The 122,613-nt window shown below is 43.6% G+C and overlaps 2 long non-coding RNA genes across 4 annotated transcripts; both read right to left on the minus strand.

Annotated features, from left to right (window-relative positions):
- Positions 1 to 18,633: 18,633 nt before the first annotated feature.
- LOC136023119 (uncharacterized) lies at positions 18,634 to 22,742 on the minus strand. 2 transcript variants are annotated; one of them, XR_010616478.1, is made up of 3 exons: positions 22,664 to 22,742; positions 20,648 to 20,742; positions 18,634 to 18,845 (listed from the first exon to the last, which is right to left on the minus strand). It is a non-coding gene; the product is annotated as an uncharacterized LOC136023119 (long non-coding RNA). The 2 variants fall into 2 exon arrangements; XR_010616477.1 differs by having other exon boundaries at positions 20,598 to 20,742.
- Positions 22,743 to 23,416: 674 nt separating this feature from the next.
- LOC136023118 (uncharacterized) lies at positions 23,417 to 114,522 on the minus strand. Of its 2 annotated transcripts, XR_010616475.1 has the most exons (6): positions 86,674 to 86,767; positions 86,529 to 86,587; positions 84,024 to 84,221; positions 80,170 to 80,226; positions 47,836 to 48,010; positions 23,417 to 23,493 (listed from the first exon to the last, which is right to left on the minus strand). It is a non-coding gene; the product is annotated as an uncharacterized LOC136023118 (long non-coding RNA). The 2 variants fall into 2 exon arrangements; XR_010616476.1 differs by lacking the exons at positions 80,170 to 80,226; positions 84,024 to 84,221; positions 86,529 to 86,587; positions 86,674 to 86,767 and adding an exon at positions 114,486 to 114,522.
- Positions 114,523 to 122,613: the final 8,091 nt, after the last annotated feature.

Below are 122,613 nucleotides of genomic sequence, written 5' to 3' on the forward strand. Positions count from 1 at the left end.
GCTGGTGTCATGCATTCCTCTGTTGGGAAATGTTTGCTGTAGGCACTCTTGTAATACGCACACTTGGGGCAGAGGCCAGCTCTTGTTTGTGTTCGTAAGGTGATGGCAGGATTTTGGCTGTGCTTTGTGACTCCAGTTCCGAAGCGCTAACGCAACACAACGCACTGGCAACGGTTGTTAATGCTTTATCCGCAATCACAGAAGCTTCACTGGGGGAAAAACCAGGCTAGTGGTGCGGCAACATTTTTACATGGAATAAAACTTACTTTCAGTGTTTTAACCACACCTCACAGTAGAAATTTACAGGATATTCACACTAATAAGAATGAGACTTTTAAAACAATCTAGGGGATTTGCCACACGTCTTCCATTAAAACTAAAATACCCTTGGCTGCTTTACGTTCTCCTGAGGTTCCTTTTAAGAAATTCTATTTAAAATGAACATAGAAGTGGGCCAGTATTAAGAGTGGATCTGAAACCCTTTTCATTGCAATGGAAGCAGACGGGAATCTGTCCATGTGCAGCACCCGAAAGGCGCTGCTGTGTTCTGAGGAGACTTTATATTATTTGTGTCCAAAGAAAAAACAAACAAGCAAGCTAAAATCAAACAAACAAGCAAATGAGAGCAGCAGAAAGGCTTTATGAGGTCATGTTTACTATTTTGGCTTCGAATCTTGGGATCATTTGCTGACATTTTCGCTGCTTTCAAATCCCAAGCCTTCGTGTGAACCTCGGTCTAACACAACACCACATTCAGACACCACCTCCCCGGCCACGGGTTTCAACCGGCCTCTCGCTGCAAGACCATTCCTTGCTATAAAGTAAGGAAAAATCCCTCCAAATACAGAAAATATCTCCACTGCTGCCTCCTCATTTCCTGGCTGCAGCCAAGACCGGAAATAGCTACATTTCCTGAGCAAGGCTGTTCTCCAGGGAATGTCAGTCCGTCTGCAGCTAGCAACGACTGGATACTAAGGCTGGACTACGGCGTCTCAGAGGACTTTAAATCTGAGCTGGAATACCAGCATTAATACTTAGCTAGGGACACCTAGGAAGAGAAGGAGATGGAAGGGAGGAAAAGAGGGAGATATACGGGGCAAAACAAGATGGGGATATAAAAATGTGCTTAAGGAAAAAAAGTGGGTAAAAAGAAAGAAAGACAGGGGACAGCGTTATCAACAGCTGGAGTCTGTGTTCAGTGAAATCAGACATAATTCCACAGCCCCACAGCCCCCTGCATTTTAAAAGAGGGTCTCCTCAGCCTGTGTCCTGTATATAGGGTACCTATTTGGTCCTGATTACTTTGAAGTGGGTGTTTTCCTGCAAAGCACAGTCACGTTCAACAAGCAAAGCAATTTATTAAGGCAACATAAAGGCTTGGTTTTAGTAGAGTGGGAAGAGATTTAATACCCCAGAGGGAGGTGGGGGAAAAGATGGATGAACACAGATTACTTCTGAGAAACTCTGCAAATAGGTGGAGCAATTCACAATCCAATAAACCCCTGAGGGAAAGCCGTATCCTTCCTTCCCACATTGGAAATCCATTGTTCCTTGGTGCTTTGTGGCCAGGCAAGTCTAATTATCCAGAGAAGTGTAAAGTCCAAACGAGTCCATATACCTTTCAGGTAGTCATCTTAGATTGCTCTTGTCGATGGAGACGCTAAACAGGATTTCAGGGTTTTTAACACATTGTCTTTGCAATGTCTAAGGGAAAAGAGTGCTCTTGGTTACAGAGGCTGAGAGGCAGCTTGAGTCCCGTTCATCTTTAAGCTGTACCCATCTAAAACCTGGGTTTCAGTTCTCATTTTCTAGGTACTTTACATGGCAAAGAAAGAGAAACAGACAACTGTAGGGGCAAATCAACCAACCCTAAAGCATTTCCAATAGGGAAATGACAGACACTACCAGTTATTCCCTTGAGCAGTATCTTGGTCTAGAGACAGATTTTAGATGACTGAACTTAATCGAGAGAAATCACAGAGGGGCAATTTAAGAATTAATAATGATAATAATAACAATAACAACAAATAAACTCACACACACATGTATAAGGGCCTAACTCCCACTGTAATTAAATATTAACCTCAAAAAAAGGCCATCAGTGACCTAAGACCACTAAATGAGTTTGTAGCTGCAAACAGCCAACACCTGAGGGCCGGTCTCTGAAGAAGCAGGCTTGGACTTGACCTCAACATCATCCTACAAAGAGGACATCAGTTGATAAAACTGTGCTGTGTTTCATTGTTGGAAATATCAGCAAGGCCAGTACATAACCCAGTGAATCTGCTGAGCCTTCACAAATTCTACCCACAAAACATCTTTGCTTTGGTAATTATCAATCACCCTTATGCAGAAAGGTTCTTCCAATTTTTTTAACTACTCAATCCTTTGAGAGACAGATGAATTTTAATGATTTAGATTATTAACCTAAAGGTTGATCCAGACTGGGAGGAACAGAATAATTTGTTTAATCATTATTATTATTTATAATTATTTAACATAAGGGAGAAAAATATCACCTTAAATGTCATCGTGATGCTTTTTAATTGCCTCAGATGAAATTCAGAATAATCATTACTCTGTAAATGTATACAGATCTAATTTTAAATACCCTAAGATGCTGGATATTTATCTGGAAAATGCAAAGAATGCATATTCATTACTGGATAGGGAGTTAGAAAGACAGAAAAGAATTGATCAACCATTTATTGAAAATTAATTCTTTTCGCAACTCACAACTGGGCTGTAATTTGACACGAAGCAGAAAAAGAAGCTGAGCCAGGTAATTTTTCTTAGTCATTCATTCAAGGACTTTAGTGCATGTCCTTTATGAGGAGGCATGTTTTATTGATGCATGAGAACATACTTTTGTGTGGCTATAATTTGTAATACCGATGTTGAGGAGCTGGTACCTCCCAGTCCACCCTATTCAGTCCTGCAGGTAGCAAGAGTCTGAGATCTGTTTATAACCTTGCTTCTCCTACGAAGAGACGGTCTCCAAGGGCACACTGTGGTACCCAGCACCATCGTATCCACCGGCCGTAAAGATGCACTCGCTGACAGCATCTCTGCACTTGAAGGAATAGCCTTCTTACTGACAGGAAACCTTCTACAGTAAATAACAACTAAACAAAAGAAAGACATAGCAAGTTCCCCTGTAAATTAGTAAAGGATCCAGTGGTCCAGTGCAAGGTGAGAGGGTAATGGGCTTCACTACAGAAAAGCCCCTGGTTTTGCAGGAGTTCCTGTAGGTACCCTACGCTTTGCCCTTTTCTGCCTCATTCACACTTCATTTTCCAAAGCCCTTTTGTTTTCTAAGCTGAGTTAGATCAAGGCCTCCCCATTTCCCATCACATACATGTCTCCATGCCCCTGCTGCTGCTATCAGAGCTGGGGCACAGGCACTCCCAGTGCCTCGTCTCGGGGAAACATTTGCATTTTCATTGGCACAGGTACAGCATTCAGAATTCTTTCAGGCCAGGCCAATTAAAACAAGCTGAAAACTGCTGAGTGAAGCAGTTTCAGCAAGGATCTGCTTACATTCCCCCTCTGAGAAAAGCAGGGGGCCCACTTTCTGTAACTCTCTCCCTCTCTGCACAGCATGGGTTTTGCTCCCCCCCCCCCCCCCCCTTTCTTTTCTTTTTAAGGTGGAATAACTTGTGCCCTTTACACAGGGGCTCTAAGAGATGGATGGCAGGACTTGGGAATGCGGCTTCATTTTAAAACCAGAGCCCAGTCTGTAATACCAAATTGAAGCATGGGAAAAAAAGAAGGAAAAACACCAAGCCCAAACCTGGTAACCCTCCGCAGCTTAACACACTTTCCCTCCTTCACAACCCTTGCATGGTATTTGCTTAAAAAGGAATAGAGCCACATAATTAGCAATTGCTTGAAGCCTAAGGCTTTTCTACCGCCACAGAGACTATTCAATGCGTACTGGCTCTACTAACACAGTCTTATTACTCTTGGGTTTCTTTTTGGACAGCCTCTTTCAAAGCTCAGATGTGTTTTAAATGCACACTGACAGGTTAAAAGATACCATTTTTATACCCCTGAGAAAAAAAATCCCCTCATCCTACTCGTGCTGCTTTAGTGTGGATTGGTAATCCTCAAGGTGTGAGGTTCTAGGAACAATGAACCATCTCAGAGAGACCCAGGGGAGGAAGGACATGTGCTTCCAAAGTTGGGTTTCTGCTTACACCCGTTGTCCGAGAAGGCTGGCTAATGGCAGCAGCCTCACTAGACACAGTGGCCACTCTTCCAAACATCTGCATGCCAAGACTCAATGTCAAACAGCTACCACAGAGAAAACACCTGCAAATGCCCTTGCATCAATCTGGGAGGAAAAAAACCCCAAACAGGCTAATCCAGCAGAACAATCCACAGCACATGGATTTGCATTTGTTTTCATCTCTGAGAATGAGGCTGTGTCAATCTTACACTCGGGCTGAGCTGATGTGAAACACGTATTGCATGTAAAATTCGGATCCATTTAGCGCTGATCTGGATTTCAAACGACTGCAGGACCCAGAGGAATCTGAATCCAAATTTCTTTCTACCCACTTCCACTTAAAATGATCTCACCTTGACAAAGCAGCGCTGAGTTTATACAGCACACAATACAGTTCCCATCAGTGCTTGTACACCCAGGAGTTGCTACAGTACAACTAGAAGCTAAGTCATAATGCAAATTGGCACATAACCTGCTCACCTAATCATCACCGCGTTACTAATATGTTAATAGGAGAAGCATAGAAGAAACAAAACAGGTGACATCTGGAGTAAACAGTGAAAGGTCTGAGACAACAGAAATACCAGATTTCTTAGATCATCCCTCAGAGAAGACAAATCGCTTCTGTTCTTTTCTATTTGCCTTCAGAGCCCTGTTCTAGGAACAAGCTGGCCCAAGGGACTAAGAAACTGGGACACCCTGACTATTCTGGATCAAAATCCTTTTCTATTTCAAAGGCTGCCAGGATGCCCTCTTCAGTGACCTCAACTCATCACCTGCTACACAGGTGACTACAAAGGCCATTTATTGATTTAATTAGGGCAGACAAAGAAAAGGCATAATCAATCCCCGAAGTACGTGGAACATGCCATGAGCATCCTGTGATCCCAGCTCTGCCTGTTTGGAGAATGTGGGATTATTGATCTTTCAAAGTGTGAGCAGATCCCCAACTTTCATAATAATGGATAACAATATCTGACATTCACATGGCAACTTTTATGTTGGAGGGTCCTAAAGCACTTGAAAAGACCCACAGCCACACACGTCTCCCTCCTGTCCTGCTCTACAGCTCCACCTTCACAATGCTCTCTCTTCTCGAATAACCTGCAGGTTGAAATAACTCCATCCCTTTGTCCCAAAGCAGTAATGGTTTGTGTCTTTTAGAACTCTCTCTTACTTCCTTTCCCTCACCAAAGAACCTCATTTAGTCTCCATTTTGATCCATTTCCCCACAGAAAAAGCAAACAGTAACAAGCAAATGTGTATTAAAATATCCTCCATGCAGAGAACTCCTCTCAAGGCATAAGGAAGGACTGGACTGAATAAGTGATCCTCAATGGACATCCAGGTAGCACAAAAAGGCTTATAAAGAAAACATTTGCAACCAAGCTGTTTTGGAGGGTCAAGGCTACCACCCAGCTGGGACACTTGGCTTTCTAGAGACATTTGCTACGGGCATAACCCATGCTGGCATTCCACCAGTTGTGCCCTCCTGCTTATCCTTTCTTCCTGGCCCGCAGTGGAACAGAAACAACCAAAAAAAGGAGGGGATCAGGAAACACTCACTTGGTCATGTCCTGAGCAATTCCCAAGATGCGAATGAGCCCAGGCTTCCTGCTGTCCCCTCAAATATGTTATTTTCCACTCCCACCTTTCTTCCTCCCACTTATCTCCCTCCCCCCTTGCCTTCTGAGGCTGACTGAGTCAACTAGTGCAGATTAGATGCCAAGCAATGCAGTCTCTGTACAAAGATTCAACTCCCACAGACAGACTAGAGAGATAAAAGCAGTCTGGTCAAACACTGTCCAGAGACAGCACAGGGAGAGCTGGGCTCCCAGCAGCTCTGGCTGGGTGATGCCTTGAACTGGTGACACTCCAGCAACTGAACTGCTAGCACTAGAGGCATAATCATGCCTTTTTTCTGCTGCCTATGCTTCAATACAAATGAAACAGGTCACGTTTTCTGAAATACCCACTCTCTGGAGATAAGATCAACTGATGGAAACCCTTATTTAGGCATCAAAGACCTGCTGCTCAGAGGTATAATGCAACAGTCTTCCTTTTTACTCCAACCACTTCACTGGGGCCAGGCACTCCCAGGCAGGTAATGACAAATACTATGCCAGGTACAGGAATGCTCGCATTCCCTGGCTATTGATATAATTGTATGTAAACACACCTTTGGCCAGGGGTAGATGCACAAATCCATTTCCTCTGCCATTGAAGGGTATTAATTTCTACAATGCAAAATGAAGTCAATTTAACAATGAACATGCACAGTGCACAAAGCCATGGTTGGTGTTACTGCAGCTATCTGAACCCACGCAGAGAATCTGTGCAGGTTTGGAAGGTAATGTCCCACAGGAAACGTGGACAGAGCCTACCTCTGCGAAACCTGCTGTAACACCACATACTGCGGGTAGGCAGACCTGCCAATCTGCAGTCGTGCCATTCAGTCTACCCTTGCAATGCTCTCCTATCATTTCAAACAGTGCTGTTTCTCCCTTGAATGATACACACAACATCGTGCCATTTGTCAGGGTAAACAGCTCAGTGGCAAAGTGCCTGTCCCATCTGTGAACCTCCAAATGACCCTGAATGCAGAGGTACAGAAAAGCTTTCCACATTCATTTGGTCCCTCTCTGGTTACACGATAAGAAATGAAGTTGACACAGCAATATAAACATTATTACTGACAACGTTAAGATAGACAGTGGGTACAGGTCAGGCCACAGTATCCAGGGGATACTCTATAACAGTAGCTGTCATATTTATCTCTGGCGTCTTCAGAGCCAGTTTTAGTAGTCGGAGACAGAGCACACAAAAGGACTATTCAGTGCAATCCATGGTCTGAAATAAAACAGATGCGTTGTGGAAGTTTGCAAACTCCCCAGCACAGAAGGTTGGCAGATCTCCGCTCCGTAACGAGGGCCCATCTTCTTGGCAGCATCAGGAGCCCTTCCGTAGCCCTGGTGCCAGTGGTACTGCTCATGCTGTTTAGATGAAGGACGGTCTGGAGGACAAAGCACTTAGCTTGGCAGTTAACAGGGATGCAGAACTAAACCTCAGCTCAGAGGCCACCCAAGCTTTTAAACACTTCCACCAATTTTGGCTGGTAAGGTTTCTTCTAATTTTTCCTCTATTGTGGCAAATTGCTGAGCAAAATTGGAAAGCATATTGCAGCAAAACCAAAAACCTGGTAGTTTTACTCAATGTAAAATACCCGAGATGTCAGCGTGCAAAGAATGTCTATAGGGGTGAGGTTTCAGAGACTGCAGCGTGGCACAAAGCAATTCTGAAGATCCAGTAAAAGAGGATGCAGTAAATCAGGTATAAGAACAAGGGCAGTTTCCTAGCTGGAAATCATAAGGGAAGATTCAAATGCTTTAATTGGGAAATAAAAAACATCCCAGTTCAAAACGAATTTCGTGCCCATTTTAAGATCAACCCAAAATGCTTTTGTTCATAGCTGGTATTTCAGGAATGAGCACAACCAAAGGCACCTGGGTCTGGTTTTTACGGACTGAAACGTTTTTGGAAAGAAATCAGATATGATTTGGACAAAAACAATGGAGGCCCAGACACAGAGGCTGCCCTGGGAGAGTATACCAGCTGTCTGCTCAGTTTCAAGCCTCTAATCATATTCTTGGAGAGAAAGCAAGGGGACCTGTTAGGGGTTGCTGAGCTCTGTGCTGGGGCCAGGTCCAGACGGTGGAGCCAGCGAGCGTGAGTCCTCCCATTGCAGCTCCATCGCCTTGGACTTGAAATTCTGGCACCAGGACAACAGCAAATGAGACCGTCTCTGAACAGACACCAAGGGCTGGGAACGAGGTGGAGGGATGGAAAACAGCAACACGAGTGAAGATGAAATACTGGAACTCAGGAGAACAGCGGGAGGAAACTTGGCAGTGCCCAGATAGGCAAAGCACCTGCTGGCATGGGATGGAGAGGACTGCATTTAGTAGGCAATAGGTCCCACCGTCAGCCAGCATCAATCAGCCCTGCTTCTCGCTGGCAGCCTGGCTGTGCTCAGACACAACAGTTTAACGGCCCCGCTCCAGCACTGATGGCTTGATCCCACAAGCAGAGGCAGTGCACAGAGTATTAATGCGATGGGCAGAGGAATCCAGGCTAGTGGTGGTAACGAGAGTGCTGCCTCAAAGCAAAATACGTCCTTGGAAAGAAACATAAAACTACTGCCATGCAATTTCCTTCAACTCTAAATCCTCACCAGTGCTTTCAAACTACCCAGCAGCATTCAACTGCTAGCACACTGCAATGCCTCTCCCCTACAAATCAGTTCTGAGAACCTGCTATTCTCCTTTTCAATTTACTTGAGCTTTGTGTTGTCTCACTGTGATGAGTGGACACCACATCTTGGCTTGCATTCATGCCAACCAAGTGCAGGCAATTAATTGAGATGCCTTGTTTATGGCACAGTCTTCTTGGGCTCCACAGAAGATGAACAGCATCTCCAAAGGTGATTCAGTCCATCGCATGGACTCTGAGAGCTCTGTGCAACTAACTTAGGTATTGGTGTTAAACACCAAAAAGTAGGCGGCATGAATTAATCCAGGCCTGCGCACGTGTGGCTCTGATCTCTATACAGGGCTTCTTGTTGCTGTCATTAAGTAGTAAAATGCCAAACATGGCTCATACCAATTCCACCTCTCACTAATATGTTTTGTCAGCTCTTCATAATCTTAAAAGAAACCTTTAAGTGCTGGGAGGCATCCTGGTTTCTAATTAGGCTCAGTCAGATTTTGTGGCCTCATACACCTATTCAGTCAAGTTAACCTGGCTCATGCTGTTCCTAGCTTCAGACATATGCACCTGAGATTAGTTTTTCCACTCAGAAAAAGATAAGGTCTGCAGTTTCCTCCCCTCAGATAAGCTTAAGAAGAAAAGAAAATGAAGCAATGTCCCTGCCACCCAATATACATGCAGTTCTGTATCCCATCTCCACAACAGCTCCCAAACCAGGACACTCCATACAGAGATACGGCATCTTTCTCTGCAGCATGTTTCAAAGCCTGCACAGCAGTGCTCTGAACCCATCCCCTTCCTGCTATGCTCTCAGCTCTCGACATGATCAGCAAGAGAGATGGACTCTTTCATAGCAATATGCAATCTGCCTGAAGCCTGAGCCGCCTTCTGCACCCATTTAATCCTCTCCAGTCACCGAAAGGTATGCGGAGAAGCACAAGACTGTGCCCTAGGCAGCCCAGCCACATGCTCAATGTTAGATAGAACCAGTCTTCAACTGGTTTGGGGTCTGTACAGCAATACAGGATGTTCAAGGAGTTCGCACATACAAGAGATGAGAATGGCTCTAGTGCACTTGCACTATAAAACACTATGCACCTAAAGAGTGTCTTAGTGCCACAAATATGAAGTGTGAATGGTTTACACTGGCACCCAGTATTCTCAACAGCCGAATATACATAAAACCTTGTTGAAGTTAACTAAAGGAATGACCAAAGCACCAGGAAGCCACCAAAAAATGAGTTCTAGTTATGGGAACTGTAAGGAACTTAAACTTCTAATCAGGAGATTCAAATCCTGACTGCCAGATTAGGGGATAACCTCTGAAGCCATCCAAGACACAGGTTAGAACCAGCCCTATCTGACCCTATCTGAAGCTCTTCCAAAGATAACAAATCGCATTCAATTTCCTAGGAACTGCCTCAGTCTTAGGTACACATTACTGGCATCCAAAGGCCGAAATCAAAGCACTGGATACTTCAAGGGGTGAAGCAGAGAGCAAAACAATTAAAGTCATCGCAAATGACTTTGATAAGCTGCTGTTCATTGCCACTGTTATTGTTTGTACTTTCAGAGATGTCACAGTGTTCGCAGCACAACAAGCATTCACAGACTTCCTACCTGGTCAGGTTAAGGCAAAAACCCAAAGGTCATCCAAAAAGGCAGAGAAGTCAAAGCTGACTCAGTCTGCCTCATCACAAAGCACTTTTGGAAACTCCTTTTCCTCAACCATTTGCATACTATAAAACATTCAATCTAGCACCATTTTTATCACCATTAAACCCATATGCAGGGTCTAAGTTATCATGGATGCTGCCCACAGAACTCTGACAGTGACTCAAGAGAAAAGGAACTGACCTGTCGTGATGGTGACGTGTATTGCACAGCACTTGTGTTCCCTTTGAATACAATGTGAACCTTGCCTCAGTAATCCTTCCTTTGTGGTGGCATTCCCTTCTTCTCCAGCCGCTAAAAGAGATCTGAAATGAACATAATTAACATCCATCAGTTATGGCTTTTTCTTTTCCTTCCTGCTAAGCATCCAACACCATATCTTGGACAAACAAACAAAACAAAACACTTGGCTTGAACCAAATCCCAGCTCCAAACAAATCTGGAGAAGAAATTGTGGTTGGGATCTGTCACGCTAAATCAAGTGAAGTAAATTTACCTCAGATGTGTCCATTACTATGATATGTGGACCCCAAACCATTTTGGTGCGTTGGGTAATGTCTTTTGGCATCTTTCAGGATGCAGTTCAAGAGTATATCTGCATTCCAGTTGTGTCTGAGAGCTATTCCAGACCCAGAAACCTGAGCAGCACAGAGGAAGATGCAGTCAGGTTGGTTTTAGATTAGCAGTCCAGCAATTAGGACCAGAGCATCTCTGTGACCCTCTGCTGTGGCTAACTGAAGCCAGAACTAACTTTGGGATCTCTTTCTCCCCATAGATGTGCCCTTAGGCCCGGACACACTTTAGGGACCTGCCTGAGGTAGTTCTGGTGAAGGACATCCCCAAGGCATTCGGGTAATCAACATTGAGATTGGTACCTTTGGAGATTTCCATCTCTCACCATCAGTTACAATGCTTCGGGGCAATTCAAGCCAGCCAGTGCCTCAGACCCAGCTCTTGCTTTGTGCTTGGTTATCCTGGCTGCTGTCTGGCTCACACCCAAAAATGCAGCACCTTGGGAAGCCTGCATGACAACCCAGTCTTTCCAAACAGCATTGTCTGTAAAGCTGTAAGGGCACACGTATATCTTCAGTCCCCATGCGACACATCTTTCCTTCCCACTGACTTCCCATCACTGCTCTAACTTCTAGGAAACACAAGGGATTTGCTCTGGCATGTGGGACTTAAGGGCAAGACATATTGCTAAAATCAAAGAGGGTGAGAGGCTGCAGAGCTCTGAATGGGTTGCCTTGTCTTTGCAGTTTCCACTGAGCTTGAATTTTGCCTAAAAGGGATTAATTAACACTGGACAACCCCACAGTGATTCCTCATCAGCTCTGGAACAGAGGAGCCCGTCACTATGGTGATACAACATTAAAGGGCTGGGTCCAAAACGTTATTCTGGCAGGAAGATGCGTGCACCAGGCCAGAATCTGAGATCCCGGGTGAGCTGGTTGTAACTCTGGTGGAGATACTCCAGGCTTACCCTGGTGTCACTGAGATCAGCCCTGGCCCACAGCCTTTGAGGAGAGCTCCATCCTGTCGTGCAGATGGTTCGCCTTCTAATTTGGAGGGGCTGAATGACTTTGCAAACCTTTGATTCCTGACTGATGTATTCACTTCAGGAGACACAAAAGTACAAAATCTCAGCATGGAGTGACTCCCATGCTTTCTTTTGCTTTCCTTCCAACCCCCTCACCCCCACCCCTTGTCTTTGCTTTTCTTCTCTCCATGGACAGTTGTATAATTTTGGCCTGTGGCCAGAATGTCTGTCCTTATTAGCCTGGGCTGGCTGGGAGACACCTGCAGCCCATTAGAGCAGGGGGATGAAAAACCATCACTTGTCATAGGTAAAGTAATGACCACTTCGCTCTTTGTTTTAACACACAAGAAGGACAATCGAGAAGGGAAGCAAAAGAAATTACATAGCTTCACCATCACACCTGCCATTGACTGGACTCAACTGTGGGCACTGGGTTGTATATTTCTGTGATAAGTGACTCCAGTGAATTGTTGTCACTTCACACCAGCAAGGATTTCAGTTCCTTGCACGTGACGTGCACTTGCTGCGTTTGAGTAGTATCTTGTGCGCCTTCTTTTAATTTATGTCTTTATTATGAACTAACTAGGCTCTAGAAAGAAACTTCCCTCTGGGCAAGTTATAACTAGACTGCCTACTGGCATATCCCTCCAATATCCCAGCTGGTACTGGCGGCAAACACTGCCAGATCCAGCAGAGCCTCCATAATGGCAAGGCAAAAGGGCTACAGGATGGGACACAGACACTGCCTCAACTAGAAGGGCTGCACACCCAGAAGACTGACTAGAGTATAGGCAGCGATGCAGGAGTGGTACTCAGGCTATTGCTGGACCTCATGGCTTTATATAATATAATAAACACAGACATTTCCATGATGTATCTACACATCAACGCTGGAGAAACAGTGAGAGGCAATATTTGCTTGCTCAGCTCCCAGCCTACAGAACTCCATCTTACCTCAATGACCAGCTAATTGTGCGTCTGCAGGGCTATCCATCTGGAGATGAGCCCTTCTTACGATTACAAAAATCCTACTTCAAAAGATGTATTTGTACACAAGGATGGCTATTACTCAGAAGAGGTGCTGCGTGCCCGCTAGGATGTTGACAGTAAAGAGATCAAAACATCCTTCAGATACCTTGCTGTGGAGTAGTGCCACAACCAAAACATACCTGCACTGAAGGAAAGGCCACAATCAGACCTCCTGGCGTAGATGTCTCAACTGGAGGTGCATGTATGTTGTAGGGGATAGCAGGGAGAGTGGATAGAGCTAGAGGTCTAAATAATTGATCATGCTTTTGAACTATGACTACAAAGTAGGCAGCTTAAACACAGCTCCAAGAGTTTTGCTACTGAAAGCAGGCTCGCTCTCTAAGGACTAGATGGTATTTCAATCCCAACAGCCCATTCAGTGAAAATGCCACAGTCAGGATGTCACGAAACCCAGAGCTCCTTCCAAAACTTTGCTGGGTTTTAATCAAACCTACTTGTCTAGCCGCAAGGCAGTGGAGACATTTACCCCAGCAGCTGAAGTTTTCAGTTCTGCATCAAGTGGAGTGCAGTCACTTATAAAGAGAGAAGGAACAAGAAGAAAAGAAAAACTTGTGACCACAAGGGATCCTGCCAAATATTCCCACTGCTGTCCCGGAGCATGGAAAAGTGAGTCTGCTATTGCACACAGGTCTGACTATTTGCATTTTTAATAATTCAAGAGTTTAATTAGTATCATGGCCTTAATCAGAGGCTGAAAATACAGCTGAAGTCATCAGAGCTTAATTAGTTTTCATAAAGAATTCTGCAGTCTGAAAACGTCTCTACTAACAGGAAGGTTTCTCCTTAGCTTGGTGCTTTGGGGTTCAGATGAGGTTCTACCTGTTGCTTCTGTACCAGCGCACCTCAAAATCACCAAACAATATCGAGTCTATCCCTACAGCTTTATTGTACTGGACCCAAAATAATTGACCGGATTGAACAGAGTATCTTAGTGTGGGTCTATCCCACAAGCTGCATGGGAATTCCCCCTCTAAAGGAAATACAACATTCTTGGAACATCAACAGTTGGATGAAGCCTTGGGTGGGATGGTTTAGTGTGAGGTGTCCCTGCCCATGGCAGGGGGGTTGGAACTGGATGATCTTGAGGTCCTTTCCAACCCTAACTATTCTATGATTCTATGATTCTATATTCAGTCAAGTCAGAGGGAAATAACTATGCATGGTGAGAAGAATCACCATTTAATACTGGGACTGCAGAAGCTGCTCTGTGTGGGAGCAAACACTGGTCCCTTGCTGCTCAAGACGGATGGTGAAACACAGGAGGTTTGGTGCTGCTTCCCTTCTTGAGTGCAAGGGATGCATGTAGTCTCAAGGGGAATTATCACCTATTTTGGCTGAGGGAATCTCTAACCCTGGCAACAGCCATCTATTTACTCACTGGACAGATTAATAGAATTGTACAGGACATCCTGGATGAACTTTTTCAAACAATATATGATTTAATGGTGGGATTCATCATCACCCAATGCTGTGGAGGCCAAACATATAAACAGGTTCAAAAATGGATTAGTAAAATTCATGGAAGATAGGTCAATCACAGACAATTAAATATGGTAATCCGGATACAACTTCCACTTCAGGAAGTTAGTTGGTCTAATGCCCTTCCACCTCTGATTTACTTGTAAAAAGGAAGCCAGAATAATTCTCCCTATGCCAAAACTGTCCCTTGGCTCCAAGCATTAGCTAGAATCACAATAAATTCTTCTTTTTGGCAGGGGGATGGTGATGCATTTTCTTTCAGTAATGATATTACAGCATGTTATTCATTTCCCTCTGCAGCTCCTGAACCTCTGTGTAACCTCCCATCTCCCTGTCCCCTCAGGAATAAATTAGTGAAACCTACTGGAAGGTGATAGCAATCACAAATACCACTAAACTCCCTTTAGTGAGGAATTAGGAATCCAATCACTTATGTACATAGGAAAGGTCTGGCTGGATCATCCTGAGAAAACATTGTCGTTGGGAGTACTGGAGCAGGGGAAGATGCTGGAAACTCAAGATGGAAAAACGTAAGTTGGTTTGTCCACGAGGAAAGTTTGTTGTAACCCCAGGACAGTTACTGTTGGATTTATTTCCTGACACATGTCTGGGTAGAGGCTAGTTTTATTTATGTAAAGTAGATACACATATAGTACATTTCATACTGCAGTGTTATGCATCCCTTTGAATCCTGCTAAACTCTTGCAAAGTCGTGACCCAAAGAGCAGCTCACGGCATGGGTTATCCGCTCTCTGCTCCCTTTTCTTACCTGCTGCAAGCATTTCTGCCCATTGTCTGGTTTTGAAGGTGTTTAGGGGGTTTGCTGTTGAGCAGAGGACAAGATGACAAATGAGCTAACACACAGCAATGGAATGTGAGTCTCAGCTATTTTTAATTAAGAAGCGATGACAGCTGACTAAATTCCCTGACACCGCAGTTAAAGGCTCCCTGACCCAGACATTATTGGACACACTCCTAAGACCAATATATATTGGTCCCGACGGTGCTTCTATTATTGTCCCCGCCGTCTGGACAGATGCAGGACTAACAAAATCTATGTCTATTATCAGCATGCAAATAGCGAGATAAACGTGTGAATGCTTATGAGCAGGAGGAGGCAGCAGGTGAGGGGAGGACACCGAAGGTCATTTTCAAGGAAGTGTTGGAAGTGCCAACGTTTGGCTCCAATAAATGTTCAAAAGGTTTGGACAAATTTAACTGCCATTTTCATTTTCGGTTGGTTAAACCAATGAGAGATTGACCATGAGAGAGGCAGAGAGACAGAAAGAACATTTCCCGCTGTAAGGCAGATGAAAGATAAGAGGCAAAGCAGTATGGTGCCTTGGACGGGCTTTTCTCAGCCCACAGATCACAGGGAGGGCTTAACTGGGGAATCTTCTCTTTTAATACCCAGACCAGCAACATGACAAAGTGATCTGGATTTTGAAGGACAGGGATTCACCTAGCTTCATATAAGGACTCTCTAGTAGAGATGAAAATACAGTCAAGGTGTCCAGCTCCCACTGTCTCAACAGACTGGCAAGAAACTGACTGCTTCAACAAGAGGCTGTCTTGGAAGGATGTCAAGAGGAAGATACCAAACACAAAAAGACAGTATAAAACTCTTTGTTCTCCGGGCTTGCACAGCAATGAATCCAGCATCAGAGCCCTTTACCTTGAGCTCATGAGTTGGTTTTAGACGGACGCACAAAGGAAAGATTCCCTTCAAAGGACCATGGAGAAAAGGGCGAACTGGCACACACGGCAAAGCCACATAAATCACGTACAAACTTGGCATGAGCGAGACAAATACATTAAGGAACATCACCAGGAACTTTCCAGCATGGTTGCGGGGTGGGAGGGGGAAAGAGTTGCTTTCTGCTGTTGCTAAGACAGTTCCCCCACCCTTGCTCTCTCCCAGCCCAATCCACAGGCTTTCTCCTCCCATTGGCTCACCAGCTGCATCGAATGATCATGACAGGTTTTCCTCCTCCCCGCACTATTGGCTTCTGCCTATGGCCTATTATCAGGGGAGAGCAAATCAGACACGTAATCAATAGTTTGTGAGAAGGAACGGGCTGCGCAATGCTACATTTGCATTAAATCTCTTGCTGCCTATGTCTCTGCATTCAGATAAGCAGGGATTAGCCGCCCTGGCCACACTCGCAGAGGTGAGCATAGATGGCAGACAGATAGCAAAGCAGCACTGCAGTGAGCTCTAGGCAAAAGGCAGACGCTGCACGTTCTACTCCTGAACTTCAGACCAGTCTCTACCTGATGAGAAGCTCAGACCCTGACCTCGCAGGCAAACCAGCACGACTCAAGGACCATCAGTGTCCTGCGTGAGCACTGATCTAGATGCACAGAGCAAGCTTCCCTTCTGGTAGCCTGTCTGAAATAGTGTCCCCAGCTCAGGTACTCATTAGGGCACAAAGAAAAGGTATATAGCAGGGGAAGGATCTTCTTTCCTGCAGTACCTTAACTGATGCCCTCTCCCAGCAAGCTTTAAGAACGTTCTTTGGTCTGATGGCCTTCTAGGGCAGGCAACGAGCATGGAAACACTCCACAAGGACAGATAAAGTTTCCCTGGCTTGAACCAGGATGGCCGATGCCATTCAGCTACCGTAACAGTGCTGCTTGGTCACTGCCAGCCTTCAGGAATTCAGGAATAGGGGTTCATTTGTCTTGTGCACCCCTGACAGCCTGGCTCTTCCTGCCCCACCAGAACCCCTTTATTGGGCAGTGAAATACAGCAGCAGTGGCAGAGCTCCCAGGTCCTACCACAGACCAGGTCAAGTCCTGGAGCCAGACGAAGCAAAGAGGCAGATGAGTTGGAATGTGTTCCCAACTATGAGCAAAATGGGCTTGTGTTGACACCATGCACCAGTGAAACACCAATGCAAAACAACTAGCTGTTGCCAATAGCTTCAAAACAAACCGGGAAATAGAACTCACTTATCAGTGGTGGGGACCTCAGACACCAAGGCACCAAGTGCATGACCAAGAGTGAGTAACTACTGAACTGGCCTCAGGCCTTAAAGCTTTGCAGTTCAACTTGCCCAAGTAAAGCAACTGATGAAATAACCCCAGGCACGTTGGGACACTGGTGAAATAGCAACCCTTTGGCTATTTTCTTTCACCACACAGGTGAGTCAGCATCCGGACTACGGAAGAAAAACTGGTGTTTCCTTTTCTGTTCAGGACTGCAAGTGACTGGCAGCAGAAGGAACTCAGTCCAGTTTCTAGTCTGTTCCTAATAGACATGTATCCAGACTACAAGAGGTCAGTGAACCCAGCAAAGCCATCCACTGTGGCTGGATGCGCATACACTGGATGTTTGCTCTCCCTAAATACTAGATCTTCCTAGCCTGGATGGCCCACTTGCTTGCTGTCCTTTACGTTATACAGAGGCTCAGTTGGGAAGAGTTTGAACTTGAACTGTTGCAAAATAATACAATTCCGAGGCAAAACATAGGGAATTTTTTAAAATGGAAATTTCCACAGCCAAATCTATTTGTTTGTTTCAGGAATGGGGGTGGTTGGACACAAAACATTGGGTCAGTTAAAAAAAAATCCTAAGTGCCTGACCTGGATAAATCCAGTTTTATGAAATCCACGGGGACAGTTTCTTCAATATAAGCTGGAACTTCAAATTAAAAGGAGGAAAGGGAAAAAAAGAGCACACATAAAAATCAGGTTCAAATCCCTGCTTGGCCTCACTCAGTGAGGACTCTGAATTAGGTCTACGGTTACTTAAACGGCTTCAAATATTTTGGGATCTCTCTCCAGTTCATATGATCTAAGTTTCATCCTGAGGCAGAACAGGAAGAATGTTTTGAGCTCTCAAAAATGTCCATGACTTTGGACAAATACATTAGACCCAGCTTCCAAATAAATCTGTTCTCTTTTTGATCTTATGTAATGGTCTAGATGTCTGTGTTTTGATTCCTCCCAATTGTGCACTCAAAGTGGTACAGAGCTCCATGAAAGAAAATTAATGGACTGGAAGGAAACCTACACTTCTTTTCTGTCCCTAAACCATGTGCTTCTTTTCCAGTTACCTTTACGGAGAAGAAAAGCATGAAATTTAGCACCGACCAAGATGATGAAAATGAACTCGAATAAGAACTCCTGTCATGAGTTAAGCCTGCTTCAGCCACTCGAGAAAATAGAGCCTATGAACAAAGCCTTTTTTAATCAATAAAAGCGTTTTAAATAAAATGAAAGCTCTTTCAGACGAATTCAAGAAGCAACCCACAATCGAAAAGATTCAGTCCCTGATGGCCTGGGATCTTACCTGTTTTCTCCTTACTCTTAATGCCTACACGAAAACATTTCTCTGGGCCTATTAGATTTGATGGAGATGGAAAAACAATTAGATTCTTACCATGAACATGTAGGAAATATCCAACGGAAAGGCAGAGCTGGTATGTAATAACTTGTGCTGCTATGACTAGCACAGTGCTCAACAGCTTGCTTCACCGCCTGGGGAGGAAGGTGTACTGGCAATATGCTCAGTCCTGAAGGACCACGTTGTACCTATCCTCAGCAGGAAAGGCAAGCAGTGTGTGCACTACATCACCTCCAACACTCAGCAGGCACAACCTGGAAAAAGAGGAAGAAGAAATACATGGATATAAGGAATAATATAATGGATGACCTGACAGGAAAGCCCAAACCCAAGCAGAGGAAAAAATGTGTCCATAGCTCTATTTCCCCATCCTGATTCTGCTTATCATGAGGTAACTGCTTCTGGTCAAGGGCTTGGGCCTCAGGGCTGCCATTCACCACCTGCCTGGCATAGATGATGAAGAGTAAGGAGCCAAGAAACCTGAGAGCTATTTCTGAGCCAACAGCCTGTGTTCCCAGATTTCCAGTTTGAAAGATTTTCATCATTCCTGATGTATTTCTTTTTAGATTTATCTTGCCTTAAAAACTATAGAAATATCAATTGTCTTCTTGTTTTTTGTTACAGAGATGAAGCTGTTTTCCATATGCATTTCACATTGTTTCATAAGAAAAAACCCAATGATACAGCCATCTTTACTTAGCATATTGTGTAACTGTCCATGAAAGGGTTTGATTTCTGCCTATCTGCTCCTGGTTTGTTTCCCAGTTCCACTTCACTAATATAACTTCTCAAGAAGTTCCTATCGTTAATAAAGCCAAACCACAGGAATACTTCTCATAGCTGCTCTATGTCTCTGATGCCAAAGGCTAGTAAAAGGTCTCAAAACTTCATCTTTAAATAGTTCTGTGCAAGGTAACTCAATGTTACTAGCCCCATTTTGCTATTAAATAGAGGCACAGAAGAGTGCTAAGAATTGTCCCAGGCCATAAAAGAAGTAGAAAAGTACAACCAAACCCTTTGTTCTTGATTCATAGCCTCTTGCTCTGTCCCAATGGGCAGCATTCTTTCCTATGATTACAAAAAATATTGGGGTCTTCTGTGAAATAGATTGGGATACTAATTTTTGTGCTGAAATGACCGACCCAGCATGGGAAACCGTGTAAGTGAATATAACACTCTCAACTTCCTGCACTCTTGTACAATAAACAGCTTAACAACTTGTTTCCCACAGAGACACCTGTATTTTAGTAGCAGATAAGAAATGACCGCGTATATATGCAGCCGTATGTTCCTTTTTTCTAGCTATACACACATATCTATCCATATATGCACAAACCTAAGACACATGCATATATATGTATAGATCAAAGTTATTAAAATTAGAAGGATATTTGATGTGGGACTTGCCCTGGTCTGGAAACATGCTAATTGCACCACAGCACAGCTGTAGGAATGAACTGCCTGCTTTGCACAGCACTCGAGGCACCTAAAATGCAAAGACCTCTGTGGAGGAGAGCACAGAGCCAAGACGTTTCCCACCCATCGCACCTATCACCTGCTCACGAAAACGAACTTCCCATGTCTCCACTGGTTAAACCATGACCCCCTTCCCTGCGCATGAGCCACCCCACAATACTCGGTATCACCACAGAACCTGCCCACCCAGCAATTACAGTTTATGTAATTGAAGTGCAGGCGTATCTACGCAAGCCGGGATGAGATGGCTGGATGCCTTTGGTACTAACGCCAGTGCTCTTATGAATGCTGACTCTTAAAGCAAAACAAGTGAAAGAAAATGAGTGAACTAACAAGTTTCTGGACTCATTTGTTTAGAATGACAGATCCACAAACACATTTCCTTTTTTTCAAGCAGCTTTTTATAACCCATAACCCAAAATAAGCCCTGACCCGGCTGCGGTGCCATGTTAAACAGTAATTACTCTATATAAAACTGACCAAATGGGAATATTTGTGGGCCAGTGGAATGGAATTATTTTAGGACTTACACAAACTTTCGCTGGGAGTGGTGAGACTAGCTGTGGGTAATGTGGCGTACCTAGGGAACAAGTGGACACAGGAGGGGGTTTTTTCTTCCTCTTCCAAGCCTCCATTAAAACTCACTAGGTGACATTAAATGGCTTGCCTGAATTTCTGCTCAAAGGAGACAAAATAAAGAAGTAGAAGTGAGATTTGTTTGTCCCTCTGTAAAAGAGGCTTCACTATATCACTGTACATATTTTGAGGTTCTCCCTCAATGTGGCTAACTGTCTTGCCTGCTAAACTATACCCAAATATATGTCAGAGCGTAAGTAAGCAAAGGTGCAAATCAAGCCCCTTATAGCATTTCATGATACCTACCATTGAGGTTGCTTTAACACGAGCTACTGTGCACCATCAGCCACTGAAATGTCCATCATCAAGCATGTTCCTGGCTAGGACTGCCACTAATACCTCTATTCCAGGCCAGCCCACATGCTACACATACGGTTCTTGCCACCTTGCTGCCACAAAGCCAAACATGTCATGGAGACCAACCTCATGGAAAGTTGGACCTTTTTGCTTGACCTTAACTTGAAATGATGCTAAACTACATCAGTACACACTGCAAAGTCATTTTTCATCCTGTCTACCCTAAGGATGCACTTAGAAGCCTGATCTTTTGGGCTATTCGGTTCATCATTTCAAAGAGCCTGATTTTGAAGCAAGTGGGGCAGCACAACCTACAGAGAAAGGGACTGTAACCTGGGGCATATCCTGCCTTGTAGGAGGGTGAGGATCTCTGTGGGGAATCCTAGAAGAAGAGGCTGACAGAGCTCTCAGAGTGGCAATGCTCAGTTCAAAAAACCTGCAAAAATTAGTGGCATGCCATTCTGGTGCAAGTGGCAGTTTTCCAGCTTCCAAAATATCCCTTCTCCTTATGTCACAGTAAAACCGAGCAGAAATGGAAAGTGGTTTAGCAAGCAGGAACATTGGAATTCAAAATAGAATAAGAGAGGATTAAAGCAAATACCCAGACTGTTCTAACCTGTGTTTACAGCCCAAATACTGTACCAATTCCTGTTATTTTCAGGGGTTTCTTCCTGTGTTGTAACATTCTCTCTGGGCTTAAACTTGGCCCATGCAACATCTGACTCCTCTGACTAAGTTCCTGGGCATGTGTTGCAGGTTTTGCAGATGCTTATCACTAACAACCCATTCTTCAGCCTCCGAGCCCAATGCAGCACATTACACATGGCTTTTTGCTGGAGGGGTAGGAAGAAAATGACAGCATCTGTCTAACATGAAATTTTCATCCTTAATTGAGGACTTCATAAATAAGTCCATTTTCTGAGCAGGATGGTGGGTGGAAAATAAAGATACTTTTTAATGGTCTCGATGAAACTCAAGTCCATTTGCTCGTTAATATGCATCTTTGCACCCAGGAACTTCAAGTTAAAAACTCGTTGCTATGGAATTCATGTTATCTGCAGCACCAAGCGCTGACAACGGCCAAACTAATCCTGGGTAGGACTCCTCTGCCTTCACTGATGTAAAACAGATTCACTGTTTTCAGGTTTGCTTTTCATTCTACCTGACTTCCTGCGTTCCAGAAGATAACTGCTTTTTATGTCTGTCTCTGATTAGTTCTTTGAATTACCTCCACGCTATATGATTATTCAACACTGAGTCCACCCCGCCGGTCTTCATTCTTCTTCAGTGCCCCACACAGTGCCAGTGCCATCCTGATATTCATTTAGAAACACAGGAATGCCTTTAAAGTTACAGTGTTAAATGCACAGGTGAGACCAATTTTAGCTGCAACAGATCAAAAGATGTAGCAGGAGGTAATCCAAAGAATAAAAATTCACAGAATAGAAAGGGAGAAAGGAGAAATAAGATAACCATGCAAACGCGATGGGCTTGTATAATACAGTGTAGCCTTATAGTACCTTGGTACAAATATTGCACAAATATAGCAACAGTTTATAAAGCTGCTGAGCTCTTAATTATCAGTTCAATTCACAATTCTTAAGGTCCTTCTAACAGAAAGGAGCAAAAAGCTAATTGCTTCCATTGATGCTGAACATCTCACCTATAAACAGCTCCTCCTTTAGGCTGTTTGCCAGTGGGAAGGAGCAAGCCAGGTTCTGCTGTGTGGTTCACAGAAGGGACTCCACTGGTGTTGGTAAATCCTGAAAGAGAAGGAGATTCACACTCAGTAGTGGCATTAGATGTGATGTCCGCATTTTACTGAGTCATTGCTTGCTGGATAGCCCAGCTCTATTCACATGCTGAAAACCTGATATATACCTAAATAGAAAGTCAGTCTAGGCCTGGAGAACTGAGGTATTTCAGCACAGTGGTAAGTGCGTGAGAGTCCAGCTGACAGCAGTGGACATCCTTGTCAGTACAACTTGATCAAGAGCCAGTGCCTCTCACCTGAGATCAGGGTGGGCTGCGTTACTTCTCCAGTGTTCGTCTGCTGAAATCAGCAGAGGTACAGGTAGGGACCTCAAGGTTCTTGTTGACCTTTAGGCGTATGCCTTACCTGTAGAGAAGCAGAGCTTCATAACACAGAAGCTATGAGCCTTAGCAAGAGGCTCTGCTGACTATGAGAGGAGCCAGGCTCCTACCATGGAAGTCCTGATCCACTCTCTCGATGCTCCACTGGCTAAGGACAGCTCCACAGTCACATTTCTGCTTCCACTGGCTAAGACTGGCCTCACCTAAACATCATATCCTTAGTCTCTTCTTTAGATACAACCTTCCTTTAAACACAACCAAGGTAAGCATGACAGGAATTACAAGGTAATTAGGGAGAACTATGGAAAACAGATATACATACCCTTTATTTGATTGGGCTGCTTTAAGTCGCAACGCTGTGATTTATTCCTTCTCTCTCAATCTGTCAGCAACATTCGGCTACATGGGAGAGAACAAATTGAAATTAAACTCAAACATTATGTCTAGTTTATTACTAACAACTTTCAAACAGTGCTGACCTCTCACATAGACATTTTTGTGCTATAACCCCAAACTATAGGGCCGATAAACCCACCGTAACTGATAGCAGTTACAGAGCTGGGCTATATTCTGAATTAAAATACAACAAACAGTTGACAAAAATAGAAGAAAAAAAAAACCCAAATAAATAGTTGGGGGAAAATTACTTAACTTCCCAAGCCCAAAACGGTCATTGCAGCCTAAATGCATGTGTGTGACAGATGGCTGCTCCTGCAGTACAAGTAACACACCACCTTTGTACAAATACCGTATTACACAAATAGTCATCGGTTAATTTCTACAATGTCTGTGTCAGGTAGGATCATTAACACTGCCCCTATTTTTAATGATAAGAAGGTTGAGACAGAAGGTTGGAGAGGATTGTCTAAAGTGAATAAGTAACAATGAGAACTTCAAAGCATCCTCCCATCTCCGAGTCCATTAAACAACAACAACCCCATAGGGTTGTTTTGCATTAAAATCAATATAAAACCTGTGGCACAGGTTGACACAATGACAACTGGAGTTTGAAGACTTAAGAAAGCAAACAAACAACGGACGTCAGCTTGCACCCTAGGTTTATAGCTAATGAAGCATTAATGTTACACTAAAAATGTGGCTTAGCTTAAGTATCTGTTTTTAACTATCAACCAAAGTGAAAACATTAATTCACACAAATCAATGTTCCCTAAACAATAATTTCCCCCCAGAACATTTCTTCTTTTTCAACTCTTATCCAACATAACCCATTTAAAGTATTAGATCTGCAGAGTTCAGCAATTAGCTCTGGAAATTGTTTTCCTTGAGTGTATGGAAGGTTACATTACACGGTGAAATATAAAGTGTACACTACAGTGAATGAAAACCTCTCTTTGAACGATGATTACCTTTCAAAAAGGCTGGGATAAGGGCCAGATTACCAAAACGAATTCAAGCCAGCTATTAGAGTTCTACTTGTACATCCAAAGTCCCCTGTTATTTCATGCAAGTATCCGCTTTCAGTGCATCTTTGGGGGTTTTCAAATGTAATTGTTTATATGTGATACCCACAGACTGTGTTTTCCTGAAAACATGGCAGGAAAAATCCGATCTGAGGAATAAACAAGCAAGCAAATAGGGAAATGGATGCAAAGAAATGCACACAAAGAAGGAAGGGACCGAACATAAACCAGCCAAATGAAGGCAGGAGATGGCACTGAGGGTACTTGAGATGTTATTGAAGGTGAGGATGGAGAGGCTACACTGTCTGTCCACTAATCCAGAACAAACCCCTGAGAGTCACAGAAATATGTGGAAGAGCAGGATTTCACATAGAGGTTGTAAAAGACTGTTGGGAGTCACCTCAGGCATCCTTCTACTCAAAACAAGGCAAACCTCAAAACAGAATCTATTGACAGAAGATTTTCCTTCAAGTTGCTTCAGTCAGCTCTTCCTCTCGATCAGGTGGTTCATAGGAGATGCCCACCGTGACACCCTCTTTGTGGGCCTCTGCACAGATCCTGATCCAGAAGCTCCTCAACACCCACTGCTACTCCTCTGCACAAGATACAGCCCTTGTTTGCCATGTATGTCAAAGAGCCGTATCCATCTATCCATTGCAACACTGCAGTTAAGGGAACTATTCCACCATGCCTGCCATTCCAGCAAACCTTGATTAAAGCCCTTAGTGCCATGGTACTAATTAAATAAAAGTACTGCTACATACACTAGGTGAATCAAAGCACACAGACACTCAGAGGGCAAATTGCTCAGCATCAAGTGTCAGTGAGAGCTCTGAAGACAATAGAGGAACCCAAACTCCTCATCTTACATGTTACCTTTAGCCTAAACCGCCTTTGATGATGCCCTAGAGGGGCAAATGAGAAAAGCTTCTCATGGAGAACAGTCACATGGGGCCAGATGCTCAGCAGATAAAAATGCACTACTTTCAGTGCAGCTATGCTAATTTACATCAGTTGATGATGTGACCTATATAATGAAAACTAGCTTGAAGCAGCTAAGGAATATAACCTTGATTTATTCCAAATACATTATATTTAACGCTGTCACTTATCTTTTACATGCCAACATACAAGCTCAGGAGACAGACACATTTCGATACTCTCAGCTGGGAATCGTATTCTTGCAACACTCCTAGATGATGCACATACTGTCTCTATTTGTGTTCACCCTTTCAAATGGCACGGTGCCCATGAAACAAGCTGATTAGCACTTGCCCTGGGCTATCAAGGCAAGGCAATGGTATGTTTAGATCAGCAAACTGCATAACAATATAAATGTCATCTATTCTACAAGGAGCTTTGGCAGTATTTGCATCTTGTGCTTCGTTGCATATATGTGCCAAAAAGAAACTCAAAGACTTGAAGAAGAAAGACAGGCATGGGATTCGCCAGCCCTCCTGGTTGCCAAAACATGCTGTATAGCAGTGGGTGCCTCGTTACAATCCCCAGGGAGTATCTACCGGGTGTCAGATTGTATGTAACACGAACACTACTGGTACATATATACATATATATATAGCCTTTTTTGTTCAGCCAGGCTCATAAGCAGAAAAGGAACCACAAACAGCGTGTCTGGCACAGTTCAAGACATGATCTGTACACTTGCCCAGAAAGGATGGCATCCAGCCTAAACAGAATAGCTCTGGGTGGTCAGTAGCTGGTTGTGCAACATCTTTGCTGACGGGGCAGGCTGTAGCAATACCTAGCAGATACAATGGATAATGGGCTAAGGACAGTGAGTTTAGGACACTAGCTGGAGTGCATGCCAAGCCTCTGATGGCCTGGCACTCATTAGCATTTGATTGTTGCTGGAGACCTATATGACATGAAGTGATGGTCTCACTCCAATTCCTGGTGAGCAAATGTCAGCACCATTATCACAGTAAGCATCCATCTTAGTGGTCTTCCCAAAGAAGCCAAGGACTGAATGGGAAGAAAGGCTGATCTATGGCTCATTGTCAGTGGAGGGGACTTCCCAGGACAGAGCTGGGGCGAACTAGCAGCGTTCAGAATTGTTGCCTGTACAAGTCCTACTTAATTCTTCAGCAGATGGAACAGGATGCAGAAAGAGGAGATGTAGGAAAGATGCACCAAAAGAGAGAGAATGATGTAGGAGAAGGCAGGAAAAACAACCCTGCAGATAAGCAGAAAACCGATATGGTATGACATGCTATGTAAATACCAGAATAACACACCCAGAGCATGAGAGACAGAAAGTGCATTGTAAATACATAACTAAAGAGGACACTGTAGCAAATTCAATGAATGTGTACGAAATTTCACTGGTCTTTCTCTGCAGTTTACTTTCTGTTCCCACACTAGAAACCAATAGCAGTGTTAAAGGTAAACCCCTCAGCTTCTGCGTGACAATTAATCCAACAGCCTGAGGCAGAGCTCTTAGGGCTCTGCAGCCTTCCAACAGTCTCCTTCTACAGCAAACCCAAGAGGTTTCTGCACAGCTTGTAGAAACTCACAACCAAATGCTTTATCCTGACTACTTATTAATGACTATTATTCACTTTATCAAAGTATTATTATCATGACAAACATACAAACCACTTGAACCGTTGTTCCAAATGCTGCTCCTAAGTGAGGCTTCCTTCTCTGAGGTACTCCTTTGTTATTCTGTACAACCCCATTTCGTTATACAAGTCTTTGGTCAATGCTAGAACCATAGCATGGCCAGTAAGCCTACAGAGTTGACTCTTCTAAGGAGATAATGCAAAGTGTCACTTAGCATTGGAAATGGAAGGGTTTTATTCTTAGTTATGTTATCTCGGCTATTAAAGTGGAGCCCTTAACTTTTTGAGAATCCTTAGTCATGCCCTTCTGTTACTGCACATTCCTCCTAAATTCCTATTTACAACACTTTAACAACTTCTTTGCTTTCTGAAAGCAGAAATCGCTCTGAAGTGCTTTTGTTTGATTAGCACTTTCCAGATGCATTAAACTGCTATTACATAAGGGGATTTGTACTTTATACTCAAGTTTTCAGGAGAGAGATATTTAAAAGATTATGAAATATGGTTATGGGGAGAAAAAAAAAAGAATGTTGGAACATATCCATCAATATTTCAGTATAAATTGTAGAAGCACCAGAATTACACGGTGCAATTATCTTGCAAAATGTATAGCTCCTAGCACTGATCTTTCTGCTTTAACGGAAAAAAAAATGGTTTAATACTTAGTAAATGAATGTTAATTAAGATGCTGAGGAAAATTCTGTCTTAATTGAATAATGAAACTAATGCACCTTGTGCATTTGCTTAAAAAGTCTCTGCTACTTGGTTTGTATCAAGCATAAGTGGCCTTTTATGTGATATACTTGCCAACACTAATCTTCCTACGAAGTCCAATTCTTTCTGACTCGTGACCATAGGTCAGATTTGGACTCTCACAGCCAGCAGTGCCATAGCTTTTAACAAAGCCAGTGGTCCTTAAGATGAGCTTGACAACTGGAATCTGGCTCCAAGAAAGCATTATGTAAAAAGGCTTGGATCTCTCTCAAGGGTTTTGGTTTTTTTAAAGGAAAAACAATGACAGACAATTCTGTTAATATGTCACAGAGTCGGTAACTTTGGTTTGTGTTTTTCTCCCCTTATATCCAGCCTTTTCAGTTGCTTATCCATTGATCCACCTCTTCTCCAAAGTGTCTGAAGAATCAGCCTGGGTTTGATCACATACCATGTCAATATGAGGTCCATTTTTGGCATGTATATTTAAGATGATAAACAGGGCAGGTTTTGCAATGGTAATGTGGGACATATGAAGAGCCTAGACAAAGAATCCCATTGACATAGCTGTGTTTTGGATCAGGCCCACTGTGAATCTGAAGACGGAATAAGAAGCAGGATGGCTATTCCCTTCCAGTAAATATGCAAAGTTCTCTTCTCACATACAATGGCAACAGTTTTACACTGATGTAGATCATGGTCCATGGATAATCAGCTCACTATTCACTTCCCCAGCTTTGCGGAAGCGTAATCAGGAAAGCATTATGAAGAAAAACCTGCCCTGCAGGGATAGACTTGCTTTAATAATGTTTATGACTTGTCCATATTGTAGTTATGTCTGGAAGTTGATTTTTTGGGTTTTCCCACCCTTCCCCCATTCTCAGCCCCCAAGACAATTTGCAAAGCTGAATCCTCCACTGGGACAAATGGGGGGAACACCAGTGACTGATGGACAGTGTCTTCCTCTCTACATGCTCAAGGCCACATCCAAAAGCCGCGCTTGATTTTATCTAACACACAAGTCAAAGCTCACCTTTTCTTAAAGTAACTGGTCCAAAACCAAGCCCATGCTTCACAAATGAACAGGCTCGGACTCAAAGTGTTAATGCTTTCTGGTCAGCTGCTGGCCTCCTGTCACGCTTGTCTTGAGAACAGTCCAGATTCATGCCACAAACAGCAATAATAGAAGAAAATGATTGAAGGCTTCCCCACTATCTGCCAGGCTCACCGTTTTTAGTGAGCCTTACAAATGTGGCATCAATACTAGTTCTTTTAAAGCCATCAATCTTAGTCACCCAAATCTATCACAGGAAACAAATACCAGAGACGAACCAATCTGCAGAGCAATTGCAGAAAGACAGGCTGTGAGCAAACCCATGCAGAGATTTGCCTCGTCTATGCACTCTCAGACACGTTCTGCAGGCAGAAATCTGCTGGGTTTGCTTTTGCTGTGTTATTCCTCTCTGATTTCACTGCTCGCTTCTGCAAAATCTGCCTCAAACCTCCCCATTTTTCAGTGCTTTCAAAAGTCACCAAACATTGAAGCTCAGTTCGGCTTCTGTGGCAGTTAAATTCAATGGCATTCAAAGGCGTGCACGGAAATGAAATTTCCAGGGAAGAAGCTATACAGGAATTCATAGGTTATAGGAATTTCTTGGGCTTTTTGTTACGTTTCACTGTTGTCAATGTGCTTTGACTCACACTGCTGTAAGCTCTTAAAATTCCCAGGTACTGCTGATTTTGTGGGTGCCTGTTCGCTTAGATCCAAAGCTGACTGCATCCAGGGATGGCTGCAGACATCAGACACAAAACCTTTCAGACAGATCACCTATCCAATGGGCTACTGGCCTCACCTGGAATGCAAGCGGTCAAAACAGCCCATTTTAACACAAACACCCCAAAATAAGACAAGGCCATCTTTACCATTTTTGGACCCAACCCATGCTGAAGCATGGAGCATGTGTGGGCTCCTCAGACTTCAGGCTGCTCCGTGGCTCCTTCTGAGCCCCAGACCAGGCTCCTGCTTGCACATAAACACTGCGAAAAGCAGTAAATCTGATCCTGAGAGTGCGCTGAACTGCACTGAGCATCACTGCAGAGGTCACAACCGAAATGAGGAAGATGGCTTTGTTCATGGCCTTGGGGCACTCCCTGACTTCTGCAAGGAGGTGGAGCAGTAGGAGTCATTTGCAATGGCTGTGATGACCTCTTCTTGACATTAAGTGTGTGCATGTAACCAAAGGCAGGTGGAGGGAAGCATCTATGGCTCTCGTGCCTCATAGCTGCACTGAACTTCAATCTTTGTTCCTTTTTATCACATTAAGGTTCTTCTAAAAAGGCATAAAATAAACAAGTAAGTCATGTTTTCACTCTCCTGTGCACCACTCAGCACCCGTATTTGCCTGCAAGAAAAGCCCCTGAAAGCCACAAGGTTTCATTTTTATTTACCTCTTTTATCTTTGCTTATTTTCTATGAAGGAAAGTAACCCAACCTTGGCTTAGTATAAACCCAGCGAGAAACAAAACCCCTCTTGAATTCCTCTTCATTATAAATGGATTGTCAATGTGTTAAATAAATCAGTGAAAATGGAAATCCAAAAATAAATAGCCATCCTGCTGTTGCTATGACAACTCAAATTTTTTACCTGGCCAGAGATCTTCTGTTTCACAGTTAGTAATCACTGAAAAGGAGGGTCACGTTTTCTGAATCCTGGCACATTTCACCACCTCCCCCCAACAGCAAAAAGGGCTTATTTTTGGTTACTTTTTAGCAAATGAGGGAAGATCAAAGAGAAAAGCTATTTCTCATTCCAGACAGGGGAGATGAGATACACATACCATTTACAACAACGCAGCTTAGAACATCTACTCGGCCCAGAAAGGGCAGAGAGCACAAAACATTACAGTAGGATTTCAAAGGCTTTAATGTGGCCCTGCTATGCAAAAAGCATGGCATGAGTAGAATGAGATTAACAGGGCTTAAAACCATATTTTGGCTCATGCTTTAAGGCAATTTTACTATGGTGAAAAGCAACAACACCTCAATATCAGCAGGAACTTATGCCATCGTTCATGCCAGTGAAATGAGTGTCTAAATGACCCAGCAGTTAAGGCTGCAAAGTCAATACGCTGCTTAGTCCCTAAAATGGAAGAAATCAATCCATTTCTCTCAATGTCCATGGCTAGGGAAGGAGTGAAAAATCAAAGCACTGAAGAATCACAGCCACTGGCTTCTGAGTTCTCTCTGCCATCTGCAATGGGAAGAAACACTCTTGTCCTCTGGGTTGGCAAATAGAAGGAAATTCAGCTGAGAAGAGAGGCAAGAACCACTAAGGAAACCTCGGGTGTCACAGGGCTTTGAGCTGGTATCACCTGGGAATCCCTGGCCAGCCTGGAAAAGTCACATAAAGGTCTTTGATTTCATTTTACCTGCCATAAATAGTCTACTTAGCACCTCCTTGTCTGGAGGCTGGTGGGTGGATTCACTGCTCAACAAGTCGGATCACAGAAGTCTCCTGCCTGGTACACATTTGCAAGCAAGCCTTTCCTGCACCCCAAGAGGTGAGAAAAAAAAGCCAAAAAGCTCTGAAAAGTTCAGAAATTGAAAACGCAGTTAAAAAATCGTAGGTTTTTTGAAAATAATGCCACTTTGGCATGTTTCCATTGGCCAATGCCTTTGGAAAATGTTTACAGTAAGGAGATGAGTTTGCAAAACAACATTGTCTCAACCAAAACATTTCCTTCAGCTTGAAACTGTGTAACTTGGTTCCAACAGTATTTATGATTGGGAGTAGGGAAGAAGCAGCACGGAACCAAAGACTCCATAAACCAGCACTGCCCACAGAAATACCTTCTGCCTTGACCTGCGTTTAATGGAATTGATTCATCCCAGTCAAAATCTAGTCTCATGGCAATAAAATGCTAAACAGTCCCCAAATCAGACACAATGCAGAATCATAGAATAGTTAGGGTTGGAAAGAACCCTAACACCATCCAGTTCCAACCCTGGGGAGTAAATCGATATATTTGCACAGAATCATACACAATATATCTGACCATATTAGGCATATTTGCACATAGTTTCGTTACTAATGTCTGTTCCTACCAGCCCAAGTGTGCATCCAGTTACTCTTCTTTTGTATAGGGATGTAATACACACACACATGCACACACACACCGTGATTGTGCAAGCGCTCTAAACAAATATGGGTGTTCGCATCCTGACTTGCCCGTAAAGCAAAGCAGACTGTTCGAGCAGCAGCCGCTGAAAGCAAGCATTCAATTCTACTCAGAGGCTCGTTTTCCTCTAAATGGGCCTCTCAGCCTCAGTGACAACTCTTCGCTGCCTGAGAAAAAACACTGGAATCAAAAAAAAACAACAAAAAGAACCTATTTTCCAGTGCAAAGTAATCCCTGTTCCATTGCCATGGCACCAGACATCCGTCTCTTTCTTTCATTGACCAGACGAGGTCCTCCTCAGCCCCTAGCTTCTTTTACAGGGGGAAAAAAAAAGGACATTTTTTTGTGTTCATGCGTGTGTGTGTGTGTGCCTGAATTTGTTTCCTTGGTAGGAAAAGGAGTCATTAAAGTATTAGTTTAGGTTGATTGATTCTTCGGGGGCAGAAGAGGGTTCTGGGGCTTTGTAATCGCTGACATGATCTCAAAACAGAGGCTCTTCAACATGATACAATATTGAAAGAACAAAAGGAAGATGCAGCTTGCGCCTCGGAAAGGCAAACAGCACAGTTTACAGGCTGGAAGTCGAATCTTTCCCATAACTTTGTGATTTCTTCGAGGTACAGTGAATGGGAGTGAACTAAAGGAGCAGTACAGTGTAATCCCTTTTTCTTTTCACTTCGAGCCAGTTCATACACAGGGTATGTTTCTGAAATGCCCTCTACCATGGCAGCAGCTGAGAATCTGACCGGGGATTGCAGCAAAATATAGAAAGAGAAGACAAGCAAAAACCAATCAGTTTAAAATGACAAAGGAAAAACTCTCCAAAGACAAAGCAGTGCTAAAATACATACAAATACTGCAGAGATTACCAAAACCACCTTAGCTCTGCCCCCATATTTTCAGATACCCTCCTATCCTCTCCTACTTCCCAAGGCCAAGGAAAGCCAACCCATTACCAGCTTCTTTGGGTGAACAGAGTAGTACAGAAGTGCTGGGTCATGACTCAGCATCTGTTGCTTTCTTTCAGTAGATTATTGTATTGGATAAGATTAAAAGATGTATCTGATTGCATCCCAGTGGCTCGAGGAAGCTGCAATTCACCCTGTAAGTGGGAGATGTTGCAGGTGCTCGGCATGATTCAGCACCTTGGCAGGATCAGGCTCTTTGGCAGCAAGAAAACACAGATGAAACCAGATGTGCTGCGTGTGCTGGCTTTTCTAGATGGGAAAGAGAACCTGCGCTCCCTGATTTTTGTAAGGAAAACCAAAAGAGAGCTTGTTTCTAAGACAGGATACATCTCAGGCTGCAACTTTTGTGGCCCTTTACTAATGAATAATTCTGAATAACCGCCCTGTGCGCCTTCCTTCCCTCAACCAAGCGCCCTGACAAGACAGACGGCTCACAAGTGCCTAACGCCATGGTTCACCTTTTTATTTCATAAGGAATCAATTTGCTGTGGCATCCGCAGGCCAATGCGGGAGGAAGCAGAGAAAGGGAGCAAATGTATATGCAGCGCACACACAGACTGCGCTGCTGAGGGCGCACGCGCCGGCACACACACACCCAGCATCGATTCCCTGTGGCTCCTGCAGTCTGATCAATTCTGCATTCAGCGCAGACCTAGAGTGAATTTATTACTCCTCGGAAACTTTCTAGCAGAAAGGGAGATGGATCCATTATGGCAGAGCCCCGGCTTTGAGTCAGACACATCTCCTGCAGTCCCCCTGCAGTTTTTGACTCATCCCTCTCCCCAGTGCTTCCCCTGAAGGTAAGAGGGCACCTGATTTAAGACCAGCAAGTTCAACAGCAAGGGTCAACGCCAATGTTACTGGAGTTATGGCATTTCCCAGAGGTGCTATTTCGTACGAGAGACCCATTAAACTACACAGATTTCGATATGTAGACTGCAAGACACAGCAAGAGGAAAGGGAGAAGGAAAAACAGGGAGGTGAGGTGACTTAAACACACTAATAGGATCGCCACGAGACGCTCTGAGTCTGACCCATTTGCCAATCTGCAGGCCATAACCAATTCCTTCTACCCAAGAAGACACTTTTCTTGGACCTGTGGGACAAAGTTACCTTGCAATGCTCTGGGAGCTTTGGCATTTGCATCCCTCAGAAATCACCTCCCACTGCAGGAAGGAAAATAGGTCTCCCCCAGTTGACGCGACTGTGAAACTAAATTCTGCATGACACTTCCATGTCTGACAGGAGCAACAGAGAAAGCCAGAAGAAGCCTTCTGTGATAGGGCTCCACTTCAGGGTCAGGATTTCCAGGACTCTAGGAAATAGAGGATATTTTTTACTCGAGGAGAATCTGGGCTCATTTTATATGCAGCACTAGGTTCAACATCCATGTTCAATCTCTTTTGCTGTGTGTAACCAGGTATTACAGTAAATTGAGCCCAGGAGGGATGGAAAAATAGAGAAGGCTGTTCATCTCACTCTGCCTGGAAAGGATGGGCACAGTAAGGGAATGCTACTTCCTTAAGCTGGGGGGAGAATGATATGATCTCTCTTCACTTTTAGTTCTCTCTTTGAATTAAACCCAGTTTGCAATTCAATACTTTCTCTGGAATATTTTCTTGCCTCCTTTAAAATGCCTGGGTAGAGGTTATGAACTCCAATGTGATTACTGCTGCAAAAAGGAAGAGCAAGATGGCAGATGTTAGACAATTAGTCAGGAACATGTTTGTAGCTCAATGACCTTTATGATTAGATGCAGTTTCTGGAAGATGAAGCTTGGATATGGATGTAAAGCCGGCTGCTTTATATCTCTGCTCCGAGCCAAGCAAATCTTGGTACCCAGAAAACTGCTGCTTCCAGTGCAGAAGTTTCAAACCTGATCCCCCATTTCATTTCCTCATCCCACACAGTGATGGATTTGCTCTTTGCTATCATCCATGGCAGACAGACAGTCAATCGTTTCACCTGTTGTCTGCTCATGCCTCACACAACCCCTCCTGAAGGTGCTTCAGATTGGCTCCTAACTGCCTTCAACCCATCATGATTCTTACCTAGACAAATATCATTTAAAGCACTACCAAATCAGAACGGCGGCGTTTCACACCCTGACTTCTCGTAGGCACAAACAATGACACCAGGTGCCAGACAGGGGAGAACAAGTCTTCCCCAGTGTCAGTCCTGCAAGACACACTAAAAATACAGCCCCAAGTAAAGCTGAGCCGCAGCCGGCAGCACACAGGTACAACTGAGCTCCCTTATGCAGAGTGCAAATTAACACCAGCAAATGAGTTACACCGGGGTGAATCCTATAGACAGTGAAATCACATTCTGCCATGTAATTCCATAAAGGTCTTTCACCAGGATAATGAAAATGACACCCCTGCGACCACGTTTGCCAAATCCTATTGTCTGAGCTACTCTGCAGCACTTCCCTCCGTGGCCAATTCCACAGACTACCAGAAGAGGGAGATCACATACAGGACTGACCAAAAGGTGAGTTTTACCACCGGAATCAATTCTCCTTTAACAGATTCTTTTTATTATTAATTTAATTTTGCCCTTTCCCCTTTCCAATTCCCATCGGTGACAAAAAAAAACCAGCAAGGAAAAAATACCCTCCTTTCCGAGAATCCCATGTGAACAAAGCTGCAGTCAGTGAGGTAAGGGGATAACATAGAAATCTGCATAGAAATCTATTGCAGCTTTAGTAGCAAAAGTGTGGATTTTAAGTTAAACTACGCTAAATAGCATAAATATATATATAAGCAAACATTTAAATTCTGAGACAAAGTAATAATGGAACGAAAAGGAATAACAATGGAAAATAAGGGGCTTCTGAGCAGTTTTTATGGACCTCATTCAGGTTCCATACACAAAGTTGCAATGAAGTACTACAATGCCAACACAGCCTGGCTGCAGGAAGGTGGTGCAGAAATCAGATCTATTGACTATCTCGTTCAAGGCAAGCCAGCACACAGAAGGAATTGTCAGACACTTTACGAGTACTACCTGAGGGGGAAAAGAACTCAGTCCCTGGACTGGCCACACAAGCAGTGAAAATCTTAAGGTATACCATCAGAGCTGAAGAGAAACCTTAGAACTCAAGGAGGAACCTTGAACTCCAAAGCCACCAGTAGACAATGAAGAATTTATCAGCATCCCCTGCCCCAGGCTGCAGTCTCATGAGTCATTCTTGGAGTAATGTGTTGGCTAAAATGAGCTCTTATTCCCTTTCGTCTGCCCATCACCTGGCCCTATGCCTATCTCCCTAACTGACATGCCAGGACACAAGCCTGCTTTTCTGAACATCCTGAAATGCTCACTGCAGCAGCGTACCCACAAGGTACTCCAATGCCCTAAAGGCACTCGAAGAACTGCAGTCATATTGACAGGGAGGACTCTCACTTCGGTTTACAGTGATTTATGGTTTTGATTTGAAGAGCAAGATTGCCTAATATAGCAGATGCTGGCATGAGAGAGAAGTGGATCAGGCACTCAAATCCTGTAGGCTGTCACGCAAATCCCTGTCATAGTCTGTAGCATTTTCCCTTCTAGCAGGTTGCTGCAACGCATTGCCACGCAGCAAACGAAGAAAACCTCTTTAGACCTTGTGGGAGAGATTCTCTGCTGATGCAAATCAAACCCAAGGAGGGATGAATGTAGATTTAGTCGAGGTGGGGCTCAGGTGTCGCCCAAAAAAACCTACCAGATGAATGGAATCTATTTTCACCCATTTACTTTCACAGAAGAAAGAAGCCAGAAATAACCCAGCCGGACCCCTGGGGAGAAGGAGGAAAAAAGGCGAAGCAAACCAGGCTCCTTCTGGTGTTCGCAGCAGCCACGGTACAGACTGGGAGGAAGGAGGGGGGCAAGTCTGGCCCAGGAAGGGCTGGGCCTGGGGACCCCAGGCTGAAGGGGCACACCGGTGAACAATCGGATGAGCAATCTTTGTCAGGAACAAAAGACATCTGCTGAGTAAAACAGGAATTGACTCGGAACAAGGACAAAGCCAGACAGTATCACATGACGCGCCAGTCTGTTCCAGCAAGATGCCAGGGTCAACGGCAACTAATGCACCCAATAAGTCAAGAGGAATCAATAATGCTAAACAACCTGGTGTCTTCTATATGAAGCAAATCAGTGCAAATGCAGTTAAAACTGCACACTGCAGACTGAAATCTGATTGAAGCCCATCATGTGACACATCAGCATTGGCAGTCTGAGGTTCCCACAGCTGCGGTAAAATGTCTTTTCAAGCTTGATACATGCATAAGGCAGGTTTGAATATGGATGTTTGTTATCCATCTTTATATAGAGACCTAAAATGGGAGGAGAGCAAGGAGACTGGATTTTTAGGAGCACATACATATTGCCCACGCAAAGAGGCTGTTTAATAACAAACCCCACTTCTAAACCACCCCTTCACCATCAAAGTATAAGCTTCTAAATGCTGTCTGTGCATTATTTGTATGCGTATACTTACACATACAAGAAATACATGCCTACCCACATCACCCATCAATAACCAGCCAATGATACAGAGGTTGCAAGCAGAAATGACTGTGCCATGAGGAAGGTCTGAGCCTGAAATATGGAAGGCTCCTCGTCTGAGTCCCTGAAATGCCATCATGCTCTGTTTAACTTCGGGTCAGGTCACTTAGCCCCTCTGTGCCTCAGTTTCCCATTTGTAAGACAGGACACCACCACTGCATCCCACCTTTGGGATGCTATGAGGAGAATACATTAGTAAAATAGGGCACACCCTGATATTGCAGTAATATAGGCCAGGTAAGAACCTATATTTACGTGAGAAGAATTACCATATGGTTTAACCCAATTATTAACAAACCCTCTACTCAAAGTTAACTACAATTCAAGAAAGTATTAAACTCGTATCAGCATTTCAACAGGTCCTTGTCTCTTTGCATGGCATACTTAGCGCAGATGATTTAGCATCATCATTACACAAAATGATTCTGAATTGGCAGGTGATATCCTAACTATTGTCCTCAAAGATAACATTAAGAACAAATATCCCCTCCTTACTTTGGATTACACCTCTTAGGGAAGCAAGCTCAGCTCCTCACTGAGTAACTTGTCTGGCCACCTGTAATTCATCACGATGACTCCGTCATTGTGTATTGATAAAAATGAACATTAGTTTTCCCTTCATAAATCTCATAAAGCTGTGGAAAGATTACAAAGTATGTTTCACACTTTGGATGTGTTCTTTAAACTTCATTCTCCTTCTTAAACTACTTGCTCCACTTGAGGAAGCTGGCAAAGAATACATTTAAAAGCTTTCATTGTCATTTTAATACCTCTTCTTTTATCAGTAAAGCCTGCTATGTTCATCCTTCTGTTCATGTTCAACCATTCCATCCACCTTGGCAGTTCCTGGAAGTACAATGTGAAACCTCAATCCAAAACACACGAATGACTTCTAATCATTTCAAACCCAGGACTACAGGAAAGGGAGGCGATGCAGAGGGAAGCACTACTCAGCAATCCACATCTAAGAAAGCAAGTGAATAGAAGTGATCTGAATTAAAGAGTAACAAAATAGCATCACAGCACATGTTACCACTTTCCCTGGCTTCTCCCTCTCAACCATCTAAATGGCTCATTTAACCTGCTCCTAAGTGCCTCTGTGGAGGAAAATGCAAATTTTCATGCAAGTAAAAATGAGTCATCACTTAAGCAGGAGGGTTTTAACCCAAGTCAGCAAATAAGTTGAAAGTGAAATCGGTAACTTAGATAAGCCGCAAAGCCACGAGCAAAGATAAGTATACATCAAAGGCATGGAAAACACACATTAAATATGTTAGCGAGTGCCAGAAAGTCATGCCTTGGCCTGAATGAGTCTACAGTTCAACAGAGAGGCCTCCTACCGTCACAGCAGCCAAATACAGAAAGGTAGATTTCTGCAACCTGCAGCACAAAGCCTCCTGTGGGAGAACAGCATGATTCTGACGGAGTATTGCTGTCAGGAGAGGACAAGGCAGGAAGCTTTGGCATTTCCCCCGTACGATTTCCCATTCCCCCATCAGCTCCACTCTCAAATATCACAAAGCATGGCTGGCCATGGTCACTCAAACACATTTTTCTACCCCATGAGCAACATAAGTTCAGGTAGAGAAAGGCAGGCAAATGCTTCTTTACACTCCAGACACAATAAGGAACAAAACACCACACAGGGGCTTTTACAGAGCAGGAGAAGACAAGGAATTAGGAAAGCTAATACCAAAGAGGCCCCAACACTACTTTGAGCTCTGTAAAGCAGCTGGAGAAGCGTTTCAGGATGAACAGGACTAAGCACAGATATTGTTATTATTTATTATATAACATCTCATATTGCTGCATTTCCAATTCACCCACAACCACCTCCTGGAGCACTTACACTGTTCTTCTGTTGCCCTAGTTCTCCAGCTTTCTTCTAGCTAGGTAAATATAGAGGCCCCATCTCTGAAGCAGCTGAGTACCTATTATATCCTGCTGTTTCTCCCTCGCACTTATCCTATTATGCTATTACAGCTGGTGCAGGGTTGTGTGTTTTCTATTTTGTGACATAATATTGTGGGCCCAATTCCACCATCTCTGATACACCCGCACACAGGAGTGCTGGTAAGAGCACTTCATGTGGCAGGAGTCAGGGCTACAAATGGTTGGATGCTATCACCCAGCAGGAACCAGGATCTGATCATTCCCACAGATACTGTTATGCCTTCCATTTATATATAAATTACCATTGTATATACAAAGACAGTACTGACCTAAAATAACAGCCATAGCAAATGCAGCCACTCAATATGTGCAAATAGAGACAACTTGGATGCATATCAGAATGAATAACCTCTCTCTCTCTGCCTTTTAGGCAGAGGGAAACATCTTTTCAGGACTTTTGGTCTTCTCAGCTCCTTCCACCTTCTGCAGCTGAAGGTACCTGAGCAGTGATCAACAAGATGGAAAGTGAGCAGTGCCAGTGATATATGGGTCTTTCCCTTTTGCTAGACTCTTTGTGCGGGGGAATTTTTGTGTCCTTAATATCTCCACTGATACTTCTGTTCTTGGTACAAAGTCACAGTGACCTTTTGGGATGCTTTGCAGTGGTCACTGCATGAGGCAGCAGTTCATTGTGCCGTTTGGAGACAGTATCCTTGAGGGTTTTGAGCCTACACACACTGGGCACCTGAGGCCAGGCTAAATTTCAGCCTACTGCCAGCTCAGTACACTGTGGATGCAGAAGAGCTGATTAGGAGGAGCTCCAAGACAGATTAAAAAGCATTGAAACGAGATGGGATTTAGCAATTCAGAGTTCTCCACTAAAATAGCAATACTGTTTTCAAGCCCAAACTGGTGTCTACTTGACGTCTGCTCATGCAGAACAAAATACTAACTCTGCAGTACATTGAACACCTGGAAGTAGCAGCTACACCACCAAACAGGGGAAAGCCAAAGAAGGTTGGATACCTGCGAGCATAGGTAGCACATGCAACAGCACAGGAGGACTGAGCAGAGACACAGGATTTCATGACAGCAAAGACTTCAGACCTTCATCTCTGCCTGAACAAATATAGCACAGGCAATGAGTGTGACCTGCAAAATAATCACACAGTCCCTGTGACCCATTCCATATGTATCTAAGGCTTATTATTTCTATTACTACACATGCAGAAGGTGCCACGCACAACTGGGTCATTTACAGCGCTCAGTATCAATAAAGAAGAAAAAACTCTGAAAGCTATGGGAATTAATTGCCTTGAATTAATACCATCTTCTAAGCTGAAACATATGTTAAGAACAGAGTAGCTTCCTAAATCTCTTTCCCAAATTATGGCTTTCAGGGATTTGCCTGTGGCCCCAGAGAAAAGCCACTGCAGTGTTACCACACCCAGAGCTTCAGTTCTGAGCCCTGGCAACAAGAGCAAAGGTCCTGGGCTAAGACTGACATCATGGTCAAGGAATAATGAGCACATTTCTATCCTGTTTCAAACTATCAAATGATTTCATAACTATTGATTCGTTACAGCCTTTTGTCAAAATCTTTGGTTTTTTTAATAAGGACTATAATGAGAATGAAAGTTATATTATAAATATTATGTTGTACCCGTATCTTCTATTATGGTCATAGCTGAACAGCTTATCTGAAAAAAAGAAGAGAGATGCAAGGTGATGAAGACCAAAATCTGCTTTTGAGTTCCTTCTCCTTCTCTGACTTTTAAAACAGGTTGCTCTAATCTGTCTCCAGTGCCACTGAAATAGGGAAATAAATCAATGAGGCTAATTCTTAATACTGAAGAATATGGAAGCTATTGAGCCAAAGAGGACCAGAAGAGCATTAGAAGAAACTGAAAGGGAAGGAGGGACATTTCAGTACTCAAGGGCTTTCGCTCAAATCAGCCCCATCCCTGAGCTCAGAAGATTATCTACACTGAGATCATTCTGTAAACTAAGTAAAATGATAAGAAAGTCCTCCATGATTTCAGTTAAGTGCTAAGTGAATTAACCACCATCTGTCTGGACCAGACTAACTCAGGGAACAAGCTGAGGTATTCCTGTGTCTCTTCCTGTGAATGCTTCTGCAGACTAAATTGAAATGTGGCTCAACTCTCTAGGAAAACTCAATAGGAAATGAATGCTGTTGACTTGACAATGACTTTCCTGGCATAGCTGAAATAGGCTCACTGAATAACAGTGATGCAAAATGCAGTATCAGTTTACTGAGAAGTATTCCAAGGAGTCCAGTGTGTTCTAAAATAACAAGATTATCATAGGGAGCTCACTCTGGCCTACTGTACCATTTGGTGGCTGATTTCAGCCAGCTGCTTCTTCTTCAGAGGGGTGAAAACCCCACTCTAAATAAGTAGATAGAGGATAATCCATGTATTGGGAAGAGTTTGATGCAAAATCCATTGGAGCTACCTGAGAGACTTCTACCAGCTTGCTGGATGCTGAATCATCATCCATGAAGTTAAACCCTTCTCAGCTAAGACCCTTAAGAGAGAAATAGTTTTCTTAGTAAAGATTGCCTGGATTTGATTGACATAAATGATGTTTCTTTTATGAGTGTTCTTTTATTCAGAACAGTCCTATTGGCAGCAGTGACACATATGCAAAGTAGAGTCATTCCCCTCAATAACCTCAGGCACCAGACAGTCAGCTGTGTTCAGCTGATTTCAACCATAAGATCGTGGGTGAGCATCCAGCCCAACACTCTTACGGTGTAATGCTGCTGAGCTTTTGCCACGGACTATGCCATCCAACTGCAACATCACAGCTTAACAACTTGTACCTTACAGAGATCCTGACATAAATTTCACATTCTTCTGGTTTGCACTTCTTGCAAGTGTCAGCCTATCTTTTACTAAAGCCAAAATCAGTTCCCAGCAAACACACCAAGCTTTGGACTTCACTGAAATCCATCCAGGAGACATCAAGAACAGATTCATAACTTACAGTAATTTCCTAACTTGAGCATCTTGTGTTTTATTCAACATGTAAACTGAAGAGCAAAATCTGCACTGCATTTTAGCTGAAGGCCTCAGTAATAGGACAATGAAGAATGCATTTATAGAAGTGTTTGCTGTAGGAGCAGAGACTTTAAACCTACTTAGGCAAATGCCAGCTTGCACAATGATCCTGTCTCTTGAGCTCTTTCTCCATTTTCAAATTCCCCACAACCTTTGTGGGGGCTGTGTGTCACTCTGATCCACTTTCCATAATATCATACATTCCTTTGCAACCGCTCTTATATTCTTGTTTTATAGCCTGCAGTGGAGAATCCCACTGAATTGAAATGATGTTACAATGAGAAACAAAGCATCGAGAGACGAGAATTAGGATTATTGTTTCTATTTCTCTTGTAATAAAACCAGTTAACATCGTAATCAATGCCCATCTTTATGGAGGATTAGTTCATGAAGACATCTAAAGTCACCTCTTCTCTTGTAGTCAGCCTATAATTGTCACAGAAACGAAATTACATTAATAGTTCATAAGCTTTTTATCTACAAATGTGCAGCCTCAGGCTTTTTAGCTTGCAAGTTACCTAGTCCAGCTAACTTGGCACTGCACAGAGGACCTCCAGAGTTAAGGCAATAATCCTTTACAGTCTGAGCCGTGGAATCAAAGTCTAAGAGCCAAGACAGACTCAGTTCCTCTGGGATATGGGCACTCAAGGGTTGCAAAATGCATACTGACCAACAGACTTTTCTCTGATCAGTAGAGATTGGCATGGAAAACTCTGTTGAGCTTCCACTAATTATGACGGTAACAGTGCTGGCAAGAACACGCAAGGAATTATAACTTGACCTAGAGTTAGGAGACTTCGAGTAAGTCTCCATTAGCAACTCTGCGTCACGTACCTGAGATAACTGAGATAACTATGCCTACATACCTCAGCACTGTTCCAGGGAAAGAGATCAGCTCAGGACCTAAAAAGTACAATACCACATTAACCTGGCACAATTAGCCCCTGCGTTAGCCAGGCTGGTCTTGCTCTGAGCATCTGAACTAACCTGTCTGCAGTTAGTCCTCCCTGTGTTACAGATACCCACAGAGTGGAATAGCCAGCTGGTGAGTTCAGGGGCCAGATCCAGTTCAAGAGGCAGAAAATGTGGTCCCTGGGGAGGAGGACTGGCTGATCAACAGGCCAGACAAACTCCTATTTCTGTGCGCCTGCTTAAGTGCGCGAAAGGGCAAGGCACAGGTCAGCAGCACTTATTAAGCTGCCAGTAAACCAGGACACACATCAGACGCATACCAGTGGGTTACACAAACACGTGTTTGCAGAACTTGGCTCACATGGAGTTTCAGTGACTTCACATGAGCACAGTCACACGTGTGCAGAAGTATCCGTAGGATTATGGACTCATTATGTGCCTAGCCAGCCCCCATATGATCTGTACATTAAGGGAAAGATTAGCATTTGATGTCTGTTTCAGATCGTGAGCAGCCCTGCTGCAATTAATCACAGCTTGGCTGATAAAGCATACTGCACCGAAATGACAACACGCATTCTGGGAAACTAGCACTGTCATCTTTAGCCACAACAAGTTTATTTTAAACCTCAGAACAATGAAGGTTTGTCACCGAGCCCCTTGTCTGATCTACTCTTCCGAACGCAGCTTTCTAAACAAGTAAGAAGCAGATGGCCCAAAAGATCATTCACCAAGGTTTAGTTTTCTCTTCTGGACAGAAGCTTCCAAAACAGGGATGTGCGTCCTCAGAAGCCAAATATTGTCTTAATGACTGAAACTATCAGGTCAATAAATGGAACACAAACATTAAGGAACACCCATTTACCAGCACTCAAAGAAGAGGAATATGTTACATGGTGTGCTACATTGCTGTATGTAATTGCTGAGCACTCACAACATGATTTTATTAACTGCTGAAGTAAACTGGATTAATTACTGCCTTTAAACTAATGCTGGCATTTCTTCAGTCGTCTCTCTCCCCATTTAATTCTTCCTTTTACAGCATTTTGCCCACTTTACCTACAATAGTTAAGTCCATCCTGGAACATACACAAAGCTATGTAACCATCTTATATGAAATGACACATAACTATGTGTGTTTTCCCTAACTTTTTACAAACTTAAGCAAAACTGAACTCCTCCTCCTTTCCTTGCAAGCAGAGAGTAAAGTCTCTCCCAGGATTTAGTTCACTAACCTATTATGGTTTCTGAAAGAAAAAGGTACTCCTAAAAGAGTCCTGATCAGCTTTTGCTTTAAATTCAGGTCTTAGTTTTTATCATGGGCTGGTACCAAATCCACTGCTAAAACCTGCAAAACTATAAGGGCAGCTATTACAGTGAAGAAATGTCCCATCATCTAGACCTATTTCCATAAGTGGCTAAAATAGATCATGCAAGGGAAACACTGGGCAAGCTTCTTCCTGAAGGAACAATGAATCTACAGCTTATCCCACTGGATTTTGGCTTGACTTCAACCTCAGCCTCCCACAGCAGAGCCCACAATAGTATCAGCTGGTTGTCCATCTACTGCATCCATCAACCTGGAGCCTAATGAACAGTCGACTCCACAACAGTTCAGCCTCAGGTGCAGCTACAGTTGTGGGTATTAGCCTGGATCACTTACTCATACCAGAAAGATGAGGCTGCTTCTACACTACATTAGACTGGCACTATATTCTAATTCAGTGCTCACAGGTGAAACCTGTCTGCTTCTTTAACAGGTCCTGTGTCAGAAATCTGCTCCTTCCACTGTCCTGAATTCATCGGTTTGGATGTTCGTGATTTTTGAGCATCAGGCTACCTACATTAACCAAATCATAGGATAATTCTGGCTGGAAGGGACCTCCTATTCAACACATCAGCTCTGAGATCAAGCCAAGTTACTCAGGGCTTAGCCCTGTTTCTCAACCACACTGTTGCTTTCAGCAAGACATAATCTTACACTAGCAACCATCACCACTGTTTGATTTCCATCACCCACTGTGTGTTGCTGAATCTTAATGCCAACCAGGCAGTTTCCTGAGCTGCAGCTTGTACCTGAATTAATATTTAGGGTTGTTTTGCCACTTCTATTATTTATACAGAATTCAGAATGTATAACAAGAATAAATGAAATCACTTGACATGATGTCCTAACTCAAGCAGTTTAGCAGCTTATTTCACAACAAAACAAGCAAAATGAGGATGGTAAATAAATGAGGGAAAGAACCATGGTTACAGTGAAAATCTCACACAGCTTAGATATGTGCCTGCTGCCTAGCTCATCTATCTACAGCCTTGACAAATACGCTGATATGTTCAAAGAATAAATCATTTCAATGTGGTCAATACTGAAGAAACTTTAGGAGGGATTTGCATGTTGAAAAGGTGATGACTTGGCAAAGACTGGAAGGATTTTTTGTGCACAGGCAGGAATAAGACCCAGAGATGAGTATCAAAGTAGGTATTACGGAGGGAGATGTAACCAGAAGCAGTCTGAGGTAAATTCTGTAGGAAGAACACGACTTGCAACTGGTTTATTGCTGAGATCAGCATTTAAACCTAACGTTGGCGCATTCTTTAGGCACTTCAGACCAAATCACACCCACATACAGTGACCTCTCAGCTGCTTATACCCTCTTGTTACAAAAGCATATTACATAGTCTCCTCATCTCATTCCCTTATTGTTTCACCAACACAGGATGAAGCTGGGCAGGACAATGAAAATCTGTGAAGGACAGGAAAACTATTAGCAGTGCAGAGCTTGACTTTTGCTTTGATAAAAGCTTGAACAGGCCCCTGAACCCTACACAAATGACTGCACATTCTGCAGCAATTGGAAAAAGAGACCGGGACCTACAAGGTGACAAGTTCCTTCCATTAGACTTCAGTCCCTTCTCAAGCCACAGGGAGAAGAAGTTGAAAACCCAAAGGAACAAGAGGCAGGTGGAAACGCAAGCTGTATATTGCCCCTTTTCAACCTCTAACTCACACCCAGGTTAAGTCCTTCATCATAGTCAAAGTCAAGGTAAAGAAACAAACCAATGTCCACAATTTTCGGCATGTGCACGGTATTCCCATTGACAAAAGTATTCACGTCGGTAAAAGTGGGAATTCCACATACAGGTTGGAGAAACCAGTTGGGTAGATTTTCAGCTTCTAAATAAAACTGAAGTTATACCGCTTATAATTGTCCTACCAAAATCACTTTGTGGCAAAGTAATATCCTGCAAAGCTGAAATTATGTTCTGAAATCTGAATTAAGGGTGATGTTTCAGCACATGAAGCACTGCTGACACAACATCAAAATATAGAAATTGCCCTGAGTTAGACAGAAAGGAAGAGTTATTAAAAGATTCTCTGCTCTTTCTTGCCAATATTGTCACATGAAAGTTTTCTGTTGTGCTAACATCCCAATGGCATTCAAAGTTCTGGTTTTGCTAAACTATGTCACATGTTTTGAATCAGGAAGAATGAAATCTGCTAGCACAAAACTGTCTTAACCTCAGGGAAGACCAGACCAAGCAAGACAGAGTCCCTGCCAGTTTTACACAAGAACTTCAATCTGCCTCACATCCTGCACTGGAAGCAGATCTCCAACTGCTGTTGAGCACTTCATCAGATAAGCGTCTGTCCCCTTACACTCTCTGTATTCAGAATCTTTTCAACAGACATAGTTAACCACACATTTGCACTGATTTACTGAAAACCGACATGATCTTACCCATTAGTAGAGTAATTGCCTGGCTAGTCTTTCACTCCACACTTCTCTCCCAGCTTCCTATGGCTAAATGAGTCCCTCCAAACAGGCTTTTCCCAGTGGAAGACAATGTGTTCTTCTGTGTCTTATTTCAGATGCCTTCACTTTTAACAGGGCTGTAACCATCCTGTTTTCTACCTGTTAAGCTGAAACCACTTTGCCCCTATTCAGTGATACCTAATTCTATAAACAAGTATACAGAAAACAGAGACAATCCCCAGGGAAGATGCTGCCCATAACATGCAAAGCCTACCTGGACACAGAAATCATTGCAATGGCTTGGTTCTGTTGGTTTGTAACACTCAGAAGGCCAGTAAATGCAGTGGATTACCTAATCAGTGATTTATAGCGATATTGCTCTACCTATGTGCACCTCAGGTCATAACAGGATATGGATTTGTAATTAATAAAATGGTAATCATCCAATGGCTCATCTTTTCCTGATTCACTTGGGATATCTCTTCTTGCATTTTATATAAACCTGTCAGATTCATAAGCCTGTAAAGTCACATAAACCAGAGGCAAGGTGTGAAAGAACACATTGGTTTACAAGAACCTGCCCTCTGATTCATTACAAAACTTTACTGACACTATCTATGTAAGAAGCAAGCACTTCTAAGGACTCACCAGTGAACCTCCAAGCAGGGGAAAACAATACTTGCCTGAACCTCAATGCAGGATGGAGTCTCTGAAGAAGAGGCAGTAGGTGAGATCCTCTTCTTGTGTCTTGGGTAGGTCTTTCATGGAGGCTTCCGTCCCTGACTCTTACCTTCAGAAGAATCCAGATGATCTTTTCTCTTTCTGAGAGCAATTCCCACTGAAGTCATCAAGTTAATCCTATAAGAGGGGAGAAAAAAAGAGATAAATTTATTCCTATGTAGAGCAGGAACATAAGGGTTGAGCTTCACTGAAATCCCACAGGGAAAAGTTAAATAGGTGCCTGGCTCTTGAGCTGACACCACACACACACAGCATTTCAACCTCAGATCACAGAATGGATCTCGCAGGAGGGGGAAAGCCTTTTTATTTTCAAACATTAAAAGCGACATGAGCACAAGTTGTGTTGATAAGTAAGGAGATAAAATCCATTCAAAACAATTAAACACACAGCAAAGTTTTCCCTTCTCTGCCTGAAACACTCCTCTCTCAATCCCAAGGCTGTAACAGCTCCCCAGTCAATCCCCCTGAATCGCTCTTTCTGCAGCAAAATACATCTGTGGGGACAAACGTTCCTGCCTTTGCTCTGAGTAAACTTCTTTTTCCTCCCAGGTAGACCTAACGTCTCAGCCACCAGATTCCCTCTGACACTGTGGAATGTCCAGACATGCCAAATTCCACCCCAGCTCTTTGGAGAGGATAGTATTTCCCTAACCCAGACCTACCTAAAGAAAGCACATGAAGTTATTCAAATATTTATCCCTAGATTCTGGGAGGTCAGACTGATATCACTTCTACAGGCGTGAGTCTGGAGCAACGACTGAAACTCAGGATTTACACCCGTGTGTTTGCAATCAGCATGAAGTCACTCAGTGGGCATCTCTCACCAGAAGTGTAAAATGAGGGCTTTGCATGCATAAAGCACTGCAAGATAAGCCCACAGTCTCAAAAAGCAAAGAAATGAGCCAGGCCTGATTCTGACGCTGCATCAGTATTCAGCAGTGGTTTCAGTGGGACAGCTCGGTATTTACACTGGAGTAAGGAAAATCAGGATTAGGCACCATCTGTCTCGGAGAGTCAAGCGACCAGAATTGCTCTACACATTAGAATCCTCTTCCCCATTTCTTTAATCTCTTACACATTCCAGGTTTTCCATTCAGCTTCAGTGACAAAAGATTTTACAAAATGACAGTCCAGATTGAGAGCACAGAAATGACAACCTCTGACAAAAGAGATACCAAACTTTTATCAACGATAAGTGTTCCTTCCACACAGACACTGGTCTGCAATGGCAAATATAAGGCAGATGTCGAATGGAAATTAAACATTGTGCTCCCAGGGTGGCCTCGGCTGCATTCAGTTTGATTTAAAACAAGGCCAGAGTTCTTTCATCATTTCTTCAAAGTTTCAATTTTAAAGATATTCCAAACAGACACATACTTGACCTAGAACTTGGCAATGCAAGACAATATATATGTGTAAAAAAAGCCTGATACGGATAATAAAAGGCAAAGAAAGTTGCCTGTAAGATGGACTAAGAGAATTTGTTCATCAAATCACTTCTATTTCAGTGTTCTGAGAGTTAAAAGTGAATTCAGGTGAAATATCTTTATCCATTTCTTTCAAAGTAAATTCACAGCAAACACTTATAATCTGGGCGACTCGGACAACTAGATATCCTTAAACACAAGCAGAACAGTAGCCTAACTATTCGTTGGTTTAAGAAGTATTTCACTGCTAGCTTCTTTGAGACTTAACCCATATTTACATCTGTGAAAGCACTCTGCCTGTTATTATTAGAGATGATAAAATAGCACTAGACATTTGCAATGACTTAGATATTCAGACTCAAGAAGCACACATTTGAACAGTCTGTAGTGCCTTCTTTTTATAATTCCTGATAATGCAATAACTCAGTGAAAATGAAGTAACAATAGGCTTTTAAAAATGAAATTCCAAAGCTGCTAAATATACTGTGCAGTTAAAGTAAGTATAAATTTAAGGGTTGAAAAGATGCTCCTATTTAACAAAAGCAACTAAAAGCATAAACCGAATTACATTTGCTTCCCTTTAAATTTGACAGATATTCTAAGACCAAAAAACCCTGAAAGTGAAATTACTCCATTATTTACGACTTGAATATGTAACTATGTTTGTACTCTTCTTGGAAGCCATACCTTAGGAATCATTTCTTTCTCTAGACAATTTAATATCAAATGCAGTAAAACAAAAAACTTCTGAGGCCATGACTTTGTAACCTCCCTGAAGTTTTGAACACGGGAAAAGCTGGCCTGTTCGCACAAGACAATCAAACACATACCTAAGCATCAAGTCATGTCCTGTATATCTATTTCTCCCCCCATGAAAGGAAGAAAATTGTGACAAGATTTTACTTTTAGATGACCTGACACCAGCACTTCCTGGCACGAGCAGGACGGTCATTCCCCCCTTCATTTCCCAGTCCAAGATTCAATCATCTGAAACACAAACCTCATTCTGCACTGAGAGATTTTCGAAGAAACCCAAGTTGCAAACAGTCTCTCTGGCCTTTTTAAAAATCATTTTCGATTGCTTTAAAACAGAAAATACAGATGGATGGATGAATGAATTGACAGCTCGAGAAATGCTTTCAGTCATGCTTCCTCCCCCCGACATCCCCCCCCCCACCCCACCTTAAAATTGAAAAGCATCAGTATCCAAATAGCAACAGGAAATTTTTACCTTGTGGCTAAATAGCTCACTGTTCACTTTGCAGCTGCCTCTATTTTTTGCTGGGCAAAAACACCAATACAAAAGTCTTTCCTAAGAAACCAAGCTTTTGACATAAGGGCAGCGACAAACGCAAACCTACAAAGAATTTTTTCCCCCCGTCCCGTCGTTATAATTCCTAATTTTGTGGGATGTATTGCTGGGCTGTTTATCATAACAGTGTGCAATAAAAAGGACGACTAACTCTTGCAATTTTCTCCCTACTCCTCCCCTTGACAGGGGCCACTGATAGGGAAAGAGCCTCGGAAAAGCAGAGCAGTGAAAGGCTAAGAAACAATAGGCAACCATGGCTTTGACAATGCAGCCCTGAACCCTTTTTGCTCCCGCTGTGACACTTGCATTCAAGAGCAAGGGCGGCTGCCATCATAAGAATGGACAATGGCATGAGGAATACAAGGGAGAGGGGGGATAAAAAAAAAAGGAAAGAAGGAAATCAGATGAATTCAGAGCTAAGATGGCAGAGCTCTCACCTTTTCCGCTTTTTTCGAGTAATCTGGATGGAGACGTCCCGCAGAGAAGAGATAAAAAGGGTGTGCTGAACTGTTGGATGGTTCTGAAGACTTCTGCATTTGCAAACGCATTTTAGAACTATTTGTAGGGGTATATATGCTGCATGCCATCTCTCTGTCTCTGTCTCTCTCTCTCTCTCTGTGTCTCTCTCTCTTCTGTTTTATGTCCTGCTATCTCCATCACACACCTCTAATAGTATGAAGACTTTCTGCCCATGTAAGTAAGTGAGAGTGTGTGTTCCTTAATGTTTGAATCAAGACACACGTCTGCATGCATTTCTAATCTAAGGAGCCTATAGCAGTTACTACAACTATCAATTAGTCAGCAATAGCTTGAGATCCCCATGTGTCTGGGTGAACAAAGGTGAGAAACACATGCAAATAGTACTACAGCACCTGGGTCACGTACAGTAACTTATCTCGCAACAAATAATTGCATCTGTTTCTGCCTTTTCGGTGCTTCTTGCTCATTGTTATGTAAAGTTACAGGTTATTAATGTGAATAGTAACACAATTAGACATGGCATTGTATATTTTCATTTGAACACCACAATAAAAGGAAATTAAGCTTAACTAGATAGAAATAAATGGTGACTTAAAGGCTTTAAAATAAAAGCACTGTAGCAGTGCTTCCATTTTTTTGATCAATTGTTCCTGAGTTAAAGATGCAAATGATGTAGATGTATTTGGTCATTTCATATATATTAGATAAGAAACTGATTATTCCAGAGCAGACAGAGTGGATGCCTAATTTCCTGAAGTTAAGTCCATAAAGAGGGTAAGCTCATTCTGTTCCTATTTGTTTTAATTAAGCGACTGTTACTTATAAGATCATTTTAAGGGTGTATTTGCAGATGGTTTAGACTTAAACCAAACAATTAAGAAACAAGATACGGTACCTTTTACTCCCTCCTTTTTATTAACCTCAGAAAAATAAGCCTTTAAAAACTGTCAGAATCAAAATGAACCAGAAAGACAAAAAAGTGCCCTGAACAAAATCGGGAACAATAAAAAGAAATAAGCTCCAAAATCCAGCTCCACCCTGACTCCACCACAAGCAAAGACAGAGCTAGGCTGCTATCCATGAGCAGAGAGCATTTCAAAGGTGACAACACGGTCTATGGACAATGTTATTTGCACAGATTTGAGGAGAGCGACCACGGCTCCGAACTGCGATTCAATTCTGAGGAATTATACCCCCTGTTTCCAAGTGCAGGGAACGCCAAAAATCAAACAGTTTGACAGAAAGAGTTTGGAGCTGAGAAGCAAGCAGTTTTCCCTCACGTACAATATGCTCAGAGTCCTGCTGCATAACCCTCTATCGTTAGCTCCCTTTCTACTTATATCAGCTTCCATGGGAGGCTAATTAGTGACACCAAAGGAAAAACATTCTTCCCAATATTGGGCTCCAAGAACCTGTCAAGTTTATTTAGCTTTAGACAGCATAAAGAGGAAAATAAAACATCTTACATTTAATACAACAGAAACACCTCCTTAAAGAATCGCTCCCCAGCTCCCTCACCTTTTAAGAACAGGCTAGTGGCTAGAAGATTACAGCCAGCCACTGCGAGCAACAGAGAAGGTGCTCACAACGAAGCCAGATTAAAGCAAAGCTGCAGCAAAACAACGTCTTAGCCCACAGAAGCCCTGAGTGCAAGCGTCCCAGAGCTGACTGTACACCGTAACATAAAGCAGTAACGGGCTTGAAAAGAAGCGGCGCTCAATGGGTGTTGTGCTGACCCGCCATGCAGTTTCATTGCAAAACTTAGCTGTTGGGAATTGCAGGCGCTATGGAGACGGAAGATTTCCAATATGCCAAGCGCTGAGTTTATCGTAGGCTCTTTGCTCTCTCAAAGACAGACACCGCATAGAGGACTAGCACAACACGGAGAGCAGGGGCCGGCTTTGCAGCTCCCACCAGCAACAACCACGCGCACGGTCCCTTTGCCAGAGGTCCCATCAGGCAGACAAAAGCATAACAAAAACTACCAAATAATCTCACCCTTCGCTGAACAATGAGACCTTAAAATATATGTACGCCAGGGTATTACATGCAGAATAGGCAGGGGGAGGGGCGGGGGGGGGGGGGGTGAGAACAACATTTCCCATCAATGCGTTTTATTTCTTGGTGTCTGAAAGGGCTGTTTCCCACTTTAATGTGAATTACTCATCTCTTTTATCGGGCCAGTCTGTTGCCTGCAAATGTACATCCCAGGTGAAAAGGGGCATTTGTTTAGGAGTTCAAACAGAAACTAATCGCTCGATACTTATCCGGGGTTGAGAAGTAGTTAAATAGAATAGTAAAGGCTGTAATCATTCCCGTGGCTATCTATCCGCTAACAGCACTTGGGCACTCAGGTCCGTCAGATGGCAGCTAAAGGAGGAAGGTGATCAAACCAGAGAGCTGGGTATTTTTACCACTGTATTTTATGTCCAGTTCTCCTAGGCTGAGTCCTGATGCTGCTGCTCCTTCAAACATAGCACATTCTGATAAAATAAGCCAGCTTTCTTTAGAAAAACCAAGCCACAGATGAATAGACACCACTAATCAGATGTAATGTAATCGAATGCTCTTCTTCATCTAATCTGTCTGCTCTGTGTAATCTAGCTATTCTACCAGCTCCAGCATTTGTAATGGGCATGACACTGATTCAGATCTCGTATAATGTTATTTCAGTATTTTATTCTTAAATGAGACTACAAGTTGGGTGGCTGCTTTGCATTCAAAACTCTCCATCAACTTTCCACACGCTATCATGTCCAAAGCAAAGCTGATCTGCACCTTTCTGCTCCTTTTTAATGGCTGCATTTCATAACGGTGCAGGCAAGCCCCAGAGCGTGGCACAAAATTTGAGACAGACAAAAGAGCAACAGGAATTTAACAACAGAACTGCCCAGGATCAACAGGGGAAAACGAAACCCACAAAGCTATTTGATAAGATCTGCTTTCAGGCACAAGCAGGAATAGATGAAACCTTGTCCGCACACAACACTCATCCATTTTTACGCTTTCAGAAATGCAGAATGAGCTCCTTAAAACCAAGCATTTAAACAACGTCTACCTGGCTTTTCCCCACAAGAAAAAGAAAACCTCCTCTTATTTTACAGGGCACAGATTAACAGACAGATCAGTCTGCTTAGGTAAATGACAGCAGTGGAAAGAACAAACCAACCCTCTCATACAAACACATATATTTGAATGTAATAAAAACGTTGACAACAGTTATGTGATTAAAGCAATTGTTTTCTTCATTTAAGGCCTTACCATTGGAATAATTCAAAATTAAGTGAGAAACATCAGCCCCTTGGGTTTTGCAAAAGAGATTTAATTTGTAGAAATAGTTGGGTTTTTTTTTTCTTTTAAACGTAGCTATTTTCAACGTTGCAAGATAAAGCTCTCCTTTTTTTTCTGATTTTATTTTAAGAATAGACCCCATTTAGGATTTCACATTGTAAATCTCCCTATGTCTGAATGCTGTTACAAGGTTTGACAATGAAAGAATAATTCATGTCAGACAAAAAGAGCCCTTCAATCAGCTTCATGCAGCTTTTCTCCTGCAGGGCTATGCCAAAACGAATGTGGAATCCTGAACTGAACCATCCATCACATTTCCCGAGTCTTTCAATTAATGACACTGCAATCAGATCGATGGCGTGTAATAAGAAAAGAGCTTTGCATTTCTATACCTATTAATTCGCTGAGTAACTCCAGTGGTAAAACGTGACCAGAAAGGGAAAAGAAAAGAAAATTTCATCCTCCTAGCAAGATTTTGGGGGATGTTTAAGGCACCCTGGATGAGCCTCGGTGCTACATTCCCTTCTCACCGCGAGTCCTGAGAGCACAAAGCAAAAATCACATAGGCTTTATTGTTTAAAAGCAGGACAGTCTCTCTCCCAGGCAGGTATTTCTGCTGTGATTTCTCAGTAGCCACCCTTGATTATTAAGAGGACTCCATTTTTCTTCCAGGCTCAGGCTGGTCAACCCCCACCATCCTCCTGTTAGCCAGAATGTCCTCTCTGCAATGTGAGCCATGGAGGAGAGCAGTCACTTACAGGGCAGGACTCCACAGACTGGTCCTCTGGTGTGAAGGCTGTAATTAGCGACCACATTTCCAGATCACAGAACATGCCAAGGATGGAGTTACCTCACGCAGTGATTAACCTCCAACAAAAAGAGGTGGGGGATATAGCTGGGCAGGGGGTGAGGGCAGCCGGGACAAAAAGAATCTACCAGCAGCCATGGGATGAAACTAGAGTGACCTCAAGCCAGTGAACTGGCATAAGAGCTTGGATCAATGACAAAAATCATCGAGGCTTTGCAGAACGGAGCTGCCAAGCACATTGCAATCCCCTTATATTGAAAACATTGTGGGTATTGTTTGGAGAAGCCCAACACTACAGGAAAGAGAAAACTGCAATTAAACAGAACATTGCAATTATTAAAAGGATTTCATTTGGAATTGTCTTTTTTTTTCCTAAAAGGTAGCATTTTGGCCTCAAAATGCTGCACTTACAGAATACCCTGGCGTTGAATACTACTCAGCCACACATTTCCTAAAAAGCTACCAGGTCTCCCCTTTCTGGGTCATGCGGGGAAATTAAGAGTTCAAGGCAAAAGGCTTTACCAGCTTCAGCCTGATGAGCAGTTTAGAAGGAAGGAGGATCTTGCAGGAGACAAGGGTGCGTCACAAGTGATGAAACACACATCTTGCCTGCAGAAAGATCCTGTTGTGTTGCCTTGGACAGGAAACTGGACAGGAACTGCCTCTACCAACGTTAAACCTTCCTTTGGATCAGATGAAGCCTTCAACCTCCAGCGCTGACACTTAGCAGCTTTGGCTTTACCTCAAAGGAAAGAAGCTGCAGCTGTGATAGGAGATGGAGCCAGGTCAAAACCTACAAAAAGGCCTTCTTTTGGGAGCCATAGACCTTCAGGGAGGTTGTGTATTTTGGAAGTCTCCAGCAAATGAAAAGAAATCTTTATGACAGAAAACAAGAAATGGAACCGCAGAAAACAAGGGAGTTTTCTGAAGTTCACTTCATCAAACCTTTCAAATATCAGAAAGTGCTTGTAAAGGATCATTTCTGACTTAGTCTCTTAACATCATCAATGATCAAATCTCAGCAGTTCTGAATTTTAGCAGCACCTTGATAAAAAGATGCCTTGTTAATGCTGCATCTGAACGTACCCAGCCATGCCACAGACAGAGTCAGACACAGGCTGTAAGCTTGTGGGCCTAGAAGGGCAACTGAAAACACCACGAAAAAGTGAAATGGGACCATACCCATGAGCTGAGCTGCAAAATAGCTGCAGCTAAAGCACAGTGAGAGATGCCCACAAGAACAATAAATAACTCAATCATGTAGAAGCAAAGACAATTCATTTACAATTAAAATGTAGGAGTTGAATGCATGGTAAAAGAAATAAGAAGAAATCTAGGATGAGAAAACTGTACAACTGAAAGCTTTGACTGAGAAGCTAAACATGAAGTATTTGTATTGTATGTCACTGTATCCTACCCTCCCTCTATAGAGCACACAGGCATCAGTGTTTGGGATCCCACCACATTTCAGAGGAGCAGGTTTCAGAGTGTAGTTGCGGCACACGTACTCCAAGGTCCAACCAGCATTCAGGCTAGAAGTCAGCCTCAATCATCTCTCTCACCTTGCAGGACACATTACATCGACAACAATCCCAACTAGCTTTTGTGCATAAGTCAGCATCTCTGCCCAGGGAGGTGTCTTAAAGCCCAGGGAGGTTGCAGGAGTTGAGGGGAATATTTCTGACGTTATACAAGAGCCTCACAGCAAATACGTGACTGGAGATTTACAGCTCTCAACAGTGCCCTGCACTGTCCAGCTGCAAAGCACAGTATGTGCTCCACAGCTTAATAACATACAAATGTCTTGTCTGCTAGTAGGTCAGGCAGAGAGGAGAAAGGGGTGCCGCCTCGAGCCATTATTTCAGCGCTGGCTGCCTTCCAGGAACTAACAGAGCTTCAGAAGGCACGGGCAGGCTTGCTTACATCTGCTTCCCTCTGCTGTAGCTGCAGACAGACTTACACACTGATATTTTCCTTCTTTTCTTCTTTTTTAATGGGTCTGTACAAGCTTTCAGTAGGTATCTTTACCTCATCCCTCTCAACGGAGCTCTGGGAGTGACCACTGCAAATGAATTTGATGAAGAGAAGGCTTCTATAATTGTTTGTCTTCTTCAGTGCCAGCATCTGGCCTTGTGGTAATACATCTGTCTACAAAAGCTGCAGAGCCTCTGTTATTCCTGTCGCCAGAGAAAGTCAGCTACCTGTCTTGTTGATGTACAAACAGGCACACAAAATTCCACCTGCGCTGCTCAAAGTCACGACCAAATCCGAGCTCTGGGAGTCAGACCTTCTCCCATGAGGTGGGATGCAAAAGTCAGCCACAGAAACGCAGAGCTTCAGCTACCATGGTCCTGGGTTCAATCCCTACTAATTGTAATGTTTAAATAGTCATTATTCAAGTTCCTTCTTTCTCCCGAAATAGTAACTAAAAAGACACCTCCACAATGCTCCTGGTGCTCCGGCACATGATTAATTCTACAATTACATTTCAGCATTAAAACAATCAATTCAACAAGGATGCTGCAAGTCAGCCTCCACCTATAAAAACTCCCGTGTGTCTCCTTACCTCGGAATCCTACCCTTAGCTGTTTCCAAACCCCTATTCAAACCATAGCACTGCAATCACTCCTTTCCATCAAAATGAAAGCAGGTATATTTCATACTTGCATTTCACAAATGATTATCTGACACCACAGTATTATTAAAAGGCAGATAGAGGAAGGTAAGTGAAATCATAGAATCAGAGCATGGTTTGGGCTGGAAGGGACCTTTCAAATAGTCTAGGTAATAAAATCCTCTGAGGATGCATATGGGATTACAAGGCTGGAAGAGGTCAGGCATGGTTTAAGTTCTCAAGTAAGGGTGGAGTTTTCCAAGAGGCAGGGATGCGTATCGGGACAATTGTACATTTCCCAGGCACCTAAATGAGACGGGCACAGGATCCTTTTGAAAGGACAGTGTGTTTCAATGGAATGCAAAAAGGATGAGGAGCACCAGTTTAGGAGTCAAAGATCAGGGTGGAGTGGGGTGATCCCAGCTTCACATTCCTCATAATGCCATGGAATAAAAACCCAGAGCGCTTCAGTTTTGTTCTGGGCTGATCTCATCCTCAGATAAAACAATAGAATCACATATACAAATATTGGCAGCGCTCAGCCTTGTTTTTCATTGCAAGCCCAAAGGGCAGGCAGCAGGGAAACTGCAAGCTCTTCTGAGCATGTCTAATCAGCTCTGCCTGCCAGATTTCCAATCTCTGGTGGCCAGTTCTGTTCCCAATTTATACAAGAATGCAGCTTCCAGTACGTGCGGTGCTCTGAGGACAAGCTCCGGTCCTCAGGCCCATCTGAAACAGGAGAAGAACACACACGGAGGGAGTAGGCAAAGAAAGGAGTTTATTAATTGGCCTCTCTTGATGTCCCTGCTGGGATCTGTACTCAAAGCCATGGGGCTTGGTGAAAACAGCTCTCCAATGGATTTAGTTTTCCACTGCGCCTCCTGGAGATATAACCTTAGAGGCACAGCAGACTAAACCAGGACTCCCAGCTTCTCTACAGGTCACCGAAATACGGATGCTGCTCCATAGCAGAGAGCAATAACCACCACCCTACACACTCATCAGTCCCACCCAGCTCAGAAAGGAGTAGACAATAGTCCGTCATCACCCAGACAGAAGCAATTAGCTCTTGGTCCCTCATCAGGGGTGTTTTCTCAGTCATTTCATGAACAGCAACAAGACTGGACCTTTATCTGCATCTTTCAACAGCTAAACAACTTTCAAAACAGCAGCATTACACGATCTCATATAACTTCTGACCAAAAAAGCCAGTTGCTGACATGATTCAGGTAGTTGCCCTCTACGGTGAAGAGAAAGAGCAACATATCCAATAGGCAACTGACTTCTTCCTAACACAGGCTCTAAAACAGCTAACATTCACGCTCTGGACATGCCCCTTTCTCCCCACAGGTTACAAAGAGATCGGACTGACCAGCATAGCCCTAAACTACTAATTTTTAGACATAAAATTAGACAAGATTGATATCCTCTCCCTTGTAAGACTAACACTGGGATGTAGCAACCCAAAACTGAGAAAACTCTTTATTATCCTATGTAATTTGAAAAGAAAACATCTCAACTGTCAGTATCTCAACTGTCCCAAACGATTTTCTGACATACAGACCAACATCTCATGCATTACTCTAACATCTCAAGAGTGGAAACTTGTGAGAAAGAGGTTATGGACAATGTTATTTATGCTACTTAAGCAAATATCTTCTTTATTTCAAGTGCCTAATCATTTTCTTGTGTCTGTTAACTTTGTTCTTACCTTTTTATTGTTCTTCTACCCCTACTACACCCGTATACACACACTCATATGTATATTTGGTCTTGGAAGATACGGAGATGACTATTATAAGGAGTTTAATCTTAAATAATGCCAGGATACAGGAAAGAAGAAATCTCTTTACACTTCAGTGAGCTAAGAAATAAGTTATTCATGCAAAAGCTGAGAAGTGGGATAATTTGAGGTACTATCAGATGCTGATCAGATTTATGGCAATGGTTAGTGAGCCTTAACTGCAAACACAGACGTATCAGTGTTCCTGTAAGTAAGCTGCTGCATGTTTTAAATGGAAGTCACCTCTTCTCCGAGAGCACATTAGTCACATGTAAACTGTTGAACCTGGGGAAATAAAACTTTCCTGATGGTCACAGTAGTTGCCTTATGGAAGACTTTATTACCCTTACATTAGCTTGTAAAATTACCATTATTACTGAACTCAAAACTAACCACTGGTGTTCTGACTCAGCAGCCTTCTGCAGCAGAATACGACAGGCTGACCATGCACTGTGTTATTCATACCTTCAAAAGCAGAATATAAGGATTACAGGCTGCTTTAGCTCACTGTAGGATGTGCACGAGTTTAGATACCTGTGTATTATTGCTCCAGAGAAACAGGTTTTTGTTTTTCCCCTAAGTATGCTGAGACCAACCACATTTGGTCTTGAAGTGGCTTTATCAAAGCTTTATATTCTAGTGGAAATCTGAGAAAACTAATATCCTCTACACAGGTTTTGGCATCTAAGCCCCTCCTCAGACAGAAAAGAAGACCCTACAGAAGATACACAGTGAGTCTGAACTCTTCAGTTTACCTTGAGCCCTTACACAGAGATCAGAAGCCAGCTACACCAGAGAAGTTTGATGCAACTCCGCTGCCTGTTTCCTGGACTGTTTCAGCTGGTTTTACAAGCACTAAAATTGCTGCTGGGCTATCATCTGATTTCCCAAGTTTTACAATCCAGTTTCTTTTAGGAATCCACCTTCAGAATGCATGGTGAGAAGATGACACTGCATAAATAGCGTCACAGCTCTGTAACTCGTGTTACCTATGAGCCTGCTCAGACCTCAAAGAAAGTGCCTGCAGAACCCCTTGCAAGCCAAACTTAGCCTGATAGAAGTAGGTGATTTCACTAACAGTAGTGAGGGTTCAATTGAAAATCGGGTACAATGAAGCCTGCAGAACTGATAAAACATACACAAACCGTGATCAGAGACTTAGGTTTCTAAACCGTATTGAGGTTGCAAAAACAAATTGACATCAACATATGGGGAAAGTCTGAAGTTGCAGCAAACATTCGCATATGTGAGACACTTTGGCATGCAAGAGTCCCCATTAAATTCAAATATACAATGCACAAGATTAAAGTTATTCAGAGGCATTAGTGTTTGCAAGATCAGACCCTGAGATTTCTGTGTGTAGTAACAGTTACTTTAGGTTTAATCTGTTATTGCATTAATATCTATAAAGAGCATATATAAATACAAATCAGATGGCAGCTGCAGTCTTACTGAAGTAAAACAAAAAGATTGGAAGGCTGGTGGGGGAATTAAGATTTCCATGATGGCAATCTCCAATGCCATGTATTTTGGGATTACCATCCTTCTCAAACTGCAGCTGGTTTTATTCCATGCACAATACAGACACACACACACATATATATGTGAGAATGAAAAAGACAAATTAATTTGATAAAGAAGAGGAGGACAATACTGATGGGGGAAATTGCTTCCAAATGGACAGATTGCCCTTACACAGGAGTAAGTGATAGTCTTAAGCATGGCAACCCCCCTCAGATTCCTCTGAAAAGCCTGATGTGCTCTACTTAACACTTGAGAAAATTCACTAGGGAATAATGACCTCTAATTTATTTTGTCTACAGTGATCTTCATCTGTGCTTCTCTTAATCTCACTCTGAAGAAACCAGGATACTTTTTAAGTGGAGACTGACTCATTCTCTAGCTGCCTAGTAGTTAATCTGCTCAGATATTTCCCCAAATAACCATCTGCTCTACCTTGTATTTGTTTCACTCTATCTTGGTTCTGGGTCTGCCCTGCTGCCTTATTCAGCACTCTTTAAATTTCTCCTCTGGCCTTATGTCTGGTTGCTTATGTTTTGGAGAGACAATAGAGGTGATACAGGCCATTATTCATGAGAAGCTTCAAGTGTAACGTGAGAAACATCTCATCTCCTGACCCCTGTTAGCATAAGAATTGCTGATAAAATTCTGGACTGAAAGAGAAGAATCTTCTGGGAAAAATATAGGCAAAAGTTTCACTTGAGAGATGTGTTTTGTAACAAGGATCCAGGTTAATTCTCTGCCCAAGGACCAGATCTAACTCCTAATGCCGTTACTGGGAATCTAGAGAGGTAGTGTAGGGACACCTTACTTGCTTGTGAAGTTTTAAAGAGCAGAGCATTCTTTACAAGCCCACAGCTCTGTGTTCTTATGCCTATTTCTCTGTGTTCTTGCCTTTTTTTTTTATCCAAGGATCATGAAGTGATTTGCAAAACTTCAGTGAACTAAGGCTCACAACACTCCTGCAGAGGAAGGAAATACAGTTCCATTTGATTCTACATCTGGATCACCTATGTTAAAGATTGACAAGATCTCCTTGGATTACGCATCATCAAGTCACCAAATTCTAGCCAGTTTCAGCTGCTCAGATTGAGTACTCAGTGCATTAGATCTTACTGGCTTTCTCCAGTGTACTTGATTCAGCACAAACTAAACCAATACTGCTTTAAAGGAAGAAGTATTAAATGGCAAACAGCAAACCAAATGGGCAATTAATATTCTTGGATGGATTAAAGGAAAAATCTACATGTACATACTCAAACTATTCCAAAATAAAATCTAAACATACTGAGAAATGTTTATAGATGTGCAAACCGCTAATGGCATGCAAGAGGCTTATCTTTCAAATATCATAGGTCAGTGAAAAGGAATATGTGAATTTCCAAATGCTCCTTGCTTGGCTGATCCATCAATATGATAACTAATACATACTTAAACTCCTCAATGTACTCCCTGAAATTAAAACAATCAGATAGCACAGAAAGAGCTTAAATAACCATTATCAATGGATTTCAGATAAAAATCAAGGCATAATTTCAGAAAGATCGCTCAACACAATCAAATGAAATAGCCTTGGAAATGGGTCAGGGAAGTGTGAGCTGGCCACCAATTACATTTCGTATGCAGAGGACCTCAGTAACAGAAAGTCACCTCAGATGGAAAGCTTGACGAAGCTGGTCCAAGCTACACTCCTCACTGACTGATGGACAAAAAGCCTTGAGTAAACTAACAACTTCTGCTTACCAATAACATTGATGACAGAGTGGATGTTTGTTCAGAGACTGGGTTTGGGAAGAGACTGCACCTCTTCTCTCCTTGTTTTGGGATATCAGGAGTGGCGGTATGTCCCCTGAAATGACAGCACCGGAGGCAGGATTGCTGGGCATCCTTGTGTTTTCAGCACAAATCCAAAACATGGCCCCATACTAGCTACTAAGGAGAAAATTAACTCTCTCCCAGCCAAAACCAGCACAGTAGGTTTTCAAGTCACCAGCAGTTTAAAGGCGTTTAGGGTCCTAAAAATTATGCTAGGGACCTCACTGAATGTTCTGCAACACCAAAACACCAAATTCCTGTTTATTTGAGAAGTCTTTCCTTTGTGTTTGCTTTCATGTCATTTTTAACCTATCCCTGTCATTATCAACAGAATACCTTTCAAGTTCCGGCCATTTAGCACTGTTTTGTTTAAAATAGGAAGTCCAAGGCATTTACATGCTCTTGTAAATGCTACCTTGCTCTCAGCAAAATCCTAGAAGACTGCAGCATGGAAAAGAAACTCACAGTATGGGAGAAACGAAGGAAACTCATCAGGGAATCAATGTGCTGCCTGCATGGCAACACTTTGCAGGTTTAATGTATGGAAATGCCGAAACACTTCCACTTTCCATTATAAACGGTGGTATCATGCCGAGGTTCCAACTAAAACAGGGAGCCTCAGTGCTACTGACCCATTCACTCTGCAATCTAGGTTCTTAATATCAAGCATTACTCAATTCACCACGAAGCCACGTGAATGAGGAGCACTGGAAGAGCAGTCTCACAAATTAGTTCAAGGGAGGGCATTTCAAAACAAGGTAACTGAAAGCACAGGTCAAGGTTAGCAGTGAATTCACACACATGAAGTTGGAGAGGAAAAATGCTTCTCTCTGGGCGTCTCTTCCTGTTCATCTTGTTTCGGTGCTGGCTGGCCCGGCTGCCTCTCCTGCTCTCCCCTCTCCTGGGTGGAACCCTGCAGTTCTTTGATTTCCTTTCATATTTGCAGCTATGTCATTTCTGGCTGACCCTTCCCAAACCTCAGATGTTTTCCTCTTGGAGCTGCAGGAGCATTATGTGTGCTTATCAAGAGACCAGCCTGCAGATGGGCTAGTCTTAAGGTTTAGAGGGTCTTTAGCAACTTTTTTGGCTTTGAGAAGCTGGGAAATCAGGAGGAAAGATGGGAGCCGTCTTCCCCATAATGTTAGCTTTTATTCTGCTTTCCTCCCCACATGCACCCAGAAAGATAACACCACACTTTCTTCTGGCTGTAGAGCTGTTACTGTCTTGGATAATAGGACTGTTGCTTACCAACATCATCAGTTACTGGAAATCACGTACAAAATTGTCCTGTCTCCACTTCCTGCCCCTCTCTTCCACTCCACACAGCCTCTTCTAAAAAGAGCACAAATAACTAACATTAAAGATGAAGCTTGTGGGTTGTGAAGCTTTGGCTGCTTTAAAAAATCAGACAAAGTCAGCTCAGCCCAAATTAAACCCTGGAACCACAGGAGATGGCCAGGCCACCATGGGCTTTCACAGAGAGGAGCCCAAGCCACACATCTGCACTACGGTTTGAATCCTCACTGTTTCATTTAGGGTTGCTCCGACCTAGATTAAGCGGTTAAGCTTCTTCTCCCACATGGAATTTGACTGCTCTATGGGTGTTGCTTCCGGGGGGGGGTATGGGAGCTACCAGGCTACACTTTGGTTAATGGGCGAGAAACCCCTAATATTTAGGATTCCCACAGGATGTTTCTCATCCTTCCTGCTCCCCAGCACGTCAGAAAGACCTACCATCTTAACAGCAGCTTCTAAAGCATCGCAGCAACCCACCCTGCTTGTGCAGGACTGGTCGAGAGTGCCACACAAGAACCTCAGCTGGCAACCCTATACACACCAGAAGGCAGATCATGCACAGATCCTTGAGGTGCCACACGTAAAAACATAGAACACCTTCATTTCATAAATGCCCTTTCCTAATGTTACGAAAGCTTACTCATTCAAGCATGGCATCATCCATATTACACTCAGGAGCCTACCGATACAATGCCAAACCACCACTTCCAGCTTCTTTGAAGGGGCTGGCACAATGTAAATGAGTCCCAAAGATCTTGGATTTTCTGAGGAGAAATATTTCCATGGGCAAATGAAGAAGACAGACTCCCAGGGCCCCTCATAAATTCTGGCACAGAAAGGCATGTGCTTCCATTGAGTACATTTCAGAACAATATTTCCTGAGGCATTTCTGAATGGTATTGATTTACATGCAAAAGATGATGTCTGCAGCCATGCAAAAGGGAATGGACAACAAAGGTGAAAGAACAATGTATCAAGAAACAAATGTAGACCTATTTTCTTCAAGTTAATTAAAAGAAACCAGGTCTGATTCCCTTTGTTTGATACCAGTAGGACACCATTCACTGCTGGGGAGTTAATCCTGATTTAGTGCAGCAAATCAGAGCGATACGCGCTCAGCATATGAGCCATTCTAAGTTGCACTCAGACAGAGACTTCAGCACAATGCTCCCTACGTCTGCAACAAACTTGCATCAAATTTTACTAATCACCTACCTCTTTTCAATCCATTATGTTGACCATTAAGATAATCATGTGAATTTGTAAGTCTGAGATGGGGGAACCATGTGAGCCTCCATGGTTGTGTTTCTATGGAAACAATTCCCCTGGCATCTTTGGTCCACATTCGGTATTCCTGTCTGTTCGCCTCATTCACACACTCAAAATCCCCATTTTCCAAACGCTCATTTCAGGAGGGTGTGTTTTCCTCTTTTTCCTATTCATTCATGAATCTGGATATCAAAGGGATGACGAGGGATGTGGTAGGTCACTGTGTGCTGCTCCTGACCCACAGAAATCAGGATGAAGGCAACAGAGCAGCACAGTCTCCGCAGGTGACTCCCTTCTAGTGCTTTTGCTTTTTTTGGTGCAAATGGAAAGACTGTAAATTAGTCCTATTTATGTTTCAGAGCTTTGGCCACTTGCATCCTCAGTGAAGATCACACATAAATTAAAATGGAAACTGATATCTGCGGCAACTTCCATCCAGAAGCTACCGCACTTCCATCTTCTGCTCCTGGCAACTTCATGTATCTCATAAAAGCAATCACTTATGTGAAAGGTGTGAGCTCCTGTACTCCATGTGCAGCCAAGTCCCACTGCACTTCAGCCCTGGGACAGAATAACTCCCTCCCCAGCTGGAACAAGGAGCATGCAATGGAGCCAGAAATTAACTTCACTGTTAAAATTTGGCCATAATGCTTCAATTAACACTCCATCCTTATGAAAAGTACCACATCCCAAGCAACAGGGCCTCCATCACTTCCCTTCTGAGACTATTTCACAGCACAATGAGCTTCACACTTAATTTTCCTAAGAGTCAGCCCACGGTTTTAATTGCTCAGTCTCACTGTAATTCAATCCCCATGGACCATCGGGAACAATCCACTCCTTGTGTCTGCAGAGTGGCCACCATCTTGATCAACTCAGCAAGGACAGAACTAAGGGTTTCTGAGGCTGAAAACATGAGCTGCCATACCCTGCTTCAGCTAGCTGCACTCACTAATTGGGGTATTTATAGACTGCTCCTCCGTGCAAATGGTGCACAGAAGGAGGTATGTCATATACATTCAGTGGTGGATTACACCTGCAGCTTCTCATGGCAATGTCCCTCCATTTTCTGGGACTATATTAGACTTTACTGGCTTAAAAGCTCCCTGTATTTCTGTGAGAGCATGTGAGTCAAAATTTAACAGAGGGTCCTTTCAGTCCATCTTTTTGCCAATATAGAGCTCAAGCATTAAACTCAATTTTAAGCTTTTTATTACCAGCTCCACTCATCACCACTCTTGCCCCAGAACAGCATGAGCAAAGGCAGAGGTTCTACAGAAGGAAGATGTCCAAATACCTTCTGCATTTAAGCACTCAGTACTCTGAACATACCAGGAATTAACTTGCAGGATTTACACCACCAAACCACTGATTCCACTCCTGATGTTGCCTGTTTCAAAAAGCACAAGGGCCGCGTTTTTAGACAGTCTAATTTGGCACAGATCCCTTTGCTCCATTGTTTTCACTGGAGCTGTGGTAAGTTACACCAGAGGAGGATATTGCTCTGAAGAGATTCTGCTTTAAAACAAACACACAAACAAAAACGGGTTTAGACAAGAATGGGGATTTTGAAGCTGCATTCCTGTCTCCAGAAACTTCCAATGACTTGCAGTAGTCTTGACTTCACCAAGCCACAAATTTGTAACGCCTTTAATCTTCCCATGTAAGTCAGTTCCTCTATTCCCTTAATTGTTTTTGTTGCTCTTCTCTGAATTGCGTCCAATTTACCACACAGTACAGACTACATTACATCTGAAAGGCCTGAAGTATGGTGTACAGAAGCTCGTTTTCAGATTCTATGACCTCAATTCTTGGGAGGATTTCAGAGACCAGACACCAGGCTATAAATGAAGAATGTGTGCCCGTATAACTGGGTAATTTAAATGCATTTTCTGTGAATAAATCTACTCGGGACTTTCTTGATCTGTACAATCTTCTGCCATAGGGGCCTAACATAAAAATACTTCAAAGGCTCTAACAAATTCCCTCAAGATGTGATCTTCAGCATTTCAAAAGCTGAAAGACATAGACAAGGTTTAAAGTGATCACGATATATTTTCAAGGTAACACTCTACAGCAACTCCTGTTCACCCATTTATTGAAAGCGAAATTGTGTCACCTCTATCTTTTTAACTTATTGACTGTCTCAAGAACAATGCAAATACAAAGTGAATTTGACTTTTGGTTAGGGTTTCTTATACCTCATTATCTTTAAATGAAGCACAGCAATGCTTCCTTCCTTCAAATACCCACTCAGTTCCAAATGGAAATCCTCTAGCCACAGACCCTCACCACTTCCCTTGCCTCTTGCAGCACTAAGAAGGTTTAGATTGGGATTCAAGTTTCAGCCCCAGTCTTTCTCCGCATGTTGAGCTGAAACAAGACCCTGCGTAGTAAGACTTTGGTGAAAGTATTTTTATGTTACACCTCAGTCCCATCTCTGATATTAATTACACAGGTTGAGATTAAAGCATAAAGATATAAAGTGGTGTTCTTGGCTGCAACCAAGACTCTTCATGTACTCCAACTAGTTTCATAACAAACTCTCCTAGGCTGTGGCATATTTAATGAGAATGCAGATGATCAATTGCAGCCCGCCTTGCATGGTTAACTCAATCAACAAACTACTAATGACTCCAGCATGTTACAGCTTTTTTGGCTAATGAGAACCGTATTGACCAGATTTTTCCCGTTCTCCCAGGATCAAAAGCCAATATGGAATGAGTTCTGGTACAACTGTAACGTTAGCCTGCAAGCAAAACGCTGACCAACAATGGCAGGACACAGCCTGAGTGTCGTTAGGGAGAAAACCATCTCCCAGCCTTGTGGGCCAGCCTTTTCTGAACCTTTCCATAGTGTGCATCCGTCTGGTGTAACCAAAGCCCCGAGACAGAGAGCTGCAGCAGAGCTTCCACCTTGGTGCATGGCATTTTTTAGTCAGAAAAGCCTTTTGTTCCCAGCACGCTGGCTGCACAACCTCCTGTCCCACCACTCCTCCTCCTCCTCACCACATTCTGCTGCAGGGTAATTTGGAGCAGGTGAGAAGTAAATACGCTCTGCTTCCTCTTTCTTCCACTTCTTTGCTGCCGGTTGCTGCAATTTGCCCTCACCTCCGTTTCTTTTTCCCTCCTCCTTCAAACAGAAGTCACTTGACCATGGAAAACCTCGCAGCAGACCATGCTCTAAGTGAAGAGCAGTATTTACTGCAGAGCCTGAGGACTGAGATGGGAAACAGTTCATCAGGTGTTATCTTGCCTGTTCCCAACCACTGTTAAACAAAGATTTGCTCCCACAGAAAGCAATGGAAACAATTCAGTGGCTTCAGTCATCTCTGGACCAGGGCTTTGTTTCCTTACAAAATAACCTTCAGTTCATTCAGTCTGATGTCTAAAATGACCAATTTCTGCAATAGACTTTCCATTCTGTACCCTGGAGAAAATGCTGCCATCTGACCAATTTCTCGCCACCAAAAGACCTCGATTCCATTTTCAGTTACACTATCATTTTGCTGGGTGACAAGTCACTTCCTTTCCCCAGTCCTTCACTTCCCTCTATCAAACAGGGATAACACCAAATGCTTTGTCCTCTAGGAATTAAAACTGCTACAGGGATTGGTTTGCTTCTGAGCAGCTTCACACTGCACCACCTGAGAGCCATGCGTTCTGCCATCCCTGGTTGCAACCAAGCCAAAGCACGAGGTAAAAACACACTGGGTAAAAAGGGGAGAGAGAAGGAGTAATTAGGACTTGTGAAGCAACTGGAAAGCATCAATTGTCCAAAGCTTCTTTTCAGACTAAGCTAATTTGCTAGTATCATTTTGAACAAAAATCATGTAGAATGCACACAGTTCATCAATAGGAATTGTGTTCCTTCCTCTTTAAAAGGTGCTCCTTAAACAGCTCTCTCCACTTTAAAAGGCTTAAATATTAAATATCATTCAGCCAAATCATGGTGGGGGTCCACACTTTACCTCATTCCTCTCTTAACAATGTCCTCAGGCCAGCTGCCAGGAATTCAGACACATAATAACTTCCCTGGGCTGAGAACTCTTCACCTCGGGCACGCTCTGCTCTTATCTGCAGTGGGAAATGTTCCCATTCATTTCATGGTCCGCTCTGACCACAGCGTTCCTTGCTTCACTGACTTTCCCCCTGCGTTATTCTTCAGGTTCAAACTTCCCAGCCTCACCTGCACACCCTTATTTCAGATGCTTCCTCCTCCCTCTTAGTTCAGGCTTAGCTTTCACCCTGCAACATCAAAACTCTGTCCCCTTCTCCTTCCCATGTCTTCTCCTGTACCACCATTCTCTCCCTTGCGAAGGCTGATCCATGGAGCTCCCTGCCAGCGTGGTTAAATGAAAGTCCGAGTCATTCCAGGCTTTATTCTCCTGGGCATCAAGAAGCCAGTTCTTGAAATATGTAACTGGCAGCTCCTGCGTGTAGCTGCAGTCTAAAGTAAATTGGTTAGAGCAAAAATGACTTTGCCACTGTTCTTGCCTTTCTTTTGTAAATGAAACAGGGCATTAGCACAGCCAGTTTTTGTATTACAGGACTCCTTCTTCAGATTGCTTTTAAGTTCATTAAGTGCCAGCTTCAGGAAGAAAATGGTAGCATTTGATTTATTGGTACAGGGGAAAAAGGATGAAGTAAGCAATAAATCTAGTAACAGCAGAGTTACTCCAGCCCACTGCAAGCTAGTCCCAAGGAGCACCTAGATTCCAGTCCAAGATTAGCACATATACCTGACGTCTGGGGCAAAACTTTCCCTTGCTGCTTGCCTCAGTTTCCCTGCTCAGAATAAGACGATGTTAACTGTGAAGCTGAATTGCGTTACATTTGCCAGACATACAAATAGGAAATCATTTACTCACAAGTGTCCATGGAGACAGCGTTATCAAGCAACACACCTGTATATGTCTCTAGGATACATAGAAAAGAACCAAAGTGGAGGCATTCAGGTAGTCCTGCAGTTACGACACTGCCTTAGCCCATGAGTTATTTTGTTCTGTTACAGACTCCCTGTGTGAGGCTGGGCAAATCATCAAATCTTTCCCTATCTATACAGCAGAAAACCAATCCATCCTTCCCCGTTTGCTTTGTTGTCTCAGGGCTACTGGCATTACAAGCTCATAGGGCCAGAAAGGGACTCCTTCCGGATAGGCTTACAAAACTGAGCTGACAGAGCCTCAGATTCAGCTGCTGCACTACCAACACAAATAATGGGCCACCAATACATTAATGTTGGATAGACCCAGGCTTAGTGGCAGAAAAGGAAACTGCTTACCAGGAATGGATTATTTGTGACTTCTGAAGCAAATATGAGAAAATTGATGAATTTTCTGCCTGATTTTTGTCGCTTCTTTTTGTTTCCTTCCAAGAGCGGTGAGGAATGACTAGAAGGTTCTCTGAACAAATCAATGAAACTAACACCCAACAAATGACCTTTCCTCAGTGTCTTATAAGTACCTGTCAACTTCAGGAGTGCCACCACAATCGAATGGAGAGATTTAAAGCCAGACTATTCATTAGAGAGCAAACTATTATTCTAGAGACTTAAATGAATTGGCGACTGGCCAGCCTTCCTTACTGTTTAGGTACCACTAGTAAAATGGAAAGTGGCTGCCATTTGGTTTGCACAAAAGCACAGAAGAGAACAAAGTCTTTTAAGAGGAACAAGAACGGGGCTGTTCAACTGATGGTGGTCTGACATCTTCACAAGTTGGTATGAAGGGGAAGCAGATATACAGCATAATCAGGGAATCACCCAAACAAGCAGAAGTCTGTAAACACCAGGTATAGCCTCTATTTTATGGCATCACTAACAATCAACCAACTAAGCACATTATAATGAATACATTCATGAAATAAAGAGACTGGGAGGGTGTCTCAGTAACTCCAATTTCTTTTATACAATAGGTGCTACTGACTTCCCATATACAGTTCTGAATTAGAAGCCAAAATATTACCTTCTCTGATGTAGCTCACATTTGCATTAAATGCTAACATTTCAAAGTAGGAGGTACAAACCTCACCATTAATCATCTGGTTTGTATCAAGTGATGTGTCACCTTTATCTCCCCTGAGCCCTTTTCTCAAGAGAACCTTCTTCTCAAGTTCCCCTTCATTTTATATGATTTAGATTGTTATTTAGATGACTAGGGCAAAAATAAAAGGGGCTAACACGAGCTCTGTTATACAGCATCCCACATATCTGTGCAGTACACCAAGAATAGCACTTCAGCTCTTTACCCTGCTAGAGTACAAGTATCACCATCCTGGGCAAGAAGATCTCAGCAAGAGAGCATTTGTGCAATGTAATCTCCATATTTCACTGGTGTCTATGATGATGATCAACTTCATCAGGTCGTTTGATTCTAATGCAGAGAAATAGTAACCAAAATCCTCAGGCACTCAGATGACTCTGAAGCCCCATGCCTTCCAAAACATTTTCTTGGGTGAAATAACCTCCTTCTGCAGATGGCAAGTTTTAAAAGACGGAGACCATCCCATTACTTCATCACTGTATCTCTCTACAGACCTTATCCAGATCCTCACCACCACCACTAGGCAAGTCTACTAAACTATGACCAAGATGTTCATGCTACTGTGCATCCAAGTGGCTCAATTTTGCATTAAAACCTTTCCATACCCCATTTCTTTGCCAGTGACACACAAACTGCTGTTAAGGCAGCTTGATGTTTCTGCTGCCCTCTTCCTCACCCCCACACTGCAGGATTCTGCAGATCACAAAGCAAATGACACTTTCCATGCTCTGTTCCTAATGTCTTAGAGATGTGTGTGCTTCGAGTCCTGCCCTCCACACTTAAAGTGGCTGGCTTTCCTGCATCTGGGTTGTGTTATCCCAGCATAGGTGTTTTGCACTCCACTTGGCTGGGAATAACCACTTATGTTAATAAGGTCTCTGACAGATGCCATCTTCCCCTTTGTTTTCCAAGAGGTTTCTGCCACGTTCCTTCCACTCTTATTTACTCATCAGTCCGTTTGAAAACTTACTGTTCTCCAGCACTAAAGCGGAAGCTTGTGGTTACTCGTGGCTTTCACAAAGGAAGGGTGCATTTCAGACGACACACAGTAAAACAGTCTGACCGTGTGTAAAAACAAGATTATAGCTCATAGCCCATGGTTCCAAGCAGTCCAGCTATACCACAGATAAGGCAGGCTGAGGAGGCTTAGGATGCAAATTGAGCACTTTTCCTTCAAAACCTACCCAGTTGCTGAAGATGCAAAAGGCAGTTTCAGGATTAACTGTCTGGTGCAATTTGTTTCCACCAAACTTTGCTTGTGACGATTTCGCTGAGTGGGTCCAGAATCTGTCACAGTAAAACAGGTCGAAGTGGGTGTGGAAAAAGATATTTCCATTCTTCAAAGGCAGAAAAACAATTTTTCCTCTTTTCTGACTGGATACAGTTAAAGAAGATTACAGCTGGGATGATTGCTTTCAGCAGCCGAGTGTTTGACCTATAATGCTGTAAAAATATAACTAACCCTTCATATATTGACTGTCAAGAATTTTCCCCTATATGCTTTCTGTTTTTCTTAGTCTACTTTATAAGGAAAATTTGCATATGAAGATTGCTTGGCCTACTTCACGATCAGACAGAACAGATTGTACTAAACAGAATAGAACTACAGTTCAGAACTACGCCTGGTCATCTTAACCACCCAAGAGAGCGTGCCTTGAAAACAAACACCGTGAGGAAAGGACACAGAAGGAAAGATCACGTCTCTTCCTTGCGTCCAAACAGCTGAGAGAGCACTTAAGTGGCCTCTTCATTGACAGATGCCAAACAGCAGCAACAACGCACATTCGCCACTTCCAAAACTGAATCCATATTGTAAGAGCACGAATGGGGAGGCTGCAAATCAATCAGTCCAATCTGCCCTCCAACAGGAGACAGCACCATGTTTTGAGCTACCGCAACATGATGCACAACAGCACCACATTACAGAGCTGCCTTCCCCACACATGGACTTTTGAAGCAGAGGGAAACGTTTGTGCAGAGGCCCAACCTAGTGTGAACGTGTTGACAAAGCTCAGAGGAAACAGCTATCCCACACAGAGACTTCTTATTCCCCTGCAACAAAGAAGGAGGAAAAGAGTGCAGGCTCTGAGAGGTTTCCAGAGCTGCTGCTTTGTGTAACTAGCAGCTTTCAGAGAAGTATCACTGCAAGCACAGCAAGGTAAATTAACTCTCTCGTGTCCATATATAAAGTCCAGCATTGGCCTTGCACATCACACCAGATGCAGCATGTGCTTTGGGCAGTCCCTAAAGTACAGATTGGCAAGAGCTGAGAGATTTAAACCCCACTTTTACACAGTTTTCCCCTAAGCGTGTGCCACTTGCCACTGCCCAGTGCCAAGGCTACAAGGCAAGGACCTGGTGCTACAGCCCTTGCTGCTTATTGCTGCTATCACCACCGCAATACAGAGCAGCTGCACATCACATCCTAATGTGCCACAAAAACCAGTCCTACTCAAAGTGAAGGTCTTCAAGCATCCAGGTCCCACATCAGTCCAGGGAGGTAGGTGCATCCCGGCTTTCCCCACCATCAGGGAACAATCCCTCCCTTTCCTCAAAAGGCCTTTGTTCACATACAGAGAGCAGCCTCAGCATGGCCAGCTAAGAGCTGATGGGAGCTCAAAACCACACGGCAGACACTAGGATTGCCTTGTGATTTTTGGTGGTGAGCACTGATGACAAAGATCTTGGCACATGATGGACCAAGTTAATGCAGTTAGGCACAGAACAGGTCCTGTGCAGCTCCTTACTTGCCACTTTAACTTTCCCTGTTTACTTTTAATTTAATCTATTCTTTTGATCTCTCTTCCTCTCCTTTTTCTTGTCTCCCTGAGTTTGCTGACACAGTAGAAGCATGACAAGCTCAGACAGGCTAACCTACTTTTTTCTTTCTCTCTTGTACATGTTAACGCTCCTGCTCTTCTACCTAGCATATGAAAGCATATTGCAAGTATCATTATAATACTTCCAGTCCCCCTGTGAAGTAATTCCCCCAACTGACAGGTGAAGAAACTCAGAGACACACTGAGCTCTTCAATTACTTGCCCCTCCAGCTTACAGAGGAAGCCAGCAACACAAGAGGAAATGAAACCCAACAGATTTCTGTTTTTTCTTGGTCCCAATCTATATAAAATTATTATAACTCCACCCATCACAGGTCTATCAAATACCTGCATTTCTAAATGCAGTAGTAATAGCAAAACTTCAGATATCTGTTACACGGACTTACAAGGAACACTCATCACCATGTCCTGTGTGCTCTCACTCTTTGCTGCTGCCTGCTAGTTCACATTCATGGGGTCCATGCTGCCTCTAAAGCTCAAGGCATGTGTTAACAGAAAGAGGCTGCAGGTACCTCCTTCTGGCAGCCTAAAGCCTCTATACTGCATAGAATAGCTTGCTTACATGTTAAGCCATGGAATGTGCTCCAGTTTTTCTACTTCTAGCCTGAACTTCCCCATGCTCCGGACTCGGTTCCCTGCGTGTGCTCACGTTTGGGAGATTCAGCTGGACTTGGCCAAGTTCAAACCAATGCCTAACTGAATTTCATCATAAGCACAAATATCACTCAGCCAAGCTGTTTTCCCTCTACATGCGGAATAATTCAGTGCTAAGCCACAAGCTCGATTTTACAGAGATTAGATTCCCAGTTATGATACTGAGTAAAATCCAATATCCATCGCTCCCTCCGGGGTACTGAACAATCTTCAGCATTTACAAACCCCAACTTCCGAAAGCAAGTGCACTCTTAAAATTAGTCTCAAATTACTTGAATTCAGATATTGACACCCTTGGGGTTAATATTCCCAAAGATCTTCTCTGCAGCAAACCATGCCTTTATTATATGAAAGCTGAAATTAGCACCTTAGCTTGAAGCTTAGTCTGAAAGGCAAAACATCCAACTACTACTAGAAGCCAGTGATAGTATCCAAAGTGGAATTTGGACAAAGCATATAACATAGAGCACTCAAAAGACCTGAAATCGTATTAGTTTTTGAGGTAAGTTACTTGAGCACCATGTAAAGCCCTGTATAGGCTTTTTACTTCACAACCAAAGTGGCTTTAATGAGGTTGCACTAAATTTAGTTTGGAAGCGAATGAAGTTTAAATGAAAGGAAAACACTTTCACCATGAACAAGAGTGACCACAAAGGGGTTCAGTGCAGTTTAACTAATGCATTTTATGTATGCATCATTAGTTTAATACGAATTAACTTCTGACTGTTCCAGTGTCGACAAGCCCACAGTTCTTTACATCTAAATGTGTAATAATACTCTCTTTGTCTTGTCAGTTCAAACAGTGAGCTCTCTGGAACAGTTGTATTAAACACACAAGTCATATTACACTTAGGCCAGGATCTCCTGGGATTCAGATCCGTACAGCTCCTGCACGTAAGCAGTAAGTATCCTCTTTGGACTACTCTTGTGAGTCAAGTTACTTGCACACATACCTGCTGCATCAGATATGACAAATGAAAACCTTAAGCTGCCTAGCATCACAAGCAACACATTCTCACATATGCACTACTAACATCAACAGTTCCATCCATGGTCTCCCCCACCAAAACACCAAGGCGGACCCGTGTGTGAGTATTGCAGTTCTAATGTTTAATTATCTTGAACACAGTGATACCCACACCACGCTAGAAAGAAATCAATTCTCCCTTTGCTCTCAGCTATAAATGCATGTATTCCGTAATCAGCCTAACAGAACAGACATATGGGATTGTACATCTGGGAAGCATATGAGAGGCCTTCTCATATATAAAATTATGTTGCAAAGCATCTCTCGCTGACACAGCTTTAGGTACTTTTCCTTCATTTGCAAGCTGGAAAATTTGACTGATGTTTTTGGTTTATAAGATATTCATTAATAACCACCAAGTTGCATTTCTGGGATGCTTTTCACTCCTAAAATCTCCCACTACACCTTATGCATCTTATCTGCAGTATTTCTTTGACATGCTTGTCCTCTCTATTTCTCCCATTACCCGTGGGACTCATTTCTGACAAGAGGCTGCCTCTGTGGTTAAACTGGGCACACGAATACCCTTTTAGGACAGATATTAAAGGGTGAAATATCACAAGACCTCTAGAACAGCAAGCAGACACGAAGGAAATGAACTGGATACGGACATGGCTTCAGTGCTGATGGTCTGAGGGGTTTCTAGAACCAGAGGAGGAGAATTCCTAGCGCAAAGCAGCTCCTCAGGAAGGCAGTGCCAACACCAGTGGCTCAGAGAAGACAGCAAGCAGAGCTGCATCACTGCCTGGTGACAGGCTCCAAAATGATGCCAGCACATCACAGGCTCATAGTGAACCAAAAACCATAGTCATCTTCCTGCCCAACATCTGATTTTCCTTTCCTTATTCCACTGGTGACAAACCAGTATGGATCAGGCACACTGGGCAATTAAGAAATCAGACCCCAAGGTATTGTGCTCAATCACAGGATGCCTGCACCATACTGCAGTTAAGCACTTGCAATTTTCCCTTTCTCTCTCAGTTTTATCTTGGAGGCCCAAAAAATCATTTATAGGAGCATAGGGTCTCTTCTGTACTGGAGCTGCCTTTCTTTTCCTCCCTCCTTCTGTTTTAGGAGAGTGGCGATGCTATGAAAAGACCGGATCTTGTTTTGTTTTATTGCTATTAGGGGCAAAGTAAAAAGAGTGAGACCTATAAACACAAAGATGCCAAGATACAAGGAGGCTACGCGCTCGAATGCCCAGCCCTGGCTCCTTTGTTCCTCCAGCACGTTGGCGGAGGTCATATATATATGTTTGCCACAGTGCAGAGAGCAGAGGTGCGAAAAGATACACTTTATGCCAAAGGATCATTCCATTTCCTATGGCACAGCATCCCTTTGTCCCCTGCACAAATCATAAACCTTCTTTATATCCACAGTTATCCTCTGAATTCATACCTCCTGTTCCACTTCTTCTTGTCTCTACAGCCGTAGGTGCTACAGAAATGCTTCTGAGTGATTCAGTGCAGAAAACATTTGGGGGAAGAAAAACTTATGGCTGTGTGACATGGACCCACTTGGAACCCAAATCACATGGCAAGTAACAAGATTTAACTATAAGCTTGGAATTCAGGCCAGACCGGTGTAAGTTTCACTACATTCAGCCATCCCAGCATAATTTAGTGCTTTCTGTGGCAGCAGCTCCCAGCAAATCACCTGGAAATCTCATACACTTCGACTCCAGAGCACACTGCATTCCTCTGAAGCTTGACCTACCCAGCTGGCCTCACTGCCCTGACCCACAGCAGTAACCCCGGGCCAGGTACTCCTGCGTCAAACGCTCTGAAGTATGAGCCCTAAATTTCCAAGGAAGGCAGTAACTCTGCTTTATGTGAAGCTCGTGTTCTGATATAGCTCCTTAAAGCTGCCTCTCCTCTGCAGGAGGACAAAATAAACTCAGACCTGAACACCAAACGTGGGTCTGAATTACAGAGTCCAAACAGTCAGTCTATGAAATCATTCAGTAGCATCATATTGGAGAGCCAGGGTTCACCTCTTGGTGCTTCCAGTTTCAGAGGACTCATTGGCTATTGTTCACAAATCCAAGGTGGGAAGAGGTGGGTCTGTAAAACACCGCACAGTGTATCCCAGGGCTTGCATGCATCCCGAGGACGTGGTACTAAGTCCAGGGTTTTCCAACAGATTTCTCCACAACCCACGGAGTACACAGTGCTCAGCCTTTCTGTGGGGGGAACTGGAAGTAACATGTTTCCCCTAAAGAAATCCTATGCTACTGATGAACCACATGGGGCAGGAAAGACTTCAGCTACGTAAGCAGGTCACGAGAATATACCCCACTTATTTCAATAGACTAATGAAAAGGGCCCAGTGCTTAAGCTTAGTATTTATAGTATTTGTGCTTACACATCATTTCAGTTTCACATTGTCTATAAAAACCAAAGAGGAAAGAATATGCAATACAGTGCAAAATCAAATACACCAAAAAAAAAGGAAATCCATCAGCCCCACCACTGTTATGGTCCAAAACGAGCTTTCAGCACAAACCCTAAGTCTTTGTCTATCCACATTCCACGACACAAATTTCAATGGATTAAAGCAACTGTGCTCAGATCCAGAACACTTCTAGGCCGTCAAGGTGAGACTTTTCATTCAGGCTCATAAACTAGGACGTCATTGTTAATGCTTTAGAAGCCTAGCAAAATGGTAATACACATGCCAGTATGTGTGACCAAAGGGATTACCCCAGAATGGCTCACCTGATTAGTTATACAAATGCCTCCCCCCCCCCCCCTTCTTTTTCCCCCTCTTAATCCAAGACCGTGCAGAATGCCAAATGAGAGTATGGAGCAGGGGATGTAGTGGAATGTCTGATGGCTACAGGCTTGGGATTTATATTCCATGTTGAATTCATTGTTCTCTCTCCTACCCCCGCTGCCCTCTAAAATATGCTGCAGCCATGACAGAAATAAATTAGCCTGAGGTACAGGTCACACCTTCAAGGGCAGTAAGCATTCTGGGTAAAATCAATAGAGAAGATGGGAGTCTCTAACAGCTGAAGCAGAAAGAATGACGCATTGATAGCTTTACATATACCCAAACAAAGGCACTTTGGAGAAACCCTAGTCCCTGCTGCCTTGTGAACACAAAGCTCATTTCTTCAACCACCTGAACCCCAACAGCAACACAGAGGCGATTCAGAAAGGCACCCATTTCTTTGGGGAATTTGCATAGTGATGCAGAAAATCCTATTTCTTTGCATGTCTGCCTAGGAAGGAAGGGGATCCAAATGCCGAGTTCTGGCCCAGGTTGCAACTCCCAGCTATAGAGAGCAGGATCTGCACTGAGCTTCAGCTTAAAGTTTGCAGCACTTTCCAACCTCTCAAGCAGCTGAAACTGAACTCAAACCAAGAATCCCCTGAACTTTGGTGAACACAGAAACAAGTCCAGGAGGCACCAACAGACACTAATACTGTGTGCTGCATTCATCGCTTTCACTTGTGATTTTAAAGCAACGGGTAATGTATGCAAAATTACCCATTGGGAACCTTAAACTCAGGCTTCAGTATCTGTGAATCACAGTTCCTCTGAAATGAAGTGATACCAGCATATGGGACAGAGGGAGATTCATGCAGAAGTCCAGTGGGTTTTGTTAATGCCCCTACCGTAAGTTAAGTATTAACTCCCGGAGTGAGGCACACAACCTGTTCCGACACATCATGGATCCCATGGGGTTCCTACCTGTGTTTTCAGGTTCCTGAAAGCTTTAAAGCCTGATCTAATGCCTCACAATACTTCTAATAATAGGACTTCAACACCTCAGTCCTGCCGGAGTTTCTGACATTGCTGCCCAGGGGGTTCTCAATAGACAGAGCTAAAAGCTTTTCTCCTCTTCTGTCCCTCCCACACTTCTCCAGAGACAACTTTGGCCCCAGTGCAGCAGGATCTAAATCCAAATGAACCCTGATGTTGTGCAAAGCCAGCAAGAAAGTGTTGAATACATAACTCTCCTCTAGGCCCCTTGTTTGGTTGGTTTTAAACCACTCGCAACATGAAGGTTTATTGCTCTTTGATCATTAGACTCACACTTTCACCTATGGTAAAATAGAGCGCAGTTTTCAGCTGTATTTGTACTTACATTTGTGGAGTCTGTGAACAATATGATAAATAGAATTGCTTTCATTTCCACTGCTACCTGTAAAAATAAATGGAGGAATTCACCATTAATACCAGTGCTGCACTGGAGGATTGTCTTTTGCTTACAGTGCCTTTTCTCTGTCCCAGACGTGGTTGCATGTGGCAGTATCTGCAACATCTAGGAAAAATTACACTAAAATCAACAGCTTGAGGAAAAATGCTCCTCAGAAATCATCCATCTCTTGCTGCTTCTGCTCTGAACACCTTTGCATCTTCAGACATCTACTTTGGTCAGTGGAGAAGAGGACGCATTACTTAAGAGCTTCATAAGAGTAGAGCCCTGACCCTACTGGGTGCTGAAGTTCCACCTGTGGCTATGACTGGCTAAGGAACAGCCCTCAGCAAGTGGTGACCGAGGGGACAGGTCCAGATGCGACTCCTCCACAATAGCGGAACTGTAAAACTCCACTGGTAGAAAGGTGTTACTTGTAGACACGCAGCCTCCATCAGAACTTATAGATGAGGGAATCAGTTTTACCATTAATGTTAAAGATGTTTTTAGAAAGACCGTGGGCTTTCAGCTCCTACATGGCTCATTCCCTGCAGCTACTTTCACACAGTACTCTTGGGGTCAAGGAAAGTGGGGAAAGAAAGGCACATTCAAGATCTTCCCAAGAATGACCCAAGATCATCTGCCTCAAAACAAACATTAGACAGAAAAGCCTGCAGTGACTTGCCTTGCTGTTCCGTGGTTCTTCTCGAGGATGAAAGCACAGGTTACTGCCTGCGATACTCTAAAATACTGCCTGAGGTACCATTATTAGCTTTTGCCTTGCACTTCTATGCTAGATATGAAAAAATACAGTTGCACATTCCCACATGTAGTGCTAACTCTGTGCTTCCTCAAAAGAGATGCAATGTCATCTAGTACAGCTTTCTCTAAAACAAATCATCCCCTATTTGGTTTACACGTCACTGCCCGTAGTGATACACAAAGTCCTACCCAGTTTTGAAGAACATTCCAATAAGCACAAAGGTACATTATCAGAACAGATCACATTTAGCATCTCTAGGTCAAGAATGACCCCTTAGAGATAAACCCATTTGGGGTCTGTTATTTTATTGCAGTGCCAGACACAAGCTGGCTTACTTCGCTGAGTGACTTAGCCAGGGTGTTTCAGATGGGTCTTGACATCCTGATAACTCAAAATGCTCTGAGCAACCACCATCTTCAAAAGAGGCCTTGATAGGGTGTCTCTGTGTAAGCACTGAAACAAGGAAGCTGACACGATTAACCACTCCAGAGGCCCAAGGCCATTGTGCTTCTGCTCTGCACGTCCTAGACAGGAACAAACTCAAAGCAAAGGTAACCTAGTGCTGAACAACATATCCCATTCCTGCACTTCCTGCTTTCTCTATTCGGATTTCACCTCTGCCTATTGACTATCACTGGTTTCAAAAGATATGTTTCCATTTCAGAGAGCAAGATCACACATGGAACTTGGAGGAGATGCACTGTAAGTTTTTCCCCATTCAAGTTGTTCAAAAAGCCAGGATTCAACACACAAATGAAAGAGAAAACCATGCTACACACATTTGCAGCAGCTTGCTTCATTCTGGAGGTAGATGAAAGCTTAGACAGACCCAGATATTTCCAGGAACTATGGAATTCCCCTCCTCTGTTTTAAAAATAAAGAAGGATGTAAATGAAACAAATGAACAGTATTGGACTTGCCTTGGAATACCTGGGAAGGTGAAGAATGAAAACAAAGACAGGGAGACGCTGAATAGCTTAGTGGCCAAAATCTGGCCAATACTCATTTAATGGACCATTTTATACATCACAGGTAGGGTTGTTAAGATCTGGGCTCCATGGCCTAAAAGTTGTTTTCCACTTCTAACTTCTGCAAGTGTAGAAACTGCAAAATCTCAACCCTAGGAAGGGAAATGAAATAATCCAAAAACATTTCCTGTCCCTAATTATATTCTGCACGTGAAGCGGATTCATGCAAAGCTGCTGGATTTGAATACCTGAAAATGAACAATAGCACAGGGAATGCCATGCTGTTCTCGTCTGGATAAGGACAATATTTTACCTTGCTACTGCCACTAAAAGGATCTCAGCTGAATCTGCGGTCCTAAAAGTTAGCATTCAAAACTCAAATCAGGATGTGCAGTGTTGCAGGCTGTGCTTACCACTCCTCTGGAAGTACAAGGCATTTTCCTTCTATTAATACACAAAGTACCTTACAAAAGACCCTCCCAGTCACCCTCCCCATTTCAGAGCTAAGGAAATGGAGGTGCTGCATGCAAAGAGGGGAGAGACTCTGTCCATCTGCAGCACAACCCTGACTGCCTCCATAATCCCCTGCAGGTTGCTAAATCACAGAGGAAAAATGCAAAGAAATCTTCCCAGCCTCCTCTCACCCAAAACTTCCTTGGATCTCAGGGGATAAACGTAAGGAACGATCAGAGAGCTTCAGCTTTGGTCATTTGCAGGTTCCTTCTGCTTGGCCTAGCTGCTCCATGTACACGCCGCAGGTAATCCCAGTGGGAATCAGACAAGAGACCCAGTGTAACCCAGTCACTTTTGCTCTATTCTCACCCTTTGCAAAGAGATGCTGAGCTTTCTTTTGCAGAGTGGCGAGCAGCAGCAGCAGAACCTGTTGTAGTTTGAGAAGATATTATGCACTTCTAATGCTGAAACTAGGAGTACGCATCATAACTAACCTGATGCCCTTTATTCTTTGCATGGGAAATGAACTTCCAGCTTAGAATAACCAAATAAGAAAGACAGAGCTTTTCAACACACCAAATTTATACCTGTGCATATATAGTTTTATCTTCATTTATCTCAAGTTTATAACACACATATAACTCAAATACTGAAAGCTGTATATAGTCTTCACACTTACAGGATTAAATGCTAACTTTTGATAAGCAATAGAGCCATTCTGCAGAACACAGGAGGACAAAATTTAACACCAGAAACTGCCAAATGTTGCTGACCTACTTCAAACAATCATTAACTACAGACAGTTTCTAATGATTTGAGTCCATTTCACTTCTTATTCAGGGGTCACTTTGTTTCTTGACCATTTGGCCTATGTTCAGAAAAATCTTCTTTAGGCAGCACTAAGCCTCAAGAGAAAGTTGTTCTCTTTCCTAAGGCTGGGAATAATTCAAAGCCTCAAGAGACAGGAGTTCGAAATATGCCTTTAAAACCCCAAAAGTAGAGAGCACTTACAAAGTTAAAAGCGCAATAGTCTGCTACATTAAGCCGTGTTGTTATCAAGTAAAAATTGCTTTCTCTCACCCCTCTAACAGTTTTGCAATTCATTTTCCAGAAAGAACGGCAAATGTATTAAAAGGCAAAACATCTCTGCTGAGGCTGGAAAAGATCACATGAACAAGCCACAAGATTTGCTTGATAACATACAGAGTTTATTATTCAAGAACGAGTCTCATTTTCAGCTCTAAGGGAGAGGGCGGGGAGAGAAGCAGGAGCAGTCTTTTAAAGCACACACACGCACGCTGGAAGAAAAGGATTGCATTTATAGGAACCACTAAAAAAAGAAGAAAGAAAAGGAAAAGGAAAGAGAACAAACCTCTCTGCTAAGCAGCAACTCAGGTTTTCACAAACTAAGCTCAGCTCCCCACAAATCTCATCACGTTTTCACTTGGACCAAGTTTACCTTTATCAGAGAGGCTGAACAATCAGCAAGCTGCTAAACTTCTGGCAAAGTTCAGCGCTGCTAAAGATGGGAAGGGGACACAGGAGAGCAGAAAACAAAAGCATTAGTTCAAAGTCAACAGCTGCTTGAAAAGTTAGTTTCTCTGCACCCCTTTACTGACCTAAGAAGTCTTCATTTCACAGGTAGCAAAGTTTGTCTTCCTTCTCCACTGCAAGATTCACACTTGCATGCAGGCACACTGCATTACTGAGAGTGATCATCAAAAGAATAGTGTTTCCAATCTTCCGGTGACTTAGGAGGGAAAGAAAAATGCAGTCCAGCCAGGTACTGTTTCTTCATGAAAAGTAAATCCGGCATTCTGGAATGAGTTCAAACATAGGGCTTGACAGGCAAAGGAGAAAAGCTTTTTCACTGAGCATGCTTAGTCCTGCACTGCCTGCACACTTAATGAACATTACTTCCTTCCCAGTGGTTACTCCTAGTAGAAATCCACACCCCCTACTCTTCAGAAGTCAGGAATGCGGCTGTAACCAAAGTCCAGAAAACATGCCCGACACCCAGACAAGGCCCCACAGATCAATAAACTCAGGTTGTGACCTGCAGGTCAGTTTGTCAAACAGGACATCAGGGTGAGTTTTTTCTACACTTGGTATAGTTTGCTTTATGCTTCAGCTAATGCTACTCGCTCCCCAGAGAAAATAAAACTGCACTGGCTTTTAAAGAATGATTAAATGCTTCAATAACAGACGGGAATTCTCTTTCAAATCTTGTCTTTCCAAACCCGCTTTAAAGGGAGGAAAGAGCGCTGCATAAAGAAGTTTTTCAGATAAAATTAGGTCATTAGATTCCCGAACAAAAGTTATTTGAATTTGTCATAGGTAAGGAGTATCTGGTGACCAAAAAAAAAAGTGCCTTTTATTTACTTAGGGCCTAATCCTGTTCCGTTTGCAATCACAGAGAGTTTTGTCATTACCTTCAATGGGAATAGCGCTGGGGTTTTAGATTACAAATGCTTTCAGGCAAGAGCCGCGTCTACTTCAGTGACCTGTACAGGACGGACTGGTTTTGGCACTTCAATTTGCAATTTACTCTATTGCTGTGTCTGAGTGTTCCAACCCCATGCAGCAGACCCCCCCCTCCTAACAGAATTCGCAGGAGTTGCCGAAGAAAAGCAATTCTACAAAATTGCATGTGTTATTTTTAAAGCTTTCCATTACATTTCAAGCTTTTCAGTCGCTTTCCAATTTTTTCCTTGAGGTTACACTTAGCTCTCACATCTCCATTCTCCTCCACAATAGGACTGAGAAATTTAGCCTTTTTGTAACGAAGCCTATGCTGGCCCCGGCTGCTGCGTCACTGCCTTCATAAAAACACCAAGTGTTGTAAGAATTATAATGAAATCACAAACGCCATAACGTTGTCAGAGGAAGGAGCACTAAGCAGAATTACAACTGAACGGACCATTATCACTCTAAGACCTCTAAGATAATGAATATTGCTCTGCATTGTAAAATAGGTTACAACTCGATCGCGACCTCTGCGTCTGAGTAACTCCAGACTTCACGAGGCTGTGAGTCCTGATTTGAACAGGACAGACCGTGACAGAGATTAAATCTCTGGATTCCAGACGACCCAGACCTTTAGAATATATACCCAGCTTAGATTGCAAACGTTACTAGTGCACATTGGGACTGTATTCGTGTGGATAGGTTTCAGAAGCACTGCGGGTCCTCTGCTCCTAAGTGCAACCAAGTGGGTTTGGGTTTTCGTTGTGTTTTTGGTTTGGGGTTTTTTCCAATAGTTTATTGTTCACATATCCCTGCTCTTCCTGGTTTCATTCAAGATCATAAAAGGAAAAGCCTCAAAAATGCATGACAAAGACAAGCGGTGCTGTTATTTCCAGCATCCTGAACTTGAAGAGATTTCGGAAATCCCCAGAGAAAGTTTCTTGCAGTTTGGAGAAGCAGCCATGTTAGGCTAATTGAACCCAAATGCACTAACCAAAAGACTTCGGTACATTTCCACTTCATATCCTAAAGCTTTCCTTTAGCCAGGAATGCTCCTAAGAGGCAGATAAACTGGAATTTTATCTCTGGGCCATCTCTGCACCATCTTTCAGACACTTTTGTTGGCTGGGCCAAGAGCTAAACCTATTAGGTGTTCATTGAGCCCGAGACATTGAAAGCAAGTGGGGAGTACATCTTATTCATGACTAAAAGGAATTACCCTAAAGCTCTGAACTGATGAAGCCAAGTCTTAAACACATGTTCGTTTAGCAAACAGTTGTGGCGATTTTAGACACCCGTATCTCCCTCAGTTGTTCATTACCATCTCTGCAGCACAGCTGGATGAACAGGGGATGCGCATCCTTTGGCGTGGCATCCAGAAGCTCGAACTGCCACCAGAAGTAGGAGCCAAACCAAAGGACACAGCACTGATGAACCTCAGGAGCGTGTGTGTGATCACCTTGGCATGGCTCTGGGATGGTAACTTGCTAGAGAAATAGTAAGACATGAACACCAGAGCTGCCCCCAGAGTGAACAAGTGTTTCGGCCTCCCTGGCACTTACAAGAAAACTGCTGTATGAGCAGATATTGAAGCTGTAACCCCACACTGTCACCACACATCTCCTCCCCGTGCTCCTAGTGATAGAGCTACTGAGTACCTCAAGGCTGCTGTGAGCTCAGGATCCATTTTCCTTGCGAGTACCACAGCGCTGAAGCCCTGGAAGCAAAAGGCACATTGCAAATATGCCGTCTGTGAGTCACACCGGAGGGAGCAGACTGCTGATTCCCTTCATGCCTAATTACCCATAAGCGGTTGGCACGACGATTTATTTAGCACAGCGTTGGCCTAGCTTTCAGACGAGCCCTGTGTCCAAATGGAAAACACTCCATTTCCAGTTTTCTTCCTGAAAGAAAAACCATTCAGGGCATTCAAGTCCACAGAATTATTCCTTCCTGTGAGGGAAAACTGTATGGACCAATGTATGCCAAAGCTGCAATGCCTGTACCTCCAGACAAGCTCAGCTATATATACGTATGCTGTCCTGACACAAGATTACTGGTTTCTTTGAGGGAAACAGGGATCAGTCCTACCTGTAACTTCAGCTGCAGGAAGACGTAGAGGTAACAGTCTAGATCAAATTTAAGTGGGAATGAGGCACTTAAACACCCTTTAGGCTCCTCAGTTAGGCCCTTGAAAGGGCAAAGAGTTTGGCAAAGGAGCAGAAAAGATGTCCTATGCCTAGAAGCTATTAGGTGACTCGCAGATGAACCATCAGCAAAAGGGAGAGGAGAACACAGTCCATGAGTCAGGACAAGGACTGGGGGAAGCCCGGGTAAGTGAAAAGCCTATAGGGAATGGCACAAGCTTTGGACAGAGGAACTACTTGAGGTTTGGGATGCTGCCCGCATATTCCATTTAACCAGTAAGCTGTGCCCTAAGGCGCAGACCTGAAACAGACTTTGGCGTGGCATCAGTCCTTCCCAGGGTGAAGGACAGAGCCCACCAGCACACGTTCACCAAGATCCAAGAGGGAACTATTGTACTTCAGATGTTGCCACTTTTAATGAGAGCCAAATGGCTGCCCCTCCCAGAGCTAACAACTCCAGCTGGGGCAGCTTTGCTTCTCTTATCCCCCCAGGATGCATAAAATGCGTTTTTGCTCTCCTTCCTGACACCAGAAAAGGCTGGATTGCTTCCCACTGTACTGTGAGAGCTTGAAACTCGGCCATGCTATTTACAGCATCTTCTTTGCCCGTAGGAATTGGAGATGCATCATGATTTTTCCACCATATGCAAGCAGCAGGCACTACTGCATGTGCCAGCACTACTATATGGCAAATTCTGCCCTACCTGTCAATGCTTCCTTGTGGCCACTTGAAGCACTACAGCGAGAAAGAGGATTTCCCAAGGGATGCTGTCTGCCGGCTCTGATCTTCATTGTTCTTGGTGTTCAGATGCATCCATTCTTCAATTCTTAATGGGAAAGGTCAAATTAAAGAAAGGCTGCAAAGGGTGAGGCTCCATTTCTGGTCCTCTTAAACTGTAACATTAGCTTTTGGCTATAGACAAGCTTTCCAAAAGGATTTAAGTGACTCAAAGGCCTCAAATCAATTGGGTTTCAGTGGGAGTCGGGCTCCCAGGTTCTGCTGGAACTGCAGGAAAGCATATTCTGCCTGTGGCTGTCTGGAAAACCACCCAGACACTCCTCATTTAACAGCCCCAAGAGATGCTGTGGGCATCCAGGGGAGGTCTGGCAGATGGGGAATAACTCAGAAGTGACTTTTAGAGCCTGTCATAGAGGGTGGACCTTGGCCAGCTTCCAGACACCCACTCAGCTGTTCCTCTCACTCCTTCTTAGAAGGACAAAGGGAGAAAAATCAGATGAAAAAGCTCATGGCTTGACTCCCAGAGGCTGCAGTCCTTCGGGATAAACCTGTCCCAGTATGTGCTTCCAACCAGGAGACTGGACGCAGAGGGATGAAACCGAGTGAGACTGTATGATTGTGTACAAAGATTGACCAAACTGTCTAAATACCCCATCATCCAACTTCAGAATGTACTAAAAGAGAGGAGTTATTGCATTTATTTTTTGATGAAACATTAATCTGAGTTGCGTGCTCTCATACCACTCACCCTTTGCTTCTGCAGCTCCAGATGAACTGACTGCAGGCCTTTTTTGCAGCATAAGCATTCTCAAGCAAGTGATTCAAGCTAAGGGCAAGGGAAATGACCACCTCAGTGAATTGTCTCCCAGCAGAGCAGGAGACTACCTGCCAGAAAGGACCCCATCACACACATGGCTCAGCCTGCTACAAGAGGGTGTAGTTCTGCAAGGGTCAAAGGGAGCAGCTGTAGCTGCACTAGCTGAGCCAGCCCTGGTCAGCAGTCCATCGCTTGGACTTCACAGCAATCAGGAGCTGTGGTTCACGTTCCCTTCCTGACTTTTCCCTCGCATTTCCCCACAATCCGGACTGATTGTGTCCTCCTGACCTGTAATACTTTTCATTTCCATGAATTAGATTAACGATGATTTTTCAGAGTCTTATTGTGAGATAAAAAACAACAGCAAGCATTTCCTCTGACAACCTACGGTTTTATATTGCAGGCAAAATAAAGTTGATGGAGGAAGGAGAAAAGACAAACTGCACCAGCAGCAGCATTGAGCTCAGGGAATGTAACGTTTCCCCTCTCACAGGAGAGAGCTGTCTCAAGGCTAAATGTTTTGTGCACGTAGGTACATATGATAAATGCTTGTAGAGAGATGTTGAAGTGCAATTCCTGTGAAGGAGCTGAGCTACATCATTTGTGCTATGTCTCTAACCTCAAACCAGCTAAACTTCAATAAGACATGGTGCTTAAAAAGAGAGGAAAAAAGGAAAAAAATAAAGATTTGTTAGTGGTTTCTGATATAAAGCAGAAAGTTTTAGAGTTTTGCTTCTGATCAAGTATGACTAAAAGCCATTTCATCTTACTGAGTGGGTTGGATGTGTTCTTGCCAGCATAAAAAAGACTCACCATGTATCAACCCTTACAGAATTAATAAGTTTGCTGGTACCTAATCCCAGCAAACGCATCGGACTGATAAAGATGGTTCATTTGAGCAGAACATAGTGCAGTGCATGTCAGCATCTAAACATAAAGTTAAGATAAGCACCACAAGGAGCATTGCAAGGAACAGGACTTTTCAGTCATAGGAATAGGTATAGGAATGAGGCTGGATGCTAAATCTATCTGTAGCTCCTACAAATCCTTGACAAGGTCAGGTGCTTGTTTTTCTGGTCTCCTTGATCAAACAACCTTAGCAAAGATGGAAGATTTCTTTGAAAGCAAGTGCTCCACTCCTCTGATGGGCTCTTCCAACGTAAATTAAACACGTGTGGTTAGCCAGAATTAGAACCTCAGTCTACCAGTTCCCACATGCAAACCTCCAGACTTAGCACTTCCCAGGCACTTTCCAGGAGCTAGCAGTAAAAGTGAGTCCATAAACATCTCAGATTAAAATGACAACTGTCTATATGCACAACGACAGAGCCAAGACGTTAAAAAAACAAGGCAATAATATCCATCTCCTTAATCATCTCCCTCAGCTAAAAGCCTGTACAGTCTGCCTTAAATTTCAGCTCCAAGTGCTTTTCACAGGATACGCATCATCCCCATGAATCAAAAGGATCCATTTCATTTTTTCCACTTCAGAGTCGCTGGTGAGTTCAACTTTGGCACTCCAACAGAAGAAGTCTTCCCTGCCAGCGTGCACAGGGCTCTGGAATCAGAGTGGGGCGAGAGGAGTGGAAAGTCCTTTATAAAGAACATCTTGCAGCACCTAGAGAATTGCTAAGCTTTACCTCTGGATTTTATACCGCATTTCTTGATGCAACATTGTGGTTGACTCAGAAGAGCCTGTGGCAGAGAGGGGGGACAAAGTGACAGCTTCATTTTCTCACTTCATTTCTGAGATTTGCAAGAACAGACCCATATCAATGTTTGATTGCTTTTAACGAGATTTTGCTGCAGTTTTCCACACATCTGGGATTGTAACAGCTTGCCTCTCGGGATGTCACTGCTTTCCTAAGGGCTCCTCATGGAACAATGTGAAAGGCAGCAGACTCCTCCAAGAAGTGATCTAGGGGGTCCCTAAGTCTTGTAAGCTCTACAGTAGCACATCATACCTGAAAGAGCTCATGGAAAACATCACTAAAACTAACTTCAATTTTGGATATATTGACGTTTTACCATCCATATTTCTTTATCCAGAAATTCCAGCTTTAGCTTGCACCAATTGGTTTTTATTTTTCACCTGAAGACATCTGCTGCTTTGTTGGGTTCTTTTGCCATCAAATGCATATTCCCTCCCTTTTCAGGCCACTGCTTGAGAGCTGATTTATTCCAAGAACTCTCCTTTCTTCTTAATGTCTCCCTTAGCCTTTCTTTGGCTGTTGGTAACTTGTCTTAGCTTATCCTGCTTAAGTAGTTCGCAGGGTCAAAGCGAGTGTCATGGTATGTTTGCCCTACGTCCCATGAATTTCAAAGTACTCTGTCCTACAAATGCTGTTGTCTATTTATGTGGCTATCATCACTGCTTTAACCATGCACTACACCACTGCACACAACACTTTTTCTTCTGATCAGCCCCTTTAGTGATTTAGTAGTTTTCAACTTGTCTGAATGAATTCACATAACTCCACATCACTGCAGACCTTGAAGCAACTACCTCAGTACCTGCTGGGGCAGTGAAAGCTTTTCACTTGTTACCCAGGTAAATGCAATAAATACACAGACGTCTGCAAAGCTTTCATGCAAGCAGAATTTTGTCTTGTGTTTACTTGGAAACCACTCTGAGATGTACTTCTGCCATAAATACATGATTGTAAAAGAGTCAGCAGGACTAAAAGTGCTGGCATGGAGTGCTACACCTCGTGGTAAATGTTTGCAGGATTTGTAGCTTTTTGACATTTAAACAATAATATAAAAACCTCGTTTGGAGAAACAAGTCATAATATTCGGGGCAGGAGAGGAAAAAACATTCCGGAATGCTTTCGATACTTACACAGGGGGCTTATTCTTCTATCAGCATGCAAGAGATTTATGCAATTAAATTATAATCATTAATGAAACGCGCCTACGAATGTAAGCTATACATCAGAAGAAAAAGCCCAGCTTCTCAAGATGCAATTTTATTATAACAAAGCAAGAGCAATAGATGGTGCTCTGCTATTCAAATTCCATGGTACAAGGAGCTGCTATAGTATGCTTTCTTGTACCTCAAATGTAGTAACCACGTGCAACCAAGAACAACTTACAAAGCACACAGTATCACACACTGGTGTGGTTTAAAACAGATTTCTATCTTGGACTTGAGCAGACGTGCACAATTGTCAGTAAAGAGTGAATGCACATTCAAAATGCTGATATCTATCATCCATATGCATTTGAAAACGCAATAGGCTTAATTCAGCCATACTTCTTTTTACTTTGCATTAAGCAGCCATGGCTTAACACCAAGAAAAGTGCTTGGAGTGGGGACTGGCACCAGCAGTCCCCCTCATCAGGGGAGTGTCACTGCACTTGGCTCAAGAATCACATTTCCTCTTGCTGGATTAGTGACCTTTAAAATCTCTTCTGTAGAGTACACCACCTTCTGCAGGCAGGCAGAGCATGGAGTCAGCTTAAACCCAAAGTTCTCAGTGCAAATAACTTCTTAAAGGAGAAAAATGATTTCAGGGAGGGGAAAAATCTCTGCCTTCCTGCTTTATAAGCAGCTTATCTTCCTTCTTTTTGAAGATTCTGGGGGAAAACAACTGTCTCCTGAAGGAGCCTCCTTCAACTTGAATCTGTTTCACAAGATCAGTACCCACATAATTAAAACAGCACGGTGATGCAGGCCTCTCAGGTACGACACAAGTTATACCTGCAATTCGCAGATCTCAGCCTGCTCCATATGCCTCAGTTAAGAAAGTGTCCCCTAAATGCTTGCCGTCTCCAGCTGGTTCATTAAAGAGTGTGTAGATTGAATGCTCCGGTTCCTGGGGATGCTCAGGCTGTCTGCCTGCCCCTCACCTGAGCTGGTGGAGCATCAGGTGTTGGAATGTCACTGCTTGCACCATGGCCTAAATCAATCACCAGCACCTTTTGCTGTTAACTGAAGTGGTTCGGCATGGAGCTCGCGCATACCAGAGGATTGAGACAGAGGAATACATGGACAGCTGGGAGCCTTCGCTTCAAGACATCCCAAATACTTCTGCTCCCACTCACAAATGAGAGTCTGCAGTTACGCACCCAAGGTTATACATTGAAATCAATGGAAAAGACGAGACCATAAATCAGGAGTCACAGCTTCCAACAGCAGTCAGGCCCACAGCATGCACAGTCAAGATGAGACACATGGGAAAAGAAGAGGTAGAGGGGAAAGCTTCCTTTCTCCTTTCTCTATAGGAAGCAGCATATTGCTAGAGATCTCAGCACGACAGACCCACGCTGTTACATGGTTAGCACTGTTCACTCACCAGTTGGAAGGAGACACAACTTTCAGGGGTCAAAACTCTTAAGTAATGCTCCAGTTCTCAGCTCGTGTCTCTTGAGATGTGCAAACAGCATCCAGCTCACTGTGGACATCATTTCCTTTTTATGTTTCTCTATTTTCAATGACTAGGTAATACAAACGCTTTTAACAGCCTTTTCCACACGCCTCATGTACTCCACAGTTTTTGAAAAGATCTCCTAATAACCCAAGCTTATCTAAATCACTTATTGGTGGTGTTAACATGCAGAAGTTAAGCAATTGATTAAAGAGGAAACAACTGTTTGGTGCCTGATATGAAACAAGCTTCCAAATCAAAAAGTATTGAGCGAGTTCCTGTCTGTATCAGAAGAGAAGCGAGCAGCAGGTTTCTGTGGTCTCCACCAAGAGGCCATGGCTTGGGTAGAGAGGGAGGGTAATTTCTGGGTATCGGGCTCCTCTCAGTTCTCTGGGGCACTGCGTTCCTTTCCCTTTACATTCTACAGCTAGAGAACAGCTCCATTTATAAAGCTCCATGTACGAGCAGCTAATACTTGATTGGTGCATCCCTAAACACATAAGTATTTCAATATTAAGTACTAAAGAGCTTAGCACGTCATTTTGTTGCTTATAACCATTTCTGACGTACGCTGTATGCTGCTATTATTCCTAATGCATAGCGCCTGTTATCCTACAGTGAGAGATACTCTGCTAATACAGAATCAAAACCAGATTGGAAGTGTTTGGAGCAAAGACTACCAGTCGTATTCACACGGCCTTATATCCTCTTTCTGTTTAACATTACCTCTTGGCTGGCTCCAGGTGTTCAGAGGAACCTGTGCTGACAGAAGGCACTAGCCTCAGGGTCTTTGGTGACTAGATGTGGCCTTTAGTCTAACCATAAGAAGAAGAGTAGGGAAGACAAAGATGATGATGACAACATACTTAAAGTGTAAGTAGTGTAGGGAGCAGTCAGTCAAATGCTGCTTCTGAGCCTAGACCTTATCTTTGTAGTGGGCAGTAGGGAAACACAGGCTCTGACCTTTCCGGTGCAGGGCCATTGCCAGTCTGCAAGCGCAGGTGTTCATGTGTTGTGTCTCCTTCTTGCACCATTAAAAGCCTTTTAACCTGAAACACTCAGCAGAGGCCGCTGCCACTTGAGTTACAGGCATAACTCCATTGGCTGCTAACACATAATATGCCATTATTCCTTAACCTGACCAGCCATCAAAGGCAAATACACTTCACATTTTCACTGCATTGTTTTTCCCTTATTGATATAGGGATCAGAGATTTAACCCAATTTTTATTCTTAATCTCACACTCACGTGTATTTTAAGAATTACAGGAAGGTTTAGTGCCAATATTATCCTGACAGATCTCAGCCTAAATTCCAGGCATCCTATATATGAAAGAAATCACTACTGGAGACATTTAGACAGCTGACACTTTAACATCCTTAGGCATATACAATCATCATCACTTCAGGCAGTCATGCTTTTCAGGCGATAAACCATGGCTTGCCTTGTCCTTCACCTGCAACAGTAATCCACTTAGTGATGACCCTGTACAAAGAAGAGCTGGAAACCCAGGTAATTCATTAAGAATAGAGTTTGAACTTGTACTGGAGAGGGAAAGCAATCCTAAGTAGTTATACAACATTATCCAAAATTTAAAGTTTCTGAACTACATGCACTATAAGGGTGGGGGAAAAGCAAACATGTTAGAAAAACATCCCAGGACAGCAAACATCGCATGCATACACGATACACATACAAACGTGTAACAAGATTATGAGATTAAGCACTCCACAAAGACTTCACAAAGAAATGGCTCCTCCCACAATAACAATTCAGCCGTATTTTTATACCTCTGATGTCAACATCACTGACAATTAATACACGGAGATTTGCATATCACAAGGCAGAGAGGAATGGGAAGCATTGTACAAATGACACACGGTTGATTTCAAATTGCTAAGGTAATGCTGACTTTCAGTGAAGCCCCTGACTCCCTTTTTTCCCTTGTCAAAAGGTGATATTGCTCTGAAATTTCAGGGGAACTCGAAGAACCTTGTTCAGTTGTAACGATTGAAGCGTGGAAACCACATGATTTCAGGGCAAGCTGCACAATCATTCCAGATATATCGAAGTGTAGGAGATATGGACGAGTTTCACGTGGAGTTTTGAGTTTGTCCCATACCAATGGTTAACGTTTCACTGCTAACTCACGCCAAGCAAAACAAGCCTTGTAAGATGGAACTGCGGAGGAAGCTGCTGAGATGGCACCTTGAGCAGGTCCATCCCTGCTCTGCCATTGCAGCTTCCTACCACTCTGCCATCACCCCAAATACTGACAACCTCAGCCTGGGGCTGAAGTGAATACCTGGGAGAAAAATCTGAACTGACTTGCAAATGGCTCTTGGAAAAGGAAATCCATTATCTCTCAGTTACAGTAGGTGACAAGGTGCCAGTGCTTATGAGTTCTGCAATACATATTCAAAACAGCCAGGGAAGAGAAAACAGAGTATATTAACCCAAGCAAAGTGCTGCCACTCTGTTTACTGGGTTTACAACTACAAGGACCCTTCAGTGGAAGACTACAAATCATTAAATGACTCCTTACGCAGCATATCTGAGAAGGGTTAATGACAAGAGGTGTGATGATGGTAAGCTCCTCAGAGCAGCATCCATTTCTAGGTACAGCTGTACACACCAGAACAGGGGCTCTTGCAGGGAAACTCCTTTTTGGCCTTAATACCCGAATATTTAGGGATACATTTGCACATAGTCACACTCCCAGTTTTATTCAGGGTGGTCATCCAGGTGTGTCACGGAACAGAGACACCCTGAGCTGGCCCCCATTCCAGCACAGGTCTGGGGGGGTAAAGCCAAACGCAGGGCTCAGCACTCGTCTGGAGCAAATAAACCCACTTGGAATACAAGGACATGTGAGTGGTACCATCTTCAGTCTCAGACTGGAGCTGGTCAAGGTAGTGGAAAATCTCAACTAATGAGCTCCCCTGCACCTAACTTGCTTCTGCATGCAGCCGTTCACGTATTTCTGCTCAGCATCCTTTAGTAACCCTATTATCTGCGTTTTCCTATTGTCTGGAGTTTCAGTCGCCCCATTATTTTGGACAATGGAAACCAGCCTGCACTATGGTACCTTTTCTTGCCATTTTAACACCCACCCCTTTCCTTTTCTCTTGAAAGGGCAGAACAAAGTTCAAGAAATGAAATGAAATAAAACCCATATCTTGGGTTCTGACCCGGAGCTCTGATCTGTTTGGGCAGCCCGACAGCCCGACTAGCTAAATGACCTGCCGAAGAACTAAATACACGGATATACGCTGAGCTTTTATTTAACAGGTAATTAATTAATATTTCGATACACACATACACCTCTCTTTTGCAAAGTCCTGTAAGTCAGCACATTTTTCCCCCGCAGACTCTTGTAGCCCCTTCCCCCCCACTCCAACTTTATAATAAAGCCCCCAAAGTTCACATAATGTCTCGCTATTGTTTCTCTAAAAGAGGAATTCTCCTCCCCGCCTCCTTCTTTCTCTGTATCTCTGAGGCACCACATGGCACAATAAGAGCCCTTTCATGTTCAAGACTCAGAGTCGTTGCTGTGGTAACTCACCCAGCCTCACCGAGGAGCCAAATAAATAGTTAACATGTAAAACTCAAAGCAGAAACCCAGCGGCTCTGGCTGCAATCTTTACCGTGATGGCTTCGAGGGACATTGAGAAGCAAAATAATAACCTTCTGCCCAGATCAGTCACCTAAAAGTGTGGATTATTGAAGACAGAAAGACATTTGTGCTGTTCCAACAAGTCTCTGCCTTGAGACGGGAGCACAAAGACAGAGAAGACGCAATGCAGAGCGCTAGTAGCCAGTGGCATTAAAATTACGGTGTGGAGTTTTTAACCACTTGCAGACAGAGTCCCCTTCCCCTCCCTCCCTCCTGTAACAGCTTTGGGATAGAAGGAGAGCTCGTCGAAAGCACGAAGTGTCATTAATTGCTACCTTGCAGGAAACGCTGCTACAAAGAGAAACCCGTGCTTTCCGTACGGAGGGGGGAAGAAAAAGGGGTTTTTTTCCCCCCTCCCTCTACGTGCTGAGACAAGCCACCGCTTGAGGCCCCCAAGTATCTGCTATTATCAGTTAAGTCACGTCTAGTGCCAGGCAAAAGGTCATTTCAGGTCATTCTGGAGATGAAAGGAAGGGGTAATGTATGTGAGAATGCCTGAACTGGCAAGCAAAGAGAAGAAAGGGCCAGGGGGTGAGAGAGAAAAAAGGGAGGAAGGAAAAAGGATGCGAGGAGAGGAAGAGAAGGACAGAAAGAGGGAGGGAGAAGATGAGAGGATGGTATCAGCCTAAGAAAGGAACGTTCTTATTGCCAGGAAACAAATGAAAGACCCAACTGCAGCACCTCTGCTGACACGCTATGAACTTGATTCCTCATCAAATAAAAAGGCTGCCACGTTTTCCGGGGTCATCTTTTTAATTCATTCTTTCAATTAGGTTTGTCTGGTTCTTTTTTTTTTTTCTTTCCCTTCTTTTAACCTTAACTGCTGAGAAAGGCAAATGCTTAAGGGAGAAAGGACTCTCCATTGTCTGGGGTGTCTGCTTCAGCTGCCTTTGTCTGGGAATTATAAGAGTGGTATAAGGCTCTTTTTATTTTTTTTTTCCTCTCTTTTTATGCATCTAAAAAAAGGCAGTTTTGCATTTTGCAGTGAAAAAATAAAACCTCATGATGCTACAGCAGACATCCTCCATTCGCCTTTTCTCACTTCTCCCCCTTCCACTTCTCAGCCCCCCCCCCCCCCCCCCCCATAAGGTAGTAGCGGGATAAAAATTCCACTCAAGCCCATCAGTCATTCCTGAATCCATTCCAAGGTTCCCCCTCCACCCTGACTCCTTCCACCTCCCCCTGCTCTCAGCTCTGGCTGTACTTGTCTAACAAATCATTTTTGTAGGACAAGCGACTGGCTCATGCGGAGATTGCACACACATAACCCAGGCACTGCCGACAAACTGTCAGGGGAGGAACAGCCTTAGTGGAATGTGTTTAGATCCTTTCTTTGTAAAAGCATTCCTGGTCTGAGCTGCTGCCCTCCTCCTCCTCCTCTGCGCTCTCCCCCAGCCACTCCAGTCTCAGGCTGACCACACTGATGTTGCCTGAAGCTTCAGAGGGTTGCAGACCGCTTTGGGAATTACATCGCTTAAAATGAGCCTTTTATCAGTGTGTGGCGGCGTGGTGGGATCCCTTCAGTGTGCAGCAGCCTCAACCCAGCCTCATAAAAACATCTTCTTTTGTGCTTTATGCCTGAGAATGGGGGTTTCTGGCCGCACATGCAAAAGGTGCTGCTGTTCTCCCCTTCCCCATCCTGCCGCACCCGCACAGATTTAGCGCTTCCTAAGGCTGGGGAGAAGCGAAAAGTACCTGGGGAAGGACTACAGTTTTCTTTGTTAGCAGCAGGACGCTGTGTTTATTGCATTGAGGAGGGGAGGACGGTTGTTAAACTACCTGCAGGTTTGGGGGGTCGGTGCTGGCAGTCTGGGTGGACCGCAGCCAAATCCACGGGTGATACAAAGCTCTGCCCAGCCTGGAGAAGGCTGCTGCCACCCCGCTGGCCATCTCCTCTGTTATGAGTGCCAATGAGAGCCCTGTGGCAAATGCTCGCTGCCTGCAGCAGCGGGGATGCCAGGCTATGCAGGCTGACCGCCCACCAGCGCAAGCATGGCTCTTTTCAACATACTTAAAACTGCGGTGCTAAAATAGCTCTGGCCATGCAGAAAAAAGCCCGGGCGAAGCCTCTGCAAACTGCTGATAATGGTGATGTCCCCACACGAGGTGCATTCAGGGGGTTCTTACCGTAATTGTTCTGGCAGACATTTGAACCGATCAATTAAAACTCATCTGAAGAGTTTCGTAGGCAGACCCCAAAGTCCTCCGAGATAGCGAGTGACTCTGTGGCTAGAGCTGTGGAAGACCAAGGTTTAAGTCCCTTACCTAATTAATTGGGATGAATTAGGTTCACTCTCTCCTGCTGATGGTTCTTCATTGACAATAAATTACCCTGTGCATTTCTTCCATTCAGTCATGCTAAGTTTCTAGCAGACACACTATTCTTCCCCATTTGTCACTTTTATTATAGCACTATCTTAGACGCATAGTTGTAGACACTTAATCAATCCTGCTGAGCTGCTATGTCTCTTTGCAACTTGCTGCAACTCTGAGGAAGATTCCTACATAATGCAGAATCTTCACTAGAGAACCTTGAGGCTCTATGTACTTTTTAATGCTGAGAGTTAATGCTTCCTAGTGCTATTTGCCCCCTAAGAGCTCCCTGACAAACAATAATCACTCCCTACTTTTGCTTAGGTGTCAGCTCCTGAAGAGTAGGGATGAAACAAATCCAAACGGCCCTTGTTCACACACAAATCACTCCGAATCCAGGGATCTATTTCTCACATATTGACATTTCTCCAGCTGTGGCCCTCCGAAGGGTTACAGCAATGGCACATTTGTAGATGAAGAGGACGCTGCAGGTGTGAGTGCACTAATTGGATAACCGAACAATAATGAAAGCAAGAACAGGGCCTGGTGGAAAGGGGGGGGGGGGGGGGGGGGGGGGATATGTGCAGGAGACTGAACAATCACAAGTGCAAGTTTCTGTGAATGAAGATAAAACCACAATGAATTTTAGTGGCTCCACACTGCCCCACACCAAAGGCACCAGTTCCCACTGAGCTCAAGGGGAGTTACACCACCAGCGCAGCCAGTTCCGTACATCCCTCATTTGTTTGCGCATCTCTAGAAGTACACAGCAAAAACACAGATCTCCGCCAGGTTCTGCTGACCAATATTACTTTGGGCCGTGAGCTACTGGTAAACCCAGGACACCCAGTCTCCAGCTGAGAAGGTACCTGAATACTTGAGCTGTGATAGAACAGCACATCATAAGGGTTAAGCCTTATGGGGGGGGGGAGAAATGGTTGTAGTTTAGCTCCCACTTCAGTGCTAAGACAACAAAGGTAAATATTATCAACTAGTAAAGGCAGAAATACCAGCAGTGGAGGATAAAAACAACATCTCCAACCATGGTTCAGTCCAAGTTTCTTCCCTGAAGCCTGGCTCCATCCGTGCAAGAACCACAACAAGTAGGAACAGCAAAGCCCTTCCAGTGAAATTAAACATGCAAATGTATTTCTGATATCAGTTTCAGATTCCTTCTCCCCCACCCCACTTCCTGAACATTAGCGTATAAGCCTCTGCCACCAGATTTCCAAGATAGCTTCCTGTAATAGGACGGGAGGCATATGCCATCAGCACCTGAATATTACTTTGTTGTTAGGGACCAGCCATATGTTTCCTATTTAAAAAAATTACTTTATATCACAGGAAGCCACTTTTTCTAGCAACAATAGCAGAGGTTCTTGTAACCGTTTCACCCATAGAGGGGAAAAATAATGACTAACCACCAACTACCGCAGCTTTGTCAGAGTCACGAGTGTACCCTGGTTTTTGAGCCTTCGTATTCAACAAATCTTATGTTCTGATTAATTTATTCAGTGAAATGGTGCTATTCCAACAGCAGCCAGGGGAAATTAAAAGACTTCAGGATATGAACAACATGTTGGAATAGCGTCAGCTTCCTCGAGTCCCTGAGCCTCCTGCCTGAAACAGAACCTTGGCTTTAGAGAGAGGCAGAAAACTTGAAACCTGACAGGACGTTTGGCTCTTTGGCAAGGAGACGCCTCTCCATCATGAAAACCGAGACCCATTCACTTGACATTGGATTTCCAAAATCATATTAAAGGTGGTTTCTGATACTCCACACAGCTGGAAGGTGGGGTGTCTGGAATAAAAGGCAGATGGGAGTTTGCCAAAATTGTATTACCTTTTTCATTTGAAAAGGAAGCTTTCTTTCAAACAATATTATTTGCAATGACAGTGATTTCCCTCCTGAAAAACATCCTGAGTACGTTTCAATTTGATAGACCACTGCATCACTCCACGCCCGAGATGGGAAGCTGGGGAGCATCAAGGGAAAGGGACCAAAGCGTCTCCTATATAAAGAGGGACCAAGAAGCCGTGCAAAGAGAGTTCATAAGACACCATGAGGTCTTATTTCTGGAACCTAAATCATTTGGGTTTTCAGCTACAATATTTAGTGTTTGATTTGTAGCAGGAACAAAAAAGATTTCTTCCGCAGCAGCTCTTCTGGAAAAGCTCCACATCCCAATCCCTCCTTTGCCAGCTGGCCAAGCATCCAGAAACATGGCACTAGGCAGCAGTTGCTTGTGGGTATTTATTTCCCTTAGATATCGAGGTAGACATTTGATGCGTCTCTTGACAGACACTGAAAGTGTAAAAAGTTTTCAGGAATAGTGACACCAATAAGGAAAGCTTTCCAAGGATGCAGGGTTCAATACTGCAGTGTTTTCAAGGGGTTTTGATGGCAGCAGATACATCTTCCTCCTACTTTATGAGAAGAAAGGTATACGAGTCTCAAACTGCTTTGCAAGCAACAACTTAGTTTCACTCCTCACTCAATTACAGCTGGGACTCTTCAATCGCCAGCGTCAGAAGATTCCCAGTCAGACGCAGCAGGGTGATAAAGCTGGTTCCTCGTTGAATTTAGGTTGTCACAACATGTATTGGAATGCGAGTTGAAATTCTCATGGTATTTTGGGGAAAATGAAAATAGACGACACACTCTGCCTTGCTCTGAATACAGGCAGTTTAGGTTTTATAACCCAATCTAAACTTCCTCCTGAGGAGTAAAGTACCGCTCATCATGTAAAACTCCGGTGTGTGCAGTCTATCCTGGTCCTGCTGCACTGTAATTCACATTTTCCCCCTGAAAGCCCCACGAATTCAGTGAGGCTCAAGATACCCTTTCTCTCAGAGCTTTGCCTGAGCTTCTCTCAAGAGATTTCGGTGTTTCCAGTCCTAGACGAAACCACACAACTCCCAAATGCCTGAAAATTAACTAACAAATATTTAGGGTTAAAAAAAAAGAAATTATTATTGTTTTTCTGCCAAATAGAGATTCTGGACAAAGATTCCAGTTGGCTGCGGGTGTGTGTGAAGTGGTTCAAAGTGCCATCTGCATTAGAGACAGTAATGGGATGTGATAGGAGCGCAGACACAACACGGCGAAGGCAGCTCTCCCTTGCTCGCGCTATTGTCTTTTAGCCTCTAGGAGCTCTGCCTGCATCTGGCAGAAAAGTTGATCAACTTGGGGTAGCTAATCAGGCTGCTGCAATTTCCGGCCCTTTCTTTCCCAGATTCCTCAGATCAAAGTTCAAGTCCCAGAATTATTATTCCCCGAATGCTTAATGAGCTCCAACCGAGGGACACCAAAGGCAAAGCTAAAACATTGGCCGTGCACTTCATTGAGTTTGGCCAATGTGCCTAAAAACAGGAGGGTGGGATCCATAGCATCCAAAATCACAATGTACAGATTTGTATTTTAATCCAATTAAGATTCCTATGTGCGAGCAGGGACGGCGAAGGGCTTCAGTCGCTTTGCAAAGAGACGTCTGCTTTCCTCACTGCCCTCCCCATATTAAAATCATGCAAAGGTAGAATTGGCCTTGTCGTCAATCATTTCCAAAGAACCCTCTTCTGGGAGAGCAGCAGAGCCCCAGCAGCACAAAAGCTTCCTTGAAGACTAAAGTTCAGGATGTTGAAATGCAAAAGTCAGATTTTGCCAGGAGGCACGATTTCTGAAGCCACATGATTCCACCTCAGATTAAGTTATTGAAGATCTTTGCATGCAGAAACATTTCTTTGTTCTGGCATACACTCCCCGAGTTGCCTATTCACAAATGTGACCCCTCGGAAAGCCAGCCAAGATTCCTTTGCCTTATCAGGTCAAAATGTTCAGGGCCCAATTATTTTAATAGTGACAAAAAAGAAACCCGACAATGGTTCAGAACGCCAGAGAGAACAGTATTCAGGGACTTAACAAGTCGCTCTAACATCTGGCATGCTCTTTGGAGAAGGCTAAACACATGGAGAGTCTTGCTGCAAAAGTCAATGGAAAGGAATAATAATTGCTCATTAGAATGCCTCCTCCACAGGTTAGTTTTGACTTTCCCTGCTCTTTCTAATCATGGTGCATGCATCAGATGATACTCAAAAGGGTCAGCGCATAGGTTTCACCTCTCCAAAACCACGCTTGTAACGAAGCCTTTTCCTGAAGCTGAAGTACACTGATGGCACCCGTTTTGGTTTTAGACTACAAGCAGGAGCCCAAACAAAATACTCCCAAAGCTCCATGTCCCCAGCCAGCAATCCAGACTGCAAAGGCAAAGACACTGGGTATAAAAATGGAGAGCTTTATTTTCACCTCTGATGAAGACAATTGTTTTCCCTCTCCCTCAGCTTTAAGAAACCTGCGCATGGGAAGAATGCCAATTCTAATGCCTTTTGCCCAAACGCAAAGGCATTAGAAGACACAAGACATGGAGAACAAGGGCAAAGTCCTAATATCAGGAGTCTGGTGTCAAGAAAGCAATAAAGCAGAAGCCACTGAGTGTCAAATGAAGCAAACCAGCTCTTCATCTGCTATTAAAGGAAGAAAAATTCCAGCTGAATTTCCACAGTGGTTTTCACCTTATGTTTTCATAAGGGGTGTAAGTCCTTTGCATTCTTAAAATCAGTGTTACCAGAGCATACCCATGAGTGCGCAGAGAAGAGACAGCAAACTGGTCAGGTCTGCACGCTGTTACGGCAAGGATGGACTGTATTAACCTAGCTTGGCAGGGACACCTTTATATCCTTAGCTGTGTGTCCTCTGCCTTTCAGGCAGTGCCATGCAAAGCCATCTCAGCTCAGCCCTGCCTAAATGAGTTCAGATCTTTTTGCTGAACCCATCACCATAGCATCTGAGCCTTTGTAAGCGACACAAAAACTATTTGCATGGGTCACCCCACTTCCTCCCAACCTAGTTACAGAAAACTTCTTTATTGTTTTTTATGGGGTTCAGCAGAGCATTAGGAAAAAGGGGAGATTCTTTGTGATGTAACATCAAAGACTGCACACAAGGAATCTTGTTCTGAAGCCTCTCACCAGGAAAAGCCAAACGAATTAAAAGCTCACATCAGACAGTTAGAAGACAGCAAAGGCAATGGACCTAGAGGCACAAGGAAAGCTTAAACCCAGCAGTTTACAGCCACGACTCGGGAGTCTGTGTCTTCATTTAAGGCTTTTTAAAACAGCAAAAAGCTGTTTGAAGAGGAACTAAAGGACATGCTCATAATGGGCTGTAATTTGTTTGTTTATCTGTCTGTTTCTAATGAAGGAACCACAGAGCCTACTGGAGAATATTTGAGTTTCACTTCTGTCATTGTCCCAGCCATTCTCTAAAAGCACTTCGACCACATCAAATAGCTGCCAGAGCTGCCTAGGAATGGGCCTTAAAACACGAACAAAACTGAGCCCTGGGGGGTGGCAGTGGCTGGATGCTCCTGGAATGCAAATCTTCTTTCAGCAACCATACCTGACCCTGACAGTAGCCACGCAAGCATCCCTCTCTCCTCCTGCACCAACCTGCCCCCGGACCACCCTGGAAGGATGACTTGCAGGCTGAGGAATTGAGATCAGGCATAGAGGACTTTTTCAGCCTTGATAACTGAAGCGGAGCTGCCAACAAGGAGGCCACCTGCACTGCAGCCACATGTGCACGTTGGGCTGTTGGACACCCTCCGCTCCAGCTGGACCACGTCTGCCAGACCACTTCACCTCCACCAAGCAGCTGTCTGAGGCTGCAGGGCCAAAAGGCAAGGCAGTGATTTGATGGAGAGTCTGCAGTCCGCAGGACCGGTTCAGAGCTGAGACATCTAGTGTCCAATCCACCCTGCATCCGCAAAGGTGTGAAACCCAGACCATCCCACAGTTCTCCTTTATTTGTGACAAACCCCTGTTCCTTCCAGTAAGGCATTCCTCACTTAGCACGGGGTTTTGCTGAACACACAACTAAACCAGAGGGGTAAATTACCCAAAAGTGCCCAAGATGAATTAGCCCTGCCTTTTGGGTCAAGTTTTCCTCCAAGGCCATGCTGGCTTTTTGCAGCCATATCCACAGTGCAACACTGACCTCCTGTGGCTGCCACGACCCAGAGCAGCAAGCAGGTTCTTTCTTCCCTTCCCTAGGCGCCTGATTATTTAGACTATACGGGCAAAAGAGGCTGGAAAACACCCTCTGTGCACATCCCTCTACTTGTGTCATCTTCCATGCATCTGCTACCACAGAGAGGATGAGGGGAAGCTTGCCTTTACTCAACTCCTGGCATCAGTTCCCAAAGAAAACCTACCTCTGGGACATGAAGCTAGAACCTGGCAAAGGGACAGAGATGTATTCCTACAAAACAAAGCTTGTGCTGTTCAGAGCCCTCGTGAAGTCATCTACGAACAGATCAATCCCAGCCCTATTTCAGTGGCATTGTTCAAGTGATTTCTGGTTTTTCTCATGGCTGCCTATATTGAAAGAGAAAAGGCATCTTGCCAGTGTCAGAAGGGGTCTCAGGGAAGCCAGGATGTACAGTCATTCCCATAGATACTGCTCTCCTAAGCAGTAGAGTGGGAAGCAGCTTGTTCGGGTTTTTATGGTTGTCACAGCTACCAGGTGTTGAAACAACTTCCACAGTGTGTTTTTCCTTCCTGCAAGCTGATGCTCTTCTACCACAGGCAATACGAAAATCCCTTCTGGGAGACAAACACAGATTTCCATAAGCTTCCACCTGAGACACCACACTGACCTGCCGTATACAGCTCAGAGCTCACAGAAGCAAGGAATCCCAAAGCAAATCCAAGTGCTTTTAAAAGGTCACCATGGCAAAGACTTTCAGAACCTAGGTCCTGCTCAAAAGATGCCTGGGTGCAGTCACAGTGCTACCCGCTTTCATTTCAAAAGCTTCCTGAAGAGCTCTGTTTTCTGGCTGGCACCACTGCAGTGCATATTAGGAGTGGGGAGAGCCTCTCAGTAGCATGCTAATGTCCCCATATGGCAGTCCCAAGACACATGTGTCAGTTCTCCAAGAGCACAAGATGAAGAGGGCTCTGGGATCACCTCGCAGGAGGAAGATGATAGCAGATCCCAGAGGGAATTTCTCCACTCAGGACTATGGTACAGCTACAGCTGAGCCATGTACAAGCCACACTCTCAGATACCCTCTAGGATGCTCAGCAGCACCCAGCCCTGTACTGCATGACTCCTATGCCCATAGGAGTCACACACATTCCCAGTAGTGTCTCCAGGTATCACCAGACACCTTTTGCTTTTGCTGTTCCTGCCTTGCTTCAAATACTTTAAGATCCTCTTTATAAAGAGGATCCTATTATATCCTATATATATCCTAATATACCCTATTAAAAGACTTCAATACTGAACAGCAACAACACGCCATTCAAAAGCAAACAAGCTGCCTCCTAGATGCAACTGGAAATCAGCAGGGAAATTTTATCTGTTGGGTTGCTCTGGGTGACCCCAAAGCCTGACAAGGTCCTGTAGGTACGGCTTGGAAGTTCGCTGCCATGCCAGCAGGAAGCAAAGGGGAGCCAAGAACCACTGCCCTTGCCAGAAGCTGTTACTCAGTTGGGTTTTGCCCCTGTGCAGAGCAGTGGCTCCTGCTGAGCTGAGGATTATAAGCCTACATTTTCACTCCCATCTGACCCCAGCCTGCCCCTCACTTTGAACATTGGGTTGTAAATGATGCATGACCCTTCTGGGCTTTCTGCCTGGGCACAGAAACCTTCCCATATCGGGGGAATTACAAACTAGGTTAAACATCCTTGTCACTCCAGTAAGTTCCTTAAAGCAGATGCTAAAGACTTTTTTTGGTCACTTCTCATTAGAGTTTTGTGACAAGATTCCCTGCAAAGGCTGGAGGTGTTTGGTCAGAGCTGAAACACAGCAGAAAGGGCTTATGGTGGCCCATCCCTCCATGTGTTTAACAGGATTGCTCTCCAACAGCTATCAGGCCTTGCAGAATTGTCAGGGTAAAGCCATAAAAGTCATGTAAGAGATGAAACTGACAGTATACCTGAGAGCACACATTTGTTACCCTCAACGCTTGATCCTTAACTGAGCATATTGTAGCTCCATCACCCATAAGGAAAGCCGGATGGCAACACTGATGCTTGGATATGAAGCCTCCCAAAGTACAAAAGATCAGATTAGCACATGGGGCATCTTCTCTGCCAGCTCCACACTATTTCAAGACAAGGTAGGAGAATTCAGAGTATTCTTTTTTAAAGCTCTGTTCTCAACACATGGTATACATGTCATTGATACACAATTAACTGCATGCGTGCAGTGACGGAGACATTGGCAGAAGAAATGTACATCTGAAGGAAAAGAAAAGCAAAGAGACATGCCGTGACATGTTATCATTAGGGAGTCATAATTTCCTTCCTGTAGTCATACAACAGCTGTCACTAACATCTTGAACACAGACCATGTATTAGAATACCATAGCAAATGCCTTTTCAGGCAAAAGAAAGAGAGGGCATGTTAACTGGGTGAATAGCAGGAAGAATATTTTGACAGCTTGAATGCATTAACCTCCCTGTAGAACACCCACAACCTTTGATAGAACTTGGCTTGGGAGATACCTTCCACATGCGAAGGAGCAAGGGACTCCAGCAGCTCTATCACAGGCACACCCAGGGCCCCGCTTTGGTAAGAAGGGGGAATGCATTCACCCATCATCACCTCCGGTCCACCTCTCCATCTCCACCCTCCAGCTTTGCACTTTTAGCTTGGATTCACAACGGCCAAAGTGAACTAGAATGTCCTGTCTGTAGAGAGAGGGAATGATAGCACAGATTGACCTTATACATGAGGATATATCCTCCAGCCTTGTCTTCAGGAGGAAGGCAGGCATTTTTTACCTTCAAGCTATGACTGTTAACCAACACAGAGATCCCACCAAGGATGCTATAGTTACCATTTCATATCAGAAATAATTCAACCTAAGCAGCTAGATTTCTTATGGTTTCTGCCTCAATCTTCTAACTTCCAAGAAAGCTACACACCACCATCTTCACCAGGAACCCACCTTCTCTTAGCCATAATATGTCAGCCAACACATTTTAAGAACACATTTTCTCTCCGTGGATGAGGTCCTCAAGGGTTACTGCGACAGGACCATATTCAGGCACCTTGAACATTTGCCATAAGCGGTCTATCTCAGGCAGAGTGATTATTAAAGCTTCCAGTGCAGCTTTTCCAGGAGCAGTAGTTCTCATTACAAGGCAGGCAGCAACAACTCATCAGTCTTGGGCAAAAGATAATTAATCAGCACCCAGAGCCATTTTTGCAAATACAAAGACTCATTGAAACAAACCAAAATAAGGGGGGGTGGAGGAAAGGGTCGGGGAGGGGGGGGGGGAGGAGAAAAAACATGACAGAGCTGTTGGCACTTGCCAACTCCTCTTGATTAAACTTATTTTCACCTCCAGGTGCATACACAGGATGAGTTTTGTTAATTAAACCTGCCAGTCACCTCATTATGCATTCAATTAAAAAAGCCCGATGCCTTGATTTTATGCAGCTGGCAGGCTGCACAGTGACAGGCCGTGTTGTTATAGTGCATAACTTCTAATGGGGAAGGGAGAAGAGACGCTCCAAAATATGGCTAAGTGCGATATTTGCTAATTGGACATCCTCTTGGTGTTTTGTCTATGGATGCTGTAACGGATGGGGTTGTTTATCAGCCATACAGCCTGGCTGTGTAAAGTGAGAGCGGAGGCAGAGAGTGGAAGAGCGTGTTCATCTCATTTGGAAAGCCATATAGATGCTCGGAATATTCATGATAGACTCTGGCAAGGTTAAGAGATGAGGAGAGTGGCACCTAGATGCCATGGTGATGAATGCCGTGTGAATAGATTAGACAGAGGCCCTGAAGCTTCTATAAAATTGTGGGGTTTTAATTTAGATGAAAGATAGCCTTTATTCTTAAGGCATCACACTGAGACTCCGCAGATCTGGATGCGGGCCCTGGCTCTGCTACAGACTTCTTGCATGACCTTGAATACATCCCAGAGGACCACGCTTCAAAGCTATCTACAGTAACATCTTTCAAGTGGCAACCCTTAGCCACCCCTGTGTTCCTCATCTACCCATCAGTAAGTGAAGGCTATTGCTTCTGCCGTGCCTACCACTCTCTGAACTATTTATAGTCAACTTCCTAAGAACAGACAATATCTCTTGTTATACACTGCAAGGAAACCTGTTACAATGGATCTCAGATGACAGGGAGAATGACAACCTGCAACATTGGTGTCAGAAGAATTTGTGGTTACATGCAACAGATCTATAGTTACCTCACGCTGTGATTGCTAAGGCTGCTTCATGCTGGCCACAAATATCAGAAATGACCTACAACACAGTGACCCGTTTGTCCTGCTCTGAGGCAGAGAATTAATGTCTTTTCCACTGTTTCTGTTGTTTCCTTCAGGTTTGCAGGCTTTCGATGTAGCTGCTTGTACAGACAAGGCGTACTATCCCAGTACTGTGTCAATGATAAGGAACGAATGAGATGTTCTGTGGAGCCCTCTGAACTACACCCCTGTCCTAGAGTTGACTGTAAGTGTGAGGAACTGAACTCTGACCAAGGAGATCCCTCGAGTCTTGTATGTTTTATCAGACCACGAAACAGAGAGGGTTTTGTTATTATTATTGTAACCCTCTTTGCTACCTGGTTTCATGCCCCCTGCAAATGCTGGAAGCAATGACCCACATTCACAAGGATGTCCAAGGACAAAAGAGAGGCCCCAAATACTTGTGAATCCCAACAGACATCGCTAGTGACCTGAACCCATTGTCCACCAACATATGAGAATTGGTCCAAATCCAGAATGAGTGTTCCAGACTCCAGCTAAATGCAAATCCACTGTCAAAGCCTCTCTTCCCTTGTGGGTTTTTCTTTTCCTGTTAGCAGCTGTGTCCCCATCATCAAAAGCAGCAAGGCAATTTGTGGTTGGCAGTAGCTATCACAGCTGCTCTGAATTTTTTATTACAGCTTCCATTGAGAAATACTAGTTTGTCAGAACAACACAAAGATGTTGTGGAGGATATTGGGTCAGATATTCTCCGCTGGGACCAAACCACAAGTCTCAGAGACACACTGACCCCTATGCAGCCAAATACCTTTGCGACCGAGTCTGTTGTTTGGAAAATACCAAGCTTAGGTTTAGTTCTGGTTTTTGACCCAGACTTGGACTTCAGCCCTTCGCATCTCAGGTGAGAACTTGCCCCACTGGGCAGCAGCAGCTACTTTGTTCAAGGAGTCTTATTTCCCTATGAAGGCTTTCTAAAAACCATTCCTTAGCCACACATCTGGATGGAAGGAAGTGATAAAACTTCAGGCTTATTTAAGCAACCTGTCATTCCTGAATCCCAGCCAACCATAGATGTTCATCACCTTTTCCAATAGATGGCTGTTTGCAGGCCCACCCATGTGTGAAGAGCTGATTAACACATCCTAACTGCTAAACAGTCTTAAAACAGGACAAAGGTTTCTGCCTCTCAAACTTTCAAAACAGTTAGGTTTGCATGCAATATATCCCACTAGAGTTAAGCCTGTTTCATGTGCAGGCAGCCCAAATCAGATGCTACATCTGGCTCTCCCAAGATACACAGTGCAGGCAAGCATGTGTGTGCTAGTATGTACATAGAGAGGAGACTATGCACTAACATCAATAGCCCATCTAGTCCAAGTATACTGTACAACCATGATGCTAGGGAAGAATACAGGTTGTGTACATTACTGATCTACAAGTAACTGCTTTCTTCCCCTGACCTACAAAATACAATAAGTTTGCATTTCCATAGCTCATTCCAGCCAGAGATCTCAAAGCACTTTGTAAACATTTACTAATCATTGCTCTCAAACCCCTGCAATGCAGGTAACCAAAGTGCAAAATACTTTGTACATGCCTGGATATGCATGTAAAAGGCATGGCAAAGTCACAAATAAGCACACAGGGAATGTGACAGAGTCCCTCTCGCCAAGCAATAAGCTATATACCCAGTTAAAAGGTAACAGCCTTTCTCCCCTTTACTCCCCTGTTGACTAATGGCACAACAGAAAGTGTGTGTCCCCCTTCTCCAAGATGGAGCAGCTCAGGACACGATCCAAGCTCTAGCATCCATGAGAACGGCTTTGCAAAGCTGTTCCTTAGGTCCTTGTAAAACAACAGTTCCCTCTGTGCTGCTCATCTCTCACCTGATCTTGCTCTCCACTCTATGGACTAGAGAGCAGGATGCTGTGCAAGTTTTATGTCACTTTTGCAACGAATGGGGACACTCTGTCCCCATATGTTCAGCTATACATTCAGTATGCCTTCCCAAAGATCAGCCATTGGGCCACTGGAAATTGAGCACAGGATCTGAGAAGGGAAAGGCAGGGCATGCCCAGGGTCCCTGTATGAATTTATCTCATTCTAAGAGCCTAATGTTGTTATTTCAGTTCCCTATTCCTGCAGGCAACAATTGGAAATACCACCCTTGGCACAGGTCATTGTCAGCAAATTACTGCTTTCTAAAGATGAGGAGGAGGTGACTTAAGCAGCAAGGGAAGATTAACATAACCAGAACAAATCCAGAGTTTCTGCACCTTATAATAGCAAGTCCTCATTCTTCTAGCTCTTTCCTGTTTGAAACACTGTTATTACCCTTATGGCGTATTGCGTCCAATACTTAACCAGCTTAAAAGTATGCCTGAAAGAAGACTATCTGTTTTAGCATATTAGAGTAAATGAAATAATAATTGTTCCCTTACTACTCTGACTTTTTATTCAAGAACTGTAATAATATTTTACATGTATTAAATTAAGACTCAATGTCTGCAAGGTAGGAAATATTCCCACTTGGTGGAATCGAGAGACAAAGAATCGGCAACTGTGCATAATACCATAGCCTCTGCGCACTCTGCTGGGTAGGAAAGACACCTGATGTGCAAGTGCTAGTGAGTCATTAGCAGGGTAGGGAAGCTTTGGAAAGCACACAACTGAGCTAGGAGCTCTGGTTCTGTTTTCAGAGGTGTCTCAAGACAGTTCCTGTTACTTTCCAGTGACAGCAGGGTCCTTAACATGCTTTTCAAGGGGAAGCTGTACTCCAAATCCACACCTGTAAGACAGTCACTACCCTCAACCCCTGCACTTCACTAACAACGCAGTTTGTTTCATCTAAAACCCTCTAACAATCCTCAATCCAGATGGTTCTTTAGTACAAACGAACTTCTTTTTGGCCCAGGAGCTTTATGTGTTAACAGAATTCCGTGCAAGAACTATCCTTCTCTCTACTTGAGGTCTGAAAATGATTTCTCCCTCCTGGCAGATGGCAGAGCTGCCATACAATTCACATTTTGGCACCACTACAGGCTGGCCCTGCCAGGGGTTTTCTGGAGCACAGGACCATTGCGAGCTCCATAATGGGCCAGGAAGTCTGGAGAGGGGTCAGTGATGCAGAGGAAGATGGAGAGGAGTCTTCATGTCCCAGATGTCAGTTCCATAATGGTATTGCAAAATACCATGCAATGGTGAGGTCAGATAGGGTATTTCGGACATTAAGTATAGTTATGGCATTCCCAAGAAAGCAAGGCTAATTTTGTGCCAGCATTTTCATACTTCAACTTGGATCCAAGTGATTTGCGTAACAACTAAGAAAACCACCTTGTTCTTATTTGTTCTCATAAACGCCAAGAAAAGCCCCATCACACACTAAGAGTCCCCTTGCACCATTTAAAACTGCAACAAGAATCAATGAAAAAGCCCTTAGCATTAGCTTTTTTAAGGAAGGACCTTCTCCAGGTGAGAAATAGCAGTACTGAAAAAGGGATGAGAAAGGGAAAGACCTCTCCAACCCATCACATGAGGGAGAACAGCTCACAGCACTGATACAAAAGCTGCAGCCCAGGAATGGGGAGGTGACCAACTCGTCCTTTCTGCTTCCTTTCAATAACTGATGCTCGAGCTATTTCTCTGTGTGAGAGCTACCTCTCTCTGTGCATTCAACATGTGCGAGCATTGCTCAAACAGCTGGAAGGCAAAGCTAAAACTGGGGACTGAGAGCTGCATTAGGTAAATTGAATGCTGGAATTACAACTCCAGGCTCAATACATAGTGTACCCACTAGATGGGGCAAAAAGCTATATTCTGTTATCGAAACACTTCCAAAACTGCTCCAAGCTGGAGCAGCCCAGCACCTTGGCTGTGCTCCCATATTCCCTACATATGCACTGACCTGCCAGGCCTCAATTTCTACAGCCAGGAATTAAATAACCCAGCCAAACATAGCCTGCACGTCAAAGCTGTCCCTTAGGAATGTGATCCTCTGACAAGGAGCTCCTTTGCTCCATGACACTGCCGAGGATGGAAGGATGTGGTCCTTTGAAGAAGTGCACATCCATGACGTAGAGCTGCCCCAACAGGCAGTGTTGTAAGTGCCATGAGCCCCACACAAACCTTCAGCTCTCAAGAAGCTGAAAGTAGCTGGAGGGAACAAAAGGATCTTAACTCTTCCCCTGCCAAACACTTCCCCCTCGCACCAACATATTACACAGCTTAATGCACCAAATCATTTGCTGAGCTTGGACTGCCATCTTCGTTTTAAGGCCCTACTGCTTTGGTCAGATGAGAGCCTTTTGTCCAGGCAGGGCTGATGTTAGCAAGTATTTTTAGGCTGGGCTCTGCACTCAGCTGCACTGCGTATGGAGTAACTCTGTTCACCCCCCCCCTGGAATTATACTGGCTTGGAACTGATGACCCTGCCAGGGGAAGCAGGACATTCATGAGTAATTGCTCTGAGAGCTGCACTTCTCCCCCTTCAGCATCACAACCATGGTCTGTATTTGCCTTTCACAGGATGAACAAGATATTCGAGACAGCGATTTCAGACGCAGAATAAGAACTAATTACATACATTCACTACTACTGCACTAATGAGCTGCCAAAGCAAGCAACCTCTGCCAGTTTATATGCTTCTAGGATGCAGGAATTCACACACAACAATATGAGCAAGCAACACGTTGACATGATGATGCCACGAACACAGAATCCTGATCCAAAGCCCTTTAGAACTGAGAATTACAGAGAAGCTTCCACTAATCTTCCATGGACCATCCAGGAAGAAACTCCATTTCTAGCACTGTGAGATGGGTCCTTACTGAAAACCTTCCTGGAAAACACTTGGGAGGATAAAGTTCAGCTATCAAGTAAGTTTTGCAGGCTGAAATCCCATTACCAATTACACCACAATCCCAAACCCCTGCAGCTTGTTCAGCACCTAGAAATCAGTGCTTTCCAGTAACACCCATCCTAGCAGTTCCTGCATGGACTCAGCATTAGACCCCAGTCTGTATGTAACAAAACAATGCCAGTATTTGCTATACCCATGTACTACAAATGAGGTTTCTAATGACCACAGACCCCTCTCCAATGGAAAAGCCATTAACCCACACCCAGATTTAACAGCTGATTAATGCAGTTTTCCCACTCCTAAAGGCTCATTTTCTTCTTCATGCTTTAACAAGACTATGAGAAATGAAACAAAACCTGGCAAAGCTCCACCAACAAAACCTCACTTTGACTTACTGTGAGCTTCCATTCTCCAAAGCCAGGAAGATCTGATTCACCAAAACAGTTGCTGTGCCTCTATAGTCATCTTTATAGCAGAGCCTTGGGCTCTGCTGAGTACCTGAGTGCTCATTACTTGTTATACTGAATACCTGTGCAGAGCCTGGCCCAAAAGTTAACTCTTTGCTTCCTTCAGCTCCCCTTCTGCACTGACTCGTGTCCTGGTATTCTCACACTAAATCCAAAACACAGCACTGTACCAGCTACTGGGAAGGAAACGAACTCTATCCCAGCCTAAACCAGGACACTCATCACTTCCAAGAGACCTCTTGAAAATGACCCATGCACGTAGAAAAGCCTGATTCAGCGCACAAAGCAGAATGAATCTGTAATCGTGTGTGTCTCACTACTGAAATGCAGCTGCTCCTGGTCAGAAATACACTATTGTTTTAGCAGGGAAAAGTTTAAGGAATAAGAATCTTCAGTCCTAGCTCAGTGGGACTGACTGAGGCTGAACGCTAACTCCCAGCCTGTATCAGAGCACAGATGAATGAAGCCAGTTAATTCAGTCTGGGTTTCTTATTTCTATGCTGAAAGCTCTCATGCACCCCCAATTCATCACTAAGACAACACATCCCTTCCTCCACCACTACCAAAGCACCTTGTGCTCTTCGAGGCAGCACGTGGCTCACAATCCCATTTCAGGTAAATATACTAATGCAGTCCCATTAAAGGTCTCACACCATGTCTGAAAACCTCATCTTCAATCACATAGATACTGTACCTCGATTCGTGTTTTTCCCCCTCCTTGTTTTGTAATAAATAACTGCCAGGCTTTCAAGGAGAAGGATAAATGGAAACAAGTAATTTGAGGCCTGCATTAAAATCAAGTGCTCTCCTCATTCCTTACCTGACCTGCTGGCAGCTTCCTCCTCGCCCCTGCTCCAAATCAATAGCTGAGACCAGCATGGTGCACACTAAATAGCATCAAGCAAACCTACTCTGTATGGGAAGAATAGAAAGAAAGTCCATACTTAAATGGCCTAGAGGAACTTTAGCTGAACAGGTAATTGTATCTCACCACAGAGACAGATAGATTTCAGCAGAGGAACTCCCAGTCTTTTGAAGACATGACTGGAAAATATTTCTATACAATATTCAGTGTTAGAAGTCCCTCTCAGTATAGTTAAGGGAAGCTGATCCCAGCTCATATGTCTGCTTTCCTTATGGTGTCAAATCCAGAGCTGAGGGAGGAAGACAGGCATCTGTCTGTATATACTATGAGGATGCCTGATCTTGTGAGCCCCATCTGCTATAAAACTGTGTTTGGGTTTGCTGAGGTTCTTTGCTTTGTCAAAGAAAGTACCCAAATCTTGTCCAGAATGATGTAAAATCTTTCCAAAACAAAGCAGAACTTCCATGTATGCCATGGTAGCTCCCTGCTTTGCAATACCTCTGTGGAGTATTGGGGTATTCACTTACATGGACTTGTCCCAGGGCAACTCTTGTGGCCTCAGCTACATGGTATACAAGGTAGCTGGAATTACCTTGTGCTGTATTCAGCACGCAAGAACAGGGCTCCTGCCTCAGGGGGAAAAATCACAAATGGCATGGGGAATTAGGCAATTATTCCATCAATTCTGAGGAAACCAAGGAAAAGAGAATCGAGGAAGGCTAAACATCCATTCCCCAGGATCTGGGGAGGGACAATTGTGGAATGGGAGGCTCTCTGCGTGTCTTGCAGACAGTATTACCAGCAAACACAAGAGGGAAGTGCAGCACCAAAATCCAGCCACTGGGAGCTCAGGCTGAGCGCAAGATGCGTTGTAGTCACAGTCTCCAAATCCGTACACAAACGCTGTCGTTTAAACCCAAGGTTAAACTCAATTAGACTGCGTGAAGGCACATTTGTAATCATCCATGTTCGTGCTTATCTAAATCCAACTGCTTCATCAGCCGCTCAGGCAGGATGCCTCTAAAAAGGCAATTGTACTACACCCTACAGCAGGAATCCAGCCACTAAGGACTTTGTCTTCAGTATGTCCTACCAGATCTTCTGGAGATAATGAGCTTTCAGACTGTACTTTGAACCAACCACAACAAATCCCCATCTTAATGATGCCACAGAATGATTCAAAACCCCTTTGTCAAACAAAATCTGCAGGATGCCTTTGCTTTTCCAGATGAACCCTCCATCACACCTCCATTTCCTTCTCTTTCCTGTTTCTGAGCAGTTCTTTGCTTTTCTAGGGGTACAGTAAGTGTCAGCCCCTGCACCAGGGACCATCTCCTCTATTAAGCAGCGACTTGGAACTCAGTTGTAATTACTCTGGGGTTGCTTTTAGCTCAGAGTAACACCAAAGAGTCCTGCAGGAATCTACAGGCCATCTACACAGATCTGAGTGAAACAGGAATTCAGCTCAGAAGTAGGAAGCTCAAAGCGTTCATCCAGAGTTTGTGTTCTTTAAGATGAGATGTATACAGTGTGGAAATGTTCCCTGGAGTCAAACAGAATGAGAAACAGATGGAAAACTATTTGCAAACAGGAACTCTTTTCTTTCCTTGTTTGCTTGCCTTGTTTTGTTTACCCCTCAAAATCCTAACCAGAAACACAAGTAGGATATGACTGCAAGCTACTTCACGCTAGCAGAGCTGGATGCACAAAAAAAAGCATTGACAAAGCAACACATTTACATTTATGTGCTGTATTGAGTAAAAGCATCAAGTCTTACCTTGGGCTCCGGTCCAATGTGACCCTGACTTAATTTCATTGCTTTGAGTACAAGGCTATGCTGAGAGTAAAGTTAAACATATGTGTATGCTTTTAGGACTGCGGCCTTAACGAGTTAAACCTAATTACCCTTTTTGTGGATGACAAGAGCAAGGTTTATGTTAAGTATTATTAGTAAAGATATTAGTTTTGACTGAGCATATTTAATTCCTTCGCTCATATAAAGACAGTAGCAGCTCAAATCAAAGCAGCATGTAAATTTACACTCCAAGTATGAATGTAACATTGCAGTAAATGATTGCAAAGAGTTACACATGGAGCCACATGCAGTGGAATTTAATTTACCGAGAACAGCCGCTATCTTTTAGCCATTTATGTAATGAAGATTTGAATATAAAATGAATTGCCAACACTTGCAGCTGAAGCAGGATGTTGGATGATGTGCATTCATATTGAAATTACATCTTTAAGTTCCTCTCAAGCTACATAAATATCTCTGCAGCAGACATACACGTGCATGTAAAACAATCCTCTTCCCTAAAAAACCATGTGCATTATTGAAGTGCTGGTTTCCAGATACATTTCTTACCAGAAACATTAAAAATTGGTCTCTTATGTTCTGAAGCACGTTTGATGACTACATTAGAAGCTTCTTTTACACGTTGCTTATCTCCGCTATTGCAGCTTTATTGCTGGTTTGTTATTTCTATTGCACTGAACCTACTGAAACATGATTAATCATTTTCCCTTTTGCTTGTAAACACTTTCACTCTTCTCCATTCAAAAGCTGTGGCCATATCTGAAGAGAGGAAAGTTAAAAAGCAAGAAGAACTAAAGAAAAACGACAAAAGGGACCAAAGCGACGCTTGGTGTCGCCCCATTGATTTTAGTGCGTTATTGTCTGAGACCAAACCAAATCACCAATATTCACACCAACAGTCCTACAAAAGAAGATTTCAAGTGACCGCAAACACCCCGTTCCCTTCCTTTCCAATATTATAGCCAAGAAATGCATCTTTCTTGAAGTAACCTGACCAGAGCCCCTTTACTGATAGAGGAATGCAGCGAAAGAGATCACACCAAGACACAATTACAGCAAAAGCAAAAGTCAAAAAGAAAGGCCTTTGCAGGAAGCTGCAGACTTTGTACAACCTCCTGCAGCTCAGCGTATTTTACTGTGTGTGGGAGCGGGGGAAATCCCAGCAGCTTTCTATTGTATCTTGTTATTTCTTGGCTCCTTCCCAAGCAAATAAATAATCGCAGTAATAAACTAGATTCATACAAGTGTAGCAGAAACAGACATGGAATCCAATAGATAAGATAGCCAAAGCTCAAGATGTTTCTTGCACATGGGCTCCAAGTTGGGAGCCTGTTAATCTTCTGTTTGCTCAACTGTTCTTCCACTAACAGAGACAAGGATTACATAGAGCAGACCACGGCAGGAACCGGCTCACCATGCTTCTCAAGCCCAGCCTAAGTGGATTTCATACCAACATACTAATTTATTGGTGGCTTTAGCTCCCTTTGAAACCACCTATGTTACTGAGCAGACACTGCAGCTTCCACAGCACATTGAACATGCATTCACCCTGGTCAGCTGCACTGGTGCAGCAAGTCTGCAAGGAGAAGCTAAAAGGAAGATGTGTGCAACTATTTGCTGTGTATATGAAAGAACTCACTACTGTACAGGTTAGGAGAGGGTAAAGGCTGTCCTTGCAAAGCCCCAGCTACTCACTACTCCCACATCTGTGGTTTGCTTGGTTTTTAATGACCCATGACAGGCCATTCTGTTAAGACTGCCAAGTGAAGCTGCCATCCCTCCCAGCACGCATATTGTACTGTCACTTACCCCAAGTACCCTCTATGGGCCACCAAACTAAGAGAAACTCCAGAGCAGAAGAGTTAGTGCATGCAATAAATCATTTCCTAGCACATCCAGCCAGGACTCCTTCCTCACACAGAATCCCTTGTTGCCTTCTAACCAAAAATAGCTCAAGCCATTTGAAAATACATGTGTTATTTTATTCTTCTTTTACACTGGGTTTGACAGGCAAGCTGCACTAGATGTCATCTGCTGCCCTCTGCTCTCAAAGGGAAATATCTGAAGGACGCTCTGCCTCTTAGCTCACACCTGACAATCCTGCTTGGCCCCGCAGCTCTGTGCACAAATGAAGGGATTATGATGAAATTAAAGTGGATTTTGCTTGCAAATATGCTCCAAATTAGAAGGAAATCCGAGCTAGAAAAGCAAATTCTCCTATGCCTGTGGCCAGCTCGCATCCTCCAGGCCAAGCCCCAGCTGCTCTCTAATGAAGCCAACAGTGCTGTGACCAGCCCTGGGCTGAATCCAGCCCCACACCTCCACGTCTGCAGCAGAGTTTGGAATTCCAGCCTCAAGGCAATAAAAGATGGAAATGGATAAAATATCCCTGGTCCTTTGGGTGTGCTCTGCAGCCCTAATGCATCCTCGCAGAGCCCAAGTCTCATGATGGAGATTTGAGGTGAGGTAGATAGGGTGAAGGGTGAGAAAGTCCTTTCACTGCCTTCTGGACAAAGTACAGGATACTGCTCTCCTATAGACCAGCTGCTCTTTCTATTTTCAAATACTCTGGAGGGACTCAAATATTGCAGCGATGAGAGAAGAGGAGCTCATATAAGTACCTAGGCAGATGGATGCTTAGCAAAGGAAGGAAACTACCCCTACGGGTGGGAACCACAAACAAATGCTCATTCCGGCTCAATTATCGAAGCCCAAACAGGTACAGTATCTGGACAAAGGTAGTTTAGGCTTTAAAATGAAGCTGCTCTCAGGAATGTTGTTCTTCCGCTTCCACCAAGGCTTCACACTTGTTCCGAACATGCTCAGATGGGTGTTATCAGTCACAACACACTGCCCACAGAGCAATCACCAACGATATGGGAAATGGGCTGAACTATGCTGAAGTTTCTGGTCTTAGCTTTGTAAAAACTCACTAATAGCTTTGACTCCATTTTCATGCTGTTTTGAATCAAGTGAGAGGCAGCTGTTCATTTTTCTCTGTGATAAATCACTGTTTCTTGACACTTGGAAACTTGTGAGACAAAAAAAAAAAAAAAAGAGGGGAAAAAGCACTGAGGGTGGACTCAGCTTTATTTTTAATGCCCCAAAGGCATGTTGACACCACTTCAACACCCAGGAAAATAATCCAAAGGATGGATGTGCCAAAGGTAAGGGGTAAGGCTGCAGCCCTGCTGGCCCCCAGCTGCCAACGGGCCTGAAGTTGCCATGTCTGCGTATGGCAAACGGCTTAAGCACACAAATCATCACAAGATCAAGCTCAAAGTCATAGAAACAGTGATCTTGCTGTGTCCTTCATTGTTCAGCTTTCACTCAATGTTAGCCTTATGTCAGACTTCTCTTTCCAAGGGAGAAGGGAGTCTTCCCCTTACTGCTCCTACAAAGGAGGTGCTGGCCTAGGAGGAGCTCCACATCCTGTCCCTGTCCCTCCCTCCCCCCAGGGCAACAACGCAATTCAGTTGGTAATAATTGAAAAGCAGAGCCTTGAACAGGGATTTTCCGAAAGCATCTGACTCCCTTTTAAAGGCAGCGAAGTTAGGAAGGAGGAAAGCAAAACCCCTGCTCCATTTCCTGCTGTTGTGCTGTTTATTTCAGAGCCCTTCCATTGTTAGAGAGTAAACCCTTTGCATGCAAAAGCGAGGTGGTAGCATCAAGCTGGGAAGACAGCTAAATTTGCCTCACATTCCTTAGGAGCCTGACCTCTTCCTATTGAAGTATACAGCAACGCTCCCACTCGCTGCCCAATGTGGCATTTTTAAACCCTACCCCCGATTAATTCGATGTCACATTGAAAGAAGTGATATAAATAATCCCCTAGGAACGCATTCGCCCATAGGTAAAGGGATAATATTTGAGTTTCACTCAGGAAAACAGCAGAAAAGCCCAGGGGACACAGACAAGCCTGTTGCTTTCCTGCTCCTATTTCATCACTAAGCCTTCATTATCAGCTTTCAATCAAAAAGAAATAGGTGGGAGGAAGCATTATTTCAAGGCCTATATTTAACCATTGTGGGGAAAAAAAAAAAGAGGGCTGCTTCCCAGTGAAGGGGTTTTAATGTAAAGAAAGAACAAATGCAGAGGCACTCAGTGAAGGTATGAGAACATGCGGCGGTCTCTTAGGTAGCTTGGAAAATCATTTCAAGCCAGTATGCAGCCAGTTTCACTGACAGACTACGAGTTACACACGCAGATGTGTAAACATCCTATTTCTGTTCCTCCTCGCTTGTTGCAACATCTTTGATGCTTCCAGTGGAGTCAGTTGCAGCAATTCATCCAACCACCAAAACTTCAACACGATCATTTCTATAATGTGGGTTTTTCTTGTAATCGATGCTGTGAATCTGTCACGGCTAAAGGAAAGGGATTCTCATCTGGGCAAAGTCCCTGGAAGCTACTTCCATAGCAAATTGCATTCTTATTGTTATTTCCTGATTGAGTAATACAGCTGGAGCACAAAAAAAAACCCCATGCCTGAGTGAAACATACTGAGTTAAGTCAGAACACAACCATCCGCACAGATTTCGGTTGTCCGCAAATCCCTGCACATTGATCTGGGCTTCTCTGGGAGGTAGGAGTGTTAATGTGGGATTTTCACCTTCCACTTACCCAGGTCCAGAGCTAGCTGTATCCTTACGCTGCTACAAGCACGGCTGGGGATGGGTTTGTCTGTGACAAACACTTCTGGAGGCTCTGGCAATATGTTTCAGTGCAAATATTGTTATTAATAAGCCTTAACTCTCCTCCTCCGTTAAAATGGAATAGATTGGGTGCCTGATCCTGATTTCACAGTTGCAGAATGTCTAACACAGCTGAAATCCATGACTAAACGCTTCTTGGTTTCACCCACTGACTTTAATGAAGTTCTTGCCGATTAATAGAGGGGGTAAACGAAAGAACCAGTGCCTCAGCAACATCCAATGAGTTAAAAGTGACTTAAAGACATGAACAAGCAGCGCTTTATGTGACATCCTTCTGCAGCTTTAGTTTTCATGGTGCTCCTTAGGCCAGACAGTGTGAGGATGACTTGCTGGCCCCTTGTCCCTGCAGAGAAGAGTTTTTCCTTTCTCTGGCTTCATTAATATGACAAACTGGAAATGGTCTGTTTGTTTTCCCTAACGGTAATGATAATATCTGCAGTAATAGATACGTCATTGCCAACATTGCTTTCCTTCCCCAACATTAACTATTATACGGTTAAAAAATGCCTCTTGATGGTTTCTGTTTCTTTGCAGCTTTGTCGTTTCATGATGTTCTGTGAGCTGGGCCTGCTCTGAGACGGTTGGCAGTGGTATCTGCTCGACTTCAACTGTGAAGGGGAAAGGAAGGTGGGGAGGGAAGGATGCCAGATGAACCCCTTG

Source organism: Lathamus discolor, chromosome 17 (genome assembly GCF_037157495.1).
Source record: "Lathamus discolor isolate bLatDis1 chromosome 17, bLatDis1.hap1, whole genome shotgun sequence".
Classification (NCBI taxonomy): Eukaryota; Metazoa; Chordata; class Aves; order Psittaciformes; family Psittacidae; genus Lathamus; species Lathamus discolor.